Source organism: Pinus tabuliformis, chromosome 1_2 (assembly GCF_031772625.1).
Source record: "Pinus tabuliformis cultivar Carrire ecotype Pingquan chromosome 1_2, CPIR1, whole genome shotgun sequence".
Classification (NCBI taxonomy): Eukaryota; Viridiplantae; Streptophyta; class Pinopsida; order Pinales; family Pinaceae; genus Pinus; species Pinus tabuliformis.
The window spans coordinates 3,374,359-3,518,537 of NC_142298.1; the positions used below are offsets into that span (position 1 = coordinate 3,374,359).

At 37.7% G+C, this 144,179-nt stretch overlaps 3 protein-coding genes across 18 annotated transcripts; 1 reads left to right on the top strand and 2 right to left on the bottom strand.

Annotated features, from left to right (window-relative positions):
• Nucleotides 1–20,279: 20,279 nt before the first annotated feature.
• LOC149204010 (glutamate--tRNA ligase, cytoplasmic-like) lies at nt 20,280–87,590 on the top strand. Of its 4 annotated transcripts, none has more exons than XM_089394617.1 (8): nt 20,280–20,508; nt 20,625–20,715; nt 83,282–83,419; nt 83,891–83,987; nt 84,502–84,655; nt 84,927–86,026; nt 86,169–86,636; nt 86,948–87,590. In XM_089394617.1, exons 3-8 carry the CDS (start codon nt 83,283–83,285, stop codon nt 87,182–87,184), a joined length of 2,193 nt encoding a protein of 730 aa, XP_089250743.1. In that variant the 5' UTR covers nt 20,280–20,508; nt 20,625–20,715; nt 83,282; the 3' UTR covers nt 87,185–87,590. The 4 variants fall into 4 exon arrangements, with proteins under 4 accessions (XP_089250743.1, XP_089250742.1, XP_089250741.1 ...); XM_089394616.1 differs by lacking the exons at nt 20,280–20,508; nt 20,625–20,715 and adding exons at nt 38,631–39,045; nt 39,554–39,673; XM_089394615.1 differs by lacking the exons at nt 20,280–20,508; nt 20,625–20,715 and adding exons at nt 38,631–39,045; nt 39,585–39,673.
• On the bottom strand, nt 25,710–33,997 carry LOC149204011 (nucleobase-ascorbate transporter 7-like). Of its 8 annotated transcripts, XM_089394605.1 has the most exons (15): nt 33,832–33,997; nt 32,191–32,288; nt 31,802–31,987; nt 31,589–31,689; nt 31,397–31,472; nt 29,898–29,957; nt 29,514–29,698; nt 29,319–29,415; nt 29,086–29,172; nt 28,931–28,989; nt 28,735–28,826; nt 28,415–28,648; nt 27,873–28,277; nt 26,413–26,500; nt 26,239–26,287 (listed from the first exon to the last, which is right to left on the bottom strand). In XM_089394605.1, exons 1-12 carry the CDS (start codon nt 33,980–33,982, stop codon nt 28,635–28,637), a joined length of 1,206 nt encoding a protein of 401 aa, XP_089250731.1. In that variant the 5' UTR covers nt 33,983–33,997; the 3' UTR covers nt 26,239–26,287; nt 26,413–26,500; nt 27,873–28,277; nt 28,415–28,634. The 8 variants fall into 8 exon arrangements, with proteins under 8 accessions (XP_089250728.1, XP_089250732.1, XP_089250733.1 ...); XM_089394602.1 differs by lacking the exons at nt 27,873–28,277; nt 28,415–28,648 and adding an exon at nt 25,710–25,786 and having other exon boundaries at nt 26,202–26,261; XM_089394604.1 differs by having other exon boundaries at nt 27,873–28,648.
• On the bottom strand, nt 33,966–37,389 carry LOC149204012 (zinc finger A20 and AN1 domain-containing stress-associated protein 8-like). Of its 6 annotated transcripts, none has more exons than XR_016252347.1 (4): nt 37,086–37,387; nt 36,081–36,863; nt 34,311–34,436; nt 33,966–34,089 (listed from the first exon to the last, which is right to left on the bottom strand). XR_016252347.1 is itself a non-coding variant. In XM_089394610.1 (4 exons), coding segments are annotated over exons 2-4 (669 nt in total). In that variant the 5' UTR covers nt 36,594–36,863; nt 37,086–37,389; the 3' UTR covers nt 33,966–34,087. The 6 variants fall into 6 exon arrangements, 4 of the variants coding, with proteins under 4 accessions (XP_089250736.1, XP_089250735.1, XP_089250737.1 ...); XM_089394610.1 differs by having other exon boundaries at nt 34,311–34,464; nt 37,086–37,389; XR_016252346.1 differs by having other exon boundaries at nt 33,968–34,089; nt 34,238–34,464; nt 37,086–37,389.
• Nucleotides 87,591–144,179: the final 56,589 nt, after the last annotated feature.

Sequence of the window (144,179 nt, forward strand, 5' to 3'; positions counted from 1 at the left end):
TTGTCATAAACTAATTCAAAAGGCAATTTTCCTGTGGATCACTTAGGAGTGACCTTGTTAGCCCATAGAGCAAATTTTAGCTGAGAGCCCCAATTTCTTTTATTCTCTGTAATTATTTTCTTCAGGATCGTCACCACCATCTTGTTGGAGGACTCAGCTAGCCCATTTCCCTGAGGGTAATATGTACTAGAATGACAAACCATAATATTAAAGTTTTGACAAAAGCTAATGAATTTGACCGACTTAAAGACCTGAGCACTATCAGTTCTAATTTTCATAGGGCAACCAAAACAGGATAAGATATTTTCCTCCAGATTTCTTATAACCACGGAGTCAATTTCATTCTGGTTTGGGATGGCCTCCACCCATTTTTTAAAGTAATCAGTGGTTGTGAGTATCTACTGGGAGACTTGAGATTTATAAGTGTGTTTTTTTAGGAGTTCAATTAAAGGAACCGAGATTTTGAATTTTTCAAGTTCCTTTTGAATATTGAAGACAGATGAACCTTTTTCTACACTGCCAGATTATGCTTGTTCTCTTTCCTTTTCACAGCTTGCTTAGAGATGAGAGGTGCCTTCTCCTCTTTGAGGAATTTGGGCTTATAAAAAATTTTATTTAAGGAATCCTTTTTTCTGAATATTTGAATCTGATGGTTCTTCCCCCTTGTCTGAGGGTCTAAGAGTCTCTTGAGAAGAAGCACCTTCATTCTGGTCTTGTTCTCTTGATATCTTTCTAGAGGACCAGAGATCATACTTTATATGCAGCTGGGCCTGCATGAAGTCAGCAAACTTCTTGAAGTAATCACCTATCTCTCCATCGCTCAACGCTGCTTCCAAATCCTGCCCTTCTTCTTCATGAGTTATGATTTCTTGCTCCCCATCCAAGAAACAAGAATACAAGTTGCCTTGAATTTCATGAGTGTCTTGTAACTGCTCATCCGAGTCACCCTCTATGTATAATGGACGAAGAATATGGTCCTGATGTTCCTTCCTTTCTCTTTGTAGTATCTGTAATGGTGGTCTTCGGTATTGGGAATTAAAGCCTTGATTAGAAACTTGAGCATTCTGTTTTGGGAGACTTTTATTTTCCATTTCCAACTTAACCAGTTTATTTGATAAGATTTTTATTAACTTATCCATTTCTTCCAACTTTTGTTCCTAGGATTCTTTTCCATGACTAGTGGAAGATGCTTCCTCTTTTCCCTTCTTCTTTTCTCCAGGATCAGTCTTGCCTCTCGACTTTCCTGTGGATGTGAAGTTGGCCTCCACCTCGAAGGAATCAATCTAGATCTAATCCAAAGTGCGAGACTTCCTTTCCCTTAGTGTGAAACCAAACTCGGATTCGAAAGCCCTAGCAAAAAGTACTCGGGCAGCTGCCTGGGGAGGTTTGATTTCAATAGGTCGATTGTTGTATTGTTTGTTAAACCATTTAATAAATTCTGAAATATCTTCATCAAATTTCTTCTTTATGGCATTGAACTCAATGAGGATATATCTGTGATATCTCTTTTCTCCCCACTTTTGCATAAAGGAGTTCTCCAACTCTTCCCAAGTGGCAATGGAAGCATCTCGTAAGGATTTAAACCACTTTCTAGCCTCTCCGCCAAGAGATTGAAAAAAGAGCCTCAATACCACATCTAAATGATCGACATTTAAATTCTCTTCAAATGCACAAAAGATCTCTATATGTCTTTGTGCTGAGATATCATTTTTTCCATTGAATCTGGGCAAGAGATTGAGGTGATCTTATGGGATGGCACTTAGAGGTTAAGGCAGGTCTAATGGAGCATATTTTTTCAATAGGAAGCCCGAGACATCCATTTGGAGTAATGGAGATGGTGTTAGATTTACCTGGGGTCTCTGTACTTTGACAAAAAATGAAAGAGTAGACAGACTGAGACTTGTGGAATTATTTATATTATGAGTAGGATTGTCAGTGAAGATACTTTTTTCCTTTTCAACCTCAAGGAGAGGAGGGAATGAGAAGGAAGGAGTATTTATTGAAATTTCCTCTTCTTTGACTTCTGGGGGAACGGTATTGTGTATCGTACTTCTTTCGGAAGGATATATTAGGACTCTAGGAGTAAAATTTGAGCAATTAATGATGGCGTGCTGAGAGCTAGACGAGGAATCTTCAAGAAATGAGGAGATAGTAGCATCAGTGGTAGGGGTTTTTCCCTTCCAAACTCTCCTATAGATTATTGTTTCCAGATGAGATACAGATGGTGTTTTTTGTTGAGAGGTATCTAAACGGGTGTGGGGTCTGCTAAAATCCAAGATGATATTCTTAATATTTGGACAATGGAGTTTCCAAGGTGATGAATCTACAACTCATACGTATTTTCTCACCTCAACAGAGAGTGCATGAATCTCGTATCCCAGGAGGGGAATTCTCTAATATGTTCCCTGATGATGGTGCCATAAGATGTTGTCGATGCTAGAGACAGTCTCTAGATTGCAAGGAGACCAGTGCCTAGGACATCAATATTTGGTGCATTCTTATTATTCTTTGGAGGATTTAGAGCACCATTTTATGTCACGTATAATTTGAGTTTAGTTGGTTCAAAACAACTTCATAAAGACACAACGCATGAGTTCTTTATACACAAGAGATGCACAATGATATAAACTATCCATCAACGGTGGCCAATATCATTCGAGGACGTATAGCTCATTTGCTTAGATGTATATGTGACAACAGAACAAATAAAAGACAAAATCCATCATATAGAGCTTGAGAGATCAAATATTCTACATATATATGGATTTAGAGAGAAATGACAGCCAAGAAATAATGGTGGATTCTAAGACACATGGAGCGCATTTAAATATCTGACTTCCACAATCCATAGAGGCATTCTTCATCAATATTTTAATTCAAATGAATCTGTATTTAAGGGGAAATACATCTAGCAGCTTCTTAACATGAAATTTCAGATGAACATGAAACATTTATGAAAATACTAAGGAGAAGAGACATACTGAAATCCCAAAATGAAGGAATCACCATGGATATTGCATTAATATTCTATGAAACATACATGTCGAAAGAACCATAACATTTCCTTCACAAAACGATACGAAGTTTCTTTCCAAAATTCTGAACCTTTCCTTCGTTCATCAAAATTGTATATATATGCCTTTTAGACTAAGATAGGTCGTTAGCGAGATATTCCTTTCTTGATTTGGTTCATTATGACAAAAACATCTCAAAATTATAGCTTGTGAGAATGCACAGTTGTGTTTAACTATAATTTACTTATATAATATAGCAAATTAAAAATATTAAATAAAAATAACACAAAAGTAGTTGAAATTCCAAAGCTGGTGTTGGGATGGGGTCCCCTAGGGTCAATTTTGGGGAAAAAGCCCAAGTTTTGGGGGAAATCCTAAGTTTTGATGTACAAAATGTAAAGTCTCCGAAGTTGTAGTCGCGGAGCACGTAGATAGTTAAAGTGTCATAAAGGGCTTTACCCTTCTTTTATTTAAGTTGAGTCAGCGTTTGAAGACCTACCCATGGTTTGCGGACCATGGGATTGTATAAATAGGTGTGTCTTAGGATGTCTAAGGCAAGTAATGAAGTTTGGTCTATGGTAGAAGTCTAAAGAGTTAGCAAAGAAGAGCAGGAAGAAAGGCTCTACAACTGTGTGTGCAGAGGCATAGAGTAGAGTCTGCAGCTAAGTGCACGGACCCCTACAGCTGAGTGCGCAGGGAAGTATTGAGTCTGTAAGCAGAAATGAGTATTAATAAAGAGATTATTCCATAAATTCTTGTGTTATGTCTACATACTTCTGTTTTATATGAATGCGTTTATACTGTGATGAATGATGGGTTTATGAAATACTAATGTATTGATGCGCGACTTTACACGATTTATACTATTACATGAATGCAATTAATGTTAATTGTTTACCCGAAGATTATCTTGTTGTATGTTGAAGTTATTTAACACTCAAACCGATCAGAGTAATTATTGGGTTAAGAGTAATCTTTGATGTGCGTAAGTAGTTGATTCACCTATTCAAGGTCCGCGAAAGACAGTCGTGGACCTTCACGGAGGTCTAGAGGCTGATTAAAGGGAGTTATATCGATAAGCCATAAGGTCTTATCGATCTGCATGAAGGCATATTTAGGGCATAAGACAACATTACACTGATCTCTGGGTGTGGAAACATGGTTCCAACATCCCCCATACTGCTTCCGGTGAGACTTCAGTCTGCGCTCCATGGATTGATGTCGAAAGGGCCAATAGTGTAGGGATTTGTTTGGCGCAACTAACTCTGAACCTGGGTCAAGACCCACTAATCCAACAGCTGGCATGATATGAAGGATCTTCAAGAGCGGTGAGACGATGCGGTCTGGTGAGGAGTATGTTGTGCCCGTGGATTAACATCTTGTATGAGTGGTGTATTAACAATTTTTTTGCACCGTTTCCATAAGGCTGGAGGGGGATGAGGAGCAGACATGAACCGCCTGTAGCTGATCTTCAAATAAATCATACTCGAGTAGTCCAACCTGCAAAGAAAAATACTTCTAACCATCCCAAGTAGTTGAAATTCCCTCTTTAAGAAATTTACCACAGTTTTACCCTTAAGAGTGGAAGTTTTCTCATGACATGAACCTGCCCTGCTTTTAGCTTCTATCATTTTCTAATTGTATTTTTCTTGAGGCAGAAATTCCCCACGAGGCCCCTAGCAGTTAAGTAGTCCAGCCTGTATGACCCTGTCAAACTCTTCATTGAAAGAATCCACTTCCTTTTGTACCTTGACGAGATTATGTTATGCTCTAGCTCTGGTTTCATCTTTCAAAACCACTTTGGAGATCTCCATCACTGCACTGAATCTATCTACTATGTCTATGGGTATCATCTCCTCGGTTGGTCTCTCAATCAAGAAACGAATAAACCTCTGATCAATATGGGAGTTCTTTATACTTATCTCTTTGGCATTAATGATTGATGATTCATACTCCCCACTAGTAACCCTTTGATCATGTATTAAAGTCACATGTTCCCAGCTGCGATTCATTTCCTCAATGATATCATCCCACACCAACTACCTGGGTTCGAGGAGAGACATGTTTCCCTTCAACTTATCCTTCAATTCATCTATCTCCTATGTTGCAACCTATAGGCTCTTAGTGACATGTTCGGCATTCGTAACTGTGATTTGCAGTTGTTTCTCCTTTTGAGCTAATTGGGCCTTAGCATTATCTAAGTCCCTTTGTGTCTTCTTCAGTTCACTTTCAAAAAGTTGAAGCTCAGTCAGAGCTTAGGTGAGACACCCAGTGGGGTTCTGGGGGTCTTCAGGCACTACTATTAAACATACATGACTTTGAATATTCTTTTGCAATTCAGTCACCATTTGTTCTGGAGCCAATACTTTATCCTTGCTATCTGTCAACTCCTTCATCAGTTTCTATTTCTCCATCTCGGCCTGTGCCAGCTCCTTTGTCTGGACATGTTCACTACTAGGCATCTTTAGCCTATGCCTTAATTCTTGATTTTCCTTCTGAGTTGATTGTAGAATGGCTTCCACAACTGATATGTCATCTGGGTTTATACCCAATTTAATGTTCAACTATTTATATGATTCCTTCTGGAGATATAAATCTCTGGAGTTGGTCTTCTCCATTTTTACTCTATTGGAGACATTTCCTATATATGTCTCATCTCTACTGATAGTCATGAGGTTCTTACCCAGATCATTATATAACATATCCACAACTTTATTATGTAAGTTGACCTTATCTGACAAAGGGACACTGGCTAAGTTCAGGGAAACATCCAAGGTCTTGAACTGGGACCCTGTGACAAGGACTGCATTAATGGGTGTTGTAGTGAAATTCTCATCCAATCCCTCTCTAGGTCCATAGCGGTCAGTAGTCGAGTATGGTGAGGTGTTGATTGGGAAGTCATTGTTCTCTGCATTCTCTCCTTGACCTTTTTGTTTCTTTCCTTAATAGATTTTCCTAGAGGCCAACTAGATCTTGTAGTAGCAGCATTGTCCTCAAGGTCTGGAATGAATACTTCAGCTATGGATGAAGTTGTGGCTGCTGGTGGATTTTCCAAATTAATCTGAAAGCCTGGATGATCTGACACTAGTTTCTCTAGTTGTATCCCCACTTCTTCTTCTTCCTCCTCTTCTGGACCTTGATTCCTAGATTTTTTATTTATATGGTCTTCCTCTATGTAATTACCACCTGTTGAGTCAGCGGTCCTCTTTGATGATTTTTACTGGGGATTCGGTCTCCATTTCTGTATTAAGAGGCCATTAATCAAAGTTAGCTTTCCATACAATTTTGGGCTTAGGGTCATCCACGTAAGTTGATGCTTTAATATTTTCTCTCCTTTGGGCAATGATGCCTTGGGGATCATAATTCCAAGTGTCTCACTTTTCGAGCTCCATGGATTCGAGTAGTGCCTCAACTACTTTAAAATCCTACCTTGTGTTTACCACAAAAGGACCTACTAGTTGTCCCATTTTAAAAATGTAGCCTTTCTTTGCTAGTACAAGATGAAGCAGGTGTACACTGAGGATCTGTTAGATGAACTCGAGGGAAAATATCTTCATAGGCATGAATACTGGCAAGCGATATGAACAAAGTTCACAACCGTAAACCCAAATCTCTTCGTAATCCTCATAGAGGTACCAATATCCTATCATAGCATCCTTGTTGAGTTGGATGAACTCTTTTTGTTGCGGGAAGATTCTGGGTGGCGGGGTCCCATGGATGATCTGGTATGTGATGGCCATGAAGGTCGATATGAATTGGGAAAACCCACCCAAGCCAGGTCTTCTTCTCACAGAGATATTCCAGTCAAAGACAGAATTTTGTTGCTTGTTGGGAGTGTAGGTTTTAACCCCGTACAGAAATTACCGGCATACAAATTCTAAAAACAAAAAATAAACAATGGCAAGAGCATAAAACATAAAACAGATATACACAGATATTTTCCCCTGGATCCCAAAACCGGGACTACCAGATTGATTTTTCATTATATTCCTTTCAATGTTACAATACATATATATACATGCTGAAGCGTCCATAAACCCCAATCCATTAATCCTGGATTAGAACATAACTATAGTTCCCTTGACTAGATCTACAAAATACCATGGACACAAATCCCTCATGCCCAAAACCATGTGCGAAATCCATGCACAAAACCACAGGTCAGTCTTTCCACCTAATATAGGGTCCAAAAAATAATTCCCGAGGCACTGCCCTGGACCCCATGCAGGAGGGCTATCACCCCCTTGCAAACCCCCCCACGCATGGGGTAGTCGTGGAAAGAATATAACACATACCCAACAGGGAGAAAACACTTGAAGGTCCAGACATTGGAATTATTCAATATGGGTATACAAGAACAGATAAAATAGAAGGGAATGGTGAAGAAAGTAAGAAGAAGCAGGAAAAAAATGAAGTTGAAAACATATGGCCACGGATAAGTAGAGAGGGATGTTGAGCAAGAAACCAAGTTGTTTCATTTTATGTAGACACCCCAGTATGGCCTTATTTATCATGTGTGATCTATCTTCGCCCATCAAACAGGAAATTACAGACAGGATGGGTCGAATGGACTCCTGAAAAAGGGTTATTGGGAAAAATTCCTTTGGAGGAAGGGATTTAACTTCAGGGGCAAAAATTTGGTCCAGGAATGATGAACTAGGGTAGTGTCGGTGAATGGCTGCATTGTGGAAAAAACAGGGAAAATTAAATCCCTGTGGATCAAGGTGGGAGTTACTTCTAGGATTTTAGTCCCTAAGGTAGAAACAAAGTAGTTCTTATATTCTTGGTAGGTTGTGGCAAGCCAGGATATAAATTCATGGAAATGATGAACTGAAGGCACGATCTGAAAATACAAACCAGAGTCGACAACCCTAAAAGGGTCTTCTTTCCTCACATGGTTAGTGAACAGTTCAAAGCGGAGGTTGATGAGTGGATAAGGACAAGCGAGGTCTACAATTTGACTCTCGTAATCCATTAAGGGCTCGACGGCAGGAGACTTTACCTCACAGGTTTTAGGGGATGTGGGCACAATTTGCTTCATTTTATTGAGCGAATCAAAGTAAAAATGCAGGTGGTCAGGGTGTAAGGTTACCTGGAGCCTGCAGGAGTATCGAAAAGCAACGTTGAAAGTGTTCCTTGTATGTTTCAAGTAGGCAGAGCAGGGGGTCTTCCACAAGTGACCAAGCGGGGGATATTCTCGCTAAGACTATTTAGTAGCTACTTGGAAAGGTAGGTTTGAGAGACAAGTTATTATATAGAAAAAAGAGCACAATTGTCCAAGTGGTGGGCTTAGAGATTGGAGTAGGGGGTACATGGTGACTTAGGGTTTGTCAGAAGAAAGGGAAGCAGAGAATAGGAGCAGGAGCAAACAATCATATTTTACCTTTACCTTTACATTTAGGCCCCGTAACCTCTGGTCGTGAGGAGCCAATGGGAGGAGCCCATCTGGCAGGTGGCCCCATCGTGCTACGGTAGGCAATACTCTGAACGGAATGAGCCCTTTTCTTGCCCCTGGAACAAATCAGTACCGTTGGATCAATGTTTGAATTTTCAACATCGGCGTTGCTCCTTCCGTTAATTCTCGTGCAAGTTATACCCCTATAGTTGGTTTAGGAGCGTCGGGGTTCTTGAAGGATGGTGATCTTGCTGAGAGGAACACACCTTTTACCCTGTGCTTTAAAATAAATCATCAGGCCCTTTGATCACTTGGGTCACGGTTATTTCTAAACCCCTGATTCGCACTACATTTTGCACTAAGGATTATGTACCGAAAGAGGTTAGTCCTTATGACTTTCCTTGAGAGTGATTATTCCATTTGTCTATGATGAACGCCACACTATTGTAATCTTTGGAGAATCATATTAAGGGTGGAGATAACATATGTATCAACTTTCTCTAGCGTACCTTTGGGAATGCCAGTAGAGATCTTTTGCATGATTTTCAAATCCTCATGATGCAAGTTACCCAATTACTTGTGCCACAACTCGCTAACGTCTCGATTTTGCACCATCTCTGCTTTCATGCTCAAAGTAGCACAATCCTCTACCTCCAACTTACAGATATTCTTAACTCGAATCCCTATCTTCTTTACTTGACCTATGGCTATGTGTTGAAGGAACACATTTCCTTTCGATAAAATCACATCATAGCCTCTATCCTCAAGCATGGCGACAAATACTAAGTTCTTCTTCAACCCGGGCACATACATAACATCTCTCAAGGTGAGAGGATAACCCTTCTCCCTCTATAAAGTAACCGTGCCCAATCCAGTAGCACTATACCTCCCATCATCACCCATCTCGATATGCATTTGGAGATCCTTCTCCTTCAGGTCATTGAACAATTCCTTGTCAAGGTTCCATACACTGCCCATCATTGATGACACCATGCATGAAATGAAAGTAAAGTCCAATTCGAATTGAGAGTCCAAAGCCTCACCCGTTGCTCCTCCTAAGGACTTCTTCTTGGACTTCTTGAGCAGACGGTTTATAGCAAAGTGTCCCAGCTCATGACAATGAAAGCACTTAACTTTCAACATGTATTTTTTCTTAGCTCCATGGAAAGAATCTGATTTGGAATGGGACACCTTCCCTTCCCCTTCCTTTCCTTAGCCACTAAGGCACATATTTCCTCTTCATTAGTCTTTGATGGGGAACCATCTATGGTGTTCCTTCTAATCTCCTCCTGCATCAAATTTGACCATATTCGTTCCCAATCTGACAGCTTAGGAGAGCTAGGCTCACCATATCATCTTCAGAAATGGTTATTCCAACACAGTCAATCTCATCACGACAATGAGTGAACGTGGTCAAGTATTTTGGAATTGTCTTGCCTTTCTTTGTCTTGATTTTTCGAAGTTTGTCTTTTAGTGCCAATTTCCTATCGTCACTATTCTTCTAGAATAGGTTCGTCAGTGCTTTCCACATAGCATATGGATTTTCCTTCCCATGGAGACTCGAGATAATGTGGTCTCGAACTCCCTCAAGGATTATCTGCCTCGCCTTCGCCACACACTTATTCCATTCGGCCAGATTATGTGCATCTGATGTTGTTGGCTTAGGAATTTCTTTCTCAATGAATTCCTTGAGGCCATTATCCTCCAGCACAACCTCCATCCTATTTTTCCAGACTATATAATTCGAGTTGCCTTCCAAGGCATACTCGAGCCTCAAATTGAAGAAAGCCATTTGTCGATCTTGAAGTATGTATTGCAAATTTGAATTTCGCCTATAACCCAAAACTCAAAACTTCGAAATATCCTCTAGTATATTGTCTTCAACTCTGATAACATGTAGATTTTCCTGTAGATTCATAGTTCATGTAATGCACTAAAACACAAGACAAGAATCAACTCTACTCTTTAAACTGTGGAAACCAATAGATCGATGAAAACAATAATCGACAAGAGGAAGATAATCACAAATGTAGATTGGGTGGGAAGTCCATCAAGCAAGAAGAGAAGATCAAGAGGAATTTTTAGTGTTAGTTGAGCATCGGTTTCTTGGTACAGTAGGAAGCAGAGATCTGTGGCACTCATCTCAAAAGAAGCAAACTACATGGCTACAAGTCAAGCAGCATGTGAGGCTATCTGGATGAGAAATATTCTTGTTAGGTTATTTGGTCAGAAGATGGATCCTACTGTGATTTACTGTGATAATCGGAGATGTATCAAACTCTTTGAGAATCTTGTATTTCATGATCAATGCAAGAATATCGACATCTAGTATCACCATCTACGATATTGTGTGCAAAGGCAGATTATGTTGTTGCAATACATTCCGAAAGAGGAACAAGATGCGGAGATTTTGACAAAGGCTTTGTCAAGAGGAAAATTTGAGTTCCGTATAAGCGGGATTGGGGTATTTGATAATCCCTTTCTTGCTGAGAGGGAGTGTTGAAAATGCAGCAAGAAAATCTAGTTTTGACTTTGTCTTGGTCAAACTAGATTAAAATTTGAATTTCTATTTCATCAGAATACTTGGAGGTATTTAACTGAGGTGGCATGGCTCTTGTCACTTAATTAACTTAGTAAATTCGAGTTGGAGACACTTGAGTTCAATTCTACATGGTTTCTAATTTGTAGCAATCTATTTCAGTTAATTTGAATTATTGTCAGTTTAACTAGTTCTAACTGATAGAAGAACTAATGGAGGTCAAGTTGTGGATGTGTAACTTCAACCACACTCAGTGATCAACCATTTAACTAATCAATTAACCCAAAATAATTGTTGCATGTAGAGAATTTGAGTTACCCAGTTGAGATGGAGATTCCAAGGCAATATACTATTAGTTTTAGGATATTCCCATGTGTACAGGTGGTGCATGCAGTGATAGATAGACCTAAGGCTATTGCACAATTCGTTGGTGTGAAATTCCTAAAACATATGGGAAATTTTCCAAGGGAACAACGCAAAGGGAATTGAACTAGTGACTTCACATAAAGGAGTACCTTAACAAATCACCTAATCGTCGTCTATCCAAGATCTCATAAATTAATAAAATCACTTTATTAATCCGAGTAAAACACAATATATAATTTTCATTTGCAAGTCATAATACTTTGATTTTCGCTATAATTTTTTATAAAATTATTTAAAAAACAATTTATTTTATTTATTATTATTATTATTATTATAAAAAAAGCTCAATTCCAAAATAAATTTATTTTTAATTAAAAAAATAAAATTAAATTCCAAAATACCTTTACTTTTAATTAAAAAATAAAATATAAAATTTTTAATATGAAATTGTCGGAAAGAAGTTATTAAACTTTATTTATTAATGAAAAAATGTTTTCACTTGCCATGTGATGTTTTGATTTTGCCATGACCAATTATATTTTTATTTTAATAATTTTATCAACAAAATTATTTATTATAATTTTTAATATTTTTATTATTTCTCTTTTAATTTTATAATTTTTTTTCTTATATTGTTAGGGAGTTGTCTATAATGTGACTTTTTGAGATTCCGGTGACGGAATCCGGCGGAAGAAATTGAGATGAAATCATGATTTGTTGCAGTTAAAATGGTTTTTTAACTGCATATTCGGATTCAGCGCCCTGAAAAACCCCTGGGACGCTTTCATTGTGCAGAAACTAGTTATCAAACTTGGATTTCAATAAATTACTGCCGGATTTTCACCGGAAAAAATCGCCGGAAAGGCTTTCAAAAAGTCGCGTTAAAGACTACGGCTATTGTTAGTGTGTCTATAATTTGGAAAAGTAACTTATAGTTTAAGAAATTACTTAAAAATGGTGTGCTTACATTATTTATTAACATAATTAAATTTTAATGGTTTTTTAATTGAAATTTCTAATTTGGATTGCCTATTTTTTCAAATTATAATTTTTAAATAGTAGGAAAATACATCAAAACTCAATTGTCATAACTATATTTGATGTCTAGTTTGGCCGTGACTTTAAAATTAGATAATAATAAGAATAATAAAAACGAGTGGTAGGAACAGCCATTGCTGACTCGTAGTGGTTCATAAGGGGGCATGCTTTCACTCCCACCAAATACTTTGGATAATAATAAGAATAATAAAAACCAGTAGGAAGGACAACAATTGCTGACTCTTATTTGCAAGTGCAAGCTGACTCATCATTATTCAAGGAAAACCCACAACACATGTAATTACTTGCTAGTGGTTCATAAGGGGGCATGCTTTCACTCCGACCAAATACTTAGGTTTTGAGCCGCTCTTAGCTAAGCAAAATAATTTTAGGCATACTCCACACTATTATTCAAAGAAAACCCACACCACCTAAAATTACCCATAAGTGGTTCGTAAGAGAGAGAATTTCACTCACACCAAATGCTTCTAATCTTAAACAGTTAACCTATTTTCTTAAGTCCAAAAAAAAAATCGAGCTCTTAACCAAAAAAAAACAATTTTAAACCTACTCCAACCCAAATACCCTTCTAAACTAATTACACTAACCACTTTTAATTTTATAATTTTTATATTTAATCTAAAACTTATTTTTTTTTCGAACTTTTATATTTCAGCTATTAAACTTATTTACAATGCATATTTTTATATTTAAGAAAGACTAATAAATTTATAACATATTGTTTTTAAAATATAAAATTTAAATTTAAAAACAATTAATATAAAATTAAAAGAAAATCTCATATCGACTTCCTCACGTGTTAGTGTTGACTCAAAAAAGTTAATTATAATTTTTCATGGAGTATTTTGACGTTGATGTAACCAACTCTAGATATTTAAATAAATAATAATTTATGAGAATAATAAATTATTAATTTCTTTCATATTTTATTTAACTTCTCATTTACTATATTCAACTTGTACTATGTTTAATAGAAATTCACATTTCTTCTGATTTGTCTATTTGAACAAAGAAAGTGAAAAAGAGACCGAACGAAACGTTAACAATTTATAATTCATGAACCCGATTCTCTTCCAACCTAATTCGAACATTAACAATTTATAATTCATGAACCCGATTCTCTCCAACATTTTTTTGTTTTAGAATTTAAAAGGGTCCCAGCCTCTACTCTATTGATCTCTTAAGGCCAAGGGAAGCGGGAGGCAACAAACTCTAGTTTACAAGGTACGCCATTTGGATTATCTATCAGGAAATAATGGTCGGAGTGTCTGCGTTTATCAAGATTTGGTTTTCAATTGTTTTCAGGATGTTGTTCATCTGGTTAGGTTTGGTTTGGCCTTTTAGCAATGCTTCTTAGACCTCTTTCTGTGAATGTCCTCCAACTTTAGGGTACAGGGTTCGAACTTCTTACCCTTCTGACGGTTCTGTTTTCCCTATTCTGCTCTATGCTGGGTAATTCATTTTTGAATTGACATAATATCTCATTCATTGGTATAATGTAGTCCGAGCTCCTCCTCCTTCATAGTTCTGATAGTTTAAGCCATAACAATTATCGACCATTCTCTTCTATAGTAGGTTTTAATGGTTGAAAGTTAAGACTTACTAACCTATAAACAGGACATTCATCCTCCGTGGAACGAGTTTAGGTTTAAGCGTTATGGTACTTTATGATCTTTCCAAATGTATGTGAAAGACCTTATGGGTTTGCAAGGCGACAACACTTGTGGTCATTTTAGGAGTAAATGCATTCCCATATCTCCTGTTTGAGATGCTGCTTTTATATGAAAGTAGTAGTGGTTGTTTTCTTCATAGTGGATTCGCTTGAAACAGATAGAATAGATATACTAGGTCGGAAACCAGGCTTCAATCTTTGTACAATTTAATCTACCTCATTGCCAGAAATCCAACTTGCGACAAAATTCATGGGTGGAGGTGATCCCCATCACGTCAAAATCTTGATTGGAAGTTTCCACCGTGTTGGTTTTTGGAGCATTTTCTTTTGACAAGAAAATTTTCATTTCATCTCAGTGGGAGTTAGGGTTTTGTATCCTTCATCAACTTCAGTAGCTTTCCACTAATCGCAAGGAGAACAAACTCCACCAATCCAACCTTTTTCTCATCTTTTATAACAGACGCCTGAATGTTTTCTTTGGTCTTTATCCTCCACTTGATGGTATATTTACAACCCTTACCATCATATTTGGATTTGGATACTTCTCCTTTCACCTGATGGTATATTTACAACCTTTATCATCATATTTGGATTTGGATACTTCTCCTTTCGACAATATTTATTCTCAATCTTGTCATCCTTCCATTCATTGAAATTCTTGGCCACTACTATACAACATCCTTCAATTCTTGTTGCATCTTTCTAAATTTCAACTGTTGTTGATCTTTCATCTTTGCTTTTGGAAGTGCATACCTTAGAAGTGTACACCTTCCCCTTTATTCTCTTTTATAGGTGAAAATGGGCATCTCAATTTGCTTTCGAGCCTTTTCAAGCTTCTTCAAACATTCATCCATGTTAATAACATCTCAAATAATTTGGACTCCATACTTCACTGCAGCAAAACTTTTTTTCCCTTTATTCTGCTACATTGGCTTGCAGCCCATCATTTGAAAGCAAGATTATTCAAAAATACAATTAATATTAATAATTACTAATAACAATGCCAAATACGTTATCAAGAACATATATTAGGTTACTAGAACATGTAATGGATTAGGGAATACAATGTGATCTCCTGATATTTTAAGGGTTTGCACAGACATTCAATAAGCAATAGAATGTAATGTTCCTAATGAAAAATTAACAGTGATAATCAAGCAAATGCAACAAATTCAACACAATAGAAATGTACACATATCGGAGAACCAAAATGAGTCAGAAACGTACCAAAATGGGCCAATTTTATTATATAGCAGAAGGAGTACAAAATAGATTGGAGTGAGCGCACCTGGGCTTGCTTAGAGCAAGCTACAAGCCCTAGGTGGATGAATATCAACTACCCAAACGATGCAGAAAGCTCCCCAGCAAATGACTGCGTAGGCCCTTGAAGAAGTACATTGTTGGCCGAGTTGGGAGCCTTGTTTGACCCCTCAAATCTGCCTAGAAAATTTTGCCAAATTATTTTTGAGATCCTTGTCAAAAACTCAGAAAAACACAGAAGGGGTTTTGAAAAGTTCTACTGACCATCCGGGACCCAAAATTTCAGCTCTCTCCTCCCCATTGGTTGCCAGATAATTCTGTTGTTTGGAGCACCAAAACTTCCCCAAAAATTCTGCAAAATTAGGAGTCAACTCCTTGACCCCTGATTGTCCAAACCCAAAAAAAAATTGAGCTAATTCTGACCTCTCGGAATTACCCAAAATTGGTGCTACGCCCTCCTTAGTAGAACTAGAGACCGCGGCCCCAATGGCTCTATGGCTCTATCTGCTGCAAACTCTCTCCTTATTTATTCTCAATCTGCAATAGGAATGGTCTAGGAAATTTTCCCAGATGTAGGGGAAAGGTGTTACATCAAATCACGACACAAGATAACTGTTACTGAACCCAACCCCACAAAAACGTTGTCCAATGACCCCTTGCGCAAGCCCTAGGAAGATAATTTCATTCCCTTCAATAGCAGTCATTTCCAGCTCCAAAACTTTCCACAAATGTTGAGCTCTCTCTCAAGCAACTCCGTTGATTTTCTCCAGGCAAAATACCCTCGGAAGCTAGCTGAAAAGAATGGTACGATTCCCTACTGCGTCCTCCTTGGAGTACGAATTGGTTGAAGGAATCTCCTAAAATGTGCTGCAATACTCCACAACCCTCTCACTAAAGTAGCAATAGCTTTCCTTCCTAGGGTGGCACTCTAAGTCCACTGAAAGAAGGGTGAATTCTCCCCTTGGAGAACTCTGTGCTAAGCAGCACTAGTGACCCAGCTAAACAACTTGAGCAACAAAGTAAATGGATTAGTGAACAAAAGACCCCAATAGCTTCTATGCTCTTGCTATTTATATTTCTTGCCTCCTCATGTGGTTCCCTCCATCCAATATTTCAACTTCCTTCCCTTAGCAATTCAATTTTCCTGAGGGGTTTGAATTCCCCTTTTTTGAGTGGCCCCACATCCCACTACCATTTTAATCTTTCATTTTTCTCTAATGTTGGTGACCTCCATCTCTCCAAAAATTAAGTGGGGATTCCCACCTACTTTTCCTAAGTTTATATGCCAAAATATTTCCCAACCCCCAATTGCAAAAATAGAAATTCATTTTAGCAAAATTAATTTAATTGGGGACATTACATAGAAGTGTAGAGAATATAAACATCCTATTTTATTAATGTTATTCGTTGATGCTTTGTGATGTGAGAATATAAACATCCTATTTTATTAATGTTCTTCGTTGATGCTTTGTGATGTGGCTTGTGGAGATAAATCCTCGTTGAGGAGATTAGTGCCCAGGCATCTAAGTTTTCCTTTAACAGAATTTGTTAGGAAGCAGGCTTTTCATACAAATGAATCTTGAAGTTCAGAGTTATTCTCTATAACCAGTAGACTATGCCTTGAATATCTACAGACTCAAAACTTAAAGGGTGAGAGGTTTGAATTCCTGAGCATGTTTGAATTCAAGAAGTCAGAACTAGAACATAACTGCTTCAAACAATTATGCTTAAAGGGATGTAACAGTACTTTTGATTAAAAAATCCCGAATATAATGAGTTTACTGGAATAAGACAACAGGTGTGATTGATTGGTGATCCTAATTAAACAAGTCAAGTCAACACATTTATTAATGCTAAAATTTCTTAAAGGCCCTCTTCATTTTCCCGGATTTCTAAGTTTTTTGCAATGCCGCTTTTACTTTGTAGACATTTGTGGTGTCTGCGGGAATCACATTTGGCTTTCATGGGTCTCATGTAGACGCAGAGTAGATAGTTCCACAAAGTTTTTTATTTTCTTCCATGGCACTGCGGAGAGCGAACGACAGCAGACAAAAAAACCGAGTGATTCATTGATAGAGTAACCTCGGAGGAACAGCGGAAGACTTTATATTCTCCCGAATATTGCCATTTTTGTGCTCTTATATGTATTTTTAAAATTCTATTGCTTATTATTTTTAATTTAGATAACATTAGTTTTCCGTCCAAAATTACAGACTTTCAACACGCTGCAAAATCCATCGGTTGATGGAAACGATGCAGAAAAGCTAAGTTTCGGAGACAAGTCAGTTCGACATGAAATGGCTGTTGAGTTAAAAACTTAAAACTTGAAAGACAGCTTGTGGCATCAAGATTCGAATGGAGGGAAGCCAGGGGGGAAGCAGCGTCGTTTGCGGCCATTTTCGAACAAAATGTAATCAGAAGAGACCGAGATTTAGTTTTGACTTATAGATTGGAATTTTAACATATATATATTTTTTTCTTTCTGATTTTTATTAATTAATTTAAAATTTAAAATGATATATAAAATTTATACAAATTTCAATATATATATATATATATATATATATTTTAAATTTAGTTTTGTTTTATTAATCTTAAAATATAGGTACATATTTTTTAAATTATATTGCTTATTATTTTTAATTTAGTTTTAAGTTATATTGCTTATTATTTTTAATTTAGTTTTGGCTCATAGATTGGAATTTTAACATATATTTTTTCTTCTAATTTTTATTAATTAACTTAAAATTTAAAATGATATATAAAATTTATACAAATTATATATATAATTTTAAATTTGGTTTTGTCTTAATAATCTTAAAATATAGGTCTGTGGGTGTAAACTAATGATGATTTTTTATGAATGCAAACTTATAAAACAATAATTTGTTAATTTGAAGAGATAATTAAAAATTAACTTGAATATATGGTAAATGCACAAAATGTATGAAAATGATTTAGCTTTAATATATATAAAAATATATCAATATATAATTTTATTTACAAAATTTGAGTGAATTTTACTTATAGTATTTGTTTTTTCAGGCAAATATAATGCATATATATTATATTCCTATCGATGTTAACTTTGAGTACGTAAGCAGAGGAATTCTGCTACAAAACTTTTAGAAGTGTAAAGGAATACCTTAATCACATTTTTCAAATTTATAATTTCAACTTTATATATTTTATAAAATTATGATAGCCATTATATTTTTGAAATTGCTTGGATTTCTGTTAGTAAGAGGTTCTTAAAGTTATCAAACAATTTGCAGGTCTCACTCTATAATAGTGCTTAATATAATTTTTATAAATGATTAAGATCTAAGTAATTGAGGTATGCATTTTAACCGCAATTAACATTTTGATATGTCTAAGTCAAAAATATATTAAAAATATATATTTTGTGTCTATTATTAATTTTATTATATTTTTTAATATTATTGATGTATCATGATCCTGGATTTTAGAAAAACTAGCGAATTTTCAAAAAAGCGGATCTGAATGCTGGTAACTTTGATTAAAACAGACCTAATGCCTTCCAAAACATATTTAACATCTAATTTGTTATCATAAGGGTTTGCTTAGGGCTTAAGATAATATAGAAATTAGTTGAGTGAATAATTTTAAAATTATTTTTTACACGCTAGTTTACTTCAACGTTTATATTGAGAAGCCATTAATAAGTCTAATAAAAAACTATAAAAGGAGACCAAATGCCTTCCAATAACATAACATCTCAACTAATCTTTCTTTCTAAAATTACTCGACCTTTCTGAGGCAGCGAAATTTTCTGAGGAACTTCTGAGGCAAAGGTTCGGACCTCTTGAGGATAGTTGGATTTGGTTAGGACAGATCATCTTGTGAGCTTAAACTCGGCTTGAGGTAAGCATTTCAAAAATTATTCTGTTATCTTTTTTTAATTGACTAGGTGTTGTTAAGGCGAAGGCATAGGCTTTGTAACGTTTATATTGAGAAGCCCTTAATAAGTCTAAATTTTTTTTGTAAAAGGAGACCAAATGCCTTCCAATAACATAACATCTCAACTAATCTTTCTTTCTAAAATTACTCGACCTTTCTGAGGCAAAGGTTGGGACCTCTCGAGGATAGTTGGATTTTGTTTAGGACAGATCATCTTGTGAGCTTAAACTCGGCTTGAGGTAAGCATTTCAAAAATTATTTTGTTACATTTTTTTTTTTTTTAATTGACTTGGAGTTGTTAAAGCGAAGGCATAGGCTTTGTCTTATAGTTCTCGACCCTCATAAGAATGCTCATTTAGGTCTGTCCTTGTCTTATTCTAAGGGCTGCAATAGATTCTGGCCATGCTGTATGCTTATGTTTAGGACTGTATTTGTGTACGTTTGTCTACTTACACAAATTAAACTCTATCCAGAGACGACTTTATGTATTTTTGGGCACAAAAATCATTTATATTTTAAAGTACTGTTAAGAATGCACAGCGTGACGCAAAAAAAACATAACAACAGAAGAAGGAAACAGACTATAGATATATCAAGAACTGGAATCTTTTTGGTTAATGAAAATGTCTTACAGGCTTCATAGATTTCCTGATGCAAAAATAGTGCTAACCAGCCAAAACTTCCATACCATTCTCCTTGGTTCTTCATTATTTTTATACATTTTTTGGGGTAACTGTTTCAATTATAAGTTTGTAACTAATTTCTAATTACTTAATGACTAAAACTATATTTAACTAACTAATATAAAATCTGTTATATTAAGTCCGAGCAAAATAAAAAATATTAACTTCGACATAACACTTGATATGCGTATACCTTCACATTTGCGATGTCGGCTAGGTGCACTTGGCCCACTTACTATGAAGTTGGGCACACGGAATCACCAAATAGATACATAGCGTCGTGGTCCCATTAACAATCAAACCCTAGGCAGTTAATTGATATTAGGATGTTGACATGTGGTACTCAAATGTGAATGTGAATGATTACTACAGAGGAGAATGAGAACCCAGGTAGGGTTTAGGGCTTCTTTACTTCCGTTGAGCTGTGTAATTATAACAAGTGGTGGTAGAGAGATCTGATATTCTTGACTCCTGCATGTGTAATACTTCCACCACATAGCTCCGATGACTGGAGCTTCTTGAAGTATCTTTCACAGCTTGTGCCATAATCTGTAATACGGGCTCCAAAAGATCCAGATGTGTCAAGCCAATGAAGACTTGTAAGAGCAGACTATCGACTGTCTGTAACTTGTTGTGCGTCCAGATTAAAAGATTTAAGCGTTGTCAATCCAGATAGCCTTTGCAAGCCAATATAAGTTTTTTGGGTGAATGACAGGTTTAAACTTTCCAAATTTTGTAAGCCTGCCAAATGCTGGAGTCCATTGCTGCCAACTTTAGAATCTGACAAATCCAAGTTCTTCAGAGAGGTAAGTCCTCTCAAACATTCCATTTCCTCATCTCCAACTCTACAGGAATCCAAATTTAAGTTCTCCAAGTATGTCAAACCTTTAAAATGCACTAGGCCAGCATGTGTAATATTTTTATAGGCCATTTTCAAAATCTTTAAATTCTGAAGTTCTTCAAGCTTTTGGCATCCAGGATCAGTTATACAACATGACTTTATGTTGAGATATGTTAAAGCAACACGGCTTCGAGAAATTTGTAGCTCCTTCAAGTTTGCCAATCCTTTTGCGTCAAGAGCCCATGCACAGTGTATTCTAGAGCCATATACCCAACTGTTCCTTTTACCCTAGTTGGAAGATGGCTTGGTCTTCTGGAAAAATTTCACTAGTCCGAAATATGCTATGTTAGGTCAGAGATTTTCATCTAGAAATATGTTACCAGATCTGATATCTGTGTATAATAAGGACATGAGAATGTTGATGCAAATATGCAAAACCTCGTGTTGTGCCTGTTATTATCTGGAAACGTGCTTCCCAATTAGGAGAATGAGGAGACCCAGTATTAGCATCTTTCACCTCTGGCTTGGTCTGTAATACAGCATAACCTGGCTTCTCAAAATTTGTGAGCTTTGCATCATACAAGCCATTACCCGTACCATTGTTTCCAGCAAAATGGTTTGTTACTTTACTTCCTTTTGCTGTAGGCAACTCCTGGAAATTTCTTGGCTTCCTCTTTATCTGTTTTTGTGGGGCAACATTAGCATGTTTCTCTGCTTTAATAGAGAGTTGTTGCATCGCAGATTGTACCTTAAATAGGTTTTTGAGTGAGATAGAGTTGAGCAGGTCCAATATATCACCTCGATCAAGACAGGGAATTGAACCAGTAACTTCACATAAAGGAGTACCTTAACAAATCACCTAATCATTGTCTATCCAAGATCTCATAAATTAATAAAATCACTTTATTAATCCCAGTAAAACACAATATATAATTTTCATTTACAAGTCATAATACTTTGATTTTCGCTGTAATTTTTTATAAAATTATTTAAAAAAACAATTTATTCAATTTATTATTATTATTATAAAAAAAACCTCGATTCCAAAATAAATTTATTTTTAATTAAAAAAATAAAATAAAATTCCAAAATACCTTTACCTTTAATTAAACTAGCAATTGTCCCAAAAGGTACAAAGAGAGGCCGATAGGATTATTAAATTAGAATTCACTTTCTTTCTCAGATAGTACTCCCTTTGTGAGGATACAGTCTCCATCTTCATTCTAAACCATTACTAATCTTCTGTAAGTAAGATAGGTATCAGATTCAGTTGCAAATCAAAAACTTTCTGGGTAGATTACATGATGCTCAAAATTTTAGGAGTATGGGAATAAAATATATACAAAGCTGATGGATGAAAGATAGATTTTGGAATGATAGGGCTTGGAATAAGTGAGAAAGAATCCTTCCAAGGGCTTCATCGCGATAATGGGAAGACGGTTTATAAACATACATTTCTGTTTTGTTGACATAACATCTGTAAAGGATGTGACAGGAAACTTCTCCCTCATTCCCCTATGTCAACATAGTTGCAAGCAGTGAGATATTCAATAGACAATTACACTTCATGATCCGCCTTTGCTGCTTAACAATAGAATAACTCTTAGTGAGACCATTTCATTAATTTATCTTAAGACCATGGGGATATTTGAATAATAAATCAGGGAATTTGCAGATATTGTTTAACAAGTTTAGGAATCCAATTTAATACAAAATTTAAATAGCAAACTTGAACTAGTTTTGTAATTGGAAGCCAGGCTTTTCGGAAGATATAGCAGAAATTCATTACAATTGCTAATAGTAACTTAATAGAAATATTTGCATTTAAACAAATAACGAGAATATCTTGTGCGGACTAAAAAGCAGGAAGGAATTCTGGTTACACATATATTATCATAGAAATCTCAAGTTGTTTAAGTGTTCATGTATGAGTTTACCATGCCCTATTCTTAATAAATTGAATTGGATATTCACGCTTTCTGTGTCATGAGGCATAAAAAGAACCCATAAACTCAACCTGAGTAAATGTGAGATATATGAAACTGGATTTAGGCTTTTCAGTTGTATTAAATACTATGGAAGCATATTAATTAATTTAACAGTTTCCACTGTGTGATGGTATATGAACGACAAGGTAATTCCATCATAGAATATAAGACATAGGATCTTCCAAACAAATTTAAAAAGGTCGGTAATACCATTTATGGACCAATTGATAACTTGTGTTTTTTACAATTACCTTAACCAGTGGTCTGTCAATGGTCACAATTACAAAATATTCAAGTCAGTATCATTCCCTTTGTTAAGATCACTTTCTTTCTCAGATAGTACTCCCTTTGTGAGGATACAGTCTCCATATTCATTCTAAACCATTACTAATTTTTTGTAAGTAAGATAGGTATCAGAGTCAATTGCAAATCAAAAACTTTCTGGGTAGATTACATGATGCTGACAATTTTAGGAGTATGGGAGTAAAATATATACAGAGCTGATGGATGAAAGATAGATTTTGGAATGATAGGGCTTGGAATAAGTGAGAAGGAATCCTTCCAATGGCTTCATCGCGATGATGGGAAGACGGTTTATAAACATACATTTCCCTTTTCTTGACATAACATATGTAAAGGATGTGACAGGAAACTTCTCCCTCATTCCCCTATGTCAACATAGTTGCAAGCAGCGAGATATGTCAACTCTGTTATGATGTTAACAGCCGTAGAGTAGTGCTGCAAAAACTCAGCGGTTACAATGAATTCTTACAGTATGCCACTGCATAGCAATTTGCAGTACAGCTGTTTTTCATGCCACATAATCAGTGCTAAGGCAACCTTACAAGTGGTAAAGAGGGATACATGAATCTGAATATTTGAGAATATCAAAGATGAGATCTACATGAACTTGCAGAAGGACCTCCCCTGGTCTGCCGGGTGTTATAAGAATTGCAACTTTGACACTTGTGTGCAACAATGTGAATAATTACTTCAGAAGTTACTCCACAATCATTGCATAAGATTCAAACTTGCTCAAATGACCGATGAGAAAGTGGTGAGGTATTTTCTCCCACGCCACTAATGGGCTCTAAAATATGCCTCCAAATTATACCACATTAACATCAGACAACTTACCATTTTGTTCTGGTAAGCTTCAGGCATTGGAGTCAAAGAAACCTACATGACAAAAAAAAATATCAGAATCCACTCAAGAAACTTAAAAAATCAATTGCCATTGGACGAAAGAAAATTTCAAATATGAGAAATCAAAATTAGCAAAAACACATATAATAAGCTACTCTTTATACAACCCATTGCAAGTTGACTTCAAGATGTTCATCTTGTCGACAATATCTACCTCTCGGTCAAGTTTCCCCCACAATTTAGACATATCACAGACAAATTTGGAGCACACTGGACAAGCAAATCTGCAAAGGACAAACAAACATGTTAGAATGGCAAGAAATTTGAAATAAAATTAAAGCTGCTACAAGCTGTGACCACAGATTGCTGAAGAAGGTACCATCAATGGGCATATCAGTGCAAGTATATCTAGTATTGTGTAATAGTATAGGTAGACTGGAAACAAGAGGTTGTGAGCCAGGGCACAAAACAGGCCACATATGAAACTTACTGAAGTGTACCTACAGGGTAACACTTTAGGACAGTATTGCATGTAAAGCCATAGGTGGACAAGAAGGGGATTATTGATCATGTGGAATAAAATCTCAATACAGGGATACGACTATTCCAGAATTCTGATAGACATGAGCAAAGCTAATTGATCATTAAGCGAAGTCAACTGATTTTTGATGGACATGAGCAAGGTCAACTATTTAACTTTTATCATATCAAGCATATTAGGTATTCTAATATAATAAGATATCTTGCCATCACATATATAACAACTACAAGTCAGACATGGTACACAAGGCAGGACACTGAAACCACTGATGTTGTTTGTATCAGAGCAAGAGAAAAATAACATAAATGCACCCAGTATAGCTAGGTAATCCGAAGCTAGCTCTAGAAGTGGGTACGGATATCAACTGATTAGAAACAAAATCTTGTGAGTAAGAATTCTTATCATAGCAGAAATCATTGTAATCTGGTAAGGGTTCTCATTTCTTTATGGGGTAATGTAAAAGAGTAGTTCTTATGGAAGAGTTCAGATATTTCTTAGGTCAATTTATAAAATTTCATAAGACCAACGAGGAGAGTAAAATCTTCAATTGCACCTGAACATGCGTAGAACAGTCAGCATTCTATAGCTTGGTTCAGGGTGGGGTGATCCATAAAGCCAGGTTAAGGTTGGGGTGATCCATGTGTGCGTGTCTTTGTGGTACATTGAATCACGAGGGTTCAGATATCTAAATAACTTTAGTCTAAATTATGCTATAAAAAGAAAACTACAATTACTACGCTAAACAGATAAGTGTGACCTACCTCAAAACACAAAGGGCAGTTGTGGTGCATTGCTTTTTCCACACAAGGGTGGCAATCCTTCAAGCGGATAGAGTGGCAACATCCTAGAAAAAGGTACATGAGCAAATAAATCATTCTCGCACTACAATGAAACAAGGGAAGAAAAGGTGATAATTTGAGAAGTCATAAAGAACATACCACATTTATAACAGTGGAAGAAATTATCGTTGCCGCCAGTTCTGAAAACCAGCACAAGTAGCTAAAGTCAAAGGCAAGAAATACATCTAATACATTTCACAATAGCATGAAAGATTACTTTACAAGAGAGCAAGAAACATCAAAGGAAAAAGAGAAAAGCATACCTGCAAATTCCACATCCGTCACAGTGGTATTGCTGTTTTGAGTCCTGGAAACCAAAGTGGCAAGTACAATTAGAACCAAAAGCGTATACATCCAAACCATCTTTTTATAATTTTGTAAGAGTGAAACTCTCTGTTTTCCTAAACCAGAACTATTAAACCTGAAAAGGCATTAAAAACGTACCTCATCATCAAAGAAATTGCATTTTTCACAGAAGTACTTTCCCATACAAACACCACAAGTAACGCAGGTTTGCTGAACCTACAAAATGACAGTGCATAATCATTTTTAAAATAACTCAAGAAGCATTATAGTGTTTACCTCTAAATTTTCTGCACATTATTAAAATTAAAAAGGCTCAGCTCTTACATCTTGTTCAGTTCTACAATGTGAACAGATAACCTGCATACATACAAGAATAACTATAAATAACAAGAGCAATATACTGCAAACATACGAGAATAACTATAAATAAACAAAAGCAATATAGTAATCCAGCAAGTTAGATAAAATTTGCTAGATAATTGACCATTTATCTTTTGAGAAGAATAAAAGTTAAACCTTTACATCTTTCAAATCTACCTTCAGAAAATTACAAAGAATACATATTGTTCAGAGCATTAAGATAAACATCATAATGAATAACATCTAACTGGAAAACAAGATAGAACCTTACCTTTCGAACTTCATGGCGCGGTACATTATGTCTGTCATGTGGATGGACATCCATTGAATTCTGTTCAGATATGAGATCAGACCATACTATACCCTCACAAATGAAATTAGAAGAGACGTAATTTTATAGTTCTATTTTAACAAGTATATAAACCAAATACAACTGTTGAACTTGAAATAGCTACGAATGAAGTAAAGAAAAAGAAACATACTTTGGCCTCATTATGACAATTCCTACAGTCAAAGACTTCATTACAAGACAGAGCCCTTATTTGGCATCTCCGGTGGTAGTGTGAACATCTGCCATCAATTATCAGTATCAAGAAAAGACACATCAGTAAAATCATCCCTGTAAGACACATTTTTCACCACTTTGTAAGATGCATGGAGATACCAATAAGAAAATATCAAAATTATATATAATAAATAAAAGGCATAAATGTTACATTAAACAATAGTGTATTGAACATCTCCATTCTATTTCAAGGAAGAAATACCAAATACAGTATGGGTATGCATGTCAAACAATGTAGACGCTCACTACCTTAAATATTTATGTTAAGGACAACAAATGACCAGGATGAATTCCTTGACAGTTAAAAACAGAAATTTCATAGCCCCACGTTAATGAATGCTATTTTTGCACACTTCAATTCCCTGAGATTCATTGTCTTAGTAGAAAGTAAATTAAGCTGAAGAAAATAGAGAGACACACAGAAATACTCTTCTCATGTTAGCAATACAAAGAGGTCACTTTAGCACAACCTCTTTTCTTGTTTTATGAGATGAGATAGGTTTGCTTATGGCCAAAGGGATAAATAGAACAAATATGTGGGATACCATAGCCCCGCATAATATGTAATGGTTTTTCAGCTCTAAAGAAGATAAAGTTAAGAATTGAAATTAGTTCCACATAAAGAACACATGCACCAACTATAGGTTTCCAACGTTAGCAATAGAGAGAATCCACTCCATTTTTTTTTACCAATTAAGGAGAATGCCCAAAGTTTCTCCTCCTTAAATAGGGAACTATACTTGGTATAATGAAAGAACTAAATCATAAAGAAAGGTAGTTGATAGCCAGGACAACTTCATTTTGACACAAGTGCTGTTCTATAGACCTCGCTGTCAGAGAGAAATTTGAAATAAAACTGACTGCATTAAAGGGTGCCAACAGAAATTTATTGTTGGGTCATGGACACAAGAGGCTACCCCACGAATTCTACTGGATTACAGTAGCACATAATTACTCATTGTTCACAGAAAGTTCCCTTACTACACTAGTTCAAGGGTGCTATAAATAAGTACCATGAAAATGTCGGGGTTCAATTTATTTCATTCACCATATATTTTCATGATATGGGCATATTGACTTCCATATATTATCATGGAAATCTCAAGTTGTTTAAGTGTTCATGTATGAGTTTACCATACCCTGTTCTTAATAAATTGAATCGGATATTCACACTTTCTGTGTCATGAGGCATAAAAAGAACCCATAAACTCGACCTGAGGAAATGCGAGATATATGAAACTGCATTTACCACAAGGTTCTCTTGTGCAAGACTAATGGAAGAAACAAAAATATGGAGCAGCTTTCATAGACAACTGCAGAGTCCAAACCTAAACAATTATGCAAACAATATAATCTATAATTACTATTATCACTTACTTTATCAAGCTTCTCGAAGGTCTCTGCACGGCGTGGAATCCACCCTTTGATAGCTTCTCCAGCAACAACTAAAATCGAGGCGGGCCATCCCGCAGCAACTTGCTCTCCATGTACGTGCTTGGGAGGATTGCTCAGCCTGGGATTGGGCTTCTCCCTCCGCCTCTCCCGTGCCGGCTCTGCCAAATCTGCGGCAAGATCAGCATTGCGTTTACTCCTCACCTTGGCTACCTCTTTCCTCTTGGAGACTTGAACATTCTCGAGCTTCTGGACAGAAGCATTTGACCTTCTTCCAGATGTAATCTGAACAGGCCTTTCCCTAGGGCTTGCAGGTTCTTCCACGGGGGCTGGAGCTAGCTGCTTGGCAAAACATACACCCCATCCCTCATTCACCGCAGCTCACAAGACCTGTTCACAGCTATCCATAGCTCAATTCGAACATCATAGTATAGAATACGGAATCCAATCCACTATTTCAAACCCTAATCGACAAAACCTCGAAGTCTAGAGCTCGATTCCCTGTTATTTACACGAAGGCAGCTCACATGAATTTTTCACTGGTATCCCCGACTCAATTTGCAGAAATTCATAAAGAAACAGAATTTGTTCCACTGCTTCAAACCCTAATAAACGAAGCCTCAAATTCTAGAGCTCGATGCACTGTTCTTTACACGAAGACAGCTCATGAGACCTGTTCACCGCTATCCACAGCTCAATACGCAGAACATCATAAATAATAGGCAATCTGATCCACTGCCGTGAACCCTAATCCACAATACCTGGAACACATTAACATGAAATTAGCAATGCAAAATCCTAGACTAGGGAAAATGAGAACAATATCCTAACTTGAGTTGATTATCACCAAGAACAGAGAAGAATATCATAAATCCTGCTGATATCTGGAGCACCCTGCGACTCCCAACTCGTGTCAACCCCAAAAGACCCGCATTCTCACTGCAAATTCCCAAGATAAGGCAAATTTCAGAGCTAGTATTGCCAGAAATGGGTCAAGTTGCAGCTAAAGTTGCCAGAAATGGGTCAAGTTGCCTGGTTCTTACACTGATACTGTGGACCCATTTCCAGTTCCAAACATCCCATCCAATAAAATTCCAATTCCCTGTAGAGAGGACCATTACATTCCATCAACGACAATGATACAATCTTCCAATTACCTGAAGCCATAAGGGTGAAAGCAACGCATCCCTTTCCTTACCTGCCAGCCTATACCACGGCTGATGATAGATGGAGGAGGAGGTGTGGCACTTGCAAACCTTGAAACAGCATAGAATGTACCAGTAGACTGCAAATTTATGAAAGAAAAAAAATAGCAGTCAATACCCAAATTTGATTTTAAATAGAAACCCAGAGATAACTATCAGAAATGTCAAAGGGATAAAGAAAATAAAAGAGAAGAAAGAATATCTGATATATGTCAAGCAGGCAGACCTCAACAAGAGACACAAATGCTGCAGCCATCATTGCAAAAGACTGTCCTCCATCAAAAACAGGTCCTCCCCATTGAAATGGATATGGAACACTTATCCTGCAGAATAATAAAGACCATGCTGAGGCTTTGCATGAGAACGTACTGTATGAAATGACATGACAATTAGTATGCATGCTTCTTGTAAGAATGCATACCATTTGGCACCACTAACTAGTCTAGAACGGTCTGTTCGGCAATGGGCTTGGGTCCTTTGATGGGCATGCTTGTATGCTCCACCTACAGTGAGAATATGGGCATATGCCCACACAATAGCAACTGCAATTATGATCGCAAAACGCTCAAATAAAGGCTTCTTACGAGTCCTGATATGTCGACCATACTGAAAGGGAGGACAAAACAGTTTAATTAGTTAGTTTCATTCTGCAACAAATTAGCGCCACAATCTTTCCAATTACAAATCATTTAATACAACAGATTTTAAAAAGCATGGAAAGACTAGGAACAGGATATATGATATATATCTAGAGAGATACTCACTCTAGAAGTTTATACATAATGGTAATTGGTTAATTTCTTACCTGTGAAAAGAAGACCAGTGAAATAAGCTGTGGAAGCCCTATTTCAATGCATTTCCCCACCTGTAAATAGCATCAGAGTACAACACTTCATTTGACTTTTTTTCAAAAAAAGGGGATATATTTTCAAACAAAACGGAAATTCAAATAGAATAGATATTACAAAATATACATCCAAACATAAATTTGAAGGCAGGTAATATGGATATCCAAACGTATGGGTGTTTGGTGAACAGAAGAAATTCCAAGTTTGAAGTGAAAAACCTATCAATCTATTGAAAATTTCAAAACTGGTTTCGATAGGACCCAAAACTTATTATTGTAAATGCAAGTTTAACTGGTTGAAAGTTAAAATAAAAACCAAGAGTTGGCCTATTAACTAATAGCTGAATAAACTGACATGATTTGGTTGAAGACATCTGAGGTCAATTTTAGTGAGTTAAAGTTCATTGCATTGACAACACTTGAGTCGGGTCATTCTTAATATTTATGCTAGGCACTAATACTTTTACTGCATGCAAATATTTCTGAAATACATTTGAACCAATGAAGGGACTTCATCTATGCTAGCTACTCAAGCTAGAAAGTGTATCAGCTCAAGTAAAATCGAATCCACCGGATTCAAAAAGATTCAGTAGCTATGTCATTTAGTCATTATAGCTTAAATTTTCACAAGAGAAGTTTCAAAACAAACTGGAAATAATTCTTTTCAGAACTTACCATGATCCATTTGTGAAACAGTCCAACTCCGAACATTGCTTATTACTAATGTGATTAATATTAATAAAGATCGTACATAATATGCTATTGTGTTAAAAATTTAAACTTTAAATATATATTAGACGATATAATTAGGAGTAAATAAGGACTAATCTAAGTCAAACATTTCTGAAACATTTTTTTATTCATAATACATTTCCCAAAAATATTTTCTGTTTCATCTAGTTCATGCAATATATTTCATCCTGAGTATCTGTGTAAAAGAAGGTGTTAAGTTCCAACCAAACTATCTGTCCAGAAATCACCTACGATGCAGAAAAGCACATACTGCCTCCATTCAAAAGAAAAGTCTGCAGATATCAAATCAAAATATCTATTGCTTCAAGATAAATGAAAGTCCAACAGATGGACCTTGTTTAATAGAAATAGTCATCAAGCCTGTAATTATCCAAGCAATATGGGTGCTATTCAAGTTAGCTAGCATACTTGAGCAGGTCCTTCTGTTCCAAACCAGTTGTAATCACACTGTAATTTTGAGTACCCTGCAGCTTTCCATATTAACTAACAAAAATGCTGGACTAGGGCACTCAAGCTTAGGAATTCTATGCCCATATAACTCAAATGCAGTTATGGTATTCATTGAAACTTGAAGCATATGAATTCTCTTCAAGCAAATAGAAAATTTGTTTAATACCAAGTGAGTGTAATAGAGATCAGCTTCTGAAATAGAATTTGTTTAAGCCAAGTGAACATAACAGAAATGGTGCTCAGTGTCCACTTACCCCCGGGAACCCAAGTTCATAGAGCCCAAGAGCTACAAGAGTTATTAGCGGAACTGCTGAAAGAGGACTCAGATACCTAACAGGCACCATGCCATCAAGACAACAAATCAGGATCTACAGACTGTAAATCCTTAGTACATGTAGCAAATTTGCATGAAAATACTTGAGAAAATGCATAGAGATCAAACCAACCTTATAACAACAGCCCACAGACCACTGAATCCCAGGATGATTTGCAGAGCGGAAGCAACAATCAGAGCGCCCTGTATTCCTCGCATGGTATGCTTAAATCTCTACAGACAGATTGAGAAAACCAGTTTCCATGTCAGCAAGCAACTGGAGACTATCAACTACATCCACACAAAATTCTAGCAACGCCAAGACACGAGATAGACTGTTACATACGTCACCATTATCGAGAATGCCTTGGTTTCTGCCGGAACCAATGATGGAAACTGTAGGAAGGATAGGAAGGATAAAGGCATATGAGCCTCCTATAACAGCAGGCAGCCTACTACCAAATGTGGTTTGGAATAGTGTATTAAGACGTGCTACAAACAGTAATGTCTGGATAACTTTAGCCTTATCCTCCTACACAAACATAGAAATTTCAGTCAACAGCGGTTGGAGTGTAACCTAAGGTGAAGTCCAAGCTGGTGAACCACACATTTTTCCACAATTGAATAGAACTCAAAGCGTATCAGAATGGACTGCTTATATGTCCTCCTGTAATCAAATTTTAGGGTTCCACTGTCGTAGACAAAAAAGTGAAGTGGGTTGTGCTTTCTACTTACGTTGGAGCCACCCATCATAGGAACAAGCATCGAAGGGATGATAACACAGGTGCCCAACATCACCAAATAGTGCTGGAAACCTAATAAGATGGCTTCCGCTGCAACAAAAGCAGTCAAATTTTCGATTGTGTCTAAACACAAACAAGAAACATGAAAAGCAATAATATGAACATCAAATTTGAAGTTTACAAAGCTAAATATGTATACAGGTTGGAGGTAAAATGCATTTGAAACAGATGCAGAGCGGGATGCGCTCATAAAACATGGAGACAATGTCTCCGTCAAAAAATTTCGGCAAATATAAACCAATGAAAAACACAGTGAACTAGAAAACTATTAGCACCAGATCCAAAATAAGAGGCCTTAATATGAAAAACACTGTAAGTAAATACTTGGTCACCAGTCTGAGAGGGCCTTTAACAGAAAAGAAGCATGTTCCAAGCACGCTATGGACATGAGTAATCAGCAACATGCTTTCTAGGAGCTTGATATGAAAAACAGAATAAGTAAACTTAGGTCTCTGAAAGAAACTTATCAGAAATAAGCTCAGAGAAGGATACGAAGATGGGCAATGGGCAAAAATGCTTTATACAACTTTAATATGGAAAACGGTAGTAAGTAAATGCTTGGTGGCTGGTCTAAGAGGGGATTTAAAATAATAGAAACAAATTCAGAGCAGTATTTGCAGACAAATAATGTAAAATGCTTTATAGGGCCTTCATATGAAAACCATAATAAGTAAATACTTAGAACATGAAAACCATAATAAGTAAATACTTAGATCGCCAGTCTGAGAAGAGTTATAGAAAAATATAAGGAAATTCGGAGTAGGACACGCAGATGGGTAAAGGGTAAAATGTTTTAGTGACAGCCACAGTCATAGGGGAAAAGTATACAGCAGAACCAGAGGCACAGACAAACTGCATAAGATCAGTTTCATTGAAATATATGCATATAGAGCATACGCAAAATACCCTGCAAATAGTTCCAGTGCAAGATAGCCATATGAAATGGTGACAAAATGCATTGAGAGGGATTTCAGGGAAGAGGATGCATATAGATCTCGGATAAATTGCATTACAAACAGTTATAGAAAAAATTATTTGCATTTAAAATGTTTCCATTGCAAGATTTGCAGCAAGTTATTCACTGACTAAACGGAAATCAGTTGGAGAACAAGTTATGCAGAATAAACTTAGAACGGAAAACAGTTGCAGAACAAGGTATGCAGAAAAATTAGGCAAAACTCATATCTAAGGGGGGTATGCGCACGGGCTCGCAAAATGGATGAGAGAGAGCTTCATCTCAAGATATGCAGTTGGACAATAGTTAAACTACATCAGACATGGTTTCAGAAAACAGAGATGCAAATCAGTCATAGGCATAATGCATTTAAGAAATTATTGAGCAGGATTAGAAGTTGGGCAACAAGAAAAATGAATGGCAAAGAGCTAGAGCAAGATTTGCAGTTTGGGCCAAGCATTAAATACATTGATAGACAAGGTTGAGCCATTATAGGTAACGGTAACTGTAAACCGTCTCCAGCTGGAAAACCTTATCAGTCTGAGACAAAACATATACAAGATATGCAGTTAGGTACAAAAAGCATTAAAAACCAGTATCATGTTAAAGAGACCATACGCCATGGAGGAGGACTGGTTATGCAGAAATTTATTCCTGCAAGCTGATCCTTGACCGGATGGGGCTGCAATTCATCAACCTTAGGAGCTCCGCCGCCGCCACCACCACCGCCACCACCTCCCCCGCCACCACCACCGCCTCCTCCTGCCATACTTACAATTCTAGAATCTGCTCACAGAATTTTCTCCCGCACTCCACAATCACAAGTGGGAACCGCTGCTCCAAAGTAATAGCCTCCCAGTGTCCCCTGTAATGATTCTGCCAGCCAAGAAAAAAAAAGAAGGAAACTAAGCCTTCTAGACTGGCTGTTCACTCCAGCTATTAAAGTATTTACACATGAAACCTCTTTCCCTCCTCAAACAAATACCCCAAAGCAAACATTATTGCAGAGGGCGTGGAAGAGAACCTGAAGAGCACAAAACAGACAAATATGGTCGAAGAAAGCAGGAGTAATTTGTAACGATTTGTTCAGGAATTACAGGAATTTGTAACAAATTTGCGGATATTTCTGCCGGTACCAGTGGCAAAATTCTCGGTTAAGACCATGACAATTAATTGAAGAAGATGCTGTGCGCCTGCTAAATGTACACGCCAGGTGTCAACATCTGAAAGGAAAGGACGACGAAGGGACGACTGTCCACGTGTTAGCACTGGAGACAAAGGAAATTGGAAAAATGATAAAAAAATGCATTTATAGATATGTATTCAGCTCATAAAAATGAAGGACCCCCATAACAAAAATGAAGGCCAGGATGAGTTTGGCTAGTAATTGAAGGGTGAAATAATCACAAATATTCAAACTAAGAATATTAAATAATCACAAATTAACATAATAATATTGAAACATCATCAACATTGCTCAACATTACAATCATGGCTTATATTATGTTGCTTTGAAAAACATTTACAAACAATCATGCATTCTCCCTAAAATTCAGGTATTTATTGTCAATGGCATGTATGTCAGTGTCCAACATTCTTCAGTTTCTTGCAGACCCATCCTTCAAAGTATTAATCTGTTTCAGAATTAACCTGAATAATAGCACAAAACCACACTAGACAAATCTTGTTCCACCAAGAGTTCCACCACACCACTCAGTCGTGTGAGTCTCTCCCAATTTACATTTGAATAGATCCCAGAACTATAAAAGGTGAATGAATACTGAATATAAGCCATTTTTAGACTTAAGATTTAGCCGACCATTGATTCATCAGATCAACTTTGAACCAATTTAACATGCTTCATAGGGCTTCTAAATAACATCATATGCTTCCATAAAATGAAGAAAATGGGAATTAAAACACACTACTGTTCAAATAAGTGCACAGACCCTTAGTATTGCAGCCTTTCATGGATATATCGAAGCTCTAAATTTAATTGCTTTTAATTCAATTTCTCATTAAAAAAATTGCATTTAGATCTTAAAAATACTGGAAATTAAGACCACATTACCTAAGACAAATCAGAGCACTGACAAGAAGCAGCCTTCAAACAGCTGATGGCCAGTGTTCATCTGTCCTTAAATTAAAAAACGGCATCTGACGTGTTCTTCAAATCATAGCAACTTAAAACCAGACAACATGACCATTTGAAATCAAAAGAAAACCCAAACTGACTAAAAATATCTCCTTATATTACACAAAAAACTTACTTTAACAGCCGCATTCAAAAACTGGAGGGCATATCAGGTTGTAACTAAGTACATCCATATAGCCAGATCCTATTTAGTTAAGGCAGACCAGATTTAAAGGGGTTCAAATTGGCAAGTACTGAACATTGAAATTCTAAATACAAGCAGTGTATCCAAAAGATTCAGAAAAAAAAAAACAAGTAAAAAAATGATGATAGGTTTATGTTGTTAACTACTGATGATACTTGATTCTTCCATGGACATAAACAAGTTACATAGATTAATAGGTAATAATCTTGCTAACTCGAAAACATGTGGCTGTTAGACTTCAGAGTAAATCAGGAAAATATAGCCCAGACCCTCTAAAATATTACTGTACAAGATTAATCACAAGACAAGTATGTGTAGATAGCCATCCTTAGAAAGATATCCAATCCACAGACACCAAACAAAACACTTATGGCTCCAAGAAATCAAACTATAAAATGAAATCTTAAAGATGTCCACTCTTTAATCATCATCACACACCATAGCAGAAAAGGCTGTTAATATGTTTCTGAAGGTTTAGCTTACCTTCATAGATTGGCTGACATATGAAACAAACTAAAACTTATCTACCTTTTCCGCCTTCACAACAGGATTTGCTTTCTCAATGGCCGCTCGGCCAGCTGCCCTGTAATCAAAGGGGCAATTATGCTTGTCCGAATAGCGGTGCAAAGAACAAAAGGTGTTCCCACAACGGCAATTGAAGCCTGTCAATCCAACACGTTTCTTGCAACAATTGCAACGGGTCGGGACCTGCTTTGCTCTCTCTTGTCCTTCGGCCTGGCATGATTCTCCATTGGAAGAGCCGGGCAAACCCTCCAATTCTGCCTGATTAGTTAACTGGAAGGCGGGTTCAGAAACCTCAGCCAGCTTCGCAATATTGTCATTGCTATGTTCGACTGATGAAGTCGAGGACGAAGCCTTGGCCTTGGCCTGCTTCAATACCATATCTCTGTAGCATTTGGAGCAAAAATTCATTGTAGCCGCACTTCCGAGAAATCCACAATTGTTCGCACACAGAAGAGGCCCTTCGGGAGGCTGGCAGCCAGTCTCATCGTGATCTCTTTTCTTGCTTTCTTGAGCCATTATCTCTAAATAATTTAATGAAAACTGAGAATAGGAAGATGTATTTGTTAAAAAAATAATCCAATTACTGGATCTGTAGCGATCGCATTCAAGCGTTAAAACTTCAATTCCACGGTGTTAATCCGCTTCGGCATTTAAAGACTCAGGGAAACACAACAGGGTTCTGAAATAGAACTTATCAGAGATGCCTTTAAGAGATGGCAGTTTCGTCTGTTAATTCTGCCTTTCTTCAGTTTAGCACCTTAATTCCACCTGCTGTTTAGACCTGACCTGATTTTGACATAAAAAAGTTGGAAAAGAAATTTTAAAGCAGTGAAAACTGAGCAAAAAAAATTAAATTAACGCACTATGGATCACAGAATACATGCGCATCCTCAGTATGGCAACAATTCCAGATTTTCGTTCCCTTTTTGCAAGTAAACGAAACTGCAAAGCAACAATTACAGATTTATGTTCCCATTTTGCAAGAAAAGAAAATGAAAAATACTACACCTTCAATAGGATCCGGATTCCCTTGAACTAAGCCTCAAAATCTCCAGTTCCGCAACGGTTCTACAGGTTGCTGGCGTGTTCTGATCCGATTCAGCTGTTTTATGCCTAAAAACTGCTAAAGACGGTTGTTCCGCTCCAAACTTGGTACAGTCGGAAGGATATTAGAAAAGCTACCAGGTCCATCCTAGACGCATCCACGCCGAATGAATAAAATCTCCTCCTTTCAGAAAACCCTCACGGATCTAAACAATGCCGGCACCAGCGGCAAAATTCTCGGTTAAGACCATGACAATTAATTGAAGAAGATGCTGTGCGCCTGCTAAATGTACACGCCAGGTGTCAACATCTGAAAGGAAAGGACGACGAAGGGACGACTGTCCACGTGTCAACACTGGAGACAAAGGAACGACGAAAGTCTGTTCCAAAGGAAGGCCTATCGGCCTAAAAATAAAATTTAAAATTTTTAATATGAAATTGTCGGAAAAAGGTTATTAAACTTTATTTATTAATGAAAAAAAATGTTTTCACTTGCCATGTGATGTTTTGATTTTCCGTGACCAACTATATTTTTATTTTAAAGATTTTATCAAGAAAATTATTTATTATAATTTTTAATATTTTTATTATTTTAATGAACATTTCACAAGTGAAGACATCGCTAAACTATGCTCTAGTATGGGGAATTGAAGTGCAAATTAGATGGGTAGTCGGTAAAAATTGATATTTTTATGCAAAGTGATATTTAAAAATTTCCAATTTATATTTTAACTTCAAGTAATAATTCACTTTTCCCACTATGCTCTAATATGGGGAATTGAAGGGCAAATTAGATGAGTAGTCAACCATATATAGAATTTATTTGTAATGCACATAAAAATTAAATGCCATTATTTAATAAACTAAAATAATGAACATTTCACAAGTGAAGACATCGCTAAACTATGCTCTAATATGGGGAATTGAAGTGCAAATTAGATGGGTAGTCAACCATATATAAAATTTTATGCAAATATTAATTCTTAAAATTTTTATTTTAATGAACATTTCATTATTAATATTTTTATTATTTTATATTATCAAGAAAATTATTTATTATAATTTTTATTTTATGCAAAGTGATATTTAAAAATTTCCAATTTATATTTTATTTAATTTCAAGTAGTAATTCACTTTTCCCACCATGCTCTAATATGGGGAATTGAAGGGCAAATTAGATGAGTAGTCAACCATATATAGAATTTCTTTGTAATGCACATAAAAATTAAATGTCATTATTTAATAAACTAAAATAATTTCCATATTTATAAAATTTGAGAATTATCACATTTTATTATATTTTTATATTTCTAACTAACTCAAATTATTGATATTAATTTCATATTTGATTTAATTTTAATATTTTTTAAATATTATTTTGAATATTTCTAAAAAAAAATTTGAAGGAGGAAGTAAAAACCCTACTTAAAAAAAATTTAAATACAATACTTTTACCCTGTTTTACCATAGTCCGATTTGCGTACATACAGATAGAATATTATAATCCTACGACATTATTAGTCCTTGCCTCCAGCGTGGGACTATAGCGATCCATTATAAATCTAGTGTGCGTCCCCTCTGTCTTTAATTTCGGTGATTCCAAGGTAGAGTCAGGTGTCAAGGGATTCTAATGCAAATCAGAGTTTCAGTTTCACGGTTGGAGCAGTTTCAGTTTCAGGGTTTCGGGATATCATGGTCCTCCGTCCTCCTCTTTTGTAGGTAGCATGACTACCAGATCGAGACCCACTACCAGATCGAGACCGAGTAAGAGCAGTGGTTTAAGCGCCAAGCACGGGCAAAGACAAAGGTTGCAGAGCAAAACTCGAAGATGCTGAGGCGAAGGGTTTTGTAGGTAGCATGACTACCAGATCGAGACCGAGAGTAAGAGCAGTGGTTTAAGCGCCAAGCACGGGCAAAGGCAAAGGTTTGGGCCAGTCTGGACTTTTTTATTTGTATTTATTTATTTACAGTGTCTAAGGTCTAAGGTCTGGAGCTGAGCAATCCATTCCACCTAGCTAGGAAAGGAATCAAAGGTAAGCAAGAAAGTAAGAAAGTAGGTGTCTGGACTTTTTTATTTGCATTTATTTATTTACAGCGTAGGTCTAAGTTCTGGAGATGAGCAATCCATTCCACCTAGCTAGGAAGTAGACACGTGTAGGAAGTAGACATGCGTTGGGCATGCAAGAGAGACGAGTAGTAAGGTCGTAGGCCCTAGGCCTACATAGGCGGGGAAGTGGTAAAATTGTGGCCCACAGGATTTTACGTGTTGAATTATTTTTTGTATGAAACATTTTTTTGCATGTGTTACCGGTGTCTTTCAGGTTTTTTATTTTTATTTTTTTATATAGGTGTCTTCCAGTTTTTTTGTGGGTCTTATAGGTCTTCTTTTGTAAAAGCTCTGTCTTTACTTTGATACATTACGGCTTGTACAGTTTGTCTTTACGTGTATACATTACATCACAGTTTGAGAGCAGTGAACTTTGACAACTTTTGAAGTCCAACTTAAGTCCAGCTTTATTTGACAGCGTTTGAAGTCCAGCTTTATTTGACAGGTATGGTCGTGAACCCTGCAGAATTACAATCGATCAAAAAATTTATTTAGCAGGATCGAATTGCACCAATTCTACTTTTTCTTCAGCTACATTCTCTGTGAAATACATTTTCATTATGTTAATTCAAGACCTTTATTTAAAGAAATATATAGAAATTGCAATAAGCTGCTCTTTGGTAATCCTAGAAGTGATCTGGATAAGACTGATTTTCCTCTTAAAAAAAAAAAAAAATACTCTGCCACTTATTGATTGGAATGCCCAAATTTTCTCTTGAAATCTTCTTTGAATATTTCTAACAAAATCCGGTCTCTGTCGAATTTCAATTTTTCCTTTGATGGTTTAAAGTTATTTTCAAATCCAGAATTTCTTTACCATTTGCGTGTCCCTGCCAAAGTTATCTGGCATTCCAAAATGCTTTATCTTTATCCTTTGAATCCTAGGATTTGAATGCCTTTGTAGATAAATCCTTAGCCGACTTGTAGCTACAGTAAACTTTGACAAATAAAATCTCATAAGGCTGGAAAAAATCTTGCTAGTCTCAAAAACAGAGAAAAACACCATGAATTATAAATATATGGCAATTTCCTTTTTCACTTAGGTAGCTTCCCTCACGGACTTAATGACATTAGGTGGCTTTGTTGAAGAAGCTAGTTCCAGTTAAGGTAGTAGTCTGGGTTTCACCACGAACTGTTGAAGGACCTGTAGAAGAATCCTAATAAAAAGCAAAGGTAGCAACAAAGCTAGTTCCATAGCTTGTGGCTTCATATGGGCAAGGTAGTAGTCTGATTTTGAGCCATTCTCCTTTTCCTTTGAGCATTATACAGTAAATTTTGACAAATAAAATCTCATAAGGCTGGAAAAAATCTTGCTAGTCTCAAAAACAGAGAAAAACACCATAAATTAGCTATATATGGCAATTTCCTTTTTCACTTAGGTAGCTTCCCTCACGGACTTAATGACATTGGGTGGCTATGTGTAGGAGATTTATGGTGATATATACGATCGATGCCTCGACTTATGCTGTTGGCTTATGTGAATGCATTGATGAAATTATTCTAGAGTCCTCGTTTTTAGGCATTTGCAGTAGATTTATGTGAATGTATTGATGAAATTATTCTGTGTCTAGGGATTCAATTCTATATAAAGAATTATTGCCTCTACCTTCTATGGCTTACTCCACTGCTTCCTCTGGGGCCAATGCCTCTGCTGCTTACTCTGGTGCCTCCTCTAGGGCCAATTCTCAACTGTAGCTCCGGCTGCCTATGCCTATCCAGCTCTATCTGCGTTCATGTATTCCACCGACCATAACTGACTGCTGGCAACGATTATGATAGCAGACGGCATAGTGAACTGCTTTTAATATTGAATTTATAGGTTAAGGAGAATGAGATATGATGAACGTTGAGCAGAAAAGTGAATGAGAGATGATGAAATTAATACCTCAATTAGAGGGATTGTGTTCTTAATTTAGAGAATATATATGTGAGAGAATTATGTTCTTAATTTAGAGAATATATATGTGAGAGAATTAATATTTAGTGGTATAATGTACAAAAATAATCACCAAAAGTTTGCGAATATCTTCCCAGAAAATTCGATTGCTCTGTTTCAACTACTTACAAATATCAGACCTTGTAGACTGAGCTTTCTCCAGCGCGAAGCATCCATTTAAGTTGAGGAATTTAAGGTTTATGAGACTTGAAAGTGTCCAATTCCTGGCAGTTTCATTCTTGCTAATGTTTATGGCAAGGCAATATTTTGTGAAATGTCAATAGTTTGGAACCAAGGGTAAACACATTCAACCATCCCTATCTCTGATATGGATGCTTTCTTCAATGTGAGATCTCTTAAAACAGCCACCGATTCTTTGTATATGAAAATTCCAAACAACTCTGTTATTGCTATGTATATGTAATTAATGAATTAAGATCTCATTTTTATACAGCTTTATCTTTTAAGCTCAGATATAACACCATCTAAATCATATTCAACGGGTAGATTATATTCATTCTTAGCCATGGGTGTAATGGTCTGAAATTTATTATTATGCTGTTGTTTATACTTGGCCATTAATTTTTATAATCCTGTTTTGTATATTATTTTGGCGCATTGTTTTCCCAGGGATTTTTTGCTTCAGCACTGTATTTTCGCAGTGCTCGTTATTAGGCATTTGCAGTAGATTTATGTGAATGTATTGATGAAATTATTCTGTGTCTAGGGATTCAATTCTGTATAAAGAATTGTTGCCTCTACCTTGTACGGCTTACTCCAGTGCTTCCCCTGGGGCCAATGCCTCTGCTGCTTACTCTGGTGTCTCCTCTAGGGCCAATTCTCAACTGTAGCTCCGGCTGCCTATGCCTATCCAGCTCTATCTGCGTTCATGTATTCCACCGACCATAACTGACTGCTGGCAACGATTATGATAGCAGACGACATAGTGAACTGCTTTTAATATTGAACTTATAGGTTAAGGAGAATGAGATATGATGAACGTTGAGCAGAAAAGTGAATGAGAGATGATGAAATTAATACCTCAATTAGAGGGATTGTGTTCTTAATTTAGAGAATATATATGTGAGAGAATTATGTTCTTAATTTAGAGAATATATATGTGAGAGAATTATGTTCTTAATTTAGAGAATATATATGTGAGAGAATTAATATTTGGTGGTATAATAATGTACAAAAATAATCACCAATAGTTTGCGAATATCTTCCCAGAAAATTCGATTGCTCTGTTTCAACTACGTACAAAGATATCAGACCTTGTATACTGAGCTTTCTCCAGCGCTAAGCATCCATTTAAGTTGAGGGATTTAAGGTTTATGAGACTTGAAAGTGTCCAATTCCTGGCAATTTCATTCTTGCTAATGTTTATGGCAAGGCAATATTTTGTGAAATGTCAATAGTTTGGAACCAAGGGTAAACACATTCAACCATCCCTATCTCTGATATGGATGCTTTCTTCAATGTGAGATCTCTTAAAACAGCCACCGATTCTTTGTATATGAAAATTCCAAACGACTCTGTTATTGCTATGTATATGTAATTAATGAATTAAGATCTCATTTTTATACAGCTTTATCTTTTAAGCTCAGATATAACACCATTCAACCATCCCTATCTCTGATATGGATGCTTTCTTCAATGTGAGATCTCTTAAAACAGCCACCAATTCTTTGTATATGAAAATTCCAAACGACTCTGTTATTGCTATGTATATGTAATTAATGAATTAAGATCTCATTTTTATACAGCTTTATCTTTTAAGCTCAGATATAACACAATCTAAATCATATTCAACGGGTAGATTATATTCATTCTTAGCCATGGGTGTAATGGTCTGAAATTTATTATTATGCTGTTGTTTATACTTGGCCATTAATTTTTATAATCCTGTTTTGTATATTATTTTGGCGCATTGTTTTCCCAGGGATTGTTTGCTTCAGCACTGTATTTTCGCTGAAAATTGTTCACTGAATAATCGCGTGCCTGATATTAGCTATATCTGAGTGAGTGGAGGGGTTGTGTCACCCTACTAAAGAGTTTACAATTTTGTTGGTTAGTATTACAAAGTTTAACCTTTAATAGCCATTTACTTTGGTGTGAATTCACTGGACCAAAGTGTTCATTGTGTTGTTCTAACCTGCCTCTTGAATAAATCGGTTTGTTTTTCCAGTTCATGTATTTAACTTGGTAGACGGAGAAAAACAGAGAAAAACACCATGATTTAGCTATATATGGCAATTTCCTTTTACTTAGGTAGCTTCCCTCACGGACTTAATGACATTGGGTGGCTATGTGTAGCAGATTTATGGTGATATATTTGATGAAATTATTCTGCAGAATATGTTAAGACGTTTGTCGCATATTTTTGTGCAAGGATTCAATTCTGGATAAAGGATTTTTGTATTAAATATCAGCAAATGCTAATCATATTTCTAGCTATAATCATTGCATCCTCAGTTGCCATTGCTGTATACTGGGCTACTAGTGATGGGTGGATTGGTTATCTAATATCAGTGCCTGCATTGTTTCTAGGTACATTAGCACTAAGGTTGTTTGTTCCAATGGCTACAAAGCCAAATATGTGGGAGTGCCATTGGTGCCTTGGATACCAGTTCTATCCATTGCCATAAATGTTTTTCTTTTGGGTTCCATAATTAAATGCTTCCTTCATCAAGTTTGGTGCTTGGACTGCCATAATACTAGTGTATTACATCTTTGTTGAACTGCATGCATCATATGACACCTCCAAAGCTGCTGACACACAAAATGGGGGAGCTTGATGATTTAGAGCAAGTCTCTGTAGTGGAAGGAGCAAATGGAGTTCTGCATAATAGGCCCCAAGATATCCTGTACATAGATGGCTTCCAGTTTTCTGTTATTATTAGAAATTTATGAAGGTTTTAAATTGAATATGATTAACTCAAAGTTTATATGTAATAACACCGTGGGGAAAATGAATGAAGATGCAACTTCCATAATGATCATTACCACATCAGTTAACGAACTTTATACCCAGGCACTGTTCATGCTTCTACCACCCTGGCAGGGACTACCACTATGACAGTTGCTCTCTTGTTATTACCATAGTCCGACACTGCTAACCAATTTATTCATATCAAAATCAATTGTCATAAACATACAATGTGACCTTAGCATACATTAAACATTAATGCGTTGTTCTCGTTTTCTTTGGGAAACACGCAACTTTTATTCTCCTTATACGGTGTATCCTTGGTATTCAATTCGCCTTTAAGACATGGGTTTGTTTTCTTCGAGCTGGAGGCCCACACGGCTTGAATCTGGGCTTCCATCTGCGACCCCAGCTGCCATCTTCACGTGGCACACCATGCTGGTTGCAGAGTCTGCTTACGCTGGTGGTCTTGCTCGGTACGTGGCCTGAATAGGCTGTTCGACGCTTGGAGTTCCCGCCCAGATTGATGGTGCGGAGATCATCCCACGATCTAACGGTGGGGCTCGGTTCATGGTGTACCTCTTCATCGTTTGGTAAAGCGTTTGACCTCATTTTGCTTTGACAACTCTTCCACAGAGCTCGCTCTGGTTCGGCTCTTCCTACAGTTTTCAAGTAAGAGGGTTCGTTGTTCCCAGCGTCATGTTAATGCTCTGTTTAGAGGCTATAATTTGCTCATGTTTTTTCTCATTTTTGACTGAACAATGCTTAAACTATTTCTTTTCTTGGTTTCATACCTTCGCAGGTTGTTCTGCTAGCTGCTGGTTACTTTGGGAGAGGGATGCAGCCTCGGCCTTATCCGGGTAAGCTCTTGTTCTAAAGCGGTGATTGCCTCACAGTTGAGGTTCTTGGTTCGGGCTTGAAACCTACCAGACTCTCGTGGTTGCTTATTTTGAAAGCTTCCCACATACTGGGCAGCCCAGGGTTTTGGGTTTTAGCTCCATATGTTTCTTTTTCTTTACTGCATGCTCCAGAAGTGGCGGAATCTCTGGTCCGTCTAACACTTGTTAAGTTTAATACCTCATGTAATATTTATTGGCAGAACCGGGGTTAAAATTGTCTGCTAAGGCTTTTCTCGTTGCAGCGCTTACATGCAAACATAGTTCTATTTGAATCTGAGTATTGTTCCTCTTTTCTTGATTAGCAAGACTATTTGCTCAATGAGAAAAATTTCAAGGGTTTGCTATATATTACTGACAATGTTTTTCTTCCATTCTTCTGTATGATAATTTCCTTCTATCGACTTGTTTTTCCATCGTTATGATTTCTTCTTTTTTTTATTTTTTATTATTATTATGAAATCAATGTTTTCTATCTCTAAATAATCCTCTGGTTCTATTTTTAAATGGTTAGCAGTTGTAACTTCTGTCAAGAGATTTCTCGTTATTTACACAGTCAATTATAAATGTTATTTAACCGTAGATTTTGATAAAGATTTCACCTTAGACAATATAAATGCTATTTAGCACAAATAAAGTCTAGGATAGAGAGACAGCGAGGCGCCATACTTATCTCGTTTACAGCAGTCTTGATAATCTTGAAATCTCCTAGACTCAGGGTCGCGTATTCAATCTGCTTAGTGCTTGTTTCTACGCCCGGATATCCCTTTATTGGTGTAACGCTGTCCTTAATACAGACAACTGTTGCTAAAAAGTACATGATGTCCACAATAGTGTACTAGATTACAAGGAAAAGATTGTAGACGGTCATGATCAAAGGCCGCACATTCAATATTCTCCGGCTTTCACCGTTAATTGACCTTGTGTTAGATTTTGAAGTTTTGCATGGGATTGTGGGAAGGGATTGAGGATCAACGACCTTTTTGGTACAGGGCAAGAAAAGTGACATGAGAGACATTCCGTCCCCTAAAGAATGATGTATTCTAAAGACGGCGTTGGACTCTGCATCCTCCGATCTAACGCGCAGAAAATGAATCTGCCAGAGCGGCCTGGAGGGATCCAGGGGAGGGGCTGTCGCCAAATTAGCTACATATTTCTTCACAAAATCCAGACTGCAATTGTCGGCCGGCTCGATAAATGGGACTATAACATGATCAGCAATATTGACATGGACAGGCAACCATTTCAAAACCCCGCTTTTGTCTTCCTTCTGCAATCATATAAATAATCAGTTACATGTTAGCCTAAAGAAAATACTAGACACAGCGCGCATGTAAGCCATATATAACAAGTAAAAGAATTGAATGAATTCATATTGAAGATGAGAGGACCAACCACAATGCTGAATGGAAGGCGCAAAGCATTTAGTTTAAAAAAGAAGTCTGCTAATCGTTACAAGTAACCAATGCATACCACTCCGTAACCAATTTGTAACTATTTCCAACGAATTTGTAACTGTTTCGATCGAATAGTTGAAGTTTTTGTAATCGTCTAACAGCCAATCGTATGGCGTCCAAGGATGACAGGTAGGCAAAAAGGGAAATGGATTTCAGAGGGGAACGCCTTATGGCGTAAAAATATCGAGAATGAGTCTGCAAGAAACCAGGGGTAACCTAAAGATTAGAAGTGCCAAATACAATCCCCAAAAAACAAATGCTCTAAGAACCCTGCAGCAAATTATATGTAGTGAAGATTTTAGAGGTCAAAGGGCCTGCAGCTTCCTTGAAGCAAATGGTCAAAAAGCCTGCAACCAAAAACAATTCAGACAGTAAACCCCTTAAAGATTATGAGATAAGGTCTGTCCAAAAAGCCAAAGTTTAGTGTCAAAACAAATGATATATCAACGTATAAGCAATTGATATAACATGCTCAAGAATAATGGATTTTTAAATCTTCTACTAAGCGAGCAAAGAAGATTCAGTTTAAAATGTCATTTTGAAGAGGACCCACCATTGCTTTGCTGAGGTTAAAATGTTGTGTTTATGCAGGATATACAGTGAGTTATTTAGCAGGAAATGTGACTATTTAGGTAGCCACTGTAGTCCCTTTTTTATTACAGAATTCCCATATTATTGGCAAATGATTTAACATGTTCCAAAAAGTGTGTTTTCATATTTTCCCTTAGGCCAAGAAGGCAAGGTTCAGGTTAAAATACAATCATGTAGAAGTCACACACTTACTTGAAAGTTGAATCTCAACACTTCCATTTTGGTGACTCCAATGAGGGAATAATTATGTATTCTATGCAATTAGCCAACAAGACTGTTGAGAGCTCTCTCCTTCAGCTGAACCCTTACTCTACAATTTACTTAACAGTAAATGTCATATGGTCAAAATCAACATATTTGTAGGACGTGGATTATAGGATAAATTTTTAGAAAATGGAGAGTCCCTTGTTCCAAGTCGATGTGGAGAATTTTATCTCAGGTTAGGGAAAGAATGCTTTAGTGGACCGAATCATGGATATAATTGATCAAGGGTTTGTTGTACGATTGTCAACTACAAATCTTCAGAGATTGGATGGCACATTGTTTTTGTTGAAAATGATTTCTAATGAAATATGTTATTATCTACATATAATGAACTTCAGTTTACCATAATGGTTGTCCAACAGAGGCCCGAGGGTTTAGAAATTAGCATTCAAAATGGACTTCCGATATCATGATATCGCCATGCCAAAAATTAAAATAAGCCTTGAATAGTGAACACTTACACTATTCCGCTCGGCGCTCGAGATCGACTCAGGCTCTCACAGTGGCTGAGTGACACATTCAGTTGGCGGGTTGAAGGCTCCAGAGTCCACACTACTTGCTCGCTGGTTGAGGGCTCGACGACTCGCTCACAATGTCAAGACTTAGTGGCTCGTGGGCTGAGGGCTCGGTGGCTCGCTCACAATGTCAAGACTCATAGTCGCTCGCGGGTCGGGTCACTCCACAGTCAGTGCAAAATGATAAACGCAAATGAAAATGACCGCTCTAGGAAAATGAAAAATGCTGACTAGGTAAAGGTTATAAAATGGGAAAACAACCTCATAAAAAGCACAATGAAAATCAAATATAAAATGTGAAAACCATTCTCGGCAGCCATTGAAAAATCCCAATACGTTCTTGTTTTGGTCGGATTAGTTTTGGTAAAATCTGAAACGTATTAAAAATGATCGGAAACAAATGCTTTTTATGAAAAACGCCCTAAAAACGTTTTCGGATTCCAACAAATTCTGAAACGCTAACAATATTTTTTTGTGCCATTTTTTATGTGTTTCGTACTAGTTTCCGGATGAACGACGTTTCGGGGTGGTTAGCCTGACATTTCTGGGAACTTAGCTGCAGGGAAGTTTTTGGCTAAATCATCCCACTCTTGAGCGTGAGGGTTAAAGAACTCGTGCTGGGACATTTCAAGGATTGATCATAAGAACATTGTGAAAGGGGGTTTTCTTTCCTCTCACTCTACTAAAGATCATCCATTTAAAATTTTTTCCCCTATTTTCATTTGCTTTTATTTGAATATCTGACATTGTAAGAGATAACAACTTAAAGATCATCCATTTAAATTTCTTTCCAATCTATTTTCATTTGCTTTTATTTGAATATTTGACATTGTAAGAGATAACAACTTGAGCTAAGGGCGGAGGTGTCTTCATACCCTGCGAATCAAGCTTTGTAAACTATTTGTACATTATTTGTAAATTATTTATCTTTTAATTGTAAATTTGTAAATACTATTTTTTTTAGTATTTCATACTCTGCAAATAATATTTGAAATATTTCATTTTAAATTTTTGTAAATAATAATATTTGAAATTTATTATTTTAAACCTGTAAATATTTTACTATGTCTCTTAAGCTTGCTAAATATTTGTAAATGTTTTTTTTTTAAATTTTTTTATTTAATCTTTAAATATATTCATGTAGCAAATGTAAAAGGGAGCAACATATTTTTTGATCTGCACGTGCATTTCTTTACCTCCCTCGAGTAGGAGGATGGGCTTAGCCTTCACTCAGCCTCACGGCTAGGGTTTAAAGGCCAGACATTGCATACTTTAAGGGCCTATTTGCCTCAGTCGCAAGGGTTTGATACCCACTTTTTCCACTTCAGGATTCGATTTTGCAAGAGTTCCAATCTTTAATTTCCTTTGTGAATTTTTTTCTCATTTTTAAATCTGATTGGAGTTTCAGTTTGGCAGGGTATATAGAGATTTTCGAGCTTAAAGTTTGATTTGAAATTTTGATTGGCTAAACCGCTTGTTTCTCTAGCCCTTCTAAGCTTAACTGCAAACCTATTGGGGCTCAATTACCATAACCGCAGCCTGTTAAGGCTTGTCAAGGAAGCCGCAGACACTCAGAGGGCTTATACGTTGATATATAATTTGTTTTAACTCTAAACTTTGGCTTTTTGGATAGATCTTATCTTATAATCTTTAAGGGGTTTACTATCTGAATTGTTCTTGGTTGTAGGCTTTTTTACCATTTGCTTCAAGGAAGCCGCAGTGCCTTTGGCCTCTAAAATCTTCACTACATATAATTTGCTGCAGGGTTCTTAGAACATTTGTTTTTTGGGGATTGTATTTGGCACTTCTAATCTTTAGGTTACCCCTGGTTTCTTGCAGACTCATTCTCAATATTTTTTTACCATTTGGTAAAGCTTGTAGCTAAAATCTTCCAAATTTGGTCATTTGCAAGGCCTAGAAGTCCCCTTTAGGGTTGGCTGCAAATGATAAATTGAATGCATATTCACCAGAAGAAAGAGTTCTTCAAACTCAAGAAGTTTGATGAATATGCATTCAATTTATCGTTTGCAGCCAAACCTAAAGGGGACTCCTAAGCCTTGCAAATGACCAGATCTGGAAGAGTTTAGCTACAAGCCTTACCAAATGGTAAAAAAATATTGAGAATGAGTTTGCAAGAAACCAGGGGTAATCTAAAGATTAGAAGTGCCAAATACAATCCCCAAAAAACAAATGCTCTAAGAACCCTGCAGCAAATTATATTTAGTGAAAATTTTAGAGGCCAAAGGGCCTGCGGCTTCCTTGAAGCAAATGGTCAAAAGGCCTGCAACCAAAAACAATTCAGATAGTAAACCCCTTAAAGATTATGAGATAAGGTCTGTCCAAAAAGCCAAAGTTTAGCGTTAAAACAAATTATATATCAACGTATAAGCCCTCTGAGTGCCTGTGGCTTCCTTGACAAGCCTTAACAGGCTGCGGTTATGGTAATTGAGGCCTAATAGGTTTGTGGTTAAGCTTAGAAGGGCTAGAGAAACAAGCGGTTTAACCAATCAAAATTTCAAATCAAACTTTAAGTTCCAAAATCTCTATGTACCCTGCCAAATTGAAACTCCAATCAGATTTAAAAATGAGAAAAAATTCACAAAGGAAATTAAAGATTGGAACTCCTGCAAAATCGAATCCTGAAGTGGAAAAAGTGGGTATCAAACCCTTGCGGCTGAGGCAAATAGGCCCTTAAAGTATGCAATGTCTGGCCTTTAAACCCTAGCCGTGAGGCTGGGTGAAGGCTAAGGCCATCCTCCTACTCGAGGGAGGTAAAGAAATGTACGTGCAGATCAAAAAATACGTTGCTCCCTTTTACATTTGCTACATGAATATATTTAAAGATTAAATAAAAAAATCTTAAAAAAAACATTTACAAATATTTAGCAAGCTTAAGAGACATAGTAAAATATTTACAAGTTTAAAATAATAAATTTCAAATATTATTATATACAAAAATTTAAAATGAAATATTTCAAATATTATTTGCAGAGTATGAAATATTAAAAAAAAATATTTACAAATTTACAATTAAAAGATAAATAATTTACAAATAATGTACAAATAGTTTACAAAGCTTGATTCGCAGGGTATGAAGACACCTCCGCCCTTGGCTCAAGTTGTTATCTCTTATAATGTTAGATATTCAAATAAAAGCAAATGAAAATAGATTGGAAAAAAATTTAAATGGATGATCTTTAAGTTGTTATCTCTTACAATGTCAGATATTCAAATAAAAGCAAATGAAAATAGGGGAATTTTTTTTAAATGGATGATCTTTAGAATTTAAATGGATGATCTTTAAGTTGTTATCTCTTACAATGTCAGATATTCAAATAAAAGCAAATGAAAATAGGGGAAATTTTTTTAAATGGATGATCTTTAGTAGAGTGAGAGGAAAGAAAACCCCCTTTCACAATGTTCTTATGATCAATCCTTGAAATGTCCCAGCATGGGTTCTTTAACCCTCACACTCAAGAGTGGGATGATTTAGCCAAAAACTTCCCCGCAGCTAAGTTATTGGAAACGTCAGGCTAACCTCCTCGAAACGTCGTTCATCCGGAAACTAATACGAAACGCATAAAAAACGGCACAAAAAAATATTGTAAGCGTTTCAGAATTTGTTGGAATCCGAAAACGTTTTTAGGGCGTTTTTCATAAAAAGCATCTGTTTCCGATCATTTTTAATACGTTTCAGATTTTACCAAAACTAATCCGACCAAAACAAGAACGTATTGGGATTTTTCAATGGCCGCTGAGAACGGTTTTCACGTTTTATATTTGATTTTCGTTGTGCTTTTTATGAGGTTGTTTTCCCATTTTATAACCTTTACCTAGTCGGCATTTGTCATTTTCCTAGAGTGGTCATTTTCATTTGCTTTCATCATTTTGGACTGACTGTGGAGTGACCCGACCGGCGAGCGACTGTGAGTCTTGACATTGTGAGCGAGCCACCGAGCCCTCAACCCACGAGCCACTGAGTCTTGACATTGTGAGCGAGTCGTCGAGCCCTCGACCAGCGAGCGAGTAGTGTGGACTTTGGAGCCTTCAACCCGCCAACTGAATGTGTCACTCAGACACTGTGGGAGCCTGAGTCGATCCCGAGAGCCGAGCGGAATAGTGTAAGTGTTCACTATTCAAGGCTCATTTTAATTTTTGGCATGGCGATATAATGACATCGGAAGTCCATTTTGAATGCTAATTTCTAAACCCTCGGTCCTTTGTTGGACAACCATTATGGTAAACTGAAGGTCATTATATGTAAATCATTTGCCAATAATATGGGAATTTTGTAATAAAAAAGGGACTGCAGTGGCTACCTAAAGAGTCACATTTCCTGCCAAATAACTCATTGTATATCCTGCATAAACACAACATTTTAACCTTGGCGAAGCAATGGTGGGTCCTCTTCAAAATGACATTTTAAACTGAATCTTCTTTGCTCGCTTGGCAGAAGATTTAAAAATCCATTCTTCTAAAGCATGTTATATCAATTGCTAATGATAAGACTGCACTGCCTATTTTTATTCTTTAGATATAATCTAGATTCTAAAATATGAATGGTAATATGAAATTCTTATTTTATATATATGTGTGTGTGTGAGTGTGCCGTTTCCTGCCGTATCATATCCAGATTTTTTGAAAATTTGTCGTATCTGTTTCAAACTCCATATCTGTATCCATTCCCGTATTTTTCTCAGTGCAACTTAGCCCCACACGCTCGTGATCTTATTCAAAAGAGATTTCTACAAACACTCAAAAATTTGTTAAATCCAAATGGGATGGACTCACAAAGTAAAAGGTTAGTCTAAGGGTTTAACCGAAAACCAATAGATCTGCCCAATCATCAATGCTTGCTCAACCCAAATAACAGTCCAAGATACTTATACACTGATAAATCCCAAATGCATATGAAAATAAAAACATTAAAATTTAGTAGAAAATTAAGCACATTATCAGAGCAAATTTACCATGTTAAGTCGCAGACATACACACATGGTCATGCCCCCAAAGATTTTTTACTTTATTAATCCAAAAAAATATATACAGAGCTTCCAGAGCCAATTACAACATCCAAATATGATTACAATGAGGATTCTTAGGCTCAATTTGTAGAAAAATAGAGAGATCTAGATCCTTCCAAATGGAAAACGACTATGTCCAAGAAGTTGCACAAATTTGACTTGATCCTGGTGAATAACGGCTAGTTGTTGCTTAATCCATGCTAAAATTAAATCATGTCCCTTGATCTTGATGAAGAAATTCAAATTCTATAATAAGTCTCTTTTTTCTTGGTCAAAAAAAATATATTTTTTTTTCTATATAATACTACCTAAACACCCACGGGGGATTTGAACCAGTGACCTATCGCAAGGAGTGCCTTAACAGTACGCCCATTCACCATCAATCCAAAGCCCCGTGGGCGGTCAAAAAAAAATATTATTTTGACCTTTTTTCCTCAAAAAATATTATTTTGACTTAATCACCTTGGTCTATAAGCTCATTTTTTTGTTAAAAAATTGATATTTTCCTTGATGGAGGGCCTTGGAAATTGGACTTCTTTTGGACCCAGAAAAATTAATTTTCTTGAAAATATAATTCTTTTTTGGTCTCATTTAACTTTCTGTGGGTTTTTTTGCCTTGGAATTGAGTTTGTCAAATTTATTATTCCTCAGGAATGCTCACCTTCTCCAAAAATTCATTTTTCCACTTGGAGAGAATTTTATTCTCTCAATTTTAATTTTTTGACCATTTTTTGGCTTAATTTTTGTCGAATAAAAATAATTTAAGGGGATAGACATAATTTCAACCCTCAAAAAGTGTCTAGACATTAAGTTGAGGTGTAGAAGTTCTAACTGTAAGTACCCTACTCCCTTCAACTTTTACAATCATTTGATTTTACAATTTACATCCAATTTATTAAATTTCCTAACCAGCTGGAAATTTAATAATTAAAAATAGACACTTAGACTCAACCAAATTCTACAAGACTCCATACATGATCTAGTATGATGAAAATACATAGACTCGATACACTAGGACTTACTTAAGACATCACCACCGAATCCCACCCTAGCTTTGGCTGTATATCTGGGAGAAAAAATCCACTAATTACCTGATTGTTTAAAACACAAATAATTAGTTGAGGTTAGAAAACTCCCTAGAATGAAACTCGTTAGCAAAAATTCTTAAGCTTATCTACGTGTTTTACATGGCTTTATAAACTACTAGAATCATTTTTACAATGGCCCACCGAGATGCAGAATTTAGGTTTACATGATTTCACAAATAGTTGAAGGATAATGATGATCTTTGGCTGCTTGACTGCTCGAGCATGATGGAGTGCTTTGAAAAAAATTATATGCTACTATAGGGTGGTTGACACAAAGCGATCAAGAAACCTATCTAGGAGGAAGAACACTAGGCACTTGGAGGAGGGCACCTGGCCCTTGAGAAGCTTGGTTCTATGCAATATACACCTTTAAGGTTGGACACTTTACTTAAGGACATATGGCACATAGTTAAAGGAGGAATGCTTTGCATGAGGACACTTGGATACCAAAAATGGAATAGGCGCATTGAACTAATAGCTTGATGGAGGGCACGCCATCAAGGAGGAGAGGCATTGAGCTCTAGAAGTATCATGCTTAGAGTGCATTTCATCTTCGGGGTTGGATAAACCCTAGTGTGACACTTGGACATCATTGCATCATAGAGTGCTCCATGTGGGATTGAATTATTGGTTTCTTGTATGGGCAGTCCTTGTTTTATGTTAGTTTCCCCCACCCAGTTTATATATAAAGGAAGGAGAAAACTCTTGTAATCATTATTATCATTGTACTCTATTCTATCTTTGTAATTGTCTTAAAGAAGTCTTGCACTGAACAAAATATTAGGGAGTCCTATAGGGAGCAAAATACTAAGGATTGTGATGCAAACCTTGGTAGGTAGAAGCAGTGTTGTGAAAATCGCGATAAATTCAAATTATCGCAATTTTTTCGATACAACGATTTTATCGCGGGTAATTTTTTTTGGCCGATTTTTATGAAATTATCGCGATAAATTCGAATTTATCGCGATAACAATCGAAATTATCGTGGGGGTCTTCGGCAGCGAGGTTTTATAATGTTTTTTTATGCAATCATTTGCACAGTTGGAGCAGCGAGGTTTTATAAGGGATGCTAAATGTTCGAAATGCAATTTTTGTTTAAAGAAACAAATAATTTGAGTGGGGTAGCTTAATGATCAAGTCTAGGCCCTAGTATTGATATGCTATTCATGGTAATGTTAAATACTTAAAGTAAAGGTGACATTCTCCTTAATCTTCATTTCATCCTTTTACTTAAATTTTTAACATTACCATGAAATGACTTAGGATGTTTGAGAGTGGTTCCGGCCTCATTGGATTTCATATGGAGAAAGTAGAATTTTAGATTTCATTCAAAATGCAGCAGACTTATCAGTTTTTCAGGATTTCAGGATTGGGAGATTGTAATGTTTCCAGGTGACACCACTTGCCCGGGCTACCCCTGCCACCAGTAGAGGATGTGGTCTACCTCCTATAGCTCCTACTTCTAGTTCTTCAGCTTTTAGAGCATAGCAGACTCCACTGCCAACTCCACCAGCACTAACATCTACATCTCCAGGGAAAGGGAAAGCTGTGGCATTTTCTCGCAAGAGGGGCAGAGGAAATCAATAGGATTAGACTTTAGTTATTTTCTTCATTTTATTGTATATGACATTATGACATGATGAGATTCATTATTATATTTTTTGTTGATATTTTGAGGCTGAGTTGGGACTCAGGAGTCAGGACTTACTATTCAGGACATGATTCAATGTTATGTGTGATTTTAGCACTAGAAATGATATTAAACATCTTATATATTAGTTCTTTTATCATATTTATGTGTCAATGTATTTATTTTATGTTGTAGATGGTCTAGATATTAAAAAAATTGAAAAAAAATGAATATTATTGTACCAAATGATTTTTTCCCGATTATTACGATTTTTTCCGATTTTTTCCTCGCGCTGATATTATCCCGATAACGATTAATGCAACATTGGGTAGAAGACATGAAACAATAAACAACTTGGATGTTCTTGGAGAGTTTGCGCTTATGAGATGCCAGGTTTTGCTCTCATGAGATGTTGACATTTTTGTTATACATGTAAACCTTTGAGAAGAACACGACGATGAAGGTGAAGATGGTTTAACTTATGGCTCTTGATTTAGCACGAGGGTTCTATCCCTAATAAAAGACATGAGGAAAGGAGCTAGTGCTTTGGACGAGATTGCAACCTTGTTCTTGTGTGATGAACGAAGGCTTGGGCAAGATCATAGAGCCCCTAATTTGATGAGTCTCGGAGTTGGTGAGATACCTTGCTTGGAGTTGGAAAGTGACTCAGTTATTGAGTTCTTGATGTTCTATGGATGTCTTGGTGTCTGTGTTGATGCAAGAGTTGACAACCTAAGGTTGTAGCACTAGTGTTCATCCATAGCAGATGACATGAAGAAACAAGCTAGCACATAGATGAGATTGTAATCTTGTTCTTGTGTGATGAATAGAGGCTAGGGCAAGATCAAGACTCTCGCAGTTGGTGAGATGCCTTACTTGGAAAACAAAGATTATTGAATTCTTGATATTCCATGGATAATTTTGTGCTTGTGCTAATGCAAGAGTTGACTCAAACCCTAGGTTGTCAATTCTTGCATCAACACAAGCACCAAGCCATCCATGGAACATTAAAACTACTCAAACTCTAGCTCACCAACTCTTACATCAACAAATGCACCAAAACATCCATGGAATACCAAGAATAAAATAACCAAGTCTCTAAAACCCTATGATGAATTATGTCAACTTAGAGGCCAACACTACAATTGCCTTGTCATGTAATTGTGTGATGCAACATGACCAGGGTTTGAAAACCCTAAGGAAGACAAAACTAATAGTGCTAAGAGCTTGTTTTATACAAGCTTGGTGTATGTGCCAAGGAGGGCTTGTTGATGTTGATGCTAGCTTGTTGAGATATTTGGCAAAGTGGCCAACTTTGTTGGGAGTGATTCCTTGCTAGGAGTTGGTGGACAGAGTTCTCCTATAGTTTCCCTAGCTAGGTTGAAGAGTTTGACTTGTACCAACTTTGTGATAAAGTTGTGTTATATTCTTAAATTTTGATTTTCAGCTTATGTTATCTTCATGATTGATTAGATTTAACCCTAGTTATGCATGTTGATTTGACATACATTTAGTTGAATTGATTAAGTGATTTAGAAAATATTTAGAAGATAAAAGAACTAATATATTATTGTAATAAAGTATTTTCAAATCTATAATCTGGTTGCCTAAGTGTTATAACTTGTTGGCATTGAGGTACACTTGTTATGTATGTATTTCCTTGGGCCGCATGGTGAATTGGGTTGGACTGAAGTGAAATATTAGTTATTGTAGTTTATTATTTCAGATTTAGAACTAAGGAAAAATTTTCACAAGAATTTGTTTGGAAAACTTATAGATTCAGGGGAAATTTCTGAAGTTGCATTCACTGTTCATTTCACAAAATTTCTACATGGTATCAACACTGATTGGACTGAAATTGCCTTCTTACGGATTTATAGGTTGGATACTTCAGTGGTTGTACCTAATAGTGGTTATTGGATGGTAGTGTGCTTGAGGTCAGCACTTGCACCCATGAAAGGTTTGATGGGTTGAAACCCTAATTGTTCTTGTCATGAAAGTATGTTCACATCTTTTCATCTATGATAGATAGATTGTAGATACACTTGGGGCATTTATTTTCAGTTGGTGTGATGTTTTCTTATATTCTCTTTCCGCGTTGACCATAGTATGGCTAAGTTACAAATTGTTTGGTAGATTACTTGGAAATAGACACACCTTTGTGAACAATGACTACTTGTATAATGTGGATTTGGACCTATACTTGTGGTCATGACTCCTACAAAGTAGGTATGATGTTCTATCATAATGGGGGAACAAGTTGCACATTCATAGAGAGTTGACTAGTATTACAAAAAACACTCTTCTCATAAAGGAGTGTTAGCTTTTGGGGTTACTCTAAAAATGTTTTCACCCAATGCTACTCCCTAGTGATGCTTGATGGACATATGGTGATCCAGATTTATGCAAGAATGAAATGAAATACAAATTCAAACCAAAACACAGAGATACAATGAAACATATTTGCAATTAATAAAATAGCAAACTGCTGAAAACTATTTCCATACATAAGAGAAGCAAACTAGCTCGGGCAATGGTAGCTTATTTCTGAGGAGATGTGACAGCTACATGTCTTCTTAACTGTGTTACAATGAGGCTTGGAGGCCTTTTTATTATTGAGGAGCAATGGAAAACCCTAAACATCCAGAAACCTAACCCTAAGCGATGAAACGCCAAATGTCTGTGGGCCCCATTGGAGTTAGTTGGTACATCAACTTCCCAGGGTCGTAACTTTGGCATACGATTTTTTTGTGACGCTTACGATACCTCCTTAGAAAGATCTATCTGAGGACAACAACTTTCGACTATAGACCCTTTCTGTAGTAGGTCTGCCCGTTTTCCAAAAAAAATATCGTTTGAGATTCAAAACAGTGTTGAAAGTTCAAGACCCGAAAAACTGCCAAAAATAGTAAATTATGCTAGAAATTAGGAAACTAAAAGGAAATAATGTTGGGGGTCCAAGTGGAATAGGCAGGTGGCCATCAATATCACCTAGATCTGTTGTCAATTTCTTGTTGTTAAATTGCTAGACTTGTTTATCATAACTTGTTAGTACTGACCTGCAGTTGCTGATACAGTCATTACTGCTATTTGTTTTTGTTGTTTGTGTTGTTAGTTTTTCAGTTTCCAATTTTTGTGTTTCAAAAAAAAGTATATATATCAAATTCCAAGTTTTGGTTCACAACAATTGGAATAGACAATTTACCCTTAGAAAACATTAAAAATCAAGGAAAAACAGGAAATTTTCCCAAGCAAATCAAAGGAGGAAAAGAGAGATGAATGTCAAGATACCCTTCTTGATGAAGGGTATGGTCTCAAATATGATGACTGCCAGGTAGCCTATGAGGCATATGTCCACTTAGGGGCAACTTTAGAAGGGGTGGCTCAAGGTGGATGGTTATCTTGGTGATTTTGTAGCCTCGAGATGAGGCTATAATTTCTACTTTCAAATCAATAAGAGTGTGTAATATCCCGCCTAGATATCTTCGTTAAATCACAAGTAATTTCCTTTATAAAATCGATGTCGTTAATTTTTAATCAAAAATCCACGAAGATTATACTAATATGAACCAGCAATAAAACCCAGAACATGGCAACGATAAAATATTCGACAAAAAAAGAAACATATGCAGCAAACCCTAGCCTTCATTATATTAATATAAAATCGATATTAGATGGACAAATGAATAACTGGAGAATAGTTGAGATAAACCCTCAACTGCTGCAAACTGGATCCGGCCTCAAATTATATCTGCTACCACACTGGATCTAGCCTCCCGAACTAGAACTGCATTGATGCCCAAGTTGAGAATCTAAATGATCTTTACTCCAATCTTCAGATCTGATCTCCAATAATACCATTGAAGCTCCATGAGATTTCTAGGTGAAATCTCTTCAATTGGGGGTTGGGTTTTCGTCCAACTCACAATAATAAACCCAACGGTTTTCGTCTTGGGGCTTGCTGAAAGAAAAGAACCTTGTTCCCAAACCACTCCAAAAATAATATTACTCAACTCCAAGATGTCCCAAATGATTTGCTTCCCCTCCTTTTATAAATCTAATGGATCCCTCTCCATCATTCTAAAAACATTTTATTTTATTATTTTATCACCATTCTAGAAGATTCTCCCCTTTACTTTATCTAAGTGACTTTTATTTTATTTTATTCAAGTCACTTTTCCTCTTCTGGCTTTTTTAAGCATTTTCCCCCTTTTTATTTAATTAGTGACTAAATTAAAGTCACTTTTAATTTAGGAAAATCGTAATTTCGCCTCTATGATCTCTCTGGCCATTGAAAATCACTTTTCACCATCCCATCCTATAGATCTCTTCGTTCCGATTTCAACGAGCTATAACACTAAGGTTTTTCATCAAATATTACTCCCAAAATGACACCTTATGTGTATTTAATTAAGGTATGCTTAATAATAACCTCATTTTACGAGAATTGTCAAAATGCAATGGAACCAAGAAGAAGTTGTGCGAAATTGACCCTGATGATGAATTATGCCAAGCAAACTCCGTTAGACCTTGTAAGACTCCTCCAAAACCCTTCAGGCGCACTAATAATGAAATCTCGCTCTCGTGACCAAATTGTCACCAACCATGGAAATCTGTCCTAGTCGCATCATAAGGGAGACTGAAATGTAGACATTACAAGTCCTCCCACCCCAAGATTGTTTTCCCTCAAGTAATCAGCATCTGACCACTGTCGAGACATTTGTACACCGATACCAGGATCCCATACAAACCATTGTGCGACACCATGCCTCTATGCCAACCAACCATGAATGGATCCCTCAATGCCTGGATCCCAAACCAATCTGACTCATCCTACCATCAATAGATCCACCTGGATCCCAATGCCACCATGGCCAATCATCATTGCCCATACCTAACGGCTCTAATTGTGCTATACTTTCAGCCAAAGATGTCCAAAAATCGTCCCATCAATAGGATACCAACTCATAATCTCCTGCTAATCCATCCGGGAAAGATCAAATGCATGAACATTTGTGCATGGAGTAAGTCCACCATGCCATTGTTGCTCCATGGTCAACTCATGTCTCTGCCCGGTCAACCAACATGATCTGTCTCAGAAACTCTGCCCCTCTTTGCCCCTCTCTCCCTAATGTATAGAGTTGGGATGGTAATGCTACAAGCCCTATCTATGTACTCTTTTAGAGGGTTGCTTTGGAACTCCCAAATGTACTCCTCTTGCTGCTTTGCTAGGGACTTTAGCTGCCCCTCAACACTAGACAACTCAGCGCTAACTCGCCACACACCACTCTAATCTCCTCAATTTTACTGTTTCGTTGCAAGATGGTGCCTCGTATTGTTTAGATCTTTTACTTCAATGCCATAAGATCAGTCCTAAAATGCTCAATCTTTTCCCAGTGGCTATTGTCTGAAAGCACTACATCCCTGCTAGTTGCCTTTACATCTATTTGCACCTCATCAATGGGTGTAAGTTAACCAAAGATGGATACTCAACCATCTCCACCATGTCTCCAACTTGAGCCTTCAACTAGCTCTCTAAAGATGGCTCATCATGCATACTATGCATATCATCCTCCTCATCTGACTCACACTCCTTTATGTGCCTTTCGTGCTGGATCACTAGTAGCTCATCTTGCAAGAATCCCTAAATGTACTCTTTGGTATTCTTCACATATGGGGTCAATTTGTTGCTCATCCCCTTCAGCCATTAAACATGGATGCACAGGTGGGTTGTTATCATCATCTCCATATGATTGTTCATGCTCTTCAAAGGTATCCTCGTGAAAATCAATGGACTCAACTATAGAAAGGACTCCATCTCATCCATTCCTATCACCTGAACCTTCAATGGGCTCTCCAAAAGAGTAGACTCGTCATCCTCATGATGTGATTAAGCCATTTCTGGGTCATGCCCCCCTCGAGATCATGCTAGTTAGAGCATTCCGCATGTAACTCCTGTACAACCATGGACCCTTCAACCCTTCCCACAATCAGTTGACTTGAGTTCCTTGCCATTTCTTGCTCTACTTCAATTTTTACAGTCTCATCTACTTCTCTATCCCCTGTAACTTTACATCTATGAAATGGTGTTAATGCTCCCTGACATGTGAAACAAACCTGCTCTCTTTTCATTTGATTTTTGCTCTTCCTTGGGAGTTCTGGAGACTGCTTTTACTTTTGCTCCTCATCATTCCCTGATTTGAGCTCTTAAAAAATTTTCCTCATCAAATTTCTTCTAACGAGAGGTTCTGCACAATGGGCTACGAATTGCCTCAATGACTCATCCATGGGCTAATAAATTTGCAACCTGCAAATTCCTCTATTATTCTAGCAACAAACTTACTCAATAACTCACATCAACACTTTATAGTAGCAACAATACAGAAGATGACTCAACAAATGTACTCTCGAATAACAGTTCAATGACAGGACATGTTATGCTCCAGTAACTTCCCTCTATAATCAATTTCATCTCACACAAGCAAATCAACTCAACAATATTCTGACCCAAAAACACATGCAACCTCTCTGTAACTCAACTCTGCCACAACAAAATACGTGACTTAACAGCTATGGCAGTATGACACCATAGAAACATACATATCTGAATGTACAGACACAGAACAATACAATTATTAGATGTCATAATAACAACCAAACTCGGCCAATAGCAGCAGAAACTATAGCAACAACGAATGTAATCAAATTTTTCTGAGGAATATATTGATCTCACTGTTAGCTAGAAACAATGTAGCAACCTATGTCCTATACTCTACATTTTGGGCTAGCTCAATCAACAAAGTTCTCTCAGCAATACATCCACACTTGCAAGGCAGATTAACATTAAATTACATCAAGGTGTCAAACCCAAATCTAGCCCATGAGGATTGATTGGCCTTCTACAGGATTACAACAGCAAGGAAACTCAGCCTTCCTGATGATTAATAAGCTTGATATTCAACAATCCTCTGGCAAATGATTATACCAAAGCTAAAATTCTTTCTTTGAGGAGTTTCTTCAACATTTAGTGCACAGAGATTTTGTCAAACATTTGATTTGCAAACAACAATGGATGAAAGGCAATTGATAAACCTAGGCACAAATTTGGCACACTTCAGTGATACAGGGATGATCAGACTTGCCTCAAGAAGTAACACAATCCTCTGCTACAACACTCGGCTTCAAGTAGAGAACTCGTCCCCATAAAAATAGAATATACCCGGCCCCTGAAGATGGTGAACACTCAGTCTCCAATTGATAACAGACTTTACCTTCTTTAGGAACTTTGCATCACAAACTCAACAACTATCAATACACTTCACATCTACACATCCATACACATTTGCACTGACAACCATAACATTCTAGCACGCTGCCAACATATACATCTCTCAACCAACTATACATTCAGCAATTCATTGTTATGGCAACCCCTAAAACAACAACAATTAAATACACTGGCCAACAATCACCGAACTGGACATCTGCAACAACATACTGTTAGCCAACAATCCCCTGTCCATACTCTGTCTCTGCATCATTTTAGGATTGTTATCACTTTTCAGGATCAGTGCTTTGTCTATCAGCTACAGGTGTTCTTTGTGAGCTCCAATCAAATTGTATACATGGCACTCGAGTACCAATTGACAACGCTCAACAAATAGATTGCACACTCTCAGCGTGCAGATCAATCCTCGTTGTCACGTACTTTGCAGACTCGACTCAACAATAGACTCATCCACTTAATTCAGACTTTACTCCAACAAATTCAGCTCCATAAGCCACGCATAGGCATCAACAATTAGTACCATTCATACACAAGCAACTACAGTTTGCTCGATCCATCTCACAAGCTTCAACCTACGGATCTACAAAAACGCACTGGCATTGACCATTGTATAGCTCTTGGTCTTCAACTCAGTAAGTCTTAGGCCGAGTTTGAAAATTTAGTATATCGTTAGTTGAATTTGAGTCAAGCTACAGAGTAGAAGTTGGTTTGGTGAGTTGAAGACCAAGAGCTGTACAATGGTCAATGCCAGTGCACTGTTGCAGATTCGTAGGTTGAAGCTTGTGAGATGGATCGAGCAAACTGTAGTTGCTTGTGTATGAATGGTACTGATTGTTGATGCCTATGCGTGGCTTATGGAGCTGAATTTGTTGGAGTAAAGTCTGAATTAAGTGGCTGAGTCTATTGTTGAGTCGATTCTGCAAAGTACGCGAAGACGAGGATTGATCTGCACGCTGAGAGTGTGCAATCTATTTGTTGAGCGTTGTCAATTGGTACTCGAGTGCCATGTATACAATATGATTGGAGCTCACAAAGAACACCTGTAGCTGATAGACAAAGCACTGATCCTGAAAAGTGATAACAATCCTAAAATGATGCAGAGACAGAGTATGGACAGGGGATTGGTGGCTAACATTATGTTGTTGCAGATGTCCAGTTTGGTGATTGTTGGCCAGAGTATTTAATTGTTGTTGTTTTAGGGGTTGCCATAACAATGAATTGCTTAATGTATAGTTGGGTGAGAGATGTATATGTTGGCAGCGTGCTAGAATGTTATGGTTGTCAGTGCAAATGTGTATGGATGTGAAGTGTATTGATAGTTGTTGAGTTTGTGATGCAAAGTTCCTAAAGAAGGTAAAGTCTGTTATCAATTGGAGACTGAGTGTTCACCATCTTCAGGGGCTGGGTATATTCTATTTTTATGGGGACGAGTTCTCTACTTGAAGCCGAGTGTTGTAGCAGAGGATTGTGTTACTTCTTGAGGCAAGTCTGATCATCCCTGTATCACTGAAGTGTGCCAGATTCGTGGCTAGGTTTATCAATTGCCTTTCATCCATTGTTGTTTGCAAATCAAATGTTTGACAAAATCTCTGTGCACTAAATGTTGAAGAAACTCCTCAAAGAAAGAATTTTAGCTTTGGTATAATCATTTGCCAGTTGAATATCAAGCTTATTAATCATCAGGAAGGCTGAGTTTCCTTGCTGTTGTAATCCTGTAGAAGGCCAATCATTCCTCATGGGCTAGATTTGGGTTTGACACCTTGATGTAATTTAATGTTAATCTGCCTTGCAAGTGTGGATGTATTGCTGAGAAAACTTTGTTGATTGAGCTAGCCCAAAATGTAGAGTATAGGACATAGGTTGCTACATTGTTTCTAGCTAACAGTGAGATCAATATATTCCTCAAAAAATTTGATTACATTCATTGTTGCTGTAGTTTCTGCTGCTATTGGCTGAGTTTGGTTGTTATTATGACATCCAATAATTGTATTGCTATGTGTCTGTACATTCAGATATGTATGTTTCTATGGTGTCATACTGTCATAGTTGTTGAGTAGTGCCAGGATAGAGTGTAGCTGTTGAGTCATGTATTTTGTCGTGGCAGAGTTGAGTTACAGAGAGGTTGCATGTGTTTTTGGGTCAGAATATTGTTGAGTTGATTTGCTTGTGTGAGATGAAATTGATTATAGAGGGAAGTTACTGGAGCATAACATGTCCTGTCATTACACTGCTATTCGAGAGTACATTTGTTGAGTAATCTTCTGTATTGTTGCTACTATAAAGTGTTGATGTGAGTTATTGAGTAAGTTTGTTGCTAGAATAATAGAGGAATTTGCAGGTTGCAAATTTATTAGCCCATGGATGAGTCATTGAGGCAATTTGTAGCCCATTGTGCAGAACCTCTCGTTAGAAGAAATTTGATGTGGAAAATTTTTTAAGGGCTCAAATCAGGGAAGGATGAGGAGCCAAAGTGAAAGCAGTCTCCAGAACTCCCAAGGAAGAGCAAAAATCAAATGAGAAGAGAGCAAGTTTGTTTCACATGTCAGGAAGCATTAACACGATTTCATAGATTTAAAGTTACAGGGGATAGAGAAGTAGATGAGACTGTAAAAATTGAAGTAGAGCAAGAAATGGCAAGGAGCTCAAGTCAACTTATGTGGGAAGGGTTGAAGGGTCCATGGTTGGACAGGAGTTACATGCGGAATGCTCTAACTATCATGATCTCGAGGGGGGCATGACCCAGAAATGGCTGAATCACATCATGAGGATCACGAGTCTACTCTTTTGGAGAGCCCATTGAAGGTTCAGGTGATAGTAATGGATGAGATGGGGTTCTTTACTATAGTTGAGTCCATTGATTTTCACGAGGATACCTTTGAAGAGCATGAACAATCATATGGAGATGATGATAACAACCCACCTGTGCATCCATATTTAATGGCTGAAGGGGATGAGCAACAAATTGACCCCATATGTGAAGAAGACCAAAGAGTACATTTAGGGATTCTTGCAAGATGAGCTACTAGTGATCCAGCATGAAAAGAACATAAAGGAGTGTGAGTTAGATGAGGAGGATGATATGCATAGTATGCATGATGAGCCATCTTTAGAGAGCTAGTTGAAGGCTCAAGTTGGAGACATGGTGGAGATGGTTGAGTATCCATCTTTGGTTAACTTCCACCCATTGATGAGGTGCAAATAGATGCAGAGGCAACTAGCAGGGATGTAGTACTTTCAGACAATAGCCACTGGGAAAAGATTGAGCATTTTAGGACTGATCTTATGGCATTGAAGCAAAAGATCTAAACAGTTCCCATATTATTGGCAAATGATTTAACATGTTCCAAAAAGTGTGTGTTTTCATATTTTCCCCGAGGCCAAGAAGGCAAGGTTCAGGTTAAAATACAATCATGTAGAAGTCACCCCATTGCTTGAAAGTTGAATCTCAACACTTCCATTTTGGTGACTCCAATGAGGGAATAATTATGTATTCTATGCAATTAGCCAACAAGACTGTTGAGAGCTCTCTCCTTAACCTGAACGCTTACTCTACAATTTACTTAACAGTAAATGTCATATGGTCAAAATCAACATATTTGTTGGACGTGGATTGTAGGATAAATTTTCAGAAAATGGAAAGTCCCTTGTTCCAAGTCGATGTGGAGAATTTTATCTCAGGTTAGGGAAGGAATGCTTTAGTGGACCGAATCATTGATATAACTGATCAAGGGTTTGTTGTACAATTTTCAACTACAAATCTTCAGAGATTGGATGGCACATTGTTTTTGCTGAAAATGATTTCTAATGAAATATGTTATTATCTACATATAATGAACTTCAGTTTACCATAATGGTGTTGTCCAACAAAGGCTCGAGGGTTTAGAAATTAGCATTCAAATGGATTGCCGATATCATGATATCGCCATGCCAAAAATTAAAATGAGCCTTGAATAGTGAACACTTAAACTATTCTGCTCGGCTCTCGGGATCGACTCAGGCTCCCACAGTGGCTGAGTGACACATTCGGTTGGCGGGTTGAAGGCTCCAGAGTCCACACTACTCGCTCGCTGGTTGAGGGCTCGGTGACTCGCTCACAATGTCAAGACTCAGTGGCTTGTGGGCTGAGGGCTCAGTGGCTTGCTCACAATGTCAAGACTCACAGTCGCTCGCGGGTCGGGTAACTCCACATTTAGTCCAAAATGATAAACGCAAATGAAAATGACCGCTCTAGGAAAATGACAAATGCCGACTAGGTAAAGGTTATAAAATGGGAAAAAAACCTCATAAAAAGCACAACGAAAATCAATATAAAATGTGAAAACCGTTCTCGGCGGCCATTGAAAAACCCTAATACGTTATTGTTTTGGTCGGATTAGTTTTGGTAAAATTTGAAACGTATTAAAAATGATCAGAAACAGATGCTTTTTATGAAAAACGCCTTAAAAACGTTTTCGGATTCCAACAAATTCTGAAACGCTAACAATATTTTTTTGTGCCGTTTTTTATGCGTTTCGTGCTAGTTTCCGGATGAACGACGTTTTGGGGAGGTTAGCCTGACGTTTCCGGTAACTTAGCTGCGGGGAAGTTTTTGGCTAAATCATCCCACTCTTGAGCGTGAGGGTTACAGAACCCGTGCTGGGACATTTGAAGGATTGATCATAAGAACATTGTGAAAGGGGGTTTTCTTTCCTCTCACTCTACTAAAGATAATGCATTTAAAATTTTTTCCCCTATTTTCATTTGCTTTTATTTGAATATCTGACATTGTAAGAGATAACAACTTAAAGATCATCCATTTAAATTTTTTTCCAATCTATTTTCATTTGCTTTTATTCGAATATCTGACATTGTAAGAGATAACAACTTGAGCTAAGGGCGGAGGCGTCTTCATACCCTGCGGATCAAGCTTTGTAAACTATTTGTACATTATTTGTAAATTATTTATCTTTTAATTGTAAATTTGTAAATATTTTTTTTTTCCAAAGGAAAAAAACGAAACTTTTTATTAAGATGATAAAAAGTTTACATTGCAGATGCTGTAGCATCACTTGTCATCCTGTGAGACTATCATGACTGTTTTATAAAAGATTACTGCCTTATGCCTGAGCATATTTCTTCAAAAAGCTGAGACTGTCTCTGATTTTCCCTGCATTATGTTCCTTTACGGCTGTAAACTTAAACAAAAATCAATGCACTTATCAAAAATGGATACCATCAAACACGGGTCTCCTCAGCATAGAGGAAAACAACCCGTCACCATAGCTGAGAGTTTAATAAAAGCCAAAAAGTCGGAGCTGTAGAAGTTTTAATATGTATATGAGAAAAAGAAACAAAAATTTCTGTCATAGAATCAGAGCATTTGATTGTAAGGCGGCTGATCCGATCTTCTGGTTTGGCCTTGATCATCTTCTTCTATTTTCCAGCTGCCCAAAATCTGCTGTAGACCGTCTTTAGAAAGTTTATCCGCTGTGTCATTCCTTTCCCTGAAAATATGACATAGTGAGAAACTGTTAAAAAAAGATTTTAGTCTCTGTATTTCTCCCAAGATTTGTTTTAAGACCTGATTTCTGCAGGAACTTTGACCATTTACCCATCTGATCACATTTTGGGAATCCCCGAAAATTTGAATTGTGAGGGTGTGCCTTTGGATGAGCCAGCATATAAGTAGTTTTAGAGCAAGCAGTTCTGCAAGGTTATTTGAGCCTGCTCCTAGTCCCACAGAGGCTTTAAGAATGTGCGATGGAGTTTCTTGGATGACTAGGCCAGCTCCTGCTATATTGTTTTGGGATGCCCCGTCGAAAAAAGCCCGTGGGATTCCTTCGTCAAACTGCACTTTTGGAGCATTCCTTTGGGAGTGAACTACCTTGGGTTCGGGATACTGGAAAAGATGGCAGAGCTCTGAATGGCTGTGATAACTACGGGTGTTTCCTTGTCCTGGAAGATGCTCTTGTTCCTGGCTATCCAAACTCCCCAGCTGATGATGAGAGGAAGGTTGCACATGTTCCCATGTGGATGTGAATGCCACCACTTCTGCCAAGCTTCTTGCACACTGTTACCTTCCCATTCGAGCTTTTTGTTTAGAAGATTTCCTGCCTCGCTCCATATCTTAAGAGTTTCTGGGCACTTTAGAAAAAGATGTGTTATGGATTCTGCTTCTGATTTGCATAAGGTGCATCTCCCAGGCCCGTGCATGAATCTGGACTGCAGGATGTCCCAAGTAGGAATTTTACTTCTTAAGATGCACCAGAACAAGATTTTTGACTTTGGAGGGCTCTTGAGTTTCCATAGCTGTTTCGACCACCATTCCGGCTCTCCCCATCCTTTCCTTGACATAAGGAAGTTATAGCCGTTCTTTGGAGCATAATACCCAGAATCAGCATGTGCCCAAATTAATTCATCCTGTCTGTCACTCAGCCTAACATTGGATCTGAAGAGTTCCTGGGTATAAACTCTCCATTCGTTCCACCATCTTTGCTCCAACTCCAATTCTTCTCCATTCTTCCAAGCTTGGGCCCAGATGGATGAAGAGCCTGGTTTCTCCACTTGGCTTAGAAAAAGGAGACCTTTTTCTTCTAACTGCTGAATCAGGCCAGGGGAGAGGGCATAGTCTCCATTGCAGCCAACCCAGGGATCCTTCCCGATCTTGACCTTTTCACCATTCCCAATCTTCCAAGCTAGTCCTTGCTCGATCACCTTAAAGGACTCCAAAGTAGCTTTCCATATGGCAGAAGTATTCTTTTGGATCTTGACTGGGTTCCTGATCCATTCTTCCAGAGGGGTTGGGTCTATGTATTTCCTTTTAACCGTTCTTGTCCAGAGGTTTTCCATCTTAATAAGACGCCACCCAGATTTGGCTGCCAATGAAAGTCTGAAGTCAGGCAGGCTTTTTATCCCCCAGCCACCCCATTCTTTTGGTCTCGCCACTTTCTCCCAGGCTACCCAAGGGAGAACCATGTTTTCTTTTGATCCTGCCCACAGAAATCTGCTGCAAATTTTCCTGATTTTCTCCAATACTCCTTTTGGAACCCATGTTAAAGCTGCCCAGTAGACTGGGATGGCTAATAACACAGATTTTATGAGGGTCAATCTCCCTGCTCTGGATAGCCATTTGAAACTCCAGTGGCTGATTCTTGCTTCGATCTTTGCAATTAGCCAAGACCAGTCCTCTTTCCTGTAATCATTTGGCTTCAACCAGAATCCCAAGTACTTAAACGGGGCAGCCATATTGCACATTTCATATGGGAAAAAAGAGCTGAACTGTTCCTTTTCTTGTCTGGTTAGTCCTTCCTCAATGATTTGGGATTTCCTGGGGTTGATCTGCATTCCAGTAGCTTTCAAAAAGAGTTCAAATATGGTTTTTAACTCCTTAAGTTCATTTGGGGAGCCATTAGTAAAGACCAGAATATCATCTACGAAGAGAAGATGAGATATGAACAAATTTACAGCTGCCTCTATACCTTTTATCTTACCTTCCCTTTTGCTTTTTTGAATCAGCTGGCTTAGTCCTTCGGCCACTAATAGGAATAACAAAGGGGACAGAGGGCAGCCTTGCCTCAGTCCTCTCTGTCCTTTGAAGAAAGGGGTGGCAGCTCCATTGATGAGTATAGCATAGCTTATGTCTGTGATACACCCCATGATCCATCTGATGAAATCCACTTTGAAACCAAGATGCGTTAGGAGTAGGCGAATGTATATCCAGTTTATCCTGTCATAAGCTTTGGATAAGTCAATTTTGATTACTGCTCCCTTCTTATTTTTCATCTTAACACTATGAAGGACTTCCTGAGCCACACCAATTGCTTCATGAATTTGTCTTCCATTTAGGAACCCAAATTGTTCAGGTGAAATATGCCTTGATAGGATTGGTTTGATCCTGAGAGCTATCACTTTTGCAATTATTTTATAAATACTGTTGCATAAGGAGGTAGGTCTGAAATCCTCAAAAGATTCCGGAGCTTCCTTTTTTGGAATGAGAGCTATGAAGGTTGCATTGAAAGGGCTGTAAATTTCTCCTTTCGTTCTTGACTCCTCTACTACTTCTGTGATTTCTTCTCCTATCTGATCAAAGAAGTGTAGGAATAGCTCTACTGACCAACCATCCGGTCCGGGACTTTTCTCTTTTGCCATAGATTTGATAACACTCTCCACTTCCTCCTTCGAGACTGGGTCCATTAGGTGATCCGCTTCTTCCTCCTCCACATATCTGTGGAAACATTGAGCTGTTTGGATGACTTCCGCAATGGTGATCTCACCATTGTCTTTGAATAAGGATTGGAAGTGATTCACTCCAAGGGATGAAAGAGCTTCAAAAGTCTTAGCCTCCCTTACTTCTTCGCTCTTGAGGTGCCAAATAGTATTGGCACTCTTCCTCCCTTTTGCATAGTTATGGAAGAAGCTTGTGTTCTCATCCCTTGCTTTGAGCCAAATTGCTCTACTCTTAAGTCTCCATTCCTCCTCCTTTGCCAGCAGGATTTGATTCTTGCGCTTCTCCAGGGCTACGATTTTCTCCTTAGATTCTTGTGATGCGTAGCCATCTGCCTCTATGCTTTCCAGCTTTTGGAGTTCCTCATTAATCCTTGATAAGTCCTCATTCTGCTTTGATTTTCTGTCCTTTGCCCATAGGATTGTTGCCTTTTTCAGTCTTTTGAGATTTTCCATGAATAACAATCCTTTATTCTCTTGAGGTCCTCTGGCAGGATGTATCCAAATTTCTTTGAAAAGTTTATTGTAGGATTCGTCTTGAAGCCAGGAGGCGTTGAATTTGAAAGGGGCAGGGGGTTTAGGGGGAACTTTGGAGAGCTCAAGATATATCGGGAAATGATCCGAAGGACCCCCTTCTTCTACCCATTGTCTGAATAAAGGAATCGCAGCAGATAGAGCCTCATTGATTAAGAAGCGGTCTAATCTCTTCGCCACCCTAGCTTCTCCGACTCTTCTGTTCCTCCATGTTGGTTTCAGCTTGATGAGGTTTGCTTCTATGAGGTTATTGGAAGCTAAAAGATTCAGAAAGAAATCAGATTGCGGGTCCTCTCTAGCTGCTGGGCCCCAGGCTTCCGCTCTTCCCAAAGAGAAATTCAGATCTCCTCCCAGCACCATGTAATTATTTTTAACAAGCGAGGACTCCATCAAATTGTTCCAGGAGGGAATCCTTCCTTGACACGACCCGTAGACATTCAGGATAGTTAAAGGAAATTCGAAATCAGAAGACTGACACTCTATTCCCATCACCTACTTCATTCCCCATTGATTCCAGATCTTAATTCTACCTTCTCTGAAACCTACAGCCAAACCTCCTGAGTGACCATCAGCATCCGTGGCTGTAAATCTCCAACCTGGAAGAAGGGCATTTAGCGAAGATTCAATATCCTCTCCTTTCCCCAGAGTCTCCTGAAGAAGGAGAATATCCGCCTTAGAGTTCACAACTATCTCCCTAAGAGCCAGTTTTTTGGGTTTGCTGGCTAAACCCCTACAGTTCCATGAGGTTATGATCATTTTAAGGCAGAAACGGGGCTTTGCACTGCTCTAAGTGCCCCTGTGATAGATTGTTGCTTCCCATCTGCCACATCAAAAATAGCCTGAACTTGGGCCACAGAGAGCTTGGATTTCCTACCCCTTTTTTTCCCCGGCTGGCTCTGGGATGAGGAGGGATCGATGCCCCCCACAGAAGACATAGAGGCAGGTTTGTGAACCAGGGATCGGAGGTTATAGGGGCATAGGGGCTGCTGGGCCTGAGATGAGGGGTCAAGGCAACACCCGTCACAATTCAAATCAAGGGAGGGAATAGCGGCTGATAAGGTTTCAATACAATTTTCCAATTTGTCATCGACCATGTTAAAATTTATAGCTTTTATTCCAGGAGGGGAAGAATTAATATGCAGATCATCGGCTAAGCCTTCATTCAAGCAAACATCTTTATTTTCAATGTTAGGAAGAGGAGAGAGGATTGGATTCAAGCTCATACCCTTTGGATCCTCGGTTGGGCTTGGAGTTGAGCTCGGTGGAATCTCATCTGCGATCTCCTTAGCTTCCTTTAGGCCCGGTCCGTCTTCGGTCAAAACCTTCGGAGGTGCCTGAATGTCTGCTCTCTGATCCTGGCTCCCCTGCTGCGGTTCTACATCCATTGAATCGGCTTCCTGAGCGACTGTTATCTCCTTATTTTCCTGTGCCTGGGGGCGCCTGTTGTTCTTTTCCGGCCTCTCCCTCATTCTCTGGAACCTCCTCCATCGTCTTCCTAAGGGACATTCCTTGGCCAAGTGCCCGTATTCGTGGCATCTGTGGCAACGGAATGGCAAGTATTCATAATCCAGTATTTGTTCAAATACATATTCCTTGTATTGCAGAATGATCTTCTCTGCCAATCCTCCGCTTGGATTAAGGCTTACCAAGATCCGAGCCATTGCCCTGTTGTGTGTTTCCAGGAATGACATGTCCGCCTCCAAGTAGGTACCCAACCTGTCCCCGATCGACTTAAACACCGATTCGACCCAGAGGAACGAAGGCAACCCAGGCGCTCTTACCCACACTGGGAAGACATCAGCTTTTTCATGGTCTGCATCGAACATGGGGCTCCATTTCTTGAACAACACCGGAATGTTCCTCAGTGACCAGTTCCTCTTCAGTACCCATTCTGCTGCCTCTTTGTTTTCGAAACGGACCGAGAACCATCCTTTAGCTAATGACGTAGCCCTGAAGTCTCTGATTAGGTCCGATTTCCAATTCTGCTTCCCCCAAGATTGGATGTAGTCGGATGAGTATTTCTTCCCTCTTACCCTGCCAACCAGGGTGCTTTCAGCAACCTCCAACACTTCTTCAATTTGAACGTCCATACCCAGCACCAGATTTCCTTCTACCCCTTGGGATTTGATCAGTCTCTGTTTTTTCCTTTGCCCTTCTGAGGCTTTTGTTCCTCTGGAAGCGTCTCTTAGGGCTTCATTCTCCTGCTGCCCTCTGAGAGAGCTAGGGCCGGAGATCTGGGGTATAGGGCTTGCCTCCGGGCGGATCTCCTTCAAGGAATTTTGAGGAAGATTTAAAGACTCGAGAAAGGATTGATTGATTACCTGAGACCCCTGGTTTATTCGCCTATCTTCCCCTCTAGGTTCCTGATGCTCAACGGAGCCCTGATCCGGCCACCCAATCTCCTTTGGGCTGATTCTGCTTTTAGCGATTGAAACCCTTGTGATGGCTGCAGATCTTTCCTCGTTTCCTACAGGGCTTTGCCCTAGCTTTGCTCCAAGGTTAACAATGTCTTCCAGGCCGCCGGAGAGAATCGGTCCTGCAAACCCTAAATTCCCTTTGCTCCCAAAATGAGGCTTGATCGGGCTTGTCTGAGGGTTTTCCTTGCTCGATCTTTGATGCTGGTACTGTAGCTTTCCCCCCTGTTGCACTGCTGCTGTCCCTTGCAGTTCCTTGGTCGTATTAGAGAGGGTAAGGGTCGATCTTTCGAGTTCCGGACAGAACGGATGAGAGGCGAGGGCTTCCACCGTTTCGAAATAACGCTCCATGTTCTGAGGCGTTGGATCTTTCCCCCAGACAGAGAGAATATCCTCCATAGCTGGGTCTAGGTCAATGCCTTCGTCTGGGTTAACCATGGTTAGTTTGCTGGTCACTGCTCGTTGTCGGCTTGTCGAGGGCTGGGAAGTCGTTGTCCGAAAATTCCTATTCCTGTTTTCCTTGGGGTAAATTCCTTCTCGTTTTGCAGTTGCTATGTCCTCCAGGTGTCTGTTCTTTGCATGCAAAAACCTCCACCTGCCGATCTCCTACCTGTTTTCTCCGGTGCAAGACAGGCTGCCGCTGCCTACACCCCGTCCATTGCTGATGGGCCCTGTCCTCGGCCCTACAGGCCTAGATCTGGCTCTGCGCCAGCTGCCAGAACCACCCTCGTAAATTTGTAAATATTATTATTATTTTTTTTTAATATTTCATACTCTGCAAATAGTATTTGAAATATTTCATTGTAAATTTTTGTAAATAATAATATTTGAAATTTATTATTTTAAACTTGTAAATATTTTACTATGTCTCTTAAGCTTGGTAAATATTTGTAAGTGTTTTTTTTAAGATTTTTTATTTAATCTTTAAATATATTCATGTAGCAAATGTAAAAGGGAGCAATGTATTTTTTGATCTGCACGTGCATTTCTTTACCTCCCTCGAGTAGGAGGATGGGCTTAGCCTTCACCCAGTCTCATGGCTAGGGTTTAAAGGGCAGACATTGCATACTTTAAGGGCCTATTTGCCTCAGCCGCAAGGGTTTGATACCCACATTTTCCACTTCAGGATTCGATTTTGCAGGAGTTCAAATCTTTAATTTCCTTTGTGAATTTTTTCTCATTTTTAAATCTGATTGGAGTTTCAGTTTGGCAGGGTACATAGAGATTTTGGAGCTTAAAGTTTGATTTGAAATTTTGATTGGCTAAACCGCTTGTTTCTCTAGCTCGTCTAAGCTTAACCGCAAACCTATTGGGCCTCAATTACCATAACCACAACCTGTTAATGCTTGTCAAGGAAGCCGCAGGCACTCAGAGGGCTTATACGTTGATATATAATTTGTTTTAACGCTAAAATTTGGCTTTTTGGACAGACCTTATCTCATAATCTTTAAGGGGTTTACTATCTGAATTGTTTTTGGTTGTAGGCTTTTTGACCATTTGCTTCAAGGAAGCCGCAGGCCTTTTGGCCTCTAAAATATTCACTACATATAATTTGTTGCAGGGTTCTTAAAGCATTTGTTTTTTGGGGATTGTATTTGGCACTTCTAATCTTTAGGTTACCCCTGGTTTTTTGCAGACTCATTCTCAATATTTTTTTACCATTTGGTAAGGCTTGTAGCTAAACTCTTCCAGATCTGGTCATTTGCAAGGCCTAGGAGTCCCCTTTAGGTTTGGCTGCAAACAATAAATTGATGTTGGAAGTTTGACAACGAATTATGTAAATATGAGTAATAATTTGTATTAGTTACTACTAGTTAGTTTTATACAGAAACAGTAGTTATGTAACGAAGGAGGCTTGTATAAAACTAGTGAATGCCCGAGAAATGTAATCATGGAGAATCATTATTGATTGAATAGAGAATCCAATCCCTTGCCCCGTGGATGTTTCTTTGACACCCTGTCAAGGTTTTACCACGTAAATCCTGTGTTGTTAATTGTGTATGTGAATTCAGCTTTCAATCAGTTATATGCTTTTCTTGGTCAATGTATAACTAAATGTTTTCCTCATTTGTTTCCTCATTTTCCCTATTTGAACTACAAATGGTATCAGAGCGTGAGCGTGAATTTGCCTGTGGTGAAAAAACAATTTCAGCGTAGAGCAACTGGATCACTGTGTGGTTGAGTGTGTGGCTGAGCGTAGAGCGTGCCAGAACTGTGTATCAGAGCAAACTACCTGCGTGAAGGAGAGGTTCGCTGCCAGACCTGCTTGAGAAGAGGTTCACTGCCTTCGTGGAGAAGCCCATCTGCCTGCATGAAGGAGAGGACGACGAATCTGCCCTGCGTGAACGAGAGGAGGACGAACCTGCGCAAACCCTTGCTGGAAGACCAGAGCTGGCCATTGCTGCGTGTTATGTGACCAATCTGCATGCAAGAACACTGCCAGACCAGAAGTTGCTGCCCGCGTGGCCTGCGTGAAGACCAGAGGTTGTTGCCCGCGTGGCCTGCGTGAAGACCAGAGCGTGTTTGCCAAAACCCTTTGCGTTAACTCCATTGCTGTTTGCGTGCTGGAGCAGAAATGATGTTGCTACGTGGCGTGACCTCTGCGTAACTGTTGAAGGGCTGCGTTGACTGCAGCGTGAGGAGGAAGCCGTGGACCTGTTGCGTGCATGAAGGCTGTTGTTGTCTATGTGTGAAGGCCAGGAAAGCTGCTGTTGTCTCTACTTAAGGAGCGTAAAGGTGCCTGCGTGAAGGCTCAGTCGTGCAAGGAAGCTGCTCACTGTCCTCGTCAAGTAGAACCGAAGTGCCCTCTGTTGCGTGCTGCCAGAGGCCTGGCTTGTGGAACTGGGTAATGTTTTTTTTGTTTGAGAATTCTTCCCAGAAATTTGAATTTGGAGGGAAGAAAATCAAAGAAATCCAAGAAATTTCTTTTTCCAGAAATTTGTGAAAGACAAAGGGGTGGATTTATTTAAATTGAAGGAAGGAAAATAAAAATAAAAAAAAATCAAAGGGTTTTTTTTTCATTAATTTGAAAGAAAAGTCTATTGAAGGGTTATTTAAAAAAAAAAGGGAATTATTTTTTTTTTTTAAGAAAGAAAAAATATAAACCCTAGTTGAAAGAATAAAGATTGAAACCCTAGACTAAAGACTGAAACCCTAGGAAGGAAAAATGGCCAAGATGTCGAATGCAAAATTCGAGGTGGAGAAATTCACCGGCAAGAGCAATTTTGCTCTTTGGAATAGTTAGATGTTAAAACAGCTTTCCTACATGGTGATTTGAATGAAGAGATATATATGGAACAGCCATAAGGTTTTGTACAAGGTCGCAACAGAAGATTAGTTTGCAAGCTCAGGAAATCATTGTATGTCTGAGGCAGTCTCCCAGACAATGGTACAAGAAGTTTGATTCCTTCATGGTGAGCCAGAAGTTTATAAGAAGTGAGTATGATCATTATGTATACTTCAAAAGTTTCAATGGCATATTCATTATCTTAGCTTTGTATGTTGACGATATGCTTATTGCAAGCAAAAGCATGGAAGAGATCAATAGGTTAAAGGCTCAGCTCTCTAGGACGTTTGATATGAAGGATCTTGGAGCAGCAAAACATATCTTGGGCATGGAGATACACAGAGACAGGAAAAATGGTAAGCTTTGGTTATCACAACAGAAGTATGTGGAGAAAGTACTTGAAAAGTTCTGTATGAACAATGTGAAACCTGTTAATGTTCCATTAGCTTCCCATTTTAAGCTTTCTTCGGTTTTGAGTCCTAGAACTGATGAAGAAAAGCAGTATATGTCTCATGTACCATATGCAAATGCTGTAGGCAACTTAATGTATGCGATGGTATCTACAAGACCTGACATTTCACATGCAGTTGGAGTTGTCAGCAGGTTCATGGCAAATCCAGGTAAAGAACATTGGCAAGTAGTGAAATGGGTGCTTCGATATCTAAGAGGCACAAGTGACCATTGCATCATCTTTAGTGGTGGTGAAGGATCGGTCTGCAGATATGTAGATGATGATTATGCAGGTGATTTGGACAAAAGAAGATCTACTACAGGTTATGTCTTTACTCTTGCATGTGGAGCAATTAGTTGGATGTCAAAGCTTCAAGAAACAGTTGCATTGTCCACTACCGAAGCAGAATATATAGCTGCTTCAGGTGCCAGTAAAGAAGCAATCTGGTTAAAGGGTTTGCTTGATGAGATTGGAAGGACGCAGGAGAAAGTGAATGTACTTTGTGACAGTCAAAGTGCTATTCACTTGGCTACAAATCTTGCTTATCACAGCAGAACCAAGCACATTGATGTAAGGTATCATTTTCTGAGACATGTGATTGATGGCGGAAAAGTAGCTCTTCAAAAGGTCCATACGCGAGAGAATTGTGCAGACATATTCACAAAACCAGTTACAGTAGAGAAGCTGCGATGGTGTTTAGCTTCTCTTGGCTTGCAGAAAAGATGATGAATGGGCATGGGCAAGGGATTAGGAAAATTGTTGTCAAGGTGGAGTTTGTTGGAAGTTTGACAATGAATTATGTAAATATGAGTAATAATTGTATTAGTTACTACTAGTTAGTTTTATACCGAAACAACAGTTATGTAACGGAGGAGGCTTGTATAAAACTAGTGAATGCCCGAGAAATGTAATCATGGAGAATCATTATTGATTGAATAGAGAATCCAATCCCTTGCCTTGTGGATGTTTCCTTGACACCCTGTCAAGGTTTTACCACGTAAATTCTGTGTTGTTAATTGTGCATGTGAATTTAGTTTTCAATCAGTTATATGCTTTTCTTGGTCAATGTATAACTAAATGTTTTCCTCATTTCTTTCCTCATTTTCCCTATTCGAACTACAATTGAATGCATATTCATCAAGCTTCTTGAGTTCGAAGAACTCTTTCTTCTGTCAAAGGAGTTCCTCTCATTCTAATTCTGGTGATAAAAGTAATTCTTTATTCTGTTGGGAAACTTGAACTCAATGAGGAGTCCTTTAAAGGATTAATCTTTTGTTTTGCCGGAAAATTTCAACCTACAGTGATCAGACCTCTTTTTAAGACTGACAATTTGGGTCTGTGTAAAGGCAGCATATTTGTTTCTTTAAAGGATTTTTCCAGAACTCATTGGTGGCCTGAAAACAATTGGATCTGGTGCTTGCATTGGCACACCAACCATCAAAGGCACTCGGTCAAGTAAGTCTGAACTGAAAGCTTCATTTGCAGATCTTAATCCTAAAAAACTAAACCTTAAAACACTAAGCATACTACACAATAATCATAAGAAAATTCTGAAGCATTTCTTTGAAATTGCATGGACTGAGTTCTTAAACAAATTAAAACTCATTTTCCTATCTCTAAGAAAAGACCTTGTAATCTGTGGTATTAAAATCTTGACAGCAGACCATTGAAAATTAGTTCTTTACTTATAATGATACTTGGTCTTCTTTAAAACACTCGTTCAAAATTTGTTACTAATTTAAAAGTGTTTCTGCTCCGTGTAAGCTGTCTCGTTTAAGTGCTGTTCCTAACTGTCTAAGAAAACAAAAGATCGTCATTGGCATCTAGGCCTTGGCACTGTTTCATTCAGAGGCAAACTTGGTTTCATTTCAAATACATAATTGAATTTTGTTGCTAGTCCAAAGATTGCTCTCTTTACTGCTCATAAAAAAGCATCTTGCATGTAAAGATCCCTGTTGATTCGACTAGGATTACCATTGGCACTTTGAGGCTGGACTTGTTTCCCTTAAAAGGCAGCTTGTTAAATTAGTTGACTAGCTAAGATTTGCATTTCCCATTAGATCTTGCATCTTGATCATTGACAATTGGGTTTGCGAGTGATTTATATTTGCACTGGTGTGCTTGTTGATAGTGTCATTGTTCGCTAATAATTCACTGCTCATTGTTTTTTGGTGCTAACATTCTTCTTGCAGCAGTTACCTATCTTGTAACTTGACATTTCACTTGTAGGTGTTTCTAATTTGCAATTTAAGCGTTAAGGCACTGGTCTATCATTTCTTTCATAATTCAAGTGTCTTATAAATAATCTAATCATATATATCTCACATTGCTCAGTTAAGGCACTGGTCTATCATTTCTTTCATAATTCAAGTGTCTTATAAATAATCTAATCAGATATATCTCACATTGCTCAGTAATCAGGTGTGGCACCTAATTTTAATCAAGTTACATTGATGAGTAGTTGCATCTCTTAGAACTTGTTGATTTTCAATAAAGTTTCCCTTTCGCTTTCCACCTATAGGGACTGTCCCCCTTAGCTTGCCTAGGAGATAGCTAGAACGAAGAGGGCAGGGTTCAGAGTGACAGTCCCTGCCCTGAATGTTGCGCCTTAGGTGTACACTTTAGGTGACAACAAGGTTCACATCTAATTAGGCGACAAGCTTCTCACATTAGGATAACAACCTCATGCTAGTACTCTAACCAAGGTCTATATGTCCATGAAGTACTGCCAAGGTACTAGCATTTGGTGATTTGAAATAACCCCAAAAGCAAACATGTGGATGGATGTGTTTGATGTGTTTGTGCCCTAACTTTTGTGAGCATAATAAACTTTGATTGTTTAGCATTTTTGTATGCTTTTGTTGAGTTTGCAATTTGGGTATCGAATCATCTATTCTTAGCTTTCAGTTTGGGTCTCTGAGCATTTTTGATGCATTACTACGCTGGCCCCAAGGGTGACCCCTCTCTGCATTGTTCTTGTTCTCGACTGTTTATAATCTGATGTTCTTTTCATGTTCTCTATTGTCCTTCCACAAGTTGAAAACTAATGTTTTGCATGTGTCAATCTGTAAATTTTGTACTTTTACTTTTTTTTTGCTATGCCTCCAAACCTTCAAAATTGATGACTTCATATGTGGTTCCAAATTCCAACACACCCATGTTTTTGTTGCCTGTTCGACATTGAGAGGCTTCGAGATCTTTTATTATATGGATTTAAAATTCCGAAGTTTTACCGCCTTCAAAAGTTTAATATATTTAGTATTTACCGCTTATTTTTTAAAGAAAAACCATCTTGCCTTTGCATATCGGCTTGTCTTCTTTATTCGTTTTGAAGTTGGGACTTTCCTAGCACAACTTCTTGTGCACATCTTGGTTCTCTGCCCTTTGGTTCTAGTTCCACTTGAATCGAGTTGCTTTGATACCTTGTCGTTTTTGGGGATTGCGTACTCATTCAATATACATTAGGAGTGTTATGCTACATTAATGTTACATCTCTCGCACTCAAGGTATATCATTTCTCATCTCATATTTATAGCATCCTTTTGTGGTTATGGTGGTTTAACCACCCACCTTTTACATATTACATTTTACACTTTCGTCACATGTTATAATATTCAACATTAACATTACAATACACATGTTTATAAATATGTGTGCTCTCTTTTTCCCTATGTTGATGAGCAAAATTTCATTTGCAACATGATTGTAGTAGTCAAATTATTGAGACACATGCATTGAATTCCATCCTAAGTTATTGGATATGTCTTTGCAGGGTCTTGGGGACAGTATATCCCATATTCGATACAGATACAAAATTGAATGCGGATTGGATATGGCTAGGATACATCTCAGATATGACTAGGATATGTATATTGCATTAATATGTCAAGGATAGGTATCTTACACTGATATGGCTAGGATATATCTTGTAGGAAAATCCCAACTGTAAATTATGAAGTTAATATATTGGCCAAATCGACCCGGGTTGAACAAAGATTGAGTTTTCTTCAAGTTGAATATTTGGACTCTATACTTGCTTGTTTGCCACTTGGTAGCTTTAATGAGTCCTTAATACCTTCGTTGATTTTCATTTGATGTAGTCCTACTTGGCTTTGTTGACTATTTGTTTTTAATTTTTAAGGTTTTGGAGGATGTCTTGTCGAAGAAATTATGTTAATATTGAAAGGATTAATAAAAATATGCGACTCTAGTTGTGGTGTTATTTTTGTTGACTTCTTATGAACCTTTGAATCTTCTATCTTCCATAAGTGCATGGTCGTTTCTTTTCCCTATTTAGAAACGGTCTTATTGAATAGTTTTGAATCATTGTACTTTAATATTTCGTTAGTAAATCAAGGATGGTGATGGAGTACAAAATTATTTGGTAATGCAAGTGCTCCAAATAGCATAGTGAAGGTCATCCATGGCAGTTTCATCGAGTACGACTATATTACTGAATTTGGTGAGTGTTAAAGTATAACACGAGAATAGATGTTTATGTAATATGGTCACTATAAATGTTAATGATAAGTGACCAATGTAGTATTAAGGTTAGGTTTTAGATGGTTAAACTGCCATAAGGAACTTAGGGTGCCCTATAATAATGTTATGGGGGATGATTACTCAAGAGTGGTATTTGTCTCAAGAGGAACAATGCTCTGCTACCTGCCGATCACAACCACCAATGAGAATTAGATCTTTGCACTGTGCTTATCATGCTTCAAACAAATCTAATACCACTGTAGAGAACATACTACAGGTTGATTTTCAATTTGTTTTCTCTGTTGCATTGAGGACAACTGCTCCTGACCACTCTGGCATGATGCACTCCAACCTATTATCAACTTTGATTGCGTCAACTGTTATTTAACCTACACATCTACAACAGATCGCTGATGCATCAGCCTGTCCTACCTGTCTGCACATGTCACACTCAGAATTGCTCTGGGATAGATTTTTGCTGCTCATTGCTTGTGCAAGGTTGCACTCTGCTGTGGGGGTTTTATGTTATTTGCATTAGCTACCTTTTTATCTAGGGAAATCATCCTCTCTCTCAGTCTGAGGGTGAGAGTGAGGGACAATACAACAATATTCATAGGCACATAGCCATTACAACAATATTTCTCATCATCGTGTTACTCGCGGGGAATTGAACCTGTGTAGGGGAGATAACAACCATTCTACCTAACCACCTGAGATAACCCCATTTGACTATTTGCATTAGCCACTTATATAATAATGGAAGGATATTTGATGAATGACATGATGCCATATAAGAAATTTAATGCTTGACCAAATCCATGCCCTGGAACTTACATTTTTATGAAGTATTTTGCTGTTGCAAAACTTATTGAAAATATATCCTTCCTGCAGAACAAAGAGGGAGATTTGAGCTTCATATCTGGTGCCGAGATTTTTGTTGCCTATGAATTTTGAAACACTGCACATTCCTTGCTTTTTTGGTCTTTTGTTTTGCAGTATTGACATCTTATTTCATTTCTTTAACTCTTGTGGGAATGACAATGAGTATATGATCTGGTGCATACAGAATGGAGGTGGCTTTGGCATATGCAGAAGAAGCTCCACCCCTTTCCGTCTTTGCTACAGCAGCAGTTGCGGGTATATCGATAAATGCTGATCCCAAGCTTCCTTCGGGGTCACCACCAACATTCTCCTTTCCTTCTGGGTATGCTCCTATAGTTTATATTATGTTTTCTTCTGTTTTGAGAATTATACTTTTGTATCTTTTGCTGTGTTTGCATATATGCATGATTCTTTTACAGTTCTGTTACCGTGTTATTAACATCTATTCTGAACTATGATTCCTTGTTTACCATACTTGTTTTATATTTAAGCTGGAGGCTGCATTTTAGCATAAGTATTCATGGACAGTATAAGACTTCACTGAAGTGTTTTTGAAAATTAAAAAGGTTCTGAAGCAGGGATATGTTTCTTATTAGTTAAATATACAGTTCTTTCAGATCTTCTCATATTTGATTGAACTTTATGACCATTTTATCTTTTATGAGCCAAGGGCTCTAAAGAGACTGGATTACAGAAGTGAATGAGCCTGAGATGCTCAGTATTGCGATGAGGGGTTTTATTGTTGCACATGGAATTACTTGAGTTCATAAGATTACTTGTGTGCTTGTTACAGAGAAGAATTTCATGGAACCGGAATATTATTAAGATACCTTGGCCGCATTGCAAGTGTCCCTGACTTTTACAACCGTGATGCGTTTGCGACAGCTCAGGTGATTCTCTTTGCCATTTCTCTATTTAATGAATTTTTTTATCCTATTAGTTTTCTCAGACTCCATTTCTTGTGACTACTGCTTGACGTTTTGACTAGTTCCTCTTGTTTAGCATTTCCTTGTCTAGTTGTACATCCTTGCACATTGAAAACTGTACTTCTAGTCCTTCTTGGTTGCAACCTAAGCCAATAAAATTATTACTCCCTTTAGAAATATTTGATTGTTCATAATTCAATTTTCACTATTTCTTATTTCTACATTGTCCTTTTATCTAGGGATTAGCTAATTACATTCCACAGTGGTTATTGAAGTGAATTTTCTGGAATTGAGATGTACAGAAATATAATTAACAGCTCAAGTTTACCCCTTGGGGCTATATATATATATGCATATTCATTTGGCTAAGTTCTTTCTATATATTTGTTGCAACAATGTTATGAGTGTCTGAGTGCTTCCTATGTATTTTTTAAGCAATGCTAGAAATTGATTTGATCAATGTATGATATTATCCCAGATTGATGAATGGCTGGAATACGCCAATGTCTTTTCGGCTGGAGCTGAATTTGAAAAATCTTGTACTTATGTGGATAATTATCTGTCACTGCGGACTTTTGTGGTTGGGTATAGTTTATCTGTAGCTGATATAGCAGTTTGGTCTGGTCTAGCAGGTATGCTATTTATTAGTGGTCATTTATATATTTGTAGGCATCTATTTTTATGAGTTCATCATCAGTTGATGCACATGTTGGTCATATACATAGGGCATTGCACACGCAGGACTAGTTTGTATCTCTTGCTCTCTTACAAGTTATGTGAATTTATTGCCCATCAATTGCATATAGGCTGGTCTATATATACATATTTTTGTTTTACTACAAGGCAGAGACAAATCCAGAATGATAGATGTATCATGAAACTTTTGGCTTCTCTTGTTCTCAGGCACTGGGCAAAGATGGGAAAGTATCGGTAAATCAAAGAAGTTTCAGAATCTAGTCCGGTGGTACAATTCAATATTGTCAGAATATCCAGTACTGAGTGAAGTAATTCAAAAATATGTAGGCAGACGAGGAATTGGCAAGCCGGGGTTGGTGAATAAGAAAGAGAATGATGGTACTGGGATCAAAGGTGAAAACAATGAAATAGAAAAAGCAGAGGGTTCCTTTGACATTGATCTGCCAGATGCTGAAATAGGAAACATGTGTACACGTTTCCCTCCTGAGCCAAGTGGTTATCTCCATATTGGGCATGCAAAGGCTGCTCTTTTAAACCAATACTTTGCTCAGAGGTATAAAGGGCGCTTAATCATACGCTTTGATGACACGAACCCTGCTAAAGAGAGTAATGAATTTGTTGAGAATATTCTAAATGATTTGGATACACTCGGTATCAAAGGAGAAGGACCCACATATACTTCAGATTATTTTCCGCAGTTAATGGAGATGGCTGAGAAACTAATATCTGAGGGAAAGTCCTATGTAGATGACACACCCCGAGAGCAGATGCAGAAGGAGAGAATGGATGGAATTGAGTCAGTGAATAGGAATAATAGCGTGGAGCAAAATATGGCTTTGTGGAAAGAAATGGTTGCTGGGTCTGAGAGGGGCAAGCAATGCTGTCTTAGAGGGAAGATGGATATGCAGGCTGCAAATAAGTCACTTAGGGATCCTGTTTATTATAGATGCAATCCTACATCTCATCATCGTGTTGGGTCCAAGTACAAAGTTTATCCAACGTATGACTTTGCATGCCCATATGTTGATAGTATTGAGGGTGTGACACATGCTCTTCGTTCAAGTGAATACCATGATCGCAATGAACAGTACTATCAAGTCTTACAGGATATGGGTTTGCCCAAGGTCCATGTATGGGATTTTAGTCGTTTAAATTTTGTTTACACACTTTTGAGCAAGCGAAAGTTACAATGGTTTGTAGATAACGGTAAAGTAGAGGGTTGGGATGATCCTCGGTTCCCAACAGTGCAAGGAATAATACGAAGAGGCTTGACTGTGGAGGCCTTGAAGCAGTTTATTCTCTCTCAAGTAAGGCTATATATTAGAGTTCCTTTGCTATAGGATTGTTCTAGTTTGCCTCTTCTTGTTATCAGTTTCTGATTGACTCACTCTATCTTATCTCCTGGAATTGGTTAAACATTTATAAATTTGTTTTCTGCCATTGCTTCAGGGAGCATCGAAAAATCTCAACCTTATGGAGTGGGACAAGCTTTGGACAATGAATAAGAAAATTATTGATCCTATATGTCCAAGACACACTGCTGTTTTTCAAGAAGGTCGCGTGATTTTGTGCTTAACAAATGGGCCTGAAGAACCTTTTGTTAGAATTGCACCCCGACATAAAAAGTATGAAGGAGCTGGGAAAAAAGCAACTACTTACACAAAAGAAATCTGGCTGGATGGTGCTGATGCAGCTGCTGTCTCAGAAGGCGAAGAGGTAACACTGATGGATTGGGGCAATGCCATCATACAACATGTTGAAAAGGACAAGAATGGCACCATTATACATCTTAATGGAGTGCTGCATCTTGAAGGCTCCGTCAAAACAACAAAGTTAAAGCTTACCTGGCTTCCAAATATATCTGAGCTGGTGAATCTGTCTCTTGTTGAGCTTGATCATTTAATTACTAAAAAGAAGGTACTTTTTTACCATTTGTTTTACTTAATAGATTTTTTTTCTTCTTGCTTATTTTCCACAGCTGTAAAGTTGTAGCAGCAGTGGCTTTTAGCTGCCTTTCACACAAGAATTGCTGTATTAAAATGAATTTGACGAAAATTTTAGGCTTTTTACTCTCTTCTGTATGCAATTTTTTTAATTTTCTGGATATGTGAATGTTTTCTTTGTGTTATTATATTTTTTCTGCAAACACGTGATTTTTGTTCTTATATAAAATAATTTATTTTTATGAACTTCAACTGTTCTCAGATTGCTTGACTTATATTTTGCAGCTCGAGGAAACTGATAATTTTCTTGAAGTTCTCAATCCATGTACAAGATGGGAAAGTCTAGCTATAGGCGATGCAAATATGCGTAACCTAAAAAGAGGCGAGATTTTACAGCTGGAAAGGAAAGGATATTTCCGATGTGACGTGCCCTATTTGAGGCCATCAAAGCCTGTAGTTCTGATTGCAATACCTGACGGTAGAAAGCAGTCTGTCTTGAAGGTAGAAAGCAGTCTGTCTTGAAAAGGCCTTGCTCTTGACTGACTGTGTTTAACGGTGTCTGAAATGCAAATTGAGTAGTACTAAATTTTTATAGTTGCTTTACAGTGGTAGAGAGCTGGCTGTCTTGAAAGGGCCATTCTCTTGACTAAGGCATAATTGGTGTCAAACACATTAAGAGTTGGATTTTGTCATACTAACTGTAATTTATTGAAAGAATAGCATCTATTATTTTGGGCAATTGGGTGTAAATGAATTTGGTTAAGGTTGTGTGACTATTTTGTCTCCAAGGGCCTTAGAGAGTGTAGTTTTATTATTTCTTAGCTTGAGCTAAGAGAGTTGCACAGCTTGTATTTTGTAACTTAGATTGAATTCTGAATCTGGACACTTTGGTTGAACTCTACAGCAATTTGCAATCTTATTTGTGCCATTTTCTTCCAATTTGTATGGTGCATGATATTAGGCATCTGTCCTACACTTGATTTGACAAAGTGACAAAGTGCTGTATTAACCATACAGCTTTCATATTGTTGACTAAATATACATAGCAGAGGTATCATGGAAGTTTTTTTTGGTAAATTTTCACGACATAATGGAAGAGGCAGTTTAGTGTTCATGCTGTAAAGAAATTGTTTGTGCTGAGCAATTTGTGTACAAAATGGAATTCACCCCACCATTTTTGTGTCTAGTTCATTCTTTGCATAGTGAGTAAAGATTGTCATCAAATTGATTTTTCATACTAAGAGTGAATATTAAATTGTTTCTTGCACTTTAATGTGAATGTCAGATCAGAGTCTATTGATGATTTGAGGGTTGGGGGAGACTGGGGCTCAATATTTAAGTAGAACCCAACATGCCTTGTATTCAAGATTGTTGAACATATCTTCTTAGTTGTCATAGCATCCACAAAATAAGATTTTTGTTATAACAGTAAAAGGATTTGAGTAGAAAACTGACAAATGTTTTTTTATGGCAAGATTTTGGTCTCAACATACTTTAACTGAACTATAGCGAAAAGCATAGCATGTAACAAAAGTTGAACTTAGAAGTCTTTGTAAATACTAAATACCACTATTTCTTATTCTAGGTTAGTTCTGAATTTCAATAAAATGAACTTTATAAACAAACTTGGCTGCTTCAAATTAGCAGTTTGGAATTTATGGAAAGTACACAATCATGATTGGCATATTGATAGAATTAAATCACATGTTATTTTGTAGTGAAACTTCCAACTCATTGATTTGGAAGCAAGGTCATTAGCTTTTTTCTCTTCAACAGAAGAAGGGGCAAGGGGCATGTTGGGTATGAAAATTCACTTTGATTTGTTTAGTGCTGAGGTCAGTGATACTTGTTATCCAGTCACATCTAGGGGTAACTAGAGGGGATGTTTCTGCTATGTTCTTGATCAGAGACAACAGTCACAAATGGCATCCATGGTTCTCCATAGATAGTTGATGATGCTTCCCACATTATTGTTTAACATGTAATGCACTCAAACTAGATGGTCATGGTGCACTACATACATAAGGTAATATTTTCATTGTTTCATATCAATGTTTTATATATCCGACATGAAAGTAGTGAACATTCGCGGAGTTGGATGATGGAACATGATGCTCTAAATTTGTGCCTTTTGCCTTGTTTCACCTTGATGGTCATCATCATCTTTTAGACAAGTATTGTCACTCTTGGGTTGAGTTGTTCTAATGGGGAGGCATTAAAAGTTATAATGTACTCATATCCCAATCCATTCTTAACGCTTTTCACGTGTCCTAATTTCCATGGTCCCACTCATTATTGGTTCTCATATATCATAGAAAGGTTCATGCCTTATAGTTCCATGAGGAAGAGCTATACACTTCTATGCCTTATAGTTCCATGAGGAAGAGCTATACACTTGAAGTTGATGCAACTAAATATGTAAAAGGGAAAGAGGAAGATATAAAGTTCAGAATGGAAAAGGAAAATGTAAGGGATACAAAAGATAAGACATAAAATAAAAAAAGAACGAAAAGAAAAATGAATACATCAAAAGCTTGAACAAAGCTTGAGTTATGCCCTTTGCTATGAGGCCATTATTGTAAGTCTTATGGAATGAAACACATAAAAACATGGCATATGGATTTGCTGAAGTTATTGTTGGAGACATGGCCAACGTCGTGATATTTTCCAATTACCCTAACCTTCCACCTTATTCTAGGAAGGAATTGATGTGAGCTGGATTACCTTATGCAATAAGTGAAGCACATGGCTCCTTTAATCTTTCTCTTGAGGTTGTTTTGTCAGAATATCTTTCACAATAGTTTCCAAAGGAGTAGCTATTGCTGTATTTTCACAATGTTGTCTAAAGACGATGTTATTGCTAAGTTGGATTGTAAAGGACCAGTGTTAGAAGGCACTGCGCTAGCGAATTTTAGCAGACATATCATATACTCCAGCAGGGTTTGAAGGTTGCATGACCATGCTTCAGATCTGTGGGATGACTTACACTGTAAGATAAAGGAACCAACAAACCTCAATTGCAAAATATGATAGGATATGTAACCAGAAAAGACCCCAGGACGAGCCCAAAGAAGCAGATCAACATACGAAGGATGATATACATGCCCTTATGTGTAGCATGAACCAACTTGTATTGAAGTAACCCATTCAAGGATTACCTTTCCAAGCATGAGCATAAGCATTGTAAGGGGAAAAATCCAAGTCCTCTAAGAAGGAAAATAAAATCATATGCTACAATTTACATCAGGATGTCCAATACGCAAATCTGTATGGCGAGAAAATTCAGTAGGGTCATAGAAAATAACTTTTCTATCCACTGTGTTCGATAAGTTGTTCGATCTTTTGATGGCAAACAATGCAAGATTTGAATAGCAGAGGCATTACCAAATGTTTTTACATATATATTTAAGGCTTCATGGGCATATTCATGTCCCTTCCCAATGCCAATTTGTTCATCACCAACATGACTATCATGTTCGCTTAGGCTGTTATATAACCGTAAGAGGATACCATTGGTAACGTGTTGGTGATATATCCTAATGGCACGTAAAATGCTTATGCTACTAGCACTTCTATCAATACTAATTTTCATTTTCCATCAAGGAAAAGGGATGAATTTGCTTTAAGTCTCCTTGCCTTATGAGTATTCTATACAAGGCAAGATATTGATATTGCATGCTTCTTGCTAGAAGTTATTAGAACACTATCCTAATCTTGTAATTGAGGTGAAAGTGAGCTTAGATGTGAAACATGTGCCATGTGCTAAGAAGGACTTCAACCACTTAAATGAAAATGACACACAAAGATTATAAAATAAATTTATTTAAGTAGTTAATGGAGTATAACAATGGATTTGAACCTATGGAAGTTATTAGAACACTACCCTAATCTTGTAATTGAAGTGAAAGTGAGCTCACACGTGAAACATGTGCCATGTGCTAAGAAGGGCTTCAACCACTTAAATGAAAATGACACACAATGATTTGAAAAGAATTTTATTTAAGTAGTTAGTGGAGTATAACAATGAATTTGTACATATTCCTTTGCTTTGATCAACATGTCCTGTTTTCAAGTTATTCTGAAGTGTTTGTGCATTGAATGTTCTAACTACCATGTATTGGAAGTGGGGAACTCGGTCACAATGTACAAAGGCCATTTCTCAACTAATGCCCTAACTATCCACAACAAATCCTCCTCATGCTTACTTGGTATACTTTATGACAACATACCTATACATTGGCATTCTCTTTGCATTCCCTTTGTGCCAAAGGGTTGTCCATCATTTTGGTTGCAATTGGATTAACATACTAATCTTTGTTTAACATACCTTGTCTAAATAATCCAAGTTATGAATGAAAACATGAAACCAACCAATACTAGTTCCAACTTGATGTATACTCAACTTACATGTAGCTAAAACGCTGGCAATAATCTTGCCTGTTTTACTATATCCATGTCTATCTTGTCCTTTCCCCTGTAGTCCCAGCCTAAAGGATGGCAATTTCAAACATAATCAGGGTAAGATCAAATTGGCAAGGGATGCACTATCAACATAATCCATCGCTAGTCTTAATGCAAAATTGATTGGATTGCAAGTTCTTGTGTGTAATCGCAGATTGCACGAGGCCTTTCATAATCATAGTCAGGGCATTTGGCTGGAGACTTTTGAAATGGGATTCTGATGATAGATGAAGAAAAACCTGACTAGGTTATGAACCTTGCAGACATAATAAAAGGCGCTAAGGACCTATTGCTACAATGAATAGTGAAGAAGAAATACACCTTGGTGCTGATCTTGAGGTTGCAACCTTTGTATATATTCAAATGTGAGATCTATTGTAGGGTGCATGCATTTCTTTCTAGGGTCTTGATGATGATATCATGATATAATACCAGAGGAATGTTTTGGTAAGAGTTGCCATTCTGGGTCTAGATCTTGTTCAAAAATACATGCCCTTGTAAGGGGGTGGTATCACATGATCGACAAATGACCATAATTGAGGTGTTTTTTGGGAATTACGAAATCAACATGATGTAAGGGTATAACTTCAGAATCTTTCAAGGAAAAATCAACCTATACTTTGAAGGAGTACAACTCAACAATTACCCGCCAGTGGGCAAGATATGGTAACTTTGGGTATCTCCCGTTTTCCTAGGTGTGGATGAAGATAGAATGACATTTTCAATCTATTGCAACAACTAGAGATTATTCTTCTAACTGATTAAAATTAAGTGCAGTTTATTTGTTATGACAAATAATGAATAAAATCATCATTGCAATTTTCACCATAAAACATTAGAGAAAATAATATTATGGAAACTAAGAAAATGCTAGCACACACATAATAAAATTGACACAATTATTTTTGGACAATTGTCGCCGGAAAAAACCAATGCGGGAAAACCGGTGCAGTAGATGAGAGTTTTATTGTTGTGCAACCGTGAAATTCTGAGTACAATCTATGGATGCTCAACTGGCTATCCAATCAATAAATACCTAATAAAAATAATTGGAGAGAAAAATTCTCACTCCACAAGCAATCTCGGCACTGGTTTTCTTTGAAAATTTTGCCGTCCAAACCCTACGTAGGCCCTTCTACGCCGCCTTTGCACAAAGCCTTACACATGTGGCTGGAAAAACCTCTCAGATCACGTTGTCCTACCTATGTATGTTGCTAGAAATGGCTTTTCGAACCTCTGGAAGACTTTCCCGACCTCTGGAAGTTGAATCGATCTCCTTCTCAGCTAAATCGAATTTCTCTGCTGAAGCTTTTGTGCATCCTCACTGTGGAATACTCCTGTGACTTGCTGCTACATCTCAGATCTAGAAATATTCCTTTGGACTCACTGTGTTTTTCTTCACTATCTCTATGTCCCCTCTCTGGCTCAAATTCTCCTTTGCTAAATTGCTACAACTGGGAAAGTTCGATCTCTGCCAAGGAACTCGACCTCAAGTGTGTTTTTACTCCAACCCCATCAACCTCCTCTTATAATCTCTTGTTGGTTCACCAACGACCATGATTAAAACCTCATCAATGGCTAAGATCATCTTTGAGTCGATCCAGGTGAATTTCTAGAGAATTCTCACATTTCTTAATTAATTCCTCCTAATTAATCGATTTCCCTGACTTTTTTTAATTATCGATCAATGAATTTAATTGATCTGTCTCTAGGTGGAATTTCCAGAAACTATTTCTGGGTTCTAGATATCTCATGTGTTTTAGCCTCTCTACAAAGTTTGAGACTAGAACACCATCCGATACTACAAAAACTAACACTCCCTCTTAGCAAGGAAGGTGTTCAACCTGTCTCCATAACATCCTCCATACACATTGCTGATGATTGACTATTGTGACTAACTTTCGATGTCCACCAACTACTACACAACTATGATTCATCTGCCACACTGTAGCTAAACCACATCTGCATCTGCGTTATTGCTGGCACCGCACTGTACAACCTGTACTGCTTCCAACTCTGCCACTACGTTGCAACTGATCTCATGTTGCTGCAACTACTGCAACTAAGAACAAAAATCTGAATCAACTGTGTCTATGGACTACAATTGTCTCCTAAGTCACTGACTGCTACCAGTCTCTGCACTGCCCACTAAGTCTGTCTGCGCTGCCACTGCACTGTGCTCCTCACCATCTGACTAAAACTAGTACTACAACTGTCCCTCAAGATCTGACTGCGCCATCTGACGTTGATCCATCTGCTACTGAACACTGTGGGCCCCTATAACAAAGGTATTGATCCATGAGGAAGCATTTGTCTGATGCTACCCTCAAGGGATCCTTCCCAGCTGTGCGCAACTCTGGAGTCTAGAGCTCAATGCCTCCCTTCTCTCTTGAAGATATAAGTATATACAAAGCGAAGTCTTCCTCCAACCTAGAGGATGATTGATCAATCTCTGCTGAAGATGCTGCCTTCTGTTGCTTCTCCTTCTTGTCCTTCTTCCTCTGAGGACACGGGGTACTATAGTGACCAAACTCACCACACCTGAAGCATTTGACCTTCGATATGTCCTTTTTTTTCTTCTCTCCTCCCTGCGAGCCTTGTCCCTGATTGGGACCCTTCTTTTCTTTTCCCTTCGATGCAAGGACTACATTCTCCTCCTCCACACTCTTCGATGCTACGCTAATGCCACCGGGACTACTCTTATCTACAACAAGTCACATCTCCTCTTGTGTGAAATTTTCCCATAATCGATCCTACCCTAGTAGTTGATCTCATCCAGTGAGTCCTTGGATGAAAGTAGCCCACTCCTTTGTGAAACCATTGATGGTTACACACAAAAGTTCAGTGTCTTGTGGCGCCTCTCCTATGACAAAAAGCTCATTTTGGAAATCCTAAACTCTGTTAAGTTATGGGGTAACTCCTCCCTTTTGCATCCTAGTTGTTCTCAACTTCTCCTTGAGGAACATCTTTCGATTCTCAGAAGGATTCTGACATAGTGTTGAGATAATTCCACATTTATTTGGCCATATTCTTGGCCGCTAAGTGCGAGAATATATGATCTCAAACTCCATCAAGGATCAACCACTTCGCCTTGGCCATCTCCTTCCTGAAATTCTATAGTTGTTGCGGGTCTGTAAGTTCTGCTACAACTCTTTCTGCATACGTCTTCAAACTATGCTCATCTAATAGAAAGGTCATCCTTGCCTTCCAAATAATGTAGTTGGATGCACCATCCAATCTGTCATGATCATGAAGTCCTGCTGAGGCCATTCCTACAAAACTCACAGCTAGGAAAATAAACAAGAATTTCTTCTCCTGCTCAGTTACTTTCTCTGCAATTCACACTCGTCTGGAATGCATGGTCTTGCCTACTGGTTCTGCCTCTGTGAGTTGGACGAAAACCCAACCCCCAATTGAGGAGATTTCACCTAGAAATCTCATGGAGCTTCAACGGTATTATTGGAGATTAGATCTGTAACAGATCTGAAGATTGGAGTAAAGATCATTTAGATTCTCAACTTGGGCACCAATGCAGTTCTAGTTTGGGAGGCTAGATCCATTGTGGTAGCAAATATATTTTGAGGCCGGATCCAGGATTCTCCTCGCTTTGGCCACATCCTTCTTCCACTGAGCAATATTTTTGGCATCCGATGCTTGGGGTTTTGCTACATATGTATTGATGTATTCTAGAAGCCAAATATCATCCAATAATGCCTCCATGCAGTCCTTCCATGCAATAAAGTTTGAGGTGCCTTCCAAAGCATACTTGAGCTTGAGTCCATTGAAATCCATCTTCTCAGTCTTGAAGAAAAATTGCAACACTGATCTTCAAATTTGAATCTCTTGCAATGACAACTTTGAAATATCTTCTCTACAATGATTCCAGCTATGATACCATCTAGAAATTAATGTATTATATTCAATATTGCTCATAAAATTTTCTAATCACAAGACTTGAAGCTACTCTACTGATATGTGGAAGTTAATTCACCATCTAAAAAAAGAATCATAGACCTGAAAAAGGAAACATTACACATGTACAAAGATTTATCTAGGGGAAGGAAACTGCTCAAAACCCATTACTATCTATGTTGCATTAATAAGGGAATAGATAATAAATACAATGTTAGCCATGCCTGAGAAAACCCTGTAATTGTATAGTCTATCCCTTTGCCTGATTGACTGAACCTGGCCCAACACTTAGCCAATTTCAAGCCTTGCAAAGCTCCTATTTCCTTGAGCTATTCCCTTGGGAAATTTCCCCTATCTTTTTAGGAATTTCACACCAAGAAATTATGCAATAGCCTTAGGTCAATCTCTAACCGCATGCACCATCGGTGCACATGGGAATATGCTACAATTGATAGTACACTACCTTGGAATCTCCATCTCAACTGGGTAACTCGAATTCTCTGCATGCAACAAATATTTTTGGCGGATTGATCAATTAACTGGTTGATCACTGAGTGTGGTTGAACTTACACATCAACAACTTGACCTCCACTAGTTCTTTTGATAGTTAGAACTAGTTAAACTGACAACAACTCAAATTAACTGAAATAGATTGCTACAAATTAGCAGTCAATCATGTAGAAATAAACTCAAGTGTCTTCAACTCGAATTTATTGAGTTAACTGAGTGACAAGAACCATGTCATCTCTGTTAAATACCTCCAAGTATTCTGCTGAAACATAAATTTTAATTTTAATTGAGTTTGACCAAGGCAAAGTCAAAACTAGATTTTCTTGCTGATTTTCAACATTATTATATTGGAAAATTAAATGTTTTCTAGAAGACAAGGAGTTGTCTTTAGAAGTGGGAAACAAGAGCTCATTAATGAGCAGTGAACTACTTTCCACCTGTTGATGAGGTGGAGGCAGTTAGTAACTACCTTAAGAGTGGTAGATGATATTATCTATGAATTCTCTTGCTTTTGTCTAAATGATTCTGAGAAAAAAATGAGAGAGACTGAAGAGAAGCATTGAATAATAGTTAGAAAGAAATTGCACACCTGGTTTTCTCAGGGGGGAAAGCATTATTTTCTGTGTCAAGGATGGAAGGAGGCAAGTAATTAGCCATATATTTCCCAAAATTATTATCACGTTGGTGTCCTCTAACTCTGTTTTATTTTATGTTAGGAACAAAAGTCTGCTTTTAATTCTCTATTTCTCTGCCACTTTACAATTTACTGCGTTTTGAAAGAGAGAAATGATATATATTCTAATTGTATAATTTTACTGTAGAATAGAGTATTGATACCAATAAATACATTGTAAGTTTTGTCTAATTTATTTGATTTGGAACTACATCTTCATCAAGTCCAATATATCACCTCGATCACGACGGGGAATTGACCCAGTAACTTCACATAAAGGAGTACCTTAACAAATCACCTAATCATTGTCTATCCAAGATCTCATAAATTAATAAAATCACTTTATTCATCCCAGTAAAACACAATGTATAATTTTCATTTGCAAGTCATAATACTTTGATTTTCGCTATAATTTTTTATAAAATTATTTAAAAAAACAATTTATTTAATTTATTATTATTATTATTATAAAAAAATCTCAATTCCAAAATAAATTTATTTTTACTTAAAAAAATTAATTTAAATTCCAAAATACCTTTACTTTTAATTTAAAAATTTTAATATGAAATTGTCGGAAAAAAGTTATTAAACTTTATTTATTAATGAAAAAAAATGTTTTCACTTGCCATGTGATGTTTTGATTTTGCCGTGACCAATTATATTTTTATTTTAATGATTTTATCAAGAAAATTATTTATTATAATTTTTAATATTTTTATTATTTCTCTTTTAATTTTATAATTTTTTTCTCTTAACCGAACATTTTTTTTTTAAACCTACTCCAACCCAAATACACTTCTAAACTAATTACACTAGCCACTTTTAATTTTATAATTTTTATATTTAATCTAAAACTTATTTTTTTCGAACTTTTATATTTCAACTATTAAACTTATTTACAATGCATATTTTTATATTTAAGAAAGACTAATAAATTTATAACATATTGTTTTTAAAATATAAAATTTAAATTTAAAAACATTTAATATAAAATTAAAAGAAAATCTCATATCGACTTCTTCACGTGTTAGTGTTGACTAAAAAAAGTTAATTATAATTTTTCATGGAGTATTTTGACGTTGATGTAACCAACTCTAGATTTTTAATAAATAATAATTTATGAGAATAATAAATTATTAATTTTTTTCATATTTTATTTAACTTCTTATTTACTATATTCCACTTGTACTATATTTAATAGAAATTCACATTTCTTCTGATTTGTCCATTTGAACAAGGAAATTAAAAAAGAGACCGAATGGAACATTAGCAATTTATAATTCATGAACCCGATTCTCTTCTAACCTAATTCGAATATTAACAATTTATAATTCATGAACCCGATTCTCTCCAATATTTTTTTGTTTTAGAATTTAAAAAGGTCCTGGCTTCTACTCTATTGATCTCTTAAGGCCAAGGGAAGCGGGAGGCAACAAACTCTAGTTTACAAGGTATGCCATTTGGATTATTTATCAGAAAATAATGGTCGGAGTGTCTGCGTTTATCAAGATTTGATTTTTCAATTGTTTTCAGGATGTTGTTTATCTGGTTAAGTTTGGTTTGACCTTTTAGCAATGCTTCTTAGACCTCTTTCTGTAAATGCCCTCCTACTTTAGGGTACATGGTTCGAACTTCTTACCCTTCTGATGGTTCTGTTTTCCCTATTCTGCTCTATGCTGGGTAATTCATTTTTGAATTGACATAATATCTCACTCATTGGTATAATGTAGTCCGAGCTCCTCCTCCTTCATAGTTCTGATAGTTTAAGCCATAGCAGTTATCGACCATTCTCTTCTATAGTAGGTTTTAATGGTTGAAAGTTAAGACTTACTGACCTATAAGCAGGACATTCATCCTCCGTGGAACGAGTTTAGGTTTAAGCATTATGGTACTTTATGATCTTTCCAAATGTATGTGAAAGACCTTATGGGTTTGCAAGGCGATGACACATGTGGTCATTTTAGGAGTAAATTCATTCCCATATCTCCTGTTTGAGATGCTGCTTTTATATGAAAGTAGTAGTGGTTGCTTTCTTCATAGTGGATTCGCTTGAAACAGATAGAACAGATATACTAGATCGGAAACGAGGCTTCAATCTTTGTACAATTTAATCTACCTCATTGCCAGAAATCCAACTTGCGACAAAATTCATGGGTGGAGGTGATCCCTATCACGCTAAAATCTTGATTGGAAGTTTCCACCGTGTTGGTTTTTGGAGCATTTTCTTTTGACAAGAAAATTTTCATTTCTTCTCAATGGCAGTTAAGGTTTTGTATCCTTCATCAACTTCAGTAGCTTTCCACTGATCGCAAGGAGAACAAACTCCACCAATCTAACCTTTTTCTCATCTTTTATAACAGACGCCTGAATGTTTTCTTTGGTCTTTATCCTCCACTTGATGGTATATTTACAACCCTTACCATCATATTTGGATTTGGATACTTCTCCTTTCACCTGATGGTATATTTACAACCCTTATCATCATATTTGGATTTGGATACTTCTCCTTTCGACAATATTTATTCTCAATCTTGTCATCCTTCCATTCATTGAAATTCTTGGCCACTACTATACAACATCCTTCAATTCTTGTTGCATCTTTCTAAATTTCAACTATTGTTGATCTTTCATCTTTGCTTTTGGAAGTGCATACCTTAGAAGGGTACACCTTCCCTTTTATTCTCTTTTATAGGTGAAAATGGGCATCTCAATTTGCTTTCGAGCCTTTTCAAGCGTCTTCAAACATTCACCCATGTTAATAACATCTCAAATAATTTGGACTCCATACTTCACTGCAGCAAAACTTTTTTTCCCTTTATTCTGCTACATTAGCTTGCAGCCCATCATTTGAAAGCAAGATTATTCAAAAATACAATTAATATTAATAATTACTAATAACAATGCCAAATACGTTATTAAGAACATATATTAGGTTACTAAAACATGTAATGAATTAGGGAATACAATGTGATCTCCTGATATTTTAAGGGTTTTCACAGACATTCAATAAGCAATAGAATGTAATGTTCCTAATGAAAAATTAACAGTGATAATCAAGCAAATGCAACAAATTCAACACAATAGAAATTTACACATATTAGAGAACTAAAATGTGTCAGAAACACGCCAAAATGGGCCAATTTTATTATATAGCTGAAGGGGTACAAAATAGATTGGAGTGAGCGCACCTGGGCTTGTTTAGAGCAAGCTACAAGCGCTAGGTGGATGAATATCAACTGCCCAAACGATGCAGAAAGCTCCCCAGCAAATGATTGCGCAGGCCCTTGAAGAAGTACATTGTTGGCCAAGTTGGGAGCCTTGTTTGACCCCTCAAATCTGCCTAGAAAATTTTGCCAAATTACTTTTGAGATCCTTGTCAAAAACTCAGAAAAATGCAAAAGGGGTTTTGGCAAATTCAACTGACCATCCGGGACCCAAAATTTCAGCTCTCTCCTCCCCATTGGTTGCCAGATAATTTTTCTGTTTGGAGCACCAAAACTTCCCCAAAAATTCTGCAAAATTAGGAGTCAACTCCTTGACCCCTGACTGTCCAAACCCAAAAATGTTTTGAGCTAATTCTAACCTCTCAGAATTACCCAAAATTGGTGCTACACCCTCCTTAGTAGAACTAGAGACCGCGTCCTCAGTGGCTCTATGGCTCTATCTGCTGTAAACTCTCCCCTTATTTATTCTCAATCTGCAATAGGAATGGTCTAGGAAATTTTCCCAGATGTAGGGGAGAGGTGTTACATCAAATCCTAACACAAGGTAACTGTTACTGAACCCAACCCCACAAAAACGTTGTCCAATGACCCCTTACGCAGGCCCTAGGAAGATAATTTCATTCCCTTCAATAGAAGTCATTTCCAGTCCAAAACTTTCCACAAATGTTGAGCTCTCCCTCAAGCAACTCCGTTGATTTTCTCCGGGCAAAATACCCAGGCAAAATACCCTCAGAAGCTAGCTGAAATGAGTGATACGATTCCCTATTGCGTCCTCCTTGGAGTACAAATTGGTTGAAAGAATCTCCTGAAATGTGTTGCAATACTCTACAACCCTCTCACCAAAGTAGCAATAGCTTTCCTTCCTAGGGTGGCACTCTAAGTCCACCGAAAGAAGGGTGAATTCTCCCCTTGGAGAACTTTGTGCTAAGCAGCACTAGTGACCCAGCTAAACAACTTGAGCAACAAAGTAAATAGATGAGTGAACAAAAGACCCTAATAGATTCTATGCTCTTGCTATTTATATTTCTTGCCTCCTCATGTGGTTCCCTCCATCCAATATTTCAACCTCCTTCCCTTAGCAATTCAATTTTCCTAAGGGGTTTGAATTCCCCTTTTTTGAGTGGCCCCACATCCCACTACCATTTTAATCTTTCATTTTTCTCTAATGTTGGTGACCTCCATCTCTCCAAAAATTAAGTGGGGATTCCCACCTACTTTTCCTAAGTTTACATTCCAAAATATTTCCCAACCTGCAATTGCAAAAATAGAAATTCATTTTAGCAAAATTAATTTAATTGGGGACATTACATAGAAGTGTAGAGAATATAAACATCCTATTTTATTAATGTTCTTCGTTGATGCTTTGTGATGTGAGAATATAAACATCCTATTTTATTAATGTTCTTCGTTGATGCTTTGTGATGTGGCTTGTGGAGATAAATCCTCGTTGAGGAGATTAGTGCCCAGGCATCTAAGTTTTCTTTTAACAGAATTTGTTAGGAAGCGGGCTTTTCATACACATGAATCTTGAAGTTCAGAGTTATTCTCTATAACCAGTAGACTATGCCTTGAATATCTACAGACTCAAAACTTAAAGGGTGAGAGGTTTGAATTCCTAAGCATGTTTGAATTCAAGAAGTCAGAACTAGAACAAAACTGCTTCAAACAATTATGCTTAGAGTGATGTAACAGTACTTTTGATAAAAAAATCCTGAATATAATGAGTTTACTGGTATAAGACAGCAAGTGTGATTGATTGGTGATCATAATTAAACAAGTCAAGTCAACACATTTATTAATGCTAAAATTTCTTAAAGGCCCTCTTCACTTTCCCGGATTTCTAAGTTTTTTGCCATGCCGCTTTTGCTTTGTAGACGTTCGTGGTGTCTGCGGGAATCACATTTGGGTTTCATGGGTCTCATGTAGACGCAGAGTAGATAGTTCCGCAGAGTTTTTTATTTTCTTCCATGGCACTGCGAAGAGTGAACAACAGCAGACAAAAAAACCGAGTGATTCATTGATAGAGTAACCTCGGAGGGACAGCGGAAGACTTTATATTCTCCCGAATATTGCCATTTTTCTGCTCTTATATGTATTTTTAAATCTATTGCTTATTATTTTTAATTTAGATAACATCAGTTTTCTGTCCAAAATTACAGACTTTCACCATGCTGCAAAATCCATCTGTTGATGGAAACGATGCAGAAAAGCTAAGTTTCGGAGACAAGTCAGTTCGACATGAAATGGCTGTTGAGTTAAAAACTTAAAACTCGAAAGACAGCTAGTGGCATCAAGATTCGAATGGAGGGAAGCCAGGGGGGAAGCAGCGTCGTTGGCGGCCATTTTCGAACAAAATGTAATCAAAAGAGACCTAGATTTAGTTTTGACTTATAGATTGGAATTTTAACATATATATGTTTTTTTCTTTCTGATTTTTATTAATTAATTTAAAATTTAAAATGATATATAAAATTTATACAAATTTCAAATATATATATATAAAATTTTAAATTTAGTTTTGTCTTATTAATCTTAAAATATAGGTACGTATATTTTAAATTATATTGCTTATTATTTTTAATTTAGTTTTGACTTATAGATTGGAATTTTAACATATATTTTTTTCCTTCTAATTTTTATTAATTAACTTAGAATTTAAAATGATATATAAAATTTATACAAATTATATATATATATATATATATATATATATATATATATATATTTTAGATTTAGTTTTGTCATAATAATCCTAAAATATAGGTGTGTGGGTGTAAACTAATGATGGTTTTTTATGAATGCAAACTTAAAAAACAACAATTTGTTAATTTGAAGAGATAATTAAAAACTAACTTGAATATATGGTAAAAGCACAAAATGTATGAAAATGATTTAGCTTTAATATATATAAAAATATATCAATATATAATTTTATTTACAAAAATTGAGTGAATTTTACTTATAGTGTTTGTTTTTTCATGCAAATATAATGCATATATATTATATTCCTATCGATGTTAACTTTGAGTACGTAAGCAGAGGATCTGCTACAAAACTTTTAGAAGTGTAGAGAATACCTTAATCACATTTTTCAAATTTATAATTTCAACTTAACTTTTAGAAGTGTAGAGAATACCTTAATCACATTTTTCAAATCTATAATTTCAACTTTATATATTTTATAAAATTATGACAACCATTATATCTTTATAAAATTATGATAGCCATTATATTTTTGAAATTGCTTGGATTTCTGTTAGTAAAAGGCTCTTAAAGTTATGAAACAATTTGCAGGTCTCACTCTATAATAGTGCTTAATATAATTTTTATAAATGATTAAGATCGAAGTAATTGAGGTATGCATTTTAACCGCATTTAACATTTTGATATGTTTAAGTCAAAAATATATTAAAAATATATATTTTGTGTCTATTATTAATTTTATTATATTTTTTAATATTATTGCCGTATCCTGATCCTGGATTTTAAAAAAACTAGCGCATTTAACAAAAAAAAAAAAAAAAAAACTCAAAAAATTAGCGAATTTTCAAAAAAACGGATCCGAATGCTGGTAACTTAGATTAAAACGGACCTAATGCCGTCCAAAACATATTTAACATCTAATTTTTTATCATAAGGGTTTGCTTAGGGCTTAAGATAATATAGAAATTAGTTGAATGAATAATTTTAGAAGTATTTTTTACACACTAGTCTACTTCAATGTTTATATTGAGAAGCCATTAATAAGTCTAATTAAAAACTATAAAAGGAGATCAAATGCCTTCCAATAACATAACATCTCACTAATCTTTCTTTCTAAAATTACTCGAACTTTCTGAGGCAGCGAAATTTTTTGAGGAACTTCTGAGGCAAAGGTTCGGACCTCTTGAGGATAGTTGGCTTTTGTTTAGGATAGATCATCTTGTGAGCTTAAACTCGGCCTGAGGTAAGCATTTCAAAAATTATTCTGTTATCTTTTTTTAATTGACTTGGAGTTGTAAAAGCGAAGGCATAGGCTTTATAACGTTTATATTGAGAAGCCCTTAATAAGTTTAATAAAAAAAGTTTAATAAAAAACTATAAAAGGAGACCAAATGCCTTCCAATTCGGTCGCTATAAGTATGAGGTTGAGCTATCTCATAATGAAATAAGTAACAACCATCAGGGGCACAAATTGTCAGAGTTTGGAGATCACAATACATATATGCTGAACAGGAGCCTTGACACACATTTATTTAGGATAGAGATATTTTTCTGAATTGGGAAGCACGTTTCCATATAATAACAGGCATAGTACGAGGTTTTGCATATTTGCATCAACATTCTTGTGTCCTTATTATATACAGATATTAGATCTGGTAACATATTTTTGGATGAAAATCTCTGACCTAACATAGCATATTTCGGACTGGTGAAATTTTTCCAGAAGACCAAGCCATCTTCCAATTAGGGTTAAAGGAACAGTTGGGTATATGGCTCCAGAATACACTGTGCATGGGCTCTTGACGCAAAAGGGTTGGCAAACTTGAAGGAGTTGTAAATTTCTCGAAGCCGTGTTGCTTTAATGTATCTCAACATAAAGTCATGTTGTATAACTGATCCTAGATGCCAAAAGCTTGAAGGACTTCAGAATTTAAAGGTTTTGAAAATGGCCTATAAAAATATTACACATGCTGGCCTAGTGCATCTTAAAGGTTTGACATACTTGGAGAACTTAAATTTGGATTCTTGTAGAGTTGGAGACGAGGAAATGGAATGTTTGAGAGGGCTTACCTCTCTGAAGAACTTGGATTTTTCAGATTCTGAAGTTGGCAGCAATGGACTCCAGCATTTGGCAGGCTTACAAAATTTGGAAAGTTTGAACCTGTCATTCACCCAAAAAACTTATATTGGCTTGCAAAGGCTATCTGGATTGACATCGCTTAAATCTTTGAATCTAGACGCACAAAAAGTTACAGATAGTGGATAGTCTGCTCTTACAAGTCTTCATTGGCTTGACACATATGGATCTTTTGGAGCCCGTATTACAGATTATGGCACAAGTTGTGAAAGATACTTCAAGAAGCTCCAGTCATCAGAGTTATGTGGTGGAAGTATTACACATGCAGGAGTCAAGAATATCAGATCTCTCTATCACCACTTGTTATAATTACACAGCTCAACGGAAGTAAAGAAGTCTTAAACCCTACCTGGGTTCTCGTTCTCCTCTGCAGTAATCATTCACATTCACATTTGAGTACCACATGTCAACATCCTAATATCAATTAACTGCCTAAGGTTTGATTGTTAATGGGACCACGACGCAGTGTATCTATTTGGTGATTCCGTGTGCCCAGCTTCATAGTAAGTGGGCCAAGTGCACCTAGCCGACATTGCAAATGTGAAGGTATACATATATCAAGTGTTATGTCGAAGTTAATATTTTTTATTTTGCTCGAACTTAATATAACAGATTTTATATTAGTTAGTTAAATATAGTTTTAGTTATTAAGTAATTAGAAATTAGTTACAAACTTATAATTGAAACAGTTACCCCAAAAATGTATAAAAATAATGAAGAACCAGGGAGAATGGTATGGAAGTTTTGGCTGGTTAGCACTATTTTTGCATCAGAAAATCTATGAAGCCTGTAAGACATTTTCATTAACCAAAAAGATTCCAGTTCTTGATATATTTATAGTTTGTTTCCTTCTTCTATTGTTATGTTTTCTTTGCATCACTCTGTGCATTCTTAGCAGTACTTTAAAATCTGAATGATTTTTGTGCCTAGAGATACGTAAAGTCGTCTCTAGACAGAGTTTAATTTGTGTAAGTAGACAGACCTACACAAATACAATGCTAAACATAAGCATACAACATGGCCAGACTCTATTGCAGCCCTTAGAATAAGACAAGGACAGACCTAAGTGAGCATTCTCATGAGAGTCGAGAACTATAAGACAAAACCTATGCCTTCGCTTTAACAACTCCAAGTCAATTAAAAAAAATGTAACAGAATAATTTTTTAAATGCTTACCTCAGGCCAAGTTTAAGCTGACAAGATAATCTGTCCTAAACAAAATCCAACTATCCTCGAGAGGTCCCAATCTTTGCTTCAGAAAGGTCGAGTAATTTTAGAAAGAAAGATTAGTTGAGATGTTATGTTATTGGAAGGCATTTGGTCTCCTTTTATAGTTTTTTATTAGACTTATTAAGGGCTTCTCAATATAAACATTATAAAGCCTATGCCTTCACTTTAACAACTCCAAGTCAATTAAAAAAAGATAACAGAATAATTTTTGAAATGCTTACCTCAGGCCGAGTTTAAGCTCACAAGATGATCTGTCCTAAACAAAATCCAACTATCCTCAAGAGGTCCGAACCTTTGCCTCAGAAGTTCCTCAGAAAATTTCCTTGACTCAGAAAGGTCGAGTAATTTTAGAAAGAAAGATTAGTTGAGATGTTATGTTATTGGAAGGGATTTGGTCTCATTTTATAGTTTTTTATTAGACTTATTAATGGCTTCTCAATATAAATGTTGAAGTAGACTAGCGTGTAAAAAATACTTTCAAAATTATTCATTCAACTAATTTCTATATTATCTTAAGCCCTAAGCAAACCCTTATGATAACAAATTAGATGTTAAATATGTTTTGGAAGGCATTAGGTCTGTTTTAATCTAAGTAACCAGCATTCCGATCCGTTTTTTTGAAAATTCGATAATTTTTGAGTTTTTTTTTTTTTTTTAAATTCGCTAGTTTTTTTAAAATCCAGGATCAGGATACGGAAATAATATTAAAAAATATAATAAAATTAATAGTAGACACAAAATATATATTTTTAATACATTTATGACTTAGACATATCAAAATGTTAAATGCAGTTTTTAAAAAATTATATTAAGCACTGTTATAGAGTGAGACCTGCAAATTGTTTGATAACTTTAAGAACCTTTTACTAACAGAAATCCAAGCAATTTCAAAAATATAATCGTTGTCATAATTTTATAAAGATATAATGGCTATCATAATTTTATATATATAAAGTTGAAATTATAAATTTGAAAAATGTGATTAAGGTATTCTCTACACTTCTAAAAGTTAAGTTGAAATTATAAATTTGAAAAATGTGATTAAGGTATTCTCTACACTTCTAAAAATTTTGTAGCAGAATTCCTCTGCTTACGTACTGAAAGTTAACATCGATAGGAATATAATATATGTGCATTATATTTGCATGAAAAAACAAATACTATAAGTAAAATTCACTCAATTTTTGTAAATAAAATTATATATTGATATATTTTTATATATATTAAAGCTAAATCATTTTCATACATTTTGTGCTTTTACCATATATTCAAGTTAATTTTTAATTATCTCTTCAAATTAACAAATTGTTGTTTTTTAAGTTTGCATTCATAAAAAACCATCATTAGTTTACACCCACACACCTATATTTTAAGATTATTAAGACAAAACTAAACTTAAAATTATATATATATATATATATATATATATATATATATATATATATAATTTGTATAAATTTTATATATCATTTTAAATTTTAAGTCAATTAATAAAAATTAGAAGAAAAAAAATATATGTTAACATTCCAATCTATAAGTCAAAACTAAATTAAAAATAATAAGCAATATAATTTAAAACTAAATTAAAAATAATAAGCAATATAATTTAAAAAATACGTACCTGTATTTTAAGATTAATAAGACAAAACTAAATTTAAAATTATATATATATGTGTGTGTATGTGTATAAATTTTATATATCATTTTAAATTTTAAATTAATTAATAAAAATAAGAAAGAAAAAAATATATATATGTTAAAATCCAATCTATAAGTCAAATCTAAATCTAGGTCTCTTTTGATTACATTTTGTTCGAAAATGGCCGCCAACGACGCTGCTTCCCCCCTGGCTTCCCTCCATTCGAATCTTGACGCCACTAGCTGTCTTTCGAGTTTTAAGTTTTTAACTCAACAACCATTTCATGTCGGACTGATTTGTCTCCGAAACTTAGCTTTTCTGCATCGTTTCCATCAACCGATGGATATTGCAGCGTGGTGAAAGTCTGTAATTTTGGACAGAAAACTGATGTTATCTAAATTAAAAATAATAAGCAATAGAATTTTAAAAATACATATAAGAGCACAAAAACGGCAATATTCGGGAGAATATAAAGTCTTCCATTGTCTGTCCGAGGTTACTCTATCAATGAATCACTCGGTTTTTTTGTCTGCTGTCGTTTGCTCTCCGCAGTGCCATGGAAGAAAATAAAAAGCTCTATGGAACTATCTACTCTGCATCTACTTGAGACCCATGAAACCCAAATGTGATTCCCGCAGACATCACGAATGTCTCCAAAGTAGAAGCGGCATGGCAAAAAACTTAGAAATCCGGGAAAGTGAAGAGGGCCTTTAAGAAATTTTAGCATTAATAAATGTGTTGACTTGACTTGTTTAATTAGGATCACCAATCAATCACACCTGTTGTCTTATACCAGTAAACTCATTATATTCGGGATTTTTTTTATCAAAAGTACTGTTACATCCCTTTAAGCATAATTGTTTGAAGCAGTTCTGTTCTAGTTCTTACTTCTTGAATTCAAACATGCTCAGAAATTCAAACCTCTCACACTTTAAGTTTTGAGTTTGTAGATATTCAAGGCATAGTCTACTGGTTGTAGAGAATAACTTTGAACTTCAAGATTCATTTGTATGAAAAGCCTGCTTCCTAACAAATTCTGTTAAAAGAAAACTTAGATGCCTGGGCACTAATCTCCTCAACGAGGATTTATCTCCACAAGCCACATCACAAAGCATCAACGAAGAACATTAATAAAATAAGATGTTTATATTCTCTACACTTCTATGTAATGTCCCTAATTAAATTAATTTTGCTAAAATGAATTTCTATTTTTGCAATTGGGGGTTGGGAAATATTTTGGCATGTAAACTTAGGAAAAGTAGGTGGGAATCGCCACTTAATTTTTGGAGAGATGGAGGTCACCAACATTAGAGAAAAATGAAAGATTAAAATGGTAGTGGGATGTGGGGCCACTCAAAAAAGGGGAATTCAAACCCCTCAGGAAAATTGAATTGCTAAGGGAAGGAGGTTGAAATATTGGATGGAGGGAACCACCTGAGGAGGCAAGAAATATAATTAGCAAGAGCATAGAAGCTATTGGGGTCTTTTGTTCACTCATCTATTTACTTTGTTGCTCAAGTTGTTTAGCTGGTTCACTAGTGCTGCTTAGCACAGAGTTCTCTAAGGGGAGAATTCACCCTTCTTTCGGTGGACTTAGAGTGCCACCCCAGGAAGGAAAGCTATTGATACTTTGGTGAGAGGGTTGTGGAGTATTGCAGCACATTTCAGGAGATTCCTTCAACCAATTCGTACTCCAAGGAGGACGCAGTAGGGAATCGTACCACTCATTTCAGCTAGCTTCCGAGGGTATTTTGCCTGGAGAAAATCAACGGAGTTGCTTGAGGGAGAGCTCAACATTTGTGGAAAGTTTTGGAGTTGGAAATGACTGCTATTGAAGGGAATGAAATTATCTTCCTAGGGCCTGCGCAAGGGGTCATTGGACAACATTTTTGTGGGGTTGGGTTCAGTAACAGTTATCTTGTGTCGGGATTTGATGTAACACCTCTCCCCTACATCTGGGAAAATTTCCTAGACCATTCCTATTGTAGATTGAGAATAAATAAAGAGAGAGTTTGCAGAAGATAGAGCCATAGAGCCACTGGGGACGCGGTCTCTAGTTCTACTAAGGAGGGCGTAGCACCAATTTTGGGTAATTCCGAGAGGTCAGAATTAGCTCAAAACAATTTTGGGTTTGGACAGTCAGGGGTCAAGGAGTTGACTCCTAATTTTGCAGAATGTTTGGGGAAGTTTTGGTGCTCCAAACAACAGAATTATTTGGCAGCCAATGGGGAGGAGAGCGCTGAAATTTTGGGTCCCAGATTGTCAGTAGAATTTGCCAAAACCCCTTCTACGTTTTTCTGGGTTTTTGACAAGGATATCAAAAATAATTTGGCAAAATTTTCTAGGTAGATTTGAGGGGTCAATCAAGGCTCCCAACTCGGCCAACAATGTACTTCTTCAAGGGTCTGCGCAGTCATTTGCTGGGGAGCTTTCTGCATCGTTTGGGCAATTGATATCCATCCACCTAGGGCTTGTAGCTTGCTCTAAGCAAACCCAGGCGCGCTCACTCCAATCTATTTTGTACTCCTTCAGCTATATAATAAAATTGGCCCATTTTGGCGTGTTTCTGACTCATTTTGGTTCTCTGATATGTGTACATTTCTATTGTGTTGAATTTGTTGCATTTGCTTGATTATCACTGTTAATTTTTCATTAGGAACATTACATTCTATTGCTTATTGATTGTGTGTGCAAACCCTTAAAATATCAAGAGATCACATTGTATTCCCTAATCCATTACATGTTCTAGTAACCTAATATATGTTCTTGATAACGTATTTGGCATTGTTATTAGTAATTATTAATATTAATTGTGTTTTTGAATAATCTTGCTTTCAAATGATGGGCTGCACTTCCCTTCTAAGGTGTACCCTTCTAAGGTATGCACTTCCAAAAGCAAAGATGAAAGATCAACAGCAGTTGAAATTTAGAAAGATGCAACAAGAATTGAAGGATGTTGTATAGTAGTGGCCAAGAATTTCAATGAATGGAAGGATGAAAAGATTGAGAATAAATATTGTCGAAAGGAGAAGTATCCAAATCCAAATATGATGATAAAGGTTGTAAATATACCATCAGGGGAAAGGAGAAGTATCCAACTCCAAATATGATGGTGAGGGTTGTAAATATACCATCAAGTGGAGGATAAAGACCAAAGAAATCATTCAGGCATCTGTTATAAAAGATGAGAAAAAGGTTAGATTGGTGGAGTTTGTTCTCTTTGCGATCAGTGGAAATCCACTGAAGTTGATGAAGGATACAAAACCCTAACTGCCGCTGAGATGAAATGAAAATTTTCTTGTCAAAAGAAAATGCTCCAAAAACCAACACGGTGGAAACTTCCAATCAAGATTTTAGCGTGATAGGGATCACCTCCACCCATGAATTTTGTCGCAAGTTGGATTTCTGCAAACGAGGTAGATTAAATTGTACAAATATTGAAGCCTCGTTTCCAACCTAGTATATCTGTTCTATCTGTTTCAAGCGAATCTGCTATGAAGAAAGCAACCACTACTACTTTCATATAAAAGCAGCATCTCAAACAAGAGATATGGGAATGCATTTACTTCTAAAATGACCACATGTGTCGTCGCCTTGCAAACCCATAAGGTCTTTCACATACATTTGGAAAGATCATAAAGTACCATAATGCTTAAAAATAAACTTGTTTCACGGAGGATGAATGTCCTACTTATAGGTCAGTAAGTCTTAACTTTCAACCATTAAAACCTACTATAGAAGAGAATGGTCGATAACTGTTATGGCTTAAACTATCAGAACTATGAAGGAGGAGGAGCTCGGACTACATTATACCAATGAGTGAGATATTATGTCAATTCAAAAATGAATTACCCAGCATAGAGCAGAATAGGGAAAACAGGACCGTCAGAAGGGTAAGAAGTTCGAACCCTTTGCCCTAAAGTATGAGGGAATTCACAGAAAGAGGTCTAAGAAGCATTGCTAAAAGGCCAAACCAAACCTAACCAGATAAACAACATCCTGAAAACAATTGAAAAATCAAATCTTGATAAACGCAGACACTTCGACCATTATTTCCTAATAGATAATCCAAATGCCGTACCTTGTAAACTAGAGTTTGTTGCCTCCCGCTTCCCTTGGCCTTAAGAGATCAATAGAGTAGGGGCCATGACCCTTTTAAATTCCAAAACAGAAAAATATTGAAGAGAATCAGGTTCATGAATTATAAATTGTTAATGTTCGAATTAGGTTAGAAGAGAACCGGGTTCATGAATTATAAATTGTTATTGTTCCGTTTGGCCTATTTTTCACTTTCCTTGTTCAAATGGACAAATCAGAAGAAATGCAAATTTCTATCAAACATAGTACAAGTTGAATATAGTAAATGAGAAGTTAAATAAAATATGAAAAAAATTAATAATTTATTATTCTCATAAATTATTATTTATTAAAATATCTAGAGTTGGTGACATCAACGTCAAAATACTCTATGAAAAATTATAATTAACTTTTTTGAGTCAACACTAACACGTGAAGAAGTCGATATGAGATTTTCTTTTAATTTTATATTAAATGTTTTTAAATTTAAATTTTATATTTTAAAAACAATATGTTATAAATTTATTAGTCTTTCTTAAATATACAAATATGCATTGTAAATAAATTTAATAGCTGAAATATAAAAGTTCGAAAAAAGATAAGTTTTAGATTAAATATAAAAATTATAAAATTAAAAGTGGTTGGTGTAATTGGTTTAGAAGGGTATTTGGGTTGGAGTAGGTTTAAAATTGTTTTGTTCGGTTAAGAGCTCGATTTTTTTTTGGACTTAAGAAAATAGGTTAACCGTCTAAGATCTAGAAGCATTTGGTGTGAGTGAAATTCTCTCTCTTACGAACCACTTATGGGTAATTTGAGGTGGTGTGGGTTTTTTTTGAATAATAGTGTGGAGTATGTCTAAAATTATTTTGCTTAGCTAAGAGCGGCTCAAAACCTAAGTATTTGATGGGAGTGAAAGCATGCCCCCTTATGAACCACCAACTAGTAATTGCATGTGTTGTGGGTTTTCCTTGAATAATGTGGGTTTTCCTTGAATAATGATGAGTCAGCTTGCACTCGCAAATAAGAGTCAGCCACTGTTGTCCCTCCTACTGGTTTTTATTATTCTTATTATTATCCAAAGTATTTGGTGGGAGTGAAAGCATGCCCCCTTATGAACCACTACGAATCAGCAATGGTTGTCCCTACTACTCGTTTGTATTATTCTTATTATTATCTAATTTTAAAGTCACGACCAAACTAGACATCAAATATAGTTATGACAATTGAGTTTTGATGTATTTTCCTACTATTTAAAAAATATAATTTGAAAAGATAGGTAATCCAAATTAGAAATTTCAATTAAAAAACCATCAAAATTTAATTATGTTAATAAATAATGTAAGCACACCATTTTTAAGTAATTTCTTAAACTATAATTTACTTTTCCAAATTATAGACGCACTAACAATATGAGAAAAAAATTATAAAATTAAAAGAGAAATAATAAAAATATTAAAAATTATAATAAATAAATTTCTTGATAAAATCATTAAAATAAAAATATAATTGGTCACGACAAAATCAAAACATCACATGGCAAGTGAAAACATTTTTTTTCATTAATAAATAAAGTTTAATAACTTTTTTCCAACAATTTCATATTAAAAATTTTAAATTTTATTTTTTAATTAAAAGTAAAGGTATTTTGGAATTTAATTTAATTTTTTTAATTAAAAATAAATTTATTTTGGAATTAAGGTTTTTTTATAATAACAATAATAAAAAAATTTGAATAAATTGTTTTTTTAAATAATTTTATACAAAATTATAGCGAAAATCAAAGTATTATGACTTGCAAATGAAAATTATATATTGTGTTTTACTGGGATTAATAAAGTGATTTCATTAATTTATGGGATCTTGGATAGACAATGATTAGGTGATTAGTTAAGGTACTCCTTTATGTGAAGTTAATGGTTCAATTCCCCGTCGTGATCGAGGTGATATATTGGACATGATGAAGATGTAGTTCCAATTCAAATAAATTAGACAAAACTTACAATGTATTTATTGATATCAATACTCTATTCTACAGTAAAATTATACAATTAGAATATATATCATTTCTCTCTTTCAAAACACAGTAAATTGTAAAGTGGCAGAGAAATAGAGAATTAAAAGCAGACTTTTGTTCCTAACATAAGATAAAACAGAGTTAGAGACATCTGAAGAAGTTGTGCGAAATTGACCCTGATGATGAATTATGCCAAGAAAACTCCGTTAGACCTTGTAAGACTCCTCCAAAACCCTTCAGGCCCACTAATAATGAAATCTCGCTCTCGTGACCAAATTGTCACCAACCATGGAAATCTGTCCTAGTCGCATCATAAGGGAGACTGAAATGTAGACATTACAAGTCCTCCCACCCCAAGATTGTTTTCCCTCAAGTAATCAGCATCTGACCACTGTCGAGACATTTGTACACTGATACCAGGATCCCATACAAACCATTGTGCGACACCATGCCTCTATGCCAACCAACCATGAATGGATCCCTCAATGCCTGGATCCCAAACCAATCTGACTCATCCTACCATCAATAGATCCACCTGGATCCCAATGCCACCATGGCCAATCATCATTGCCCATACCTAACGGCTCCAATTGTGCTATATTTTCAGCCAAAGATGTCCAAAAATCGTCCCATCAATAGGATACCAACTCATAATCTCCTGCTAATCCATCCGGGAAAGATCAAATGCATGAACATTTGTGCATGGAGTAAGTCCACCATGCCATTGTTGCTCCATGGTCAACTCATGTTGCTCTGCCCGGTCAACCAACATGATCTGTCTCAGAAACTCTGCCCCTCTCTGCCCCTCTCTCCCTAATGTATAGAGTTGGGATGGTAATGCTACAAGCCCTATCTATGTACTATTGAAGAGGGTTGCTTTGGAACTCCCAAATGTACTCCTCTTGCTGCTTTGCTAGGGACTTTTGCTGCCCCTCAACACTAGACAAATCAGCGCTAACTCGGCACACACGACTCTAAGCTCCTCAATTTTACTGTTTTTTTGCAAGATGGTGCCTCGTACTATTTAGATCTTTTGCTTCAATGCCATAAGATCAGTCCTAAAATGCTCAATCTTTTCCCAGTGGATATTGTCTGAAAGTACTACATCCCTGCTAGTTGCCTCTGCATCTATTTGCACCTCATCAATGGGTGGAAGTTAACCAAATATGGATACTCAACCATCTCCACCATGTCTCCAACTTGAGCCTTCAACTAGCTCTCTAAAGATGGCTCATCATGCATACTATGCATATCATCCTCCTCATCTGACTCACACTCCTTTATGTGCTTTTCTTGCTGGATCACTAGTAGCTCATCTTGCAAGAATCCCTAAATGTACTCTTTGGTCTTCTTCACATATGGGGTCAATTTGTTGCTCATCCCCCTCAGCCATTAAACATGGATGCACAGGTGGGTTGTTATCATCATCTCCATATGATTGTTCATGCTCTTCAAAGGTATCCTCGTGAAAATCAATGGACTCAACTATAGTAAAGGACCCCATCTCATCCATTACTATCACCTGAACCTTCAATGGGCTCTCCAAAAGAGTAGACTCGTGATCCTCATGATGTGATTCAGCCATTTCTGGGTCATGCCCCCCACGAGATCATGCTAGTTAGAGCATTCCGCATGTAACTCCTGTCCAACCATGGACCCTTCAACCCTTCCCATAATCAGTTGACTTGAGTTCCTTGCCATTTCTTGCTCTACTTCAATTTTTACAGTCTCATCTGCTTCTCTATCCCCTGTAACTTTACATCTATGAAATGGTGTTAATGCTTCCTGACATGTGAAACAAACCTGCTCTCTTTTCATTTGATTTTTGCTCTTCCTTGGGAGTTCTAGAGACTGCTTTAACTTTGGCTCCTCATCCTTCCCTGATTTGAGCCCTTAAAAATTTTTCCTCATCAAATTTCTTCTAACAAGAGGTTCTGTACAATGGGCTACGAATTGCCTCAATGACTCATCCATGGGCTAATAAATTTGCAACCTGCAAATTCCTCTATTATTCTAGCAACAAACTTACTCAATAACTCACATCAACACTTTATAGTAGCAACAATATAGAAGATGACTAAACAAATGTACTCTCGAATAACAGTTTAATGATAGGACATGTTATGCTCCAGTAACATCCCTCTATAATCAATTTCATCTCACACAAGCAAATCAACTCAACAATATTCTCACCCAAAAACACATGCAACCTCTCTGTAACTCAACTTTGCCACGACAAAATATGTGACTCAACAGCTACACTCTATCCTTGCACTACTCAACAACTATGACAGTATGAATCAGATGATCTTTAGATCAATCCTACACCTCTCGATGAGAGGGATCCAAGAAAAATATCAGCTGCCATAAATAATATGTGACCCACATGGAGTTTGGCTCTAGTTGCCAATTTTAACACTGCCTCTCAACTAGGGAGAACTCCATCCGCTGATCCATCTGCTAGATTGTACTATCTCTGCCATCAGTGCCCTGCACTGCGCTGCTATGCTAGACCATGAAGAAGAAGAATTGATCGAGAATGTCTCATACCATTCTCTACTGACCCGAAGTCAGTTCCATATGAAGAGAGTGTGTCATACCACTCTTACTGATCCCAGATCAGTTCCAAGAGAGTGAGTCATATCACTCTTACTAACCCAAAGTCAATTTCATTGATCCCAAATCAGTATCACAAGAGAGTGTCTCAAACCACTCATACTGATCCCAGATCAATGGAGGTCATCCTAGTATAGGGAGTACGATAGATACAACGATGTGTCCATCAATAGTACTACTATGGTCCCTAACCTCGTTTCCTTGCTTATTGGCCAAATGAGAGGTACTTCCCATGAGTCTCAGACTGCATGGGTAGGATGCCTCGACAAGAGAACCATTCATCCTGTCCCTAAGTCGCCACGGGGTATCGCAGGGGAAAGCTGAACCATTCACCCTGTACATAGTGCACCATTAGGGGAGGGTGAGTCGCCCTATGGTCGCTTGTTGCTCCAAGAAGTACCCCAAGCCCCCCCCGGAGCTCCCAGAGCTTAATGCATGCAACATGCAGGACCCTCATAAGAGGGTCTCTCAACGACTCCAAGTCGTTCAAGAAAGTCACAAATTTGACCTTTCCCCAGGGCTTTGAAAGAATGTTTGCGACCTGCACATCAGTCTCAATGCAATGGAGCCTCCTCGCTCATCGATGTACCATATCCTAGATAAGGTAGTATTTGATGTTTATATGCTGGAGAAATCATAGAATACGGGATTCCTCAACAATCGAATCCCCCCTGGTTGATACAGAAGATTACAGTGGTATCCATCATGTGTACAAATAGCTCACTGAAGAGCTTCCGCAACCAGGCAGCTTCACATGAGGTCATACTCGTAGCTATGTATTCGGTCTTAGCGGTGCTCAAAGCAATCATCTTCTGCTTCCTGCTCATCCAGGATATCGAGCAGAACCCAAAGAGAATCAACACTCAGAAGTGCTCTTGCGATCCTCCACACTGCCTGCTCGGTCAGCATTCAAATAATCACGCAGCTTCACATTTCCGGCAGTGTATCTCAATGCATGAGAGATTGTGCCCTAAAGATATCTCAGAAGATTCTTGGCACCAATCCAGTGAGGCTCAACCAAATATGAGCCCAACATGCTAACTGAAAAACATATATCCGGACGAAAGTTCACCAAGAACATCAAAGCGAATGAGTTTATGAAACTCAGAGGCATTTCCCAAATCTAGTCCGGCATCATTACCACATAACTTCTGAAAGTTAAGCTCCATCGAGGTAGTCATGGGCTTGTAGTTCACCATTCCAACTCTAGAATCCAACTCCCTCTTATTTCTGCAAATGAAAGGGTCTGCACCTGTCAGAAAGAGGTCGTCCTCATAAGGTGCCAGCATGAGAGGTCTGTTATCCATAACCTTCAAGCAATGGTTTGGATCAGCCTTATCAAACAGCTATCAATCCTCTCAAACTAAGCCCAGGGTGTTTTGCCTCAAGCCATAGAGGGCTTTCTTCCACCTGCATACATGAGATTCTCGATAATGAATCTCAAACCCCTCGAGTTATTCCAAACCTGTGGACCTTCTACATGAGGGGAATGGTCCCCTTGTAGGATTTTCCTTCTGTACATCTCTAACATGTACCTTCATGCTCTTCTTGAATTCAGGCATCCCTTACACTATCTGACTCACATTAGGTAGGGTCCCACAATAAGCAGACCTACGATGCTATAGATGACGTGTGTCAACTGACATGGTCCCCAATGTACCATCCTGCAACTTGATAAAAATTTCCAACCCTGAATCCATGAGTAAAAGCATCTTTGAAAATTTTATTTTCAAACATGTACATTCCATCGATGAATGCCACCCTGAAACCTTTGACTTCCATTGCCGAAATGGACACCAGGTTATTCTTTCATGTACATAAAAAGATTCTTGTAAATGAATCGAGTTACCCTTATCCAATTGAAGGGTAACATTCCCTACACCCTTTTTGGGATAGGTGGCATCGACTCCAAGTATAATCCCACAATTGTTTCCATCTCTACCAAATTAGAGAGAGCACCCTTCTATCCGATGAAGTGCCTTGAAGCACTACAATCAATAAGCCAGATTCCCAAAGAGTCTGAAGGGGAGGGCCAATACAAGATAACGCTTCTTTATCTTATCAAAAACAACATTTGATTCTTCATACCCGGGGTTCCTTGCTTTCTTGAAGAGTCAGTCATTTCCTTGATGACCTGCACTACCTATCATTCCTCTGATCATTGAAGATGTCTCTGGAATGATTGTTATCATCATCAAGTGATGTGCCCCTACCATTCGGACACTCCTTTGCATAATGGCTGCACTTATTACAAACACGACATTTGCCTTTCCTTCCACCCTTAGATCCAAACTTCCCATTGAAGTGATCTTTAGGTAGGCCATCAGAAGCTTCCGCTGCGCCATTTTGATAATATTCTCTGCTTCAATTTCACCGTTGGTGAATTTGAAGAGGGATGAGGAATCCATTGATCCTTTTGTCCTTTCCCAACTGTCTTCGGTGATTGCTCTTTCACTCTTGCTTGGGCTTTGTCTTCACCTCACCTCTGATACCATGTTAATTTTAGGTATGTTCTATGCTTAGAGCAATTTATTTCAATTTTCATAGTTAGCTAAATATTTAGCAATCACATCAGCATTAAAGTAAATTGCAGATAGAACATAAACATAGATCGCAGAAGACAAGCCAAGACAAGAGGACACAAGATGAGGTGCTAGCCATGGATAAACCCCAATGTGGGGAAACTCTTAATCAATTCTTCTTATATGTTCTTCAATAGTTCAGCAAAGAGAGAGAATACATTTACAATAGAAGTCAACACTTTGACTTATCTAAATAAGAGCATAGATCATCTCTAAGAAGATGATACATGAGGTGGTTGAACTCAGTTGAAGACATGCTGCTTCAACTGATTCTCCAAGGTGACTCCATCGCTTTGTTGCACCTATCATTGTGCTGCTCCTCATCATCATGCTACACCTCACCGTCCTGCACCATGCAACACCCATCATCACTATGTTGCATCTCATCATGCTTCACCAATCATGACTGTACCATGTACTTGTTGCACCAAGTATCGTTGCTGTCCCAAGTACTATTGTTGCACCTCGTTGCACCATGTACTTCTGTCCCATGTGCCAATGTTGCACCATGTTGTCACACTACTAGCATTGTTGTCCCACTGTTAGTGACATTTCCATTCCATGTTTGCCATACTGTTGTCCCAATTGTATTGTTGTTGTTCCAGTTGTATTGTTGAAGCATGCCATCATGCTATCATGTTGCCCATGCATCTTGTTGCACTATCATGCATTCAAACTTCATGGGTCACCTTGCTGTCACATTCCTAGCACAGTTGTCCCACTGTCAGTAACTGCTGCTCCTATGATTGTTGGCAACACCGTGCTTCTTGCTGACCCATTGTAACCTCATACTTACAGTGACCCAACATTGTTTTTGTCCCTACAACAACCCAACATACTTACCTTGCCTCAGCCCTCTAGCAAAGCTTCACGACCCTCCTTCTAATAATTCAGTCACCTGAAATGACCTTAAGACAACCCTTCAAATGTTTGCCTTAACCGTGGCCTAGTCACGACATGAGGGTCCCTTTACTCAGCTATCAACGTCCTTCTTGGCAAGCTGATCTAAGGCTGCAAAGACACCTTACTGCTTCCCTCCAACAGACCTTCAAGAAGTCCTTCAAATCTGTCCTAAAACTAGAACTGTCTATCCACTAGAAAAAGCATCAAAACAATAGAACAACCATACCTTGCTTATCAACAATCTGCTATCCTCCTTGTCCTTGAATTCTGAACCTTCCTCTGTAATCTCGGTCCTCTAGTTAGGGCTGACTCTAACCACTTTTACAGCCCTAAAACTTGGTCATCAAGATTCTAGGACTGCAGATTTTCTTCCCAAACAAATCCTCCCTACTTGTTGTCCATTACACCACTTACAACCCTCCTGTTTAGGCTTTCGGTCCCTCAAACAACCAACATTCTTGGCAAGTTGATCTAGGGCTTCGTAGGCCTATGCCTAGGGCATCATAGGTCCGCATCTCGGGCATCATAGCCCAGCATATAAGGCAACATATATCTTGTTGAGGTTTCCTCCATAGCCGCGTTAGAATGACTGCGTTAGAGGTAAGGGCTCCTCTAGGTTAGCATATCTACCATAGCTGTGATTTGACTTCCATTAGGGCAGTGTAGAGGTCCCTTCCATGGCTATGATCTAATCTCCATTAGGGTAGCGTAGAGCCTTTTCCTTTTGACTGCTACTAGGGCTTCATCCTCCTAGATTTCTCTTCCATTAAAACCAAAAACAAGTGAAGAGAAATCAAGAGTGAAGTGTGTGTAAAATGACTCTCAAGTCATCTCTTTTTATACTAAAACGTTGAGCACATGTGGGTGTTATTTAGTTGCTAACCGACCTTGATGAATTGTCTTATAACACAAATAAATTCATAACTCCATGAATACTTATCGAAATCAGATGATCTTTAGATCAATTCTACGCCTCTCGATGAGAGGGATCCAAGAAAAATATTAGTTGCCATAAATAATATGACCCACATGGAGTTTGGCCCTAGTTGCCAATTTTAACAATCTGGCTTGCCAAACTAGAACTGCATTGATGCCCAACTTGAGAATTTGAATGATCCTTACTCGAATCTTTAGATTTACTGCATACCTGATCTCTAATAATGCCGTTGGAGCTCCGTGAGATTTATGGGTGAAATCTCCTCAAGGTGGGATGGGATTTCATCCAACTCACAACAAGAAACTCAAGGGTTTTCATCATGGGGCTTGCTGAAAGTTGAGAACCTTGTTCCCAAACCCCTCCAATAAGAAAATTACTCAACTCCAAGATGTCCCAAAATATTTGAATTTTGCTTCCCCTCCTTTTATAGACCAAATGGATCCCTCTCCATCCTTCTAGAAACATTTTATTTTATTATTTTACCTCCATTCTAGAAGATTCTCCCCCTTTATTTTATGTAAGTGACTTTTATTTGATTTTATTTAAGTCACTTTTACTCTTCTGGCCTTTTTAAGCATTTTCCCCTTTTTTATTTAATTAGTGACTAATTAAAGTCACTTTCAATCTAGGAAAATGGTAAATCTGTGTCTACAATCCCTCTGACCACTGAAAATCACTTTTCACCATCCCATCCTATAGATCTCTTCATTTTGGTTCCAATGAGCTATTGCACTAAGGTGTTTCATCAAATATTCCTCCCAAAATGATGCCTTAAGCATATTTAATTAAGATATGCTCAATAATAACCCTGTTTTACAGAAATTGTCCAAATGCAGTAGAACCAAGAATAAATTGTGCGGAATCAACCATAATGATCAATTATGCCAAGCAAAATTTGTCGAACCCCATAAGACTCCACCAAAATCCTTCGGCCCCACTGATAATGAAATCTCGCTCCCATGACCAAATTGTCCCCAACCCTAGAAACCCATCCTAGCCGCATCATAAGGGAAACTAAAAAAGGGGACATTACAGAGTGACAGTTACTTCATGGAGCATCAATGAGATATACTTAGAATGGATGGTTTCCTAGGGGTATTCAAGGGAATTCTACGATCAATCTGAGGGTGATGACAACCTAATGGAGCAATAGGGATACTTGTTTAGGTGAAATTCTACTTTTTATGTGAGGATACATGAGGGTGATGGCAACTTGACGGTTGGTTCCAAACATGTTTGAGGAGGAGAGAGGAAACAAATAGTTTGTTTGTCACAGTTCTTCTTTTCTGTAAAAGTGTGAGTTCATGTTTAAGGGGATGATTATGTGTTAGGAGTCTCGAGTTCATGTTTAAGGGGTTTATTATGTGTTAAAAGTGTATGTATGGTGGTGTGATGAGAGGGTTATTAGAATAATGAGAACACATAAATATATGCATAGGCATGTTGCAACATGCAAAATATTATATTATGTGTCTAAACTATAAAACGTGAAGGTTAAAACTTAGGTGGTTAAACCACCATACCCTCCTAGGGATTCTATAAATATGAGAGATGTCAAACGCATACATTGAGTGCGAGAGATTTGAGGCATCAACACTAATGCAGCAACATTAATATAATACAATCTTTGTATTATCTACACTTCAGTTTCTTATTGAATGTGAATGCAAAACCTTAAAATAACAAATGACCGCATCGTATTACCCTAGGGTTCCAATAGCTAACCATGGATATCTTTATGGCACTTCAATTATAACTTATCATAGTCTAATCTATGTTCTTGATAAAATGTATATGGCAGTGTTACTAGTATTACTAGTATCATAATTAAAAAAAATTATGTAGTTCATAGACCTCGAAGATTGGTCACCACTACGTCCACAAAATATTTGTACCAAGCAAATCCACCTGAAAGGATCACTTCCTGTCAACTGAACCACGAAGCCTGACCCCGAGAGTGTCGAGAGAATTGAACCCATGACCTCTCAATAGCAAAGATGCCTTAACGATTGGGACTTGACTAATTGAGCTAACCGTCGGGGCTACTAATATCATAATAATATTTTCAAGTGCTCTTGATTTCAAATGATGGGCTGCAAAGCTATTACAACGGAATCAAGGGGGAAATTTTTTGCTGTGGTGAAGTATAGAATCCAAAATATTTGAGCCATCACTGATGTGAATCATTTTGTTTTGGTTTGTTGTATGTATCAGTTTTGGGTTGAAGTGTATCATTTCTTGTGGAAACAATGAGAAAAAAAGGTTCAGATGCATCTCAACTACAATGGCTGGAATTCCAGATAAAAACAACCTTCCTGAGTTTTTGGCTGATAAGGATAAACAGGCAGATTGTAAACTGGAAACAAGATATTACAACATTTATATTGAAGTGATGTGGAGCTAAGTGAACATTTTATAGATGCAATTAATCAGGCTAATAGAGCAACTGATAGTGAGAACAATTTTTCCTCACCTGAACAAAATGAAAATCCTCAAATTTGTTGAGAATGAGTCACATTTTTTTGGTGTTAGAAAAAAGTCTTCTGGCAGGTTTGAAGCAAGTCTTTATGACAGGAATAAGTAGAAGAAGGTGTATGTTGGATGTATAACAGTATGATTGAGGCTGCTCGTGCAAGAGACCAAAAAGGTAATAGATTTGGGTGCTGCTACAGTTCTTAACTTTCCAGAACTCCAAGAGAAAGCCAATTTACAACGTGAAATTGACCTGCTCAACTCTACCTCACTCAAAAACCTATTTAAGGTACAATCTGCAATGCAAAAACTCTCTATTAAAGCAGAGAAACATGCTAATGTTGCCCCGCAAAAACAGATAAAGAGGAAGCCAAGAAATTTCCAGGAGTTGCCTACAGCAAAAGGAAGTAAAGTAACAGACCATTCTGCTGGAAACAATGGTAAGGCTAATGGCTTGTATGATGCAAAGTTCACAAATTTTGAGAAGCCAGGTTATGTTGTATTACAGACCAAGCCAGAGGTGAAAGATGCTAATACTGGGTCTCCTCATTCTCCTACATAGTTATTTGGAGGTCCAAAAGAATGGTCAGGGGAGATTGAATATTTATACAAGGGAAGGAAAAAGAAGAAATTTGTTTCCTAATATGTTGAGCTGTCTCATAATGAAATAAGTAACAACCATCGGGGGCACAAATTGTCTGAGTTTGGAGATCACAATACATATATGCCGAACAGAAGCCTTGACACGCATTTATTTAGGATAGAGATATTTTTCTGAATTGGGAAGCACGTTTCCAGATAATAACAGGCACAATGCGAGGTTTTGCATATTTGCATCAACATTCTCGTGTCCTTATTATACACAGATATCAGATCTGGTAACATATTTCTGGATGAAAATCTCTGACCTAACATAGCATATTTCGAATTGGTGAAATTTTTCCAGAAGACCAAGCCATCTTCCAACTAGGGTTAAAGGAACAGTTGGGTATATGGCTCCAGAATACACTGTGCATGGGCTCTTGACGCAAAAGGGTTGGCAAACTTGAAGGAGCTGCAAATTTCTAGAAGCTGTGTTGCTTTAAGGTATCTCAACATAAAGTCATGCTGTATAATTGATCTTGGATGCCAAAAGCTTGAAGGACTTCAGAATTTAAAGATTTTGAAAATGGCCTATAAAAATATTACAGATGCTGGCCTAGTTTATCTTAAAGGTCTGACATACTTGGAGAACTTAAATTTGGATTCCTGTAGAGTTGGAGACGAGGAAATGGAATGTTTGAGAGGGTTTACCTCTCTGAAGAACTTGGATTTGTCAGATTCTAAAGTTGGCAGCAATGGACTCCAACATTTGGCAGGCTTACAAAATTTGGAAAGTTTGAACTTGTCATTCACCCAAAAAACTTATATTGGCTTGCAAAGGCTATCTGGATTGACAATGCTTAAATCTCTGAATCTGGACAAGTTACAGACAGTCGATAGTTTGCTCTTACAAGCCTTCATTGGCTTGACACATCTAGATCTTTTGGAGCCCGTATTACAGATTATGGCACAAGCTGTGAAAGATACTTCAAGAAGCTCTAGTCATCGGAGATATGTGTTGGAAGTATTACACATGCAGGAGTCAAGAATATCAGATCTCTCTACCACCACTTGTTATAATTACACAGCTCGACGGAAGTAAAGAATCCCTAAACCCTACCTGGGTTCTCATTCTCCTCTGCAGTAATAATTCACATTCACATTTGAGTACTACATGTCAACATCCTAATATCAATTAACTGCCTAGGGTTTGATCGTTAATGGGACCATAATGCTGTGTATCTATTTCTTGATTCCATTCGCCCAACTTCATAGTAAGTGGGCCAAGTGCACCTAGCCGACATCGCAAATGTGAAGGTATACGCCTTTCAAGTGTTATGTCGAAGTTAATATTTTTTATTTTGCTTGGACTTAATATAACAGATTTTATATTAGTTAGTTAAATATAGTTTTAGTTATTAAGTTGTTAACACCCAGGTTGTTCCTTTTGACTCCCAAGGGAATACGGCCGGGGTAACCACTAACCAATCTTTGGATTACAGTTTCTAGCCAAACTGTAATCAGAGAGGGCTCTCTCTTTATGATTTGTCTCTGTTTTGTGAAGATTTTAGGCTAGTTATGAATTCATGGGTTTGGTTTTATATTTTGGTTGAGGGATGTCTTCTGTATCTAAGGTGGAAGTTTATAGGCAGTATTAGTCCATTGGGAAATGGAGTCTGTGGCTACAGGTTGTCCGAAATATTGAGCTGAGTTGCTGAAACTGCAGGGCCATTTAAATATCTCATGGAACAAATATGAAATTGTGATTATGAGGTGTGTTTAACCAGTGGAAAGCAATTAAGAATTTTCCACTAAGCTGGGGTGTAAGAAAGAGATATATTGCACAGGAGCAAACTTGAATTCCTAAAACAACAATCACTGTGAAAGATATAGTTTGAAGGTGTAGCAATTAAGAATTACACTTTAAGACTATAACTAAAGAAAAACACTTATAATAGCATAGATTGAGTTCAGGGTATTCTGTGAATAAATCCTGGAACTATTCTTTTTCTTTGCCATTAACTATAAAACACAGAAGCATGAATGAGCCATGAAAAAGACAACAAAATACATAACGAAAGTTTGAAGAAGACTTATTGTGCCATGAAACACGCAGGAATCCTGTAACATTCAGCAAAACACCACATTGACTCAGATAATGCAGAGCTTTGGAAATTCCATCAGCCTTTGTATTAATAGTCTGGAAATTTACAGCATAAGAAACTCTAGAAGAGAAATCAACAACAACCCCTGCAAGCTTGTGCGAGGGGGGAATATATACAATTGGTCATACAAAATATCTGGAGCGTTGAGTCATCTGAGAAATGAATGCGTTCACCAACTTTTCAAGATAGTAGATAAGAAAGTTATTACATCATTGAATACAAAATAAGTGCTCTTTATGTCTGTCAGAAGATATTTTGACCTTTGGAGGCCACTGAGTCGGTTTGAACGTTCTGCTTTAATGCTGGAAAATGTGTCTTTATGGCTGTTGTGCTGTAGCCTTTCGGCCCTGTCACCTGTAGCTGTCAATCTTGCTTTGTTGGCCGAATAGTTCTGCTGAGTTGGCTCAGCCTTTTCCTTTTCATGCATGCTGATTTTATCAAATTTTCCTGTGCATGATCACTTATGAATTTAAATGAAAAACTTGATTTACAGGCTCTGGTTTACAATATCAACTGTATCATTTTGGTCCAGTATTCCTGTGTGGGCAATTGATGTCTCAGAATTGCCTCTAAGGTCTCATCTGCCTCTGTGTATTTGTAGAAGTTGGGAGGCACTTCAAACAGATGCTTGATCTCATCCATTATAAAAAATAAGTTCTCTACCCTGTTGTAGAGACTTTGTCCTGTTGCTGGCCCTGTTTCTTCTGAGGTACTGGCCTTTTCTATGATCTGATTTGTGGCAAAGGTGTTCACCCTCTTGGCATAGTTTTCATGCGAAAGTAGTCTTCCTGCGCTGTTCAGTAAGCTTGGAAGACCTCTGTTTTGCAATGCCACAAATTTGTCCATAAATCTGTTGACCTCTGTCTGCATGTCCTGGGTCCTTCTTTCTAGTGTCTGCACCAGGCTTCTTAGTGTTAGGACCCTCTTTATTAGCAAAATGGTCTCAGTCCTGTTGGAAATTCCCATTGTTACCAACTGAGCACTTGTTCTGTTATTAAGCACATTGATCATTCTGTTTGCAACCTCAGGCATATTGCCTAGAGATGCCCTTGCTCTTTGGATTTCCCTGTGTGCTTTTGCTATGAGCTCCATTTGCTCATGTATAGTCTCAATGTATTGCCATTGGTCAGTGATGGATTGGCCAATGTTGGCCCATAGGACTGTTTTGAGCTCAGCCACTACTTTATCAAGTGTGAGCTCCTTCTCCAGCTCCTTTATCTTCTCCTTGAGAGCCTTTATCTCTCTCCCTTTCTCAGCAACACTTTGCTTTGATTTATCATACTTTTCATTTAGCTTGGCAAGGCTCTCCCTGGCCTCATTCAGTTCTGCCATTTGGGCTTCCAAGGCCTAAATTTTGTTTCTCAGCTTCTCCATGTCCAGGCTTGGAGCCTGCTCTGTTGTTGGTGCTAGTGCTGATGTAGAAGGTGCTGCCTGTTCTGTTTGTTGAGTGGTAGGAGCAGTAGTCTGAGGAGGCTCCTCAAGGTTAATTATTTTTGGAGGAGGCTGAGATGTTTGACCTCCTTCTTTTTGCTGTAATGCTGCCTGCAATGCTGCCTGTGCAGCCTTTGATTCTCCCAACTTCTCTTGTGTCTAGATCAGCTGTTTGTATAAAGACACCAGCATAGTTGCTGCATCTTGATCATGTCTCAGCTGGGCAACCTCTTCAGTTTGTGGGTGAATGGTTGCTGGGATTTTTACCATTTTCCTTAGTGCTGCCATATCAGCATCCCTTAGTTTCAATAATGCCTGGACAGCCTTGATGTCCTTGGGATCATGCCCAAGTTCTATGATTATTTCCTCCAAGGCTTTGATTCTGTTATCTTTTGCTTGAGAGGATGCCCTTTCCAACTCAAGCTGGGCAGCTGTATGATTTATGCTATTTTCTAGCCTGTAATTCACTAAGGTTTTGTCTGCCAAGGAGGCATACACCATCTCACCCGTTTGCTTGTGTAACTCAATTTGATCCATTGGGTGGATGTCCTTGGCAAGGATCTCAAGATTGGTCCTTAAGTAGTCTGCAGGGGACTGTGGCTGCAACGCGGTTGGCATGAAGTGGCTCATGATCATTTTGCCCTCATGTACATCGTATGCAGACATCAACCTTTGCTGGTTAGTAGGAGCCATTTTCAACAAATGATTATAGAGCTCTATCTTGAGTGGCTCATTTCTCCTTTTGATATCAATGAATTGCTGTTTGATGCCTGCTTCATCTTCCCTTTGGTGGCTTGAGGAGCTGACTTCTCCTCCCACTGTCCTTTCTTGTCCCTACTGGAAGGAACTTGCAGATGCCTCCATGCTAGGTGGGCCCATGCCCAGAGAGTGCCCTATAGGCATTTCTTCCTCAGAAAGGGGATTCATTCTGTGTCTTTTCTCACCTTGGGTGGTGGAGGTAGTGAGGGGAGTTTCCAGTTCTCTGTCCCTCTTTCTATTTACATCTTCTTTTTGTGGAGTTTGGAGGACTGAGGCCTCCACTGTTGTTTCTTGCCTAGGAGGCAGAGTGTCCTGAGGTTGCTGCCCGGTGGATATTGGGGCCTGTGGTGTTTGCTCTTGTTGCACTGGCCGTTCCTTTTCTTGCTGCCCCCCTTGTTGCTGTTGTACCTGTTGTTGTTGCTGCACTTCCTGCTGCTGTACCTCTTCATAAGGTGGCTGTTCTGGTTCCATCTCCTTTTCTTTGCCTTTGCTAGAGGTTTTCTCAGTGGCTTTGGCTGTTTGCTGATGTGCTGTGGAGGATGAGGCAGCTGCTCCCACTTGAGTGCTTGGAAGAGTAAACACCTGTGAACAAAGCTCTAGGTCAGCCATCTTTTTCAGATTTCTTACTGCTCTTTGATTTAATTCTTCTTGTGTGACAGCCTCCTCTAAGGTTCCTCTCCTCCACTTTACTTGATTTGCATATTTTTCTATGTGAGGAATCCTTACGTGGTCATAACTGGCCAGCCTATATTTGACCCTTCTTAGGCTTATGAAGTGACCGGGGTCATATGGTTTCCAAAGGAAATTGGTTTGCAAGCCAAGGGATTCTAACATTCTATCTGCCTCTTGCCAACCTTCCTCCCTTTTGTTATAGATAAAGTGGCCTAATTGGTTCCTGACCTTGAGCTGTGCTTTCTTGCCTCTGCCCGAGAAGTGTAGCACATCAGCATTCCCAAATTGCCTGAAGTATTCAAGGGCAAACAATCTCATGGGCACATATTTGGGCAATCTGTATGGGGGCAACTCACACCCATATATCCTGATAACTGTGTGGTTCTGGTAATAGTACCAGTCCCCAATGCTGTATGATTTGGATAACTGAAGAACCCTCTGCATCTCATCAGTTAGTCTTGGAGGAGGTGAGCTCAGAAGCAGAGACATAGCTGGATGGATGAAGAGGTCTATGAACTCACAATAAGTATATGGAGAATGAGATCGGTAGTGGAAGGCAGAGGACCAATAAACCACTGACCTTGGATTGCCTTGGGCATCCACTCTTTTGACAGCAAAAGGAAATTTCTCATGTTGATAATACAAAATTAAGTGGTAGATGTATGAGGTGTATCTGAACACCTTTTCTCTTGCCAAATTCATCAATTGCTCATGTATTTTGTCAGAGATGTAGGTGGCATAGTCATAGCAGATTGGAGACTTGCCAGGAGAGAACATGAGCATGATCACCAGCACAGTTTCATCAACAAATTCAACTGAATTATAGCCCAGAATTGGACTAATCATGTCTACAAGATCTCTGCCCAATTGGTTGAGGTATACTTGGTTTAGAGGAGGATACTTCACGGTGTCAGAGTCAATGTAGAGCTGATTGAGTTTGGTGACCTGAGCATCTGTCAATCTAGCTCCTTGATTTATCAAATCTATCAGTGATAAAGGGACTAATTTCTTCTCAGTCTTGAAGTGTAGCATCTCTTTGATAGCTTCAGGGGTGATATAGAAAACAACTGAGCCTGAAGGGTCAAGCACAACCCTCTGAGTGGGGTCATAGCATTCAGCACATAGGTGGATTAAATCAGGAAACTGGTTGACCTGAGGGAGCTTGAAGATAGGGAGAAAAGAGTCCCAAATGCCCAATACATCTGTTCCACTCTCATGTTTAGTCTTTAATTCATTCAGCAGGTGGATGTGGAACTTGGTATTCATCAGCATTTCTTCTGATATCTGATAATCCAGGTCTGCTAGAGGTTTCCATTCCAATTCTCTCTGAGGAGCATTTAAAGGAGCAATGTTCAAGGCTACAGGAGCTACAGGTGCATCCATAGTTACTTTAGGATTTTGTTTGTATGTGAACTGGTGTTACTGTGCAGAGCAGCACAAAAGAGTACTTCTTGAAAGAGAGGCGATTTACTGAGGAACAGAGGATAAAATGGCAATGGCAGCAATTGAAATACTGCACAAGCACTGATAGGGCAAATGCTTGGCCTTAAAAACTCTCCTTACGGTTAATTGGTGCAGGTTGGGTTCCCCGTTCATGAATGCGCGAACAGAATGTAGGTTTTGCGAAAACTCGGGTAAACAAGGCTCAGCAGGTGAATTTCGACCTTACAATTGCAAATGGAGATTAGGCACAGGGGATTTTCCGGTGAATTATGCGTTTTTTCACTCTTAAAGCTATTCTCGGCGATTTATAGATAAAACCAGGCGCAGGAGGAATTGACGGGGATAAATACCTGTTACACTGTCAGCACTGGTCACAAATGCAGGTGGATTTGGAGCGCCAACGGTCCTCGGGTTGAATTCAGCAGGTTGGTAAGAGCTTGGACGTAAAATGCATGCAGGAGAAACAACAGTCGTTTTTGCAAAAAGTGCAAAAAACACGGATTTTTGGCCAAAATATGGATTTTTTGGAACATTAGCGCTTTTTTTTGGATGACGTCAGCATGACGTCATCAGGTGGGGTCAAGGTCGGATGACGTCAGCATGACGTCATCAGGTGACGTGGCTGCTTAAGAGTGGTCCACGGGGATGGTGAGGTGGCAGACAGGTGGAGCAATGGCGGACGGGGGCGCTGACGCGGCGATGATGTAGCCGTGACGTGGTAGTGACGCTGGCAAGGCGGGTTCACCGAAACCGGAAGCGGTAAGCGGTTTGATATCGTACCGCCCTCTATACGGAAGCTGAATTGTCAGAGGGGGCTCCGATACGATGTGGGGGTGACGCGTGGCAGAGGCTTGACGTCACCCTCTGACAAATTTCGGAAGGTAAGTTACGGACGTCGGGGCCGGTCCGAAACGCATGAGGGCCGTCGGATGAAAAGGGCCCGATTCGACGGTTGACGGATCGTCAAACTGCCAGGTCGATACGGATGAGGGGTGGGAATAAAATAATATATTCTTTGGTAAATGCGCCCGGCGGGGACCTTAGAACTTTGGCAGTTTGCATAGTTTTTTCAATGTATTTTATAAAATCGCGCATAGCACCAAGACTTTGGATAAAGCGGCAAAAGTGGGTTTTCATGTATATTTTGCAAATGAAGCGGGTTAGGGGTGAAAATGGGTTTATTTACAAGGTTTTTTAGCAAATGAAGGGGTTAAATGGTTTAGATGATTTCTGAAGGGGAAAGAGGGGTAGGCTTAAGGTTCTTAAACTGACCAGATGTCAATTTAATCCCTGACAGTGAACATATGGCTACAATGCCAAGGGGAAGGGATATTTATAGAATGCTTGGGGTTTATACACCATAGTGTTTATAATAATAGGGAAAGGGTAACATAGGGGATTTAGATAATAAGAAGTTAGGGGTTAATATGGATGGCAAAAGGTGAATGAGGAGTGATATTACTAAGTTTATATGAAGATAACTTAGCTTAGGGAGTAGATCAAGATGAAAAGAATTTTAGACAAGAAATGTGGCTTTTAAAGGAATAAGAACCAGCATAAAACCTTAAATTCTTTCATGAATCACAACTGATGAAGGGATGTTAGTAATGAATGTGAAAGGGGAAAATAGGAAGTTAGACATGCTCCTTTGCTTTGCTGCAACATGATGGAGAAGAGGACCTTCTCAATCCAGTGATATTCCTTTATGAATAGGTTTCCAAACGTTCAATTGTAAGGAATGACATTTCTGCAACCCCATCTTCCTACCCATCTACTTGCCTAGCATTTTTTGTTTCTTCATGGAGGGTGCACTTAGACTTGCAGACCCTTATGTGCCTTTTCTTTTCTTTGGCTTTTTCCTTTTGATTTTCTATCTATGGCTACCCTTATTGCTTCCAAGGTCCCAGATTAAGCAGTTGGGAACCTTATTTCTCTACCTAGCTACTGGTATGCCAAGATTAAACAGTTTGGACAGACTTCTTTCTCTATTCTACAACAGAAAATTGAAACATGGCATGATCCAGATTAGGCTTTTGGACCATCCATCAAATTTGAGTCAACATCAAGCTATGTACACACATTGTTTTCTCTTGGAAATATGGGATCTTTGCATCACCAAAGCAGAGCATATTTGGAACTTTCTTTGCCAATCATGAAATATGAAACCTATTGGTATAGGTAGCTAACAGTGGCTCCACATGGGTATGGTTTTTCCCATTGAAAGACCAAGAACAGCAGGTCAGAATGCCTTGGCCCTTGACTTCTTGTATCAAAACTTGGAGTATTCCTCTTTGAAATCCCAGAATTATGCTCTTCCCATCTTGGTAAATCTCCAGGCTTATTTGCCTTTTGCTGATAACTTATAAAACTTGAGAAACTGCATTTTTACATGTTAACAGAAAGTAATATATACATCTGAATATGTACAAGGGAAACTTAGGGTGCACTTATGGATAGTAGTCAAAATAGTGCTTCAACATCCTGCCATTTACAGGACCTTCATTCAAATCAGCTTCATCAAGACTTTTAAGGAAATAAGTATTGTTTCCTTGCACTGCTTGAACAACAAATGGTCCTGTCCAAAGGGAATCAAATTTTCCATGTTTTCCTTTATCTTCCCTTCTTGAATCCCACTTGAGGACTTTGTCTCCAATATTGAAATCTTCTGCCTTAGTCCTTCTATCAAAAGCTTTCTTTAATTTTTCTTGTAAAACTTGAACTCTGCTGTAAACTTGATCTCTAGTTTGCTGCAAACATATTATTTGATTTATCCTTCTCTGCATATCATTTGGTTCAGCTTGACTTTCTTGGAGTAATTTCATAACAGGAACCCCTAGTGATGAAGGAAATTTGGCTTCTAATCCATAGACTAACTCATATGGACTGACCCCAATTGATCTCTTGGTTGTTAGTCTATCTGCCCATAGGGCATTCACAAGCTTCTTATGCCAATTCTTCTTATTTTCTTCCAACACTTTCTTTATGATGTTTACAAGGCTTTTATTTGATGATTCAGCAAGGCCATTTCCTTGGGGATAGTATGCAGTAGAATGGCCCAAGGTAATGTGAAATTTGTGGCAGAAATTCACCATCTTCTTAGATCTGAAAGCAGCAGCATTGTCTGTTATTATCTTATCAGGACAACCAAATCTGGAAAGGATATTGGTCTCAAGGAACTGAATGATAGTGGAATCATTTGCTTGTCTGCATGGAACAGCTTCAATCCACTTAGTAAAGTAGTCTGTAGCTGTTAGAATCCATCTATGTTGGCCTGAAGATGAGGGATGAATTTCCCCAATGAAATCCAAGCCCCATTGTTGAAAAGGTCTCTCTGTTGCAATAGGCCTCAAAGGAAGTGGTAGTAACTTTCTCTTTCCCTCAAACACTTGACATTTATGACATGAGGTGGTAAACTTCTTGACATCAGAGAAAACAGTGGGCCAATAGTAACCAGCCCTCAGTATTTTGTCCACAGTGGACTTCCAATACAAGTGTCCACCACAGTCACCTGCATGAAATTCTTTGGTGATATTGTTAGTCTCATTCTCAATCAAGCAGTTTAAAAGTATACCCTCATGGTTTTTCCAAAGCAAATTGCCATCCATAACACAAAATCTTGAAGCTTTCATTTTTAAGAACCTACATTTAGTTCTGGACAATCCTGGGGGAGCACACAGGTTTTGTAACACATAACAGATATCAGAATACCAAGGGGATTGTTCAAAGGCTACATTGATCTTTGGAGTCGCCAGCTCCGGTTCATTGTCCTGCTGGTTTATTGTTATAGACATTTTTGTGCCTAACAGCATGGAGCATGAAATGTCAATAATCTGAGGGATCCAAAGTCCCTAAACATGTTGTTCTTACCCTTAGAGGAACAAGGTCAGCAAACCACAGCACTGCAAATCAGTTCTCCACTGAAAAACACTCAAAAACAGGTCAATTTTGGATCAAAGCAGCTGCTCCAAAGGCTACCTGCGTTGCATAGCAGGTACAACAAGGGCTACCTGCGTTGCATAGCAGGTACAACAAAGGCTACCTGCGCTGGGCGTACTTTGACATGTGGAGGAATCTTTTCTCAATGTGCCAGTGCCCAGGAAGCTTCCAGAAAAGCATGTGATCAAAAGATTCGCCTAATGATGAGTTAAGAGCTTCTAAAACTCCAAGTGGAAGGCAGAAACTTTGAGTGAAGGACTGAAGAACAACTGGGGTTGAAGAGGACAACAAGTCACACATTCAGCTGACTTATCTTCACTCCAAAACTCTATATAAGGATCTCATCCCATGGGATCTGGAGGCCGGAATTTAGTGCAAAGAATTGCTGTTGGTTTTCAGTTGTGAGCATTGGGTGATTGCTTGAGGGAGGTGAAGAAGAGATTTCTCTCCGTCGGGAAGGTGATGCTGGATTGGACCTCTTATGGTTGTATCACCGCCTGAACCTTACTTCCATATATTAATAAAGCATTTGAGGTTCTTCTATTCGCATGTGTTTCAATGGTGTATTGTCTTACTTGCGTCTTTGATTTATGCTAATCCTTGAATCGATTATGAATGCATGCTTCTTGTAGTTTCCTTTTCTTGTCTTGTTTGCAGGATCTCGTGTAGTTGGGCCCGTGAAAAGACTTGGAGCTGGGAGCAAGCGGCAATCAAAGGAGATTGGATCGACCATTTGCGCAAGACATCGGTAAGTGGATCTCTTCCTTTTATCTCTTGCATGTCATAAAGAAGAAACTTTAGATAGCTTTGCTTACAGCTGTTGCTAAGGAACTGTCACCCTTAGAGTGGGTTAGGGTCATTCCGAGTTGGATACTTTCCCCCACAACATTTATGTCTAAGGCTTGGAAGTTTGCTTCTGTCATTAATTTGGCCAAACCTTGCCCTTTTATTAGTTTTGTTGGTTTTATCTCAATATCAAATTCCAAGATGTTGGAAATCCATTTTCCTCTTCTTCCCTCTAAGTTTTCTTGAGTGAGTATGTCTTTCACAATGGGACTTGGCACATAAGCTACAACATGGGAATAAAGGATGTAAATCCTAAAGTCTTTAATGGCCTTGACCAAAGCATAAGCTTGTTTCTCCATGATCTGATATTTCAGAGGTGCATCTCTAAGAGCTCTGCTAAAGAAAGCAATGGGTTTCTCATTTCCTTGGTCATCTTTCTATAATAGAACAGCAGCAATGGTGTGCTGAGAGGCAAAAGAGAAAATGATGAATTCTCTATCAAACTGGGGATTTGTTAAGACTGGGGTTTGGGTAAGGGCCAATTTTATACCTTCAAAGGCTTGATTTGCTTCTACTGTCCATTTCACTTTTGAATCTTTCTTTAGCATGTTATTTAGTAATCTGATCAATTCTGCTAAGTTTGGGATAAACCTTCTTAAGAAGTTGATCTTCCCTAAGAAAGCTTGCAATTCTTTGATGTTTCTTGGGTGGGGCATTTGTGATATATCTTGTATCCTATCTGGATCAATTCTTATGCCATCCTTTGAAATGATATGTCCTAGCAGCTTACCTTCTTCCAAACCAAATAGAGACTTCTTGGGATTCAAGGAAATTCCATATTTCCTGCATGTCAAGAAGATCTGCCTCAAGTGCTTTAAGTGTTCTTGGTCAGATTTTGAGAAAGGTGTAAGATCATCTAAATAAATGACAAGAAAGTCATGAATCTCTTTGGCAAAAGCAATATCCATTGCTCTTTGAAATGTTGCCCCTGCATTTTTCAATCCAAAAGGCATTTTTACATATTTGAAAGTTCCCCATGGGGTTGTGAATGCAGTTTTGTCTTGATCATCAGGGTGTACTAGGATTTGATTAAAGCCTGAGAATCCATCAAGTAGTGAGATCCTTGAGGCTCCTACCACTCTTTGGAGAATGTGATCCATCTTAGGTAAGGGATAATTATCTTTTAGAGATACTTGATTTAAATTTCTAAGATCAACACAAAGCCTTATTTCACCAGTTTTCTTTCTTGTGGGCACCAAATTTGAAATCCAATCAGAAAACCTGATTGGTGCTATGATGCCAGCTTTAAACATTTTTTGCAGCTCCTTTTCAATTGAAGGGAGAAGCATGGGATTAATCCTTCTCAATTTCTGCTTGAATGGCTTTTGATTAGGCTTGAGAGGGATAGTATGCTGGATAACAGAGGTGTCATAGGATTTTAAATCCTCATAACCCCATGCAAAGACATCCTGAAACTCTTTGAAAAGGTCAATGTATTTGGGTTTTTGATCAGGAGGTAAGGATGCAGACAATTTTATTATCTTGGGCTTTTCAATAGTTCCAATGTTGCATTCCTCAATGGCAGCATTTAGGGGCTGCATTTTTGGTTTTCTAGGGATGTCATTTGAGTCAAAGATGTCCTCCAATGGAGTTAGGCCTGTTGGAAGAAAATTGTCTTTTAGTTCTATGATTTCAGCCTCTGTAGCAGCTATTTCTTCACAACTGATTTGTTGAATTTCTTGTATGTTTTCTTTGTTGAAAATAGTTGGATGTAGCATTTGGTTAGCTGTTTTGGGTGATATTGGCTTGTTATTCTGTTCACTCTGTATTTGTGATTGACTTGCTCTCTCAGTGTCAATGTTTAATCCTGCAAATTCTTGTTGTAAGGTCAAGAAGTTGTTTATTTGTGTATCATCCTCAAATACTTGCCAATTTTTAACATTGTTTGGAATAGAGGGTCTGTGTTTTATCTCGGCTGTGAAACAATTGTTAGGTTCAAAAGGTAATTTGGAGGTACTTGCAAATGTAGCCAAACTATGAGCATGAAGATTATGGGTCCTAGAAATTTTGGTGATTTGAAATTCAGTGAAGGAGTTTAGTATTTCAGCAGCAGCAGACCTATAAGACCTCAATCTTTTGTCATTGGTGACAAAATTTCCCTTTACTTGTTGGATGATTAAATCTGAATCTCCCATAATTGAGACTTTTGTGGCTTTTAAGGACTTTACTAGTTTGAGGCCTAGTAAAAGAGCTTCATATTCTGCCATGTTATTAGTGCATCTGAAATTTAGTCTATAGGCTCGACCTTCTGCATGACTGTTTTGTTTGTTATGTATCCAAACTCCAGCTCCTGCCCCTAATTTGTTGACTGACCCATCAAATTCAAGGAACCATAGGATATCTTGTTCTAGGGGAGACTTAATGACCTCTTCATGAGCTGGAATTGTAAGTTGAAGTTCTGGTTTTTCATCTGGTTTGTCTTCTAGGACAGTCTCATCACTTGATTGAATGAGCTTGATTTCTAGAGCAGCAGCTTTGTTTAATGATTGCTTAACCATTGTTTCTGGGGTAGCAGTTTGTTCATTAGTGTCCTGCTCTTGTTTGAGTGTCTTGGTTTCAACATCATTATTTGTAAGACCTGTATTATCATTGAAAAGAATGTATGAGTCTATGTCAGAATGGACAGCATATATGGGAAAATTTTGAGGTTTTTCTTCACTGCTGACCATGTATTTCATTAATGTTTCTCTGTATAGTCTCTTTGGTTGCCCAAAGACAGAGATAGTAGCATATGACATGTCCAACTGCAGGGAACCTTGGAGTTTAGCCCCCCATGATCTTGATAACAACATTCCATACTTGGGTGGGATATCAGCAACTACTACATCCATCAGGATTGTCTTATTGGGGTATTGGACAAGTGACACACAGAGATCTTTTATTAGGCCCAAGCACTTGACTTGGCTGGAGTCAAAGGAGAATAGGTCCTTATATGGTCTTGTAATATCCAGATTTAGTCTTTCCATGACTGATTTGGGCATCAGGTTGTGAGAGGCACCTGAGTCAAACATTGCATTGTGTAATATCTTATCATGAACATGCAGGCTGAGATAAAAAGGTAAGATTCCTGCAACTGCTGTCTTTCCATCAACCTCTGGGCCGAAAAGTAGTTCTGGGGTATCATCCAACACATTGACATCATCTTTGTTGTTAGTAAGTTGGAGGGATTTCCTGATTTGTTGTTTGTAGATGTTGTGTTTGGCCAATTCTGAGAGAGGAATGGCTATCTTTAATTTCCCAATTTCAGCCTCTAAGTCAAAAGGTTTATCAGGTTGAGTCTTCATATTTTGGTTAACAGCCTTTTCCTTTTCAATGGAATCCTTGATGCTCTCCTCCTGATTCTCTTTTTGATCTTGAGGCTTATCCTTTTTACTTGTCTTTTGAGAAATGTTGTTTGGCTTATGTTGGAAGGGTGTTGTATCTACTGGTTTTTGATTTGAGGGAGATATTTCAGTTACTTCCTCAACTGTTACCTCATCTGTAATTGGACCAGTTTTGTCACTTGGTTCTGTGACAATAACGTTCTGAGGCTGTGGGATATCCTTTGTTTTGTCAGGCTGTGCCACATTTATTGTTCTACTCCTCAATCTGTATTGTTTATGAACTTCATAAACAGCTGTGTCATAGCCTTGTTTAAAGTCAAACGACTCACCTGACCTGGTTTGGAACTGCTTGATGTCATCATCCTTATGATCTTCTTGACTCAGAAAAACTTGGTGCTCATCATTCAGGCCCATTAGGTTAATGTGGGTATCATCTGTTTGCTCATTCGAAGTGGATGCCTCAGTATAGTTTTCCTGGAACGGAGGTCTTATGTCTGGATCAGAACCAGCCTTGCCAACGTTTGGGTTTTGATTTCTCCTAAAATTTGGATTCCTAGTAGGGTTATTTTGTGGTGCTTCCCATGATGACTTTCTCTCAACTGATTCTACTCTATCACCCAATCTCTTCATACCAGTGAGTATTGCATCCAGTTTTTGATCAAAAGCTGAAGGCTCTTCTTTGAAGGTGGTTCTCTTTTCCAATCTTGCCCTGTTCCTTTTGGCAATCAGGTTAGCCTCTACTGTGACAGCAACCTTTTGAGCATCTTCGAGGGTTTCAGGGGCTCTTTCCTTCAACTGATATGCCATATCAGGGTCAAAACCATCAGGAAATTTGTACAAGGCTAAATCAGGAGGAGGTCTTAAATTCTGTGCTATTGCGTTATATACATTGTTGAATCTTGCACAATATTCCAAAACAGTCTCTTGAGGACCTCGTTTGATTGTGTCATATTCACCAAGTATGTGCAGGGGGTCTTTCTTTTTCTCCCATCTGTTAGTAAAGGATTGATAAAGCTCATCAGGAGTTGTGATGGTATTTACAGTCAGGGATCTAAACCATGTTCTTACATCCCCAGTCAGGCTTTGAACAAAAATTCTCATTCTCACACTGTCATCATCTATTTCATAGTTCTCAAAATGGTCTTGCATCCTTTTGGCATGCTGAATAGCTGTGAAAGGGCCAGTGGAGTCAAAATATGAGATCTTGGATTGGTAGTCCTGTGGTAGAGCTGCGGCATTAGCAGGTAACTGCAAGGGTGCATACCTATTGGCCATATTTGCGGGGTGTATAGGATTGACAGGGATAAACGGGATAATAGGAACGATGGGTACTACAGGGGTAATGGGTAGGGCAGAAACTAGAGTGTTGGTCAAGGGAATATGTGCAGTGGATGAAGGTGTGAAAGGAGGGCTTTGAGATGTAGAGGGGGACTGGGGGAAACAGGGGTAGACCGAAATAGAACCTTGATTGGAGTAGGAACTGGTTCAGGGTAAGCTGTCTCAGGACTCAAATCAGTAGGCTTTTCCTGCCTTTGCTGTTTTCTAATGATTTTGGGGATTGTATTATGGTTTTCAAAAATAGCTGGTGGATTGGGGTCAGGATTTGACCTTGTGTGTCTAGTTTCCCTTTTAGGAGCCAGCTTCTGAACTTCTTTTTTTTATTTTAGGATATTTTTAGAACTGTTTCAAGGGACTTCTCAAGCTTTTAGAACCACTGTCTATGGGCAGACAACAATTGAAAAATATGCTCTCCCCAGCGGAGTCGCCAATTATGTTAACACCCAGGTTGTTCCTTTTGACTCCCAAGGGAATACGGCCGGGGTAACCACTAACCAATCTTTGGATTACAGTTTCTAGCCAAACTGTAATCAAAGAGGGCTCTCTCTTTATGATTTGTCTCTGTTTTGTGAAGATTTTAGGCTAGTTATGAATTCATGGGTTTGGTTTTATATTTTGGTTGAGGGATGTCTTCTGTATCTAAGGTGGAAGTTTACAGGCAGTATTAGTCCATTGGGCAATGGAGTCTGTGGCTACAGGTTGTCCGAAATATTGATCTGAGTTGCTGAAACTGCAGGGCCATTTAAATATCTCATGGAACAAATATGAAATTGTGATTATGAGGTGTGTTTAACCAGTGGAAAGCAATTAAGAATTTTCCACTAAGCTGGGGTGTAAGAAAGAGATATATTGCACAGGAGCAAACTTGAATTCCTGAAACAACAATCACTGTGAAAGATATAGTTTGAAGGTGTAGCAATTAAGAATTACACTTTAAGACTATAACTGAAGAAAAACACTTATAATAGCATAGATTGAGTTCAGGGTATTCTGTGAATAAATCCTGGAACTATTCTTTTTCTTTGCCATTAACTATAAAACACAGAAGCATGAATGAGCCATGAAAAGACAACAAAATACATAACGAAAGTTTGAAGAAGACTTATTGTGCCATGAAACACGCAGGAATCCTGTAACATTCAGCAAAACACCACAATGACTCAGATAACGCAGAGCTTTGGAAATTCCATCAGCCTTTGTATTAATAGTCTGGAAATTTACAGCATAAGAAACTCTAGAAGAGAAATCAACAACAACCCCTGCAAGCTTGTGCGAGGGGGGAATATATACAATTGGTCATACAAAATATCTGGAGCGTTGAGTCATCTGAGAAATGAATGCGTTCACCAACTTTTCAAGATAGTAGATAAGAAAGTTATTACATCATTGAATACAAAATAAGTGCTCTTTATGTCTGTCAGAAGATATTTTGACCTTTGGAGGCCACTGAGTCGGTTTGAACGTTCTGCTTTAATGCTGGAAAATGTGTCTTTATGGCTGTTGTGCTGTAGCCTTTCGGCCCTGTCACCTGTAGCTGTCAATCTTGCTTTGTTGGCCGAATAGTTCTGCTGAGTTGGCTCAGCCTTTTCCTTTTCATGCATGCTGATTTTATCAAATTTTCCTGTGCATGATCACTTATGAATTTAAATGAAAAACTTGATTTACAGGCTCTGGTTTACAATATCAACTGTATCATTTTGGTCCAGTATTCCTGTGTGGGCAATTGATGTCTCAGAATTGCCTCTAAGGTCTCATCTGCCTCTGTGTATTTGTAGAAGTTGGGAGGCACTTCAAACAGATGCTTGATCTCATCCATAATAAAAAATAAGTTCTCTACCCTGTTGTAGAGACTTTGTCCTGTTGCTGGCCCTGTTTCTTCTGAGGTACTGGCCTTTTCTGTGATCTGATTTGTGGCAAAGGTGTTCACCCTCTTGGCATAGTTTTCATGCGAAAGTAGTCTTCCTGCGCTGTTCAGTAAGCTTGGAAGACCTCTGTTTTGCAATGCCACAAATTTGTCCATAAATCTGTTGACCTCTGTCTGCATGTCCTGGGTCCTTCTTTCTAGTGTCTGCACCAGGCTTCTTAGTGTTAGGACCCTCTTTATTAGCAAAATGGTCTCAGTCCTGTTGGAAATTCCCATTGTTGCCAACTGAGCACTTGTTCTGTTATTAAGCACATTGATCATTCTATTGGCAACCTCAGGCATATTGCCTAGAGATGCCCTTGCTCTTTGGATTTCCCTATGTGCTTTTGCTATGAGCTCCATTTGCTCATGAATAGTCTCAATGTATTGCCATTGGTCAGTGATGGATTGGCCAATGTTGGCCCATAGGACTGTTTTGAGCTCAGCCACTACTTTATCAAGTGTGAGCTCCTTCTCCAGCTCCTTTATCTTCTCCTTGAGAGCCTTTATCTCTCTCCCTTTCTCAGCAACACTTTGCTTTGATTTATCATACTTTTCATTTAGCTTGGCAAGGCTCTCCCTGGCCTCATTCAGTTCTGCCATTTGGGCTTCCAAGGCCTGAATTTCGTTTCTCAGCTTCTCCATGTCCAGGCTTGGAGCCTGCTCTGTTGTTGGTGCTGGTGCTGATGTAGAAGGTGCTGCCTGTTCTGTTTGTTGAGTGGTAGGAGCAGTAGTCTGAGGAGGCTCCTCAAGGTTAATTATTTCTGGAGGAGGCTGAGATGTTTGATCTCCTTCTTTTTGCTGTAATGCTGCTTGCAATGCTGCCTGTGCAGCCTCTGATTCTCCCAACTTCTCTTGTGTCTGGATCAACTGTTTGTATAAAGACACCAACATAGCTGCTGCATCTTGATCATGTCTCAGCTGGGCAACCTCTTCAGTTTGTGGGTGAATGGTTGCTGGGATTTTTACCATTTTCCTTAGTGCTGCCATATCAGCATCCCTTAGTTTCAATAATGCCTGGACAGCCTTGATGTCCTTGGGATCATGCCCAAGTTCTATGATTATTTCCTCCAAGGCTTTGATTCTGTTATCTTTTGCTTGAGAGGATGCCCTTTCCAACTCAAGCTGGGCAGCTGTATGATTTAGGCTATTTTCTAGCCTGTAATTCACTAAGGTTTTGTCTGCCAAGGAGGCATTAACCATCTCACCCGTTTGCTTGTGTAACTCAATTTGATCCATTGGGTGGATGTCCTTGGCAAGGATCTCAAGATTGGTCCTTAAGTAGTCTGCAGGGGACTGTGGCTGCAACGCGGTTGGCATGAAGTGGCTCATGATCATTTTGCCCTCATGTACATCGTATGCAGACATCAACCTTTGCTGGTTAGTAGGAGCCATTTTCAACAAATGATTATAGAGCTGTATCTTGAGTGGCTCATTTCTCCTTTTGATATCAATGAATTGCTGTTTGATGCTTGCTTTAGTTTCCCTTTGGTGGCTTGAGGAGCCGACTTCTCCTCCCACTGTCCTTTCTTGTCCCTGCTGGAAGGAACTTGCAGATGCCTCCATGCTAGGTGGGCCCATGCCCAGAGAGTTACCTATAGGCATTTCTTCCTCAGAAAGGGGATTCATTCTGTGTCTTTTCTCACCTTGGGTGGTGGAGGTAGTGAGGGGAGTTTCCAGTTCTCTGTCCCTCTTTCTATTTACATCTTCTTTTTGTGGAGTCTGGAGGACTGAGGCCTCCACTGTTGTTTCTTGCCTAGGAGGCAGAGTGTCCTGAGCTTGCTGCCCGGTGGATATTGGGGCCTGTGGTGTTTGCTCTTGTTGCACTGGCTGTTCCTTTTCTTGCTGCCCCCCTTGTTGCTGTTGTACCTGTTGTTGTTGCTGCACTTCCTGCTGCTGTACCTCTTCATAAGGTGGCTGTTCTGGTTCCATCTCCTTTTCTTTGCCTTTGCTATAGGTTTGCTCAGTGGCTTTGGCTGTTTGCTGATGTGTTGTGGAGGATGAGGCAGCTGCTCCCACTTGAGTGCTTGGAAGAGTAAACACCTGTGAACAAAGCTCTAGGTCAGCCATCTTTTTCAGATTTCTTACTGCTCTTTGATTTAATTCTTCTTGTGTGACAGCCTCCTCTAAGGTTCCTCTCCTCCACTTTACTTGATTTGCATATTTTTCTATGTGAGGAATCCTTACGTGGTCATAACTGGCCAGCCTATATTTGACCCTTCTTAGGCTTATGAAGTGACCGGGGTCATATGGTTTCCAAAGGAAACTGGTTTGCAAGCCAAGGGATTCTAACATTCTATCTGCCTCTTGCCAACCTTCCTCCCTTTTGTTATAGATAAAGTGGCCTAATTGGTTCCTGACCTTGAGCTGTGCTTTCTTGCCTCTGCCTGAGAAGTGTAGCACATCAGCATTCCCAAATTGCTTAAAGTATTCAAGGGCAAACAATCTCATGGGCACATATTTGGGCAATCTGTATGGGGGCAACTCACACCCATATATCCTGATAACTGTGTGGTTCTGGTAATAGTACCAGTCCCCAATGCTGTATGATTTGGATAACTGAAGAACCCTCTGCATCTCATCAGTTAGTCTTGGAGGAGGTGAGCTCAGAAGCAGAGACATAGCTGGATGGATGAAGAGATCTATGAACTCACAATAAGTATATGGAGAATGAGATCGGTAGTGGAAGGCAGAGGACCAATAGACCACTGACCTTGGATTGCCTTGGGCATCCACTCTTTTGACAGCAAAAGGAAATTTCTCATGTTGATAATACAAAATTAAGTGGTAGATGTAGGAGGTGTATCTGAACACCTTTTCTCTTTCCAAATTCATCAATTGCTCATGTATTTTGTCAGAGATGTAGGTGGCATAGTCATAGCAGATTGGAGACTTGCCAGGAGAGAACATGAGCATGATCACCAGCACAGTTTCATCAACAAATTCAACTGAATTATAGCCCAGAATTGGACAAATCATGTCTACAAGATCTCTGCCCAATTGGTTGAGGTATACTTGGTTTAGAGGAG

Excerpts from the sequence above, each read along its gene's own strand:
- LOC149204011 (XM_089394601.1), bottom strand. The coding sequence starts at position 33,982 with ATGGCAGGAGGAGGCGGTGGTGGTGGCGGGGGAGGTGGTGGCGGTGGT. Across the intron at positions 32,289-33,831 it reads AACCAGTCCTCCTCCATGGC|CGGAAGCCATCTTATTAGGT; the intron begins GTATGGTCTCTT and ends CTTTTGTTGCAG. Across the intron at positions 28,990-29,085 it reads GCCGTGGTATAGGCTGGCAG|GGAATTGGAATTTTATTGGA; the intron begins GTAAGGAAAGGG and ends TCCTCTCTACAG.
- LOC149204012 (XM_089394609.1), bottom strand. The coding sequence starts at position 36,593 with ATGGCTCAAGAAAGCAAGAAAAGAGATCACGATGAGACTGGCTGCCAG. Across the intron at positions 34,465-36,080 it reads CTGTTGTGAAGGCGGAAAAG|TCGTCCCTTCGTCGTCCTTT; the intron begins GTAGATAAGTTT and ends ACACGTGGACAG.
- LOC149204010 (XM_089394614.1), top strand. The coding sequence starts at position 38,846 with ATGACTACCAGATCGAGACC. Across the intron at positions 38,866-39,000 it reads ATGACTACCAGATCGAGACC|GAGTAAGAGCAGTGGTTTAA; the intron begins CACTACCAGATC and ends GATCGAGACCGA. Across the intron at positions 83,420-83,890 it reads ACATTCTCCTTTCCTTCTGG|AGAAGAATTTCATGGAACCG; the intron begins GTATGCTCCTAT and ends TGCTTGTTACAG.